Source organism: Podarcis raffonei, chromosome 4, assembly GCF_027172205.1.
Source record: "Podarcis raffonei isolate rPodRaf1 chromosome 4, rPodRaf1.pri, whole genome shotgun sequence".
Taxonomy (NCBI): domain Eukaryota; kingdom Metazoa; phylum Chordata; class Lepidosauria; order Squamata; family Lacertidae; genus Podarcis; species Podarcis raffonei.
In genome coordinates this window covers 21,541,836-21,663,731 of record NC_070605.1, presented here as the reverse complement: position 1 = coordinate 21,663,731, position 121,896 = coordinate 21,541,836, and the positions used below count along the sequence as shown (strand labels likewise).

At 43.1% G+C, this 121,896-nt stretch overlaps 5 protein-coding genes across 6 annotated transcripts in view; all 5 read left to right on the top strand.

Annotated features, from left to right (window-relative positions):
* The first annotated feature begins 204 nt into the window (after positions 1-204).
* LOC128412590 (collagenase 3-like) lies at positions 205-11,362 on the top strand. Its single transcript, XM_053385704.1, has 10 exons — positions 205-348; positions 540-781; positions 2,335-2,483; positions 2,586-2,711; positions 3,414-3,575; positions 4,028-4,145; positions 5,455-5,588; positions 5,990-6,149; positions 8,294-8,397; positions 10,749-11,362. Exons 1-10 carry the CDS (start codon positions 217-219, stop codon positions 10,847-10,849), a joined length of 1,428 nt encoding a protein of 475 aa, XP_053241679.1. The 5' UTR covers positions 205-216; the 3' UTR covers positions 10,850-11,362.
* An 8,930-nt stretch (positions 11,363-20,292) lies between these two features.
* Positions 20,293-95,146, top strand: LOC128412588 (stromelysin-1-like). Of its 2 annotated transcripts, none has more exons than XM_053385702.1 (10): positions 20,293-20,372; positions 84,745-84,989; positions 85,100-85,248; positions 86,745-86,870; positions 87,935-88,096; positions 89,016-89,175; positions 89,681-89,814; positions 90,861-91,020; positions 91,787-91,887; positions 94,152-95,146. In XM_053385702.1, the coding sequence occupies exons 2-10, from the start codon at positions 84,838-84,840 to the stop codon at positions 94,256-94,258; spliced, it is 1,251 nt and encodes a 416-aa protein (XP_053241677.1). In that variant the 5' UTR covers positions 20,293-20,372; positions 84,745-84,837; the 3' UTR covers positions 94,259-95,146. The 2 variants fall into 2 exon arrangements, with proteins under 2 accessions (XP_053241677.1, XP_053241676.1); XM_053385701.1 differs by lacking the exon at positions 20,293-20,372 and adding an exon at positions 82,899-83,574.
* On the top strand, positions 41,854-52,813 carry LOC128412589 (stromelysin-1-like). Its single transcript, XM_053385703.1, has 10 exons — positions 41,854-42,137; positions 42,558-42,802; positions 44,191-44,339; positions 44,436-44,555; positions 46,155-46,316; positions 46,879-47,035; positions 48,748-48,881; positions 49,833-49,992; positions 50,885-50,988; positions 52,617-52,813. Exons 1-10 carry the CDS (start codon positions 42,030-42,032, stop codon positions 52,718-52,720), a joined length of 1,443 nt encoding a protein of 480 aa, XP_053241678.1. The 5' UTR covers positions 41,854-42,029; the 3' UTR covers positions 52,721-52,813.
* On the top strand, positions 59,489-67,408 carry LOC128412592 (stromelysin-1-like). Its single transcript, XM_053385707.1, has 10 exons — positions 59,489-59,596; positions 60,027-60,271; positions 60,759-60,907; positions 60,998-61,117; positions 63,274-63,435; positions 64,098-64,251; positions 65,078-65,211; positions 65,898-66,057; positions 66,153-66,256; positions 66,922-67,408. The coding sequence occupies exons 1-10, from the start codon at positions 59,489-59,491 to the stop codon at positions 67,023-67,025; spliced, it is 1,440 nt and encodes a 479-aa protein (XP_053241682.1). The 3' UTR covers positions 67,026-67,408.
* A 19,311-nt stretch (positions 95,147-114,457) lies between the features above and the next one.
* LOC128412591 (interstitial collagenase-like) overlaps positions 114,458-121,896 on the top strand; it is a 12,638-nt gene continuing 5,199 nt past the window's right edge. Inside the window, exons 1-7 of the mRNA XM_053385705.1 lie at positions 114,458-114,661; positions 115,754-115,998; positions 117,232-117,380; positions 117,491-117,619; positions 119,038-119,199; positions 120,760-120,871; positions 121,412-121,542. Of these exons, the coding sequence (XP_053241680.1) occupies positions 114,542-114,661; positions 115,754-115,998; positions 117,232-117,380; positions 117,491-117,619; positions 119,038-119,199; positions 120,760-120,871; positions 121,412-121,542 (1,048 nt within the window). The 5' untranslated portion in view covers positions 114,458-114,541. The remainder of the gene's footprint in view (positions 114,662-115,753; positions 115,999-117,231; positions 117,381-117,490; positions 117,620-119,037; positions 119,200-120,759; positions 120,872-121,411; positions 121,543-121,896) is intronic.

The window sequence follows — 121,896 nt, the reverse complement described above, 5'->3', positions numbered from 1 at the left end:
ACAGATTCCTCAAACCAAGACTTCTTGGGAGGGAGGGAGGTGGTGGAGGAGGAGGAGGAGGAGAGCAGGGAAAGAGTCTTGCAAGCATGTTTATTTTACAGTCACTCGGAAGTTGTAACCTGTCCCTGAGAGATGATGAATCACCAGAGCAGCTCTATAAAAGTCAAAGCACGTTATAAGCTGAACCATCAGAGCTCCAAAACCTTGGCATTCGTCATGAAGCATCCAAGAGCTGCAGCGGCCTTCTTTCTCTTGCTGGGCATATCATGGTGTTTGGCCCTGCCGATATCCATATCAGACGAAGATGACAGCGATGAATTCACAAGGGAGAAATTCGAGTTAGCAGAGGTATGGTGTAGGACCTAGAATAGGCTCGGTTCTCTCTGCCTTCTCTCTGTTGTCTTCTCTTCTATCAAAACTGAGAATCTGAGCTCTTCAGAGCAGGGGCTTGTCCTTTTTGCTTATGTGAATCTGTAAAATTAATAAATAGCAGTGAATTAGAAGTCTAATCAATTCTCTCCCCCCCTCTTTCTTCCCAGCGCTATCTAAAGAGGCATTACAACCTCCAGTCCAACCCGGCTGGGATACAGAGGAAGGCTGGTGGTACAGTCACATCCAAACTTCGAGAAATGCAGGCGTTTTTTGGGCTGGAAGTAACAGGCAAGCTCAACGAAGAGACGTACGAACTAATGCAACAGCCACGGTGCGGGGTTCCTGATATTGGGGAATACAACTTTTTCCCTCGAAAGCTGAAGTGGTCTCATACTAATATAACATACAGGTAATGACCCTGGCTCTGGGTCCAGATCCATTTGCGCTGATGCTTGACAGTATCTTCATGTGGCACAAGTGGTTAAGAGTGGTGGACTCGTAATCTGGTGAACCGGGTTCGCTTCCCCGCTCCTCCACATGCAGCTGCTGGGTGACCTTGGGCTAGTCACACTTCTCTGAAGTCTCTCAGCCCCACTCACCTCACAGAGTGTTTGTTGTGAGGGAGGAAGGGAAAGGAGAATGTCAGCCGCTTTGAGACTCCTTCAGGTAGTGATAAAGCGGGATATCAAATCCAAACTCCAAACCTCTGCCATGGTATTTTTTAGAGACTTTGGTTTGGCGCACTCGTCACATAGTGCTCTGCAGGATCTCGGGGGGTTTGCTAATTCTGATCTGATATGTGAGACTTATAGCAGGAATGGGGAACATGTGACCTTCGAGATGCTGGTAGACTCTGGCTCCCATCAGCCCCAGCCAGCCTGGCCCATAGTCAGGGATGATGGGAATTGTAGTCCAGTGCTACCTGCAGAGCCTGGATTTTAGCCTACCATGGGGCTACAGCTAATCTCCTAAACAGGATATAAACTAATGTGGAAGTAAGGCCCATTGAAATCAGCTGAGTCAGTACATAAAGGATTTATTTTTGTAATATGTTTAATAGTATGACACTTTGCAACTTGGAATCACAGAAAGATAGAGGGTCGTCTGTTCTACCCCCTGCAGTCTGGGAATCCTGCCCACAGCCAACCCTGCATGGACTTGAACCACCAACCTTCTGGTTATAGCCAGATGCACTACATTTATTTATTTATTTATTTTACAGCAGGATTAGGCATTTAGCATGTATTTTGTGACATGAAGTCAACCCGGTGTACTGTTTTTGCAGACTAACAAGATGTGGAAGAAGGTTATGTGCAATGTTTGGAAATCTCATGCCATGTTTTACTTTCTCTAGATCATCAAAGCCTATAAGCTTTGAGTTCATTTAATTTGCCCCACACAATTTCCTTTCAATTTCCTTTTCCAAACAGCGGGTGAGGAATCAGACAAGAGAAACACAGTACAGTACCTTTTGTGAATGAGATGCTCAGATGTATCTAATAAAAGCAGGAATGGAAGTAAAGTTTTAAATATCTAGCTGAACCAGCAATATGTCTGGCTTTATTTTTATTTTTTAACACCCTACCTTCTTAACATAGAATGAAAGTTACACATTTAAATGCTTGTGTTCTAAGGCAAGTCGAAATAAACCTATTTTGAATTGGGCCCCTGTTTAAGTGGAATCAAAAGGCTTGAGACAATATCATTATGTCTCGGTCATTGTCCTTTATCAGTACTTCCAAAAAAGAAGGTGAATTTATTATAACTCAGCAATAAAAACCACACATTCTCTAACAGGAAAGGGGCATATATCTGTATGCTTGCTATATTTGCTAAATTGGCAGTGGAGAGAGATGTGTAACGTTTGAAATATTGTGACAGGGGATGTTTTGCAACATGTTTTGAGTTTGCACTGAAAACCATCTGAAGGTACTTGGATTTCTTTTGTTGCGTTCCTCCTAGGATTCTAAATTACACCCCTGATCTGAAAAAGTCTGAAGTCGACAGAGCATTCAGGAAAGCGTTCAAGGTCTGGTCTGATGTGACGCCACTCAACTTTACTAGAATTCGCAATGGTACTGCTGATATCATGATTTCTTTTGGAAGGAAAGGTAACTAGAGTGAAATTGCTGTCTTAATGGCTGTGTTACTGGTTTGCTTGATTTGCAATTAAGCATGCTGATAAAGTTCATTTCTGTTTCAAATATTTACAGAGCATGGTGATTTCTATCCCTTTGATGGACCTTCTGGGTTATTAGCTCATGCTTTCCCTCCTGGGCCAAATTTTGGAGGAGATGCTCATTTTGATGAAGACGAGCTGTGGTCAACAGATTCCAAAGGTAACATATGCTTTGAAGATAATTTTTATTACCACTGTGTGGGTTGTTGGTTCTAAATAGCATCCACTATTTATGTTTGACCAGTGAATTACTTAGCAAGCCGATTCTCCTGTCTTGTTTTGCTGCGTGATTCATAATTATTGAAATTAACAATTTCACAAATAGTAAATAATGACTGAACAGGTTGTTTTGAATATTGCTTCTTTTGCCATTCTTTACCCATATTGCCTGTGGCATACATCCTTAAGCAACACAGGCACTCTGAGGCTTCCATATTAACTTGGAAGTGTGCTTCACTGAATTCAGTGGAACTTACTCCCAAGCAAAGGTACATAGGATTGCAGCCCAAGGCTAAAGGGGGCTAAAGCAGAGCTGGGAAACATGTGACTCTCCAAATATTGCAGTCAGTTTGGCCAATGCCCAGTGATTCTGGGAGTTGTAGTCCTATAACATCTGAAGGGATGCAGATTCCACAACCCTGGACTAAACCAGGGATGTGCTACCTTGCTGTTCATTTAATTAACAGGTGACAAATACTATTTCTGTTCTCTCTGTAATGCAAAGAAAAGAGTAGTGAATGATATCAGGTGTAATATTTTAATACGTTGCAAAAGGAGGTATTAAACAAAAGAATCAGACTATAGCAGCCTAGTGATACAAGCTTTGTAGCTTTCATAACAAGATGCACATGCTGTTTTCTAGGATATAATTTGTTTCTTGTGGCTGCCCACGAGTTTGGTCATTCGCTGGGACTTGAGCATTCCAGAGACCCAGGAGCTTTGATGTTTCCAATTTACACATACACGGGAAATAAAGGCTTATTGCTTCCAGATGATGACGTACAAGGGATCCAGATTCTATATGGTATGTCTGCATTTCCCCCGTTTTCTCCTTATGTGTACATATAATAATTCTGCAATGGAAGTTATGAGTAATAAATTTCCCTGTTGCTTCTGTTCGCCAGCCTGATGCGGCGAGATCTGCCACTGTATGACTTTACATTGCACATATAAAATCACAATTTTCTTTGAGCATTCCATATATTAGATCCCATGAAACGCTGCGCACAAGTTCAGATGTTAAAATAAGGGAAGGACCATTGCTCAATGGTAGAGCTTCTGCTTTGCATACAGAAAGCCTCAGGTTCAATCCTCATTTCATGCAGGTAGAGCTGGGAGAGACTGAAATCCTGGGAAGCTGCTGCCAATCAGTGTGGAAAATGCTAAGCTATATTGAACCAATGATCAGCTCTGTGTTACTAAATACAATCAACAGGCTTATAGTTTCCTGCATAACACATGTACTTTTCTGGACAGGTGCAGGAGACCACGACCCCCATCCCGACCACCCCAAAACGCCTGAGAAATGTGATGCAAACTTGACACTAGATGCTATCACGGAGCTTCGAGGAGAAATGGTGATCTTCAAGGACAGGTGTGGCACAACCGAAATACGTGCATCCATAAACTTTTTGTCTCGTGACAGAGCAGGCCTGTGCAACACCCAGTCAGATGCACTCTGCCAGCCACACACATCCTCCAACACTGCAAAGGTTGAATAGGGCCACCTTTGTAAAAACAACAAAAACAACGCAATTCTCATCTTAAGGGTCATTTATTCATTCTATTATATCCATGACTGCAGACAGTTCTGTAGGCATTGTACAAATAAAAAGAGAATAACAGCACTGCAAGGCAACCACAGTGAGGTTAAGAGACAACATACAAGCACTATTTTATTTTATTTTTGGTTTCAATTTTGTTTTGTTTTCTCTTTTTTTGATTTCTCTTCACTTTAATCCCTACTGAAAATTTTTAATAATATATAGAGAGAGAGAGAACGAGAACATACAAAGCCACATTTGAAAACAGTATAATATGTTGCAGTGAATAGCATACGACTGAATAGCCAAGCCCCAACATAAGTTCTGGGAAAAGAGGAAAGTCTGGTGGTGTTGGTGCAAGGCTAGGGAGACCATTAATATCCAAGTACTCCTATTACCCAGTGCTGAAGCCATGATGGCTGTGCTCTACCTCCACTGCCAGAGAGTGTATGCCAGTTGCTGAGGAAAACAAGTGAGGAGAGCACTGTTGCACTTAAGTCCTGCTTGGAGGCATCTCAGAGATATCTGTGGTTGACCACTGTGAGAGCAAAATGCTGAACTAGATGGGTCATTGGCCTGTTCTAGCAGGATGAATCTGGTTCTCCTGTGGTACTGACATTTATTAGGAGGCCCTATTCCCCTCACAGAGCTACAGTTTCCAGAATGGTTTAACAATTCCTCTTCACAGGTAACAGTAGCTCCATGAGATGAGTAGGGTCTCCTAACAACCACCCTTAATAGTGCCCATGATTCTTTGGGGGTAGCCATGACTGTTTAACGTTTTATGATACTACTTTAAATGTAGTAGTCCTTATTAGTGGGAGTCCTTATTAGTGGGCTGCATTTGCCTTGGTGCCTCACAAATTACTTTGCAACAAGGAATGTTGTGAAGACTTGCTCCAAAACACTGAAGATGAGCCTGATTAGTGAATCTGTTAACACAAGCTCTTGGGAATAGCTTCCAGGCAAGAAACATGCTTTGTACCTTGAATGATTGACTTTAGAATTACTCGTGTTTGTGTTGTCTGAGAACTGGCTCCAGCAAATTAATTTCTGGAGCACTTTAAGGACTATTCAACATCTTTAACTTCAGTAAAAATGCTAGCCTACCATGTTAGAACATCCCTCTTCCTATCATAGGTTCTTCTGGCGCCTACATCCTCAGATGGTTGAGGCGGATTTGGTACAAATTAAGTCGTTTTGGCCAGAGATCCCAAGCAAAATTGATGCGGCTTATGAGCATCCTACCAACGACCATGTGCTGCTTTTCAGGGGTAGGTCTTCTGCAGAAATCTCTCTGCCTGATCCTCAAGACTTTTCTCACACCACACACCCTCCCCCCCCCCACCGGCCATGCCCCTTACTGCCCCTGCTTTGCATCCTCAGTGAGAGGGGCATGGGAGTCTGTGCAGAAACAAGTCTATTTGTTGTTCTTTCCTCCAGCCCCACCCACCTCTGGCTGGGCCCCCCAGAAGTTTTCTCAGAAAGGAATGCCACCGACAAGGCTGTATAATTGTGTGGTTGTCCCACCCATCCTAACTTCATTCCAGTGAATTAAATCCTCCTCTGTCTAATTTTTACAGAAGGGGAACTGAGGGTGAGACATCAACATGCCTAAGGCTATATGACAATCACATGGTTGAATCTTAATACATTAATTCATACTTATTCACAGGGAAGAAAGTCTGGGCTTTGAATGCCTATGACATAGTAGAGGGCTACCCTAAAAAGATTTATGAATTGGGCTTTCCAAGATCTGTGAAGGGAGTCGATGCTGCTGTCCACATCAAAGACACTGGCAAGACTCTCTTTTTCGCTGGAGAAAAATACTGGAGGTATGTTGAAAATTCTTATCTTCTCCATAGTAGTCTCGTCAGTTTCTCTCTCATTCTTTCCCACTATTCCAATGATGTAAGAACCACGTTTTGCATATAGTACCAAACAACTTTTTGTCATTGGTTTGGCTTCTCCAGATTTAGAAATATGGGGGCAGGGGTCATGGTATTAACTCAACGGCATTTTCTGCATTCTGTCACTCTTAAAGCCCACAACAATGAGTCCTTGAGATAAGCTGATGAGGCCTATTCCATAGACTTACATTTCAATGTTAGACCAGGTGCCCTCCATATGTTGCTGGACTTCAGCTCCCATGAGCCCAAGCCAGCATGGTTCATGGTAAGGGATGATGGGAGTTGAAGTCCAACAGTAATTGGAGGCACCACATTGACTAGCGCTGTGGTAGACCAATGGGTGAACAAGGGAGGACCCACACTGAGGGAACACTCAGGCAGCACTTTTTCCCACTTTCACAGCATTTCCTTACCCAATGTGGTGTAGTTGTGTAGTGGTTAAGAGTGGTAGACTCATAATCTGGGGAACCGGGTTCGCGTCTCCGCTCCTCCACATGCAGCTGCTGGGTGACCTTGGGCTAGTCACACTTCTTTGAAGTCTCTCAGCCCCACTCACCCCACAGAGTGTTTGTTGTGGGGGAGGAAGGGAAAGGAGAATGTTACTCGCTTTGAGACTCCTTCGGCTAGTGATAAAGCGGGATATCAAATCTAAACTCTTCTTCTTTTTCTTCTTCTTCTTCTTCTTCTTCTTCTTCTTCTTCTTCTTCTTCTTCTTCTTCTCCTCCTCCTCCTCCTCCTCCTCCTCCTCCTCCTCCTCCAATGTTTCCAAGTTTTATGTGATTTTTCACATTAGGTAAAAGCCACTTCTGAAAAACTAGCAGAGCCTAGTGGACATTTAGCACTCATTTCCAGGATATCTGTTTCTAGGGGAAAATCCATTTGCATCCCCATTAACCCAGAAAACCGTAGTTTTTTATTTTAATTTCACATGACAAAACTGGGGGCAGTATTCCAGCATACGGTCCTTTCTCAGCATTTAAAATTTAGCACGACGTGGAGGTATATTGATCGCAATCCATAACAGAGCAAGTAGTGCCGTGTGAAAGTAACATCAGAACCCAGAATTGAAGCCCTAGCATTATGGTCAGGAAAACTAACACAATTATCCCCACATAGGAATGCGCCATTAGTAGTTGCATCCTTGATATTGCACATACTAGCTAGCTTGAGCTCCTGGCATCCGCACTACGTAACATTTCTGAATAGGGCAGAACAATGTCCTTCAACCTTGGGTCCCCAGATGTTGTTTGACCACAACTCCTATCATCCCCAGCCAACTTAGTCACAGGTTGTGGATGGTGGGAGTTGGTCCAGCAACACCTGGGAACCCAAGGATGAAGACCCCTGGGGTCTTCTACCTGTTCTGGAGTGTGAGGTATTGTGGGGAAGAATTCTCTTGCAAAGCAGCACCTGCTTCAAGGAACTTCCCTCCATTTAATGTTCAATATTGTATAGAGATAGATGATGTGCCCTCAGCCATTTTTAGTATATGCTTCTGTTCTAGCAATAATTTATAGGTTGCTGCTAGAAATGCTGACACTTTTTGTATCCTGTCTTTTTAGTTCTATGGTATCATTTATTGGTCTAGATTTTAGACTTGTTATGTTTGTGTTTTGTCATCAGCTGCATTGAATTGGAACAGAATTGCAATGCATAATGCTATACAGTGGTACCTCGCAAGACGAATGCCTCCCAAGACGGAAAACTCGCAAGACGAAAGGGTTTTTGGTTTTTTGAGTTGCTTCGCAAGACGATTTTCCCTATGGGCTTGCTTCGCAAGACGGAAACGTCTTGCAAGTTTGTTTCCTTTTTCTTAAAACCGTTAATACAGTTGCGACTTGACTTCGAGGAGCAACTCATAGAACGCGGTGTGGTAGCCTTTTTTGAGGTTTTTGAAGACTTTGGTGATTTTTGAAGCTTTTCCAAAACTTTTCCGAAACCGTGCTTCGCAAGACGAAAAAAATCACAAGACGAAAAATCTCGCGGAACGAATTAATTTCATCTTGCGAGGCACCACTGTACATAAATAAAACACTTGCTGATTTACTTTATTTCCCCCTCAAATGAAGTTATGACGAACAGAACCAAGTTATGGAGAAAGGCTACCCTAGATATATTGAGGAGGATTTCCCCGGGATTGGTCACCGAGTGGATGCAGCTTATGAGAAGAATGGTATGCATTTTATTTGTGTTGACACCTGGCATTTTGGGGTGAAAAACCAGGGTCCCAGATTGGCCCGTTCCAGATGCCTGCTTTGGGGGACCCTTCAGGGTTTTTTCTGGCCCAGTGCTCCAAACCGTGCCAGACAGCCTTGTCTAGCCACCATTTTAATTTCTCACAATACAGTGGTACCTTGGAAGTCGAACAGAATCCATTCCAGAAGTCCATTCAACTTCCAAAACGTTCGAAAACCAAAGCATGGCTTCTTATTGGCTGCAGGAAGCTGCAGCCAATCAGAAGCCGCGGAAGCCCTGTCAGATGTTCAGCTTCCAAAAACAGTTCACAAACTAGAACAGTCAGTTCTGGGTTTGTGATGTTTGGGAGCCAAAATGTTTGAGAACTAAGCTGTTCGAAAACCAAGGCATGACTGTACTGACGTAGGGTTGCTCTGGGAGGCTGTGGAAATTAAAGTGATAGCTAGTCAAAGAAACACAGGAATCTGCCTCATGCAGAATCAGGCCATCGGTCTATCCAGCTCAGTATTGGTCAAGTTCCCACTGTATACCCAGGGTTTGATGAGGCCCTAAGCTACTGAAGGTAATGGGGCCCTTTATATGTCCAGCTGTCCTTTGTCAACAACAAATTGTCACTATTTTTTTGTGTTGAATACATGCTATATGGTAATTTATGGACCTAATAGGTATCTAAAGCCATTTGCACATAACAAAATATGTATTTTATCAAAGTAATTGTTGAGAAGTCCATGCAGAATGCAAAGTCCATGCAGAATGTAGGCACCCTATATATAGAAATGAGCAAACCAGTGATATTTTAGGCTAGCAGGAGGGGCCCATTACTTACATCATAGGAGCCTACACAACACAAAACACTGTTGCTGTATGTAGGCTTTTTTAAATTTGTTTTTTATCTTATATTTTGGAAATGTACATCCAGACTTTTTTCCCTTTAATTTTTTTGGGGGCCCCCAAGAGAGTAGGGTCCTAAGCTATAGCTTGTTTAACTTACACGTAAATCCAATATTCCATATACCTCTAAAGTACTACAATACCACTTTAAGGACAAATGCTTTCCCCAAAATTATTCCAGGAGCTGAACTTTGTTAAAGGTGCTGAGAGTTGTGAGCCGACCCCTATTTCCCCTCACAGAGCTACAGTTTTCAGAGTTCCCAGTGAAGAAAGATTTAATGCTAAACCTCTCTCAGAACTGTAATTTTGTGAGGGGAGCAGGGGTCTCCCGACAACTCTCAGCGCCCTTAACAAACTACAGCTCCCAGAATCATTTGGGCGGCGGCAGGGGAGCCATTACACTTGGCACCCGGTTTGGGGGTCTCTGAAGTTTCATCACAAAGTGTTATTGTGGACACTTAGATTGCAAAAAGGCAAGAGTGGGCATAGAGCTGAATAAAATGTACACATGTTAATGCATATGTATATATTAAAATTTAGAAATAGTTATGATGACGACATCTTGCTGTCAGCAGGTGCCTTGTGAGCCTGCTCAGTCTGCAAGCCAGGTGTGCCCAGGTCTTCCTCTCCTCACCCCCCCATTTTACTGCCTAGTGCATCTATTTGTGAGGCGTGCATTGTACTCATTGGAGTTGAGCGATTTAATCTTGGCCATAACAGTGGGTCTTCATTTGTGGCTCCTGGAGTGCAGGGGAGCATTAAATAAACTTCCTATAGATGGTTGATAAAGGGAAATCCTCCAAGCCCTTCCTTCCCAATGTGGGGAACACGCTCCTCAGGGGGACAATTTGATTTGGGGGGGGCAATTCGATAATGAGTGAATGGCCATTTAGGCTTCACTTTCTGAATCATAAGAATTATATGTCACTGTGGGTGGACATCAGGATTTTAGAGATGCTTAGGTGGGACATGGCCAAAAAAAGTGTTGATGAGCAACATCAAGGTACCTGCCGCTCTCTCTCCTAAGTGTTCCTTATCATTAAAACCAACTTGAACACAACAGCCCTTCAAACAGAGGATATCTTCAAAGAAAATATTGTCTTTCAAACAGAACTGCTCCCTGTAAAGTGGGACCTTACAGTTGTACATGCCTGCCTCACAATGCAATCCCCAATTTGTCTGCTCATAAGTAAATCATATTCGATTCAGTGGGGCTTGTTGGCATCCATCTAGAGAGACAATGGAGTTTGCCTCTCAGGGTGAATTCAATCCGAGACTCGGAGTGCAGCCTTAATCAACAAATTGCTTTGTGAGCGGGGGCGGGGAGGCGGGGAATGCTTTTTTATTTACTGTTTTTAAAAAGAAGTAACATAAACCAAAAGAAATAGCAGCAACATGAAGCAGGAATCTTATCTGAATGGTTTCCTTCTTCTGCAGGTTACATATATTTTTTCAATGGACCACTGCAGTTCGAATTCAACATCTGGAGTGAAAGAATTATGCGGGTCTTGACCACCACCTCCATTTTCTGGTGCTGATTGCTCTGGATCAGGTTCTGAACTGTGGGGAAAATGCATTCCATGAAAAATTATACTGCAGATGTTTGGTTTTATATGTGTATGTGAGAGAGAGAGTGAGTAAGGTAAGGTAAAGTAAAGGTAAAGGACCCCTGGACTGTTAAGTCCAGTCAAAGAAGACTATGGGGTGTGGCACTCATATTGCTTTTCAGGCTGAGGTGAGTGGGCTCAGCTACATTAGTCAAAAAAACAATGATTTGAATGCATTATAAACATGCAACACCAGATGGCGCCAGAGAGCAGAAATTTTTTCTGCGTGATTTTCCATAGGTTTTTTTCCCTTTCGTTATAACAATCTAATTTCTGACTTATTTATAGCAGGTTTTTTCCCCTGTGTGTGGATCCATTTGGTGAGTGTGAGAGTCTTTGAGTGTGTGTGTTTTAACCAGTCAGCTTGATTCTGTGAACAAGCTCTTTGCCATTCTTCCTTTGACTTTGTTTTGTGTATATGAGGCTGTATAGCACTACGTCCATCAGTCTGGAACTGAAATAAAAAAATGTTTTTAAACGAGAGCATTCATATCTTGTGGGACATTACAGTTCATAAAAGATGACAGAAGAAGCAGGCAACATTCCAGTTATGTGCTGATTGAAAAACTGGCCCTGTAGAATTATACTACTCGAGAGCTCAATGTAAACAAACTTTCTGTTTGTTTATTTGTGGCATTTGCATCTTGCCCTTAAATCAGACAGGCTCTCAAAGCGGCTTGCCAAAAATCAGTATTTAGATGGTCCCTGGACTCAAGCTTACGAAATATAAAAAGACACAGCACACAAGGAAAAGGGAATGGGCGGGAAGAGGGAAGAGCAAGCTCAGGTACGCATTACAGTTCTTTCAGTGCAGCTGAGGGCATCAACACTTGACTGATGCCAGTGGTGGTTCAGGGTGTCTTGCCCTTAATAAAGAGTGGATCTCCACAGAAGCACCATTTCCTCCCAGTACAGATCCTGAAGCAGGCCAGGAATTGTGGGCGGCTCCTGTCATGTTGCTATTCTCTCAGGCAGCTTGTGAAAGAGACTTGGCAGCTTTCAGGATGAAGTCCTGAAATGCTACAGACGAAGGCAGAACTTCCATCTCCAGGATGGTTTTAACCCATGGTTTTAAAGATGCTGCACACAGGGATGCTACCCTGTGGATGTGGTCCATTTTGTCAGCCTCCTGTCCATTTGGAGAGATACCTTTCAGTCATGGCTTCCAGGACAGCATACAGATACAACACTCACAATTCCCCTACAATTCTCAGAGTGGTTTAACAACCAATACCTCTTCAGAGGGAACTTTGGGAACTGTAGCTATGTGAGAAGAACAGGAGGTCTCCTAGCAACTCACAGCACCCTTAACAAACTACAATTCACAGTACTGCACATTTGTGGCAGTACATTTCTTTTTGCCTTTAACCTTGTGCTGTTCATGGTCAATTTCTCTTGCCCCATTCTCAGTTAGAATCTTAACCGCTGGTGACATTGAGAGGACAGATGTGGTTACAAAGGGATATTATTTTGCTAGGAGATTTATTCCAAGGATGTGGTGTCAGAGTTCTGATGACAACATTATTTTCTCAGAGTTTAGAGAGAGAAGGTTGTGTCATAACATTTCTCCCTCCCTCCTGCTGTCCCCATATGCTCTTGAAAGGAAGAGGAGATATGTGCTTTGCAAAGAAATTTGTTGGGGCAGACAATTTCACAATATAGCTTTTCATAAGCAAATCCCTTCCTCAGTGTCTCAGCAACTAATGATGCCCATTTCTCTGTTCCCATGCGCAGTCTTCATTTCTCCATTTTCTTTTTCTTTTTTTAAAAAAATCAATTTTTATAAATCCATAACATCACAGCATCATACAATATATAATTCTAAGAAGAACTTTAGCGTAAGCACAACAATAACTATACAGTGCACATCAATTCACAACGTTAAAAGAGAAAAGTCGCAAACACACAAAATCTATCCTGTTAGCAACAACCATAAGGGGCTGCTTATCCAGAGGTGTCTCAGTAATAAATCTAATCCAAAAGATTTCTGGAGAAGTGGAGGTTGCATTGCACCTCTCAGACTGGCCACATAATACAAAAAGGGCCCATATTTCTGCAAACTTTTCTCAGTTTTGAGCTTCTGGTTTGAAGTACACTTGCAGACATTCCATTCATGCCACCCAAAGGGCCTAGACTGTTCGAAGGAGTCATGTTTTAATTCCATTCATTCATTTCTACATTTATATCCTACACAAGCTCAAGAAGGTGTCCACAATTCTCCCCCTCCCTATTTTAGCCTACTCTATTTTAGCCTACTCTAAGACAGGCATGGCCAAACTTGGCCCTCCGGCTGTTTTGGGACTACAACTCCCATCCTCCCTAGCTAACAGGACCAGTGGTCAGGGATGATGGGAATTGTAGTCCCAAAACAGCTGGAGGGCCAAGTTTGGCCATGCCTGCTCTAAGAGGATGTGGCTGGCCCAAGGTTGCTCTGTGAGCTTTGTGCCTGAACCCTGGTCTCCCAGCTCATAGTCTGACACTTTAACCTCTATACCACACAGTTAGCACTCATGCCCTCCCCATAGCCATGATTGACCAGACCTTTTTGCTTGGGATGGGGGAGATACCAGAAAAGCAAGGGGCAAGGTTGGATCTCACCCTCACCTCCCAGCTATTAATTTTGCTATTAATTTGGGCTCCATCACACACACTCAAAATGTTTGGTTTTTCTTGTAGGCGCCCGAAAACAGGACCAAAAGCCTTTGCTTCTGGCTTGTTCTGGGCTCCACCCTCTGGTCTCCATGCTCAATAGGTTCCCAGGCTGTAGGATTTCAAGAGCTGCCTGTTCTACTCCTAACACACAAGTACAGAAAGCTCAGTTACTCCTGCTTCCTTTGCACCTGGCTAAACTACCAAAGCCACCGAGTCCGCCATTGCTCTCTGCACCTTAAGTTGTGTGTATGCTTTGGGTGGGTGGGGGAGGGAGCTTGCCAGACAATTCAGGGTGGGGTTGGCAAAAGCGTCAGAGGCTGGGTGAGGGCTCCCCATCTCTGTGTCAGGAGCATAGAAAGCTGCCTCATACTCAGTCCATCCAGGTCAGTATTACCTAACCTGCCAGGGGCTCTCCAGGGTTCAGACAGATGCCTAATCCTGCGTCGAGATTTGGGGTACTGAACCTGTGACCTTCTGCATGCAAAGCAGATGTTCTACCACTGAGCTAATGCCAGTACAGTGGTACCTTGGGTTAAGTACTTAATTCGTTCCGGAGGTCCGTTCTTAACCTGAAACTGTTCTTAACCTGAAGCACTGCTTTAGCTAATGGGGCCTCAATTTCTGTCCTCATCCTGAAGCAAATTCTTAACCTGAGATAATATTTCTGGGTTAGCGGAGTCTGTAACCTCAAGCGTCTGTAACCTGAAGCGCCTGTAACCTGAGGTACCACTGTATTCCCTCCTCTCACATTTACCAGCAATCTGAGGGCAGCACACATGCACACACACCCCACAATCCGACACCAAACATGTTTTGCAGGTATTGCAGGAGATGAGGATTTTAAAAAGCAGGGTTTTCCTGCATATTTCAGTGCCTCCTCCTTTCCTTAGGGGTCCCCTACCCCTTCCTCTCCTCACCCCCCCCCATTTTACTGCCTAGTGCATCTATTTGTGAGGCATGCCTTGTACTAATTGGGGTTGAGCGATTTAATCTTGGACATAACAGTGGGTCTTCGTTTGTGGCTCCTGAAGTGCAGGGGAGCATTAAACTTCCTATAGATGGTTGATAGTAAAGGGAAACCCTCCAAGCCAACACTAGGTGTCACTTTCCACTTCTGAGTTAACTTGCAACCAGAAGATGTGCTGTAACAACAGCCACACCATGAACAACCACAAAAAGGGCAGGCAGGCATCGTTAGATGCCTGCTAAAACCTTTCTTTATTTCAGAAGGTCTCTCCAGACATATCATTTCTCCTTTACTGCCCTCCATTGGTGCAGCACAGAATTCACTTCTCCACCTGCCAAACATGCAGGTGGATAGGATCCTTGTTAATGGCAGCCCATGAAAAGTCCCCATACCGGCCATCCCAGGACAGAGGAGGGGAATCAGCCAGCCCTAGGCAGGCACAATAATTTGCCAGCTCCTGCCTTCTGCCTCAGCCGGAATGAGTGGCAAGGCTGCGGATACAGTCATGGCTCGGTCACTTGGTTAAACTCCACCAGTCTCTGGCTGGGGACTGGATCGCAGCCTTAGTCATGCACCCTGGTTTTCAAAGCCTGCTGATTTTATCTGTATGCTATTAAAAATTACCTTGTAGTTTTATGTACAGAGTTCGATTGTCTACGGGCAGCATAATGGTTCAGGTTTGTACATTTGGAATTAAGTCGCTGCAATTGCAGCAAGGCAGACTGAGCTTAATTCATCAGCATGGTAAACATTGGTTTGCCAAGTTTTAAAATTGGTAATATCCAAAGGCAACACGATGACCAAGTGCAACAATGCGATGTCAATATAAACTCTTTATATAATCTATACATTGAACAATATGAAATATATGAAATATGCACTCTCTGCAAAACCAAATAGGTAAAGGTAAAGGGACCCCTGACCATTAGGTGCAGTCGTGACCAACTCTGGGGTTGCGGCGCTCATCTCGCTTTATTGGCCGAGGGAGCTGGTGTACACCTTCCCGCCGCAGCGGTACCTATTTATCTACTTGCACTTTGAACTGCTAGGTTGGCAGGAGCAGGGACCAAGCAACGGGAGCTCACCCCATCGCGGGGATTCGAACCGCCGATCTTCTGATCGGCAAGTCCTAGGCTCTATGGTTTAACCCACAGCACCACCCGCATCCCTCTGCAAAACCAAATAAATTCTTCTAAATCTCTGAAAGTCACAGAATATGCACTCTTGAAAACATAGAACCAAATAAACATAAATCTTATAGGTCTCTGAAAGTCTTTGTGGGCTATGCAAGTCTCTGAAAGAAGCAATGGGTCAGATTCTTACCTGGAGGAAACAAGCCAACGCTGCCGAAGTGGTCCACAAACAGACATAGTGAACAGTGATTCTGGATATACCCACTGTTTTGTGGAATTCTTCAGCACAGCAGAAGGATACAGAAATGCTTCATCTATATGGTGAATGAAATTGCATAACAACAATTGCTGTGGAGCAGTGGTCATAAAGTTACGCAGCAAGGCAAACTGAGCTTAATCCATCTGCAAGGTAAACATTGGTTTGCCAAGTTTTAAAATTGAACATAAGAAGAAACTGCTGGGTCAGGTCAGTGGCCCATCTGGTCCAGCACCCTGTTCCCACAGTGGCTGAACAGTTGCCCTATGGAAACCGGCAAGCAGGATTTGGGCACAAGAGCACTTTGCCCCTCTGTGTTTCCCAGCAACTGGTATTCAGAAGCATTGTTCCCTCCAAGAGAATAGCCATAGTGGAGAATAGCCATCAATAACTTTTTCCTCCATAAAACCTCTCCTCCATTCTTGTACCTGAGCGACTCCTGAATTTGGAGCGTAAAGGGCAATCCTATGGCAAGATCTGCTGAGATGAGTAGCTTAGGATGCAGCAGATTTCTCTCGTAGTATTATGTCTCTGTCCCTGGCTCAGCCAAAGATAAGGTAAAGATAAAGGGACCCCTGACCATTAGGTCCAGTCGTGGCCGACTCTGGGGTTGCAATGCTCATCTCGCTTTACTGGCCAAGGGAGTATGTGGCCAGCATGACTAAGCCGCTTCTGGAGAGCCAGAGCAGTGCACGGAAACGCCGTTTACCTTCCTGCCAGAGCGGTACCTATTTCTCTACTTGCACTTTGACGTGCTTTCAAACTGCTAGGTTGGCAGGAGCAGGGACTGAGCAATGGGAGCTCAACCCGTCGCAGGGATTCGAACCGCTGACCTTCCGATCGGCAAGTCCTAGGCTCTGTGGTTTAACCCACAGCGCCACCCGCATCCCTCAGCCGAAGATAACACACCATAATTTGCTAATTATGGTTCACCTGGGGCTCAGCCAAAACTGGCTGAGCCAAGGCTACCGTAAATCCCAAACCAGGGACATGGCAGTGGTGCAGTGTGGTGAAACAAGAGTAGAGGGACTTAGGCTGGAGCCTATGCCCATTCAGCTTGGCCATGTGCCCTGGCAACCCAGCACAGAACACTGTTTTAAAGGCTTGATTTCCCTCCATCAGCTCCGCTGCTGAATGGGACTTGGATCTTATGCAACTTTATCCTGTCTCAACTGACAGTGGCTTGCTTTACAACAACCTTAGAGTAGTTCTGGAGACAGAAGCAGAGTCCTATGTTGTATGCTGATGATTCAGTGGGTGGAGTCCGGCACAAAATCTGTCTGTTCACCTAAGGTGAACATTCCTTTGGAGTGGCGAGTGTCCTGGGCCCTTGCTATTCTGACAATAATCCCCAAAGCAAACAAATAGGAGCCAGGCCTGTCAGTTGGCATGATGTCTAGCTAGCTAGGTGAAGAGGGTAGTTGTCGGAATAACATAGGCTATGCTTTAAAAATAAACAAATGCATTTTATTTTATTAATAAACCAAATAAATCAAAGATAAAGAACATAAATGCATACTATTACAGCAGGTTGAAAGCAGCTTTGAACATGTTGTTCCAAAATATTACAAAAAAATGCCTATTTCCCTATAAACCTATTAGGCTGATTTATATGAATTATTTTGTAATAAATTAGCTGAATCATAATTACTATGGACCAAATTTTCTCAATCCATTCAGCTATAGCAGGAGATATGCTCACCCGCTCAACCATTTTTAGCTATTACAATCTTTGCAGCAGTTATAAGGTTAAACAAGATTGCTTGGCCATTTCCCAGAGTAACATATTTTAGACAACCAAGTAGAAATATTCTAGGTCCCATGCGTATATGACATCCTAACATATTGGAGATATTAGCCTAAACAGATTTCCAGAATATTTCTACTTGAGAACAATTCTCAAAGGTAATCTGCTTTATTTAATCCACATCTCCAGCATTTATCCAATCCTAACATATATTAAATTTGATTTATAAGTTGTTAAATTTCATTCATAAAGGCCTTTTTGTGTGACAGTACTCACTGGTATAGAGAACTACCACTTCTTCCTTTTCGGTCTCTGGGAGCCATTTTGTGCTGCCACTTTTGCCAATGTATGAGTACCAACATCTCGTGTGTGTTTTTACCTCCAAACTCACTGAACATATGGTTGTATCCAAAGCTAGCACAATGCGACTTCTATTTCCTTTTCTCCCCCTGAACCCTCACCCTCTGAAGCTGGAGGGTCACAGGAGGGGAGAGGAACTCCTATTGTGTGCATGAAAGTCCTTTGCACCAGCAAAGCTGCAGCACTGGATATGTCTCAAAACCAGTAGCCTAGGACAGGGACATCCAACTCCCAATAGACAATGATCTATCCATTGTCGCTGGATGGACCAAAGTGGTTGAGCTTTTTTTTAGGAAGCCAAAATTCTTGAACTTTTGGGGGAAAGGCAAAGTTGAGTTGTCGAGCTTTTTTAAGGAAGCCACAGTTGTTATTTTCCCCCTTTTTGGGGGGATGGGGGAGGAGATCACTAAGGGGCCAAAGATCTAACAGGATCTACCAGGAACAACCTGCAATCTACTAGGAAATCACTATCTACCTGTTGGACATGCTTGGCCTAGGGTGTATTACAAATACAGGTACTCAGCATCCTCTGAAATGTTAGCAGTGTCCTTAAAGTACCCATAGCAGGAGCTACGGGTGAGAAAAATAAACACATTGTCCTTGTCATATCAAGAGTTATGGCCATATTAAGACTGCACATGGCAACAGATTGATAATATTACGCAGCGACTTGCTCAGTTTATGAGGAAGGGATTTTGTCATGAAATCTCCTTTCATAAATCATCAAAACACACACTTAGTAAAAATTTCCTTTTTGTAACCACAGTTTCCCTCTTTCTCAGTATACAAGATAGGTTATGGGGGGAATGATACCTTGTAAGCCGTTTTTGAGCCTTTGAGGAAATCAGTTATTCTTCCTCTCATGGGCATATGAGGACAAGGCATTGTGATATGCTGCAATCTGTTCCTGAGACTTTGAGGAAAGAATGTTGTCATCGACAGCTAGTTTCCTTCTAGGGTCATTCTCACAACAAAACGAAAATTTCCTTTCTTGACCACAGTTTCGTCTTTCTCTCAAGAGCTTATGAGGATATGTATCGAGCGGTAATGACATAGGGACAAATTTACCACAAACAGGAATCATCTGAAGGCAGACAAATCTCCCATTGTGTTTCGCCATATTGAATCATGTTGTTGGCATCCATCTGTCTTGAGAGACAATGGAGTGTGCCTCCAGGGTTGAAGTCAAACCGCTGGAGAATCACAGCGCCTGCCGTGGCTGCAGAGGGTCCTTTTCCTGAAACATACATGTAGTTGCGTGTGGAGAAATTCCAGTGCGCAGCCTCCAGACCACCATCACTCAACGGAGTGCTTCCCAGGAAGTCCTGCTCCAGGGGTGGGGAACCTATTTCGGCCCAAATCACCCTGGTGGGATAGGAAACCATCTTTAATCAATATACACTGTCTTGAGAACAAAAAGCCATCAGAGGGGTTAATATATCTGGAGGGTGGGTAGCTTTCTCAAGTTGTGTGCCACGTTTTTTGTTTCCCCTTCCTTTTTTTTTTTAAAAAAATACTATTTATACTTTTCAGATAGATATATTTCACTGATTTTACAATCATTTTGACATTTTAAAACTTGACTTCCTTCCCCCTCTTTCTGCAGTTCCTTAAATTTATTTTTAAGATCTCCTGCATATCAAAATTCACTTAATTTATATAACTTCAGGTTATCACAATAATCCTGCCAGTGTTTCTATCTGTTTACAATTTATCTGCAAATATTCAATAATCCATTTCCATTCTTTTATAAAAAGTTTGTCTTATTCTTCTGGTAAGTTCCGCCATTTCTGCATATTCCATAAGTGTTTGTATCCATTCTTCCTTTGCTGGAACAACTTCTTCTTTCCATTTTGGGTGAGTAACATTCTTGCCACTGTAGTTGCATACATGAATAAGTTTCTATGTAATTTAGATAGTTCTGTCCCTATAATTCCCAAGAGAAAGGCTTCTGGGTGTGTTTTTTTACAAACTTTATTTTAAACATCTTTTTAATTTCATTGTATATCATTTCCCAGTAAGCCTTAACCTTACTACAAGACCACAACATATGAGAAAAAGAACCTTCTTTCTCTTTACGTTTCCAACACTTATTGCTTCCCCTTCCTTGCTCGCTTCTGTTTGAGACCTGTAACGGCTGCCCATCGTAAGTAAAAGAAGCTGTTAAAACCTTGTCGCTGTGTCTGTCTTTCCTAGCAATAAGACAAAAGTTCTGCTCTGCGACGTACATAATACCATAGCTGTCAAGTGTCCCTTATTTGGTGGGACAGTCCCTTATCCCAGCGCCATGTCCCACTGCTGTCCCTTATTGATGATGTCCCTTAAATAAGCTACTGAAGGTAATGGGGCCCTTTCTATGTCCAGCTGTCCTTTGTCAACAACAAATTGTTGCTTTTTTGTGTGTTGAATATATGCTATATGGTAATTTATGGACCTAATAGGTATCTAAAACCATTTGCATGCAACAAAATATGTATTTCATCAAAGTAATTGTTGATCCCTTATTTTGGCTGCTGATCCCTTATTTTCGAGGCTGCTGGTCCCTTATTTTCAAATCTGTGGCAGCTATGCATAATACCCCAGTCTATATGTACCTAAGTAATAACACACCAGGTTATTAAATAACAGGAAGCCATGCTTGCTGTTACATGCAATCTGATTAGGACAGTGTGCCAGCTGAAGTGAGCATGGCCTGGAGATAAGCAAATGATGATGAGCCTTTTTAATCTCACATTCCTAGCGTTTGGACCACACTGCATTCTGTCAATCTTCCTTTTCCCCTCTAAAGGCCTTGGGCAGTTCAAATGAAGCTCCAAAGCAAGACAGGAGCTCAAAGTGCCATACCTGGGTCTCACACACCCAGTTTTAACCCCACAACAACCCTGTGAGATGGGTTCAGCTACGAGACTGTGACTGGCCCTAACATTACCCAGTCAACTTCATGGCTAAGTGTGGCATTTAAGAAACTTGCAGGTATGTGAAGAAGCTCATTCCATCACAAACTCCTTCTTTCAGTACAATATTTCTACTTACTAGAATTCTGTCTGCAACCTCCCTAAGATGACCTGTTGAACAGGAAGATAAGAAAAATTAGGAAAAAACTTATTTTGGGTACAGTGGTACCTCACATTACAGACACTTCAGGTTACAAATGCTTCAGGTTACAGACTCCGCTAACCCAGAAATTGTACCTCTGGTTAAGAACTTTGCTTCAGGATGAGAACAGAAATCACGCAGCGGAGGCAGCGAGAGGCCCCATTAGCTAAAGTGGTGCTTCAGGTTAAGAACAGTTTCAGGTTAAAAACGGACCTCCAGAACGAATTAAGTTCTTAACCTGAGGTACCACTGTAATTTGCTTTCTAAAAATGCTAAAGTTTGCTTATTTCCTCTTTTCAAGTACATCTAGCAAAGGAATAAGTATTAAGCCGTCATTTGAAAATGGGTATCTTGGAATGTGCCATTTCATACAATACTGGTGGTTGTGAGGTTTTGTGGTTTGTTTGTTTTTAAACAACTTAATGCAGACCAGCAACAGAAGCGCTTGTCAGTTTCGGTTCTCTCACTTCCTCATGTTTCCATCTTAAAGCTGGTTCTCCACATCTCTGTAGCGATCTGAAAATTCTCTTTTTAAAAATCCTCATGGAAGCTATTCAGTGTTTTGGTGCAAATTTCTCCTCATAAACACATTTTTGTGTGCAGTTTTGACTGATGTGCACATGCTTGCAAGCAATTTATCCTAATATCATTCATTTTCACACATTGCTTTCACTACTATATTCATTTTTATGAACACCCCCCCCAATATATCCATTTTTGTAAACATTGATTTGTCAGAGAACTGCAATACAAAATTCGGATAAGTGCAAATTTAGAAGAATAGCTGTCCTCATAATGTTTCAGAAAATGCAATATTGATGGATTTGACTTTAAATCTGAATTAATCCCCAATTCCTAATACTGACCAAGGTCTTCTGAGGTTTGACATCTACTGTGATTGCAAGCGTAACTTGGATTGTGCTTCAAGGGACGCCAGGCCCACATATTGGGTAGGCCAGAGCCTGAGGGATTGACTGATATGGGAGCAGATGGCCCAACAGGTATCTGGGTTCTAAGTTGTGTAGAGCTTTAAAGGTTTCAAGTCAATTCAGAAATATAATGGGAGCAAATACTTAAGCGTAGGTGAGGTGTTAAGCAACCCACCATCATGAAACCGAACAGCCAGAAATTTCTCCACTCTTTCACCACCATGTCAGGAAAAGCTGGCAACCCAAACAACTGAATCAGTTTGGTCTGAACACCTCGCAAACGCGTCCTGATTTTGTTGTTCAGAAACCAGAGTATGAAGCATCCCCTTTGAAAGCAACAGGCAGAGCCTATAAAAAATATCTAGCTTCCTTTCAGTAAATAACCATGGGCTGCCTTCTCAGGCAGGACAAACCATTAGGAGTGCACCAAGCATTCATTTGTTTCAGTGGCGCCAGTATTGAGAAAGGGAGCATTTGGTCAAAAAGCTTTCCCATCCCACCTCACTTGCTGGGAATACAGCTTCTCTGAAGTGTCTCTTTTTTGCTCAGCGGTGCTGTTCAGACAAGACTTTAGGGCAGAATCCCAGAGCCCCACTCAGAAGAATAAGCAGGAAGCTCCCACCCCCAGGCCTGGTATAAACAGTATGATGCTTCGCTTGAACCAAAGATGCAAATATTTCCCCAGCACATGATGTTTGATACCATCAAAGTACAAATGAGTCACTTCAGCAATCTATTCCTCCAGATTTCTGCAGGGCATTGAAACCATCTGTAGGACAAGACCTGCCAGAGATAATAAAGAATTTATTTATGTATGTTACAGCAGCGGCAAGAGTCTTGATAGCACAAGGATGGAAGAATGAGGAAACCGCGACAAAAGAACAGTGGCGAGAGAAATTGATGAACTATGCAGAACTGGCGAAATTGACATACAAATTGTGAGATAAGGACAACTGTGACTTCAGAGAAGAATGGGAACTTTTTAGAAATTACTTAAAAAGACAACAAAATGAACTGGACTCCTTGGCAGGTTTTGAATAAACATACACAAATTTATCTAGGGTTAATGTAGTAGATAGATAATAAGAGGATATATACAATTTTACAGTATGCAGAGAACAACATGAGAAATCAGAGAGAGGAGCTGAGGGAAGTCTTTGGGGGGGGGACTTTAAAAAAAATTAATTTTTTAAATTTTAATTTTTTTTTTAAAAAAGAAACTGTCTGTGGATCAAAAATGTAACAAAACACGTGCCACGTAGGGCTTGTCGGTGAAGTATGCTGGAGAAGGAGGAGGAGGAGAACACAGAAGGAGAGCCTGCGGGGAACTTGAAACGACCATTTCTTGACCACTAAGGGAGGGCTGCTCTCCACTAGTGAGTTGCTGGAAGAACCTTATGTATGGTTCACCAGGGTTATAGCAGGGGGCACTGGAAACATCGTAGAACCAGAGAGTTGGAAGGGACCTCAAATATCATCAAGTCCATCCTCTGCTGATGTAGCAAACCCATGGCTGCAGCATCCCTGATAATTGGCCACCCAATGGTCATGAGCTGAGATGATTGAAGAGCTATAATGAGCTTAGGAGAGATGTGACTTCCAAGTCAGCTGGTCCCCTTAGTAAAAACACACATTTATCATTTATTTCTCTTTATAAAAATATGTATATCTCAGTTTTCTCAAAGTGCCCAGAGAATCTCCCTCTCTTTAGATCAGAACTTAAAACAGCAATGAGCTGCCATGGTGTTTGACTGGCTCTGCTGCTGCACCCGCACTGCGTCAACCTCCCTGTCCCGTCTCCATGTTCCTCTTGGTTACTGGCAGCAGCCTCTGTGTTGGGAAGCCAGGTGAGCGATGCAATTCCACCCCACTCTGCTCCACTAGCTGCTGCTGGAGAGCAGAAGACTAAATCTGTCCGCTTGCACTAGTTTTCCATTTCGAATGGTTCTCTCCCGTTGTGTTTATTTTGGAGCTCTGCATGTGTCCTGATGAATGTGTCTGGTCACGATGACTGGCGAGAAGCCGCCTGATGACTGAGTCTTCCTTTTCATCGGGTGGTGATTGGAAGGTTTAAGATTTCCATGGGTGGTGCAAAGGGACTGGTGAATCCATTTAAGAGAAAGAGGATTAGAAAAGAACACGTTCCTGAATAGCATATGCACAAACATAAAACAACACAAAGTTTTGAAGTGTACTACTTTTCCAACTGCATTTTATGAAATTTCTACGTTTTTATACAATCCAATACACAATTCCACTTTTTCCTTTATTTTGTGTTGACCCCCACCCCACCCTATTTTCCATGGAGTTGTTGTTTCTCCTCTTCTGCTGCACCCTGTAAAATACTCTTTGTTAAATCAAAACCACAGTTCTATCATCTAGTTACAGTGGTACCTCGGGTTACATACGCTTCAGGTTACATACGCTTCAGGTTACAGACTCCACTAACCCAGAAATAGTACCTCAGGTTAAGAACTTTGCTTCAGGGTGAGAACAGAAATTGAGGCCCCATTAGCTAAAGTGGTGCTTCAGGTTAAGAACAGTTTCAGGTTAAGAACGGACCTCTGGAACAAATTAAGTACTTAACCTGAGGTACCACTGGAACCTTACCACATAAGGTTCTTCCAGCAACTTCTGTTGCTCATAGTTCAAATCCTGATGGCAAATTCATCCTAACTATAGTATTTCTTTAATTAGCAGTTTTGAAGCGTACGGCTGGTTGGGCATTGATGACTATCTGACAAAAAGTCTGTCAGTTACCTACAAGGTGAAGTTTAAGGTGCTGGTATCAGCGTACAAAGCCCTAGAAAGCTTGGAACCAGGCTACCTCAAAGATCGCCTCATCCACATCATCTTCTTTTTATATGCAAATGTTTAAACTGTTTTTTAATATGTGGAAGTGTTTTATATCTCTGTTTATGTTACTTAATTCACAAACCACTTGTGGTTTGTATACACCACTTGACTGTTAAATCCTCAGAGCAGTTTCCAAAAGACAACACAGTAAAATAAGCAAAAATTCACAACCAAAATGTACATAAGTTAAAATATTAAAACAAATTAAAAGTCAACTTTCGAAGCATCTGGGGAGACTTGTCGAAGCAAGAATATATGTCAAAAATATATGTCATTATATTGTAAATCACTTCCAGGTGGCTTCATGAAATGAAATGAAATAAAATTATTGTTGTTGTGGTTAGCCAAGTGTAGGTACTTTGTAATGCATGCTTTGTATGCACAATGGGGCTGAGAATACTATGTACTCCCAACAGCAAATATTTTAGCATGGGAAATGTCCATATGAAGCCTTAGAATCACATTCAGAAATGAAAAACCTGCTTTTTCCATCTTGCTGATTCAGCTTAGGCACTTGAGTTAAGTCCTTGGTTATGCTGTGCAACTCTCCAGGAAAACAAGCAACTGATATTTAACAGAACGTAACAGAAGTTGTGGGTAGCTATAGAAAAAGTGCCCTGCAAAATAACTATAATTTGGTTTTGTTTATTTGGAACAAACTTTTGACTAAGTGCTAAAGTCCACCGTAACAACAGAGGTCATGAGGTGAAGGCCTAGCTTCTGTGAATGTTGCTTACATGAAAATGGCAGGAACAGAGAGACTGAAAACATTTCCGGTTGTCTCTCAAATACGGTACCCTTCAGTCAGCTCTTCAAAAGCCACGTGAATCCAAACGAAATCTATGTGACCGTCAGCTCATTATTACACAAATATGTGTTCTCAGTTGCCTGCATTTGCTTGGCAACATAGATTGCAGAAGTGGAAAAAGAAAAAACCAGCAACACCCCACCCCTAAACATTGGTGGAAAATGTCTCAGTGAGGGCTGCGCATGCTCACTGGACACAAAATGCCGTTTCTCTATTGGCAGGCGGACATAAATGGAGGCAACACTCCACTCTGCACCAGTGTGGATAATTCAAAGAATACAGAGCAACAACAACAATAACAATTTATTATTTATACCATGCCCATCTGGCTGGGTTTCCCCAGCCACTCTGGGCAACTCCCAACAGAATATTAAAACACGATAAAACATCAAACATTAAAAACATTAAAAACTTCCCTAAACAGGCCTGCCTTCAGATGTCTTCTAAAAGTCAGGTAGTTGCTTATTTCTTTGACATCTGATGGGAGGGCATTCCACAGGGCGGGCACGACTACCGAGAAGGCCCCCTGCCTGGTTCCCTGCAACCTCACTTCTCACACTGAGGGAACCACCAGAAGGCCCTCAGAGCTGGACCTCAGGGTCCAGGCTGAACAATGGGGGTGGAGACGCTCCTTCAGGTATACTGGGCCGAGGCCGTTTAGGGTTTTCAGGGTCAGCACCAACACTTTGAATTGTGCTCGGAAATGTACAGGGAGCCAATGTAGGTCTTTGAGGACTGGTGTTATATAGTCTTGGTGGCCACTCCCAGTCACCAGTCTAGCTGATGCATTCTTAATCAATTGTAGTTTCTGGGTCACCTTCAAAGATAGCATCACGTAGAGTGCATTGCAGTAGTCGAGGCATCCCCAACCTACGGTCCTCCAGATGTTTTGGCCTACAACTTCCATGATCCCTAGCTAACAGGACCAGTGGTCAGGGATGATGGGAACTGTAGTTCTAAACATCTGGAGGGCCAAAGGTTGGGGGTGCCTGCAGTAGTCCAAGTGGGAGATAACCAGAGCATGCATCACTCTAGTAAGACAGTCTGCAGGCAGGTAGGGTCTCAGCCTGTGCACCAAATGGAGCTGGTAGACAGCTGCCTTGGACACAGAATTATAAGGATCGAACTACAGCAGGGGCTGGCAACAGCTGCTATTGGACTCCAAGTCCCATCAGCCCCAGAGAGGATGGCCATTGGGCAGAGAGGATGGAAGTCCAACAGTGTCAGGCTAGCACCACGTTGGTTACCCCTGAACTACACATGCTTGTTTGCACATGCATATACACAAACAGTGCTTGCCAAGTAGCATGAGTGTCAGGAAGAATCGGTGGGAGGGCTGATCTGTTTTCTCCATGTCTCCCAACTGTATCCAGAGGTCTACCTAGGCACCTCTTGCATGCTTGGCAAGGAGATGTATTGGTGCCCCACCCCTTCCTTGGCAAGGAGCTGTATTGGTGCCTCCAAATCCGGAAGAGACCATGGGCCAGAAACTCAAAATAGTGCCGGCAGTAACTGTTGTAACAGCCCATGCCAGTGACCAGATTCCTTCTCCGATGAGCCTGTTTGCCTCAGCCACCCAGGGCAGCAGAGGAGCAGCCCATGGAGCACGCAGATAGGCTGCTAGACCGTCTGAGTGGAGAGGCATGACTTTTGTGCATCCCTGAGCAGGGGGCAACCTAGCTCACCTCTAGGTATGCCCCTGATTGTCTCCTGCCTATTTCCCCTTCCCTACCCGCCCTCCGGCTCAGTTATGTTTTCCTTGCATCCAATTTCAGAGTTTGCTTGCAGGGAAATGGCAGGCCTTACAGGGGGTGGTCAGCAGAGAGGGGAAGATTTAAGCACATCCCACCCAGCCAAGTAAAGGTGAGCTCCTTTACTTCAGCCTTCTGCACCCTGGTGCATTCCAAATGTTTTGGACTACAACTCCCAACAGCCCCCACCATTGTGACCAACAGCCAGGGATGGTGGGATCTACATCCCAAAACATGTGGAGGACACCAAGCTGATGAAAGGTGCCTTACAGGGGAAATACAGGATTGAGAAACTCTTGTTTGCATCATAATATACTGTATATATAGTGCCACCCTAAATTAACTGGGGGATTTCTTTTTGAGTAAATGACTGGTGATCGCCTCTGCCAAATCTAAACACAGCGACAGGGTGTTGTGCTTTTAGTGAACTTCTGACACATGAAGGAAGGCTGGAAATTCCATGACTAGATGCCAGGACTTCCACTGTCAGGATTCTACCCTTTCCTTTAAAGCCCTCTAGTGCCTGCCATCTTGTGCCTTCCAGTTCCTTGTGCTATTTCTTTCGAGGTTTGGGAAAGATACTTCATTCAGTTCATATTTAAATGTGAATCTGCTGAATCCTTAATTTCTGAAGCAATACGTGAATTGAAACAGCCACCCTTTGAAATTTGCACTTCTCCGAATATGTTGCGCTTTTCCGAGTGTGTATGTGTGTAAAAATAACATACAAAAATGCATTCTATTGGGGAAATCACTTTGCAAAAATGTGTATATTAGGAAACCCACATTAAAATGCTGACAAATTTTCACGAGACTTCAAAATAATAAATAAATCGCATACAGTGGTACCTCGGGTTAGGTACTTAATTCGTTCCGGAGGTCCGTTCTTAACCTGAAACTGTTCTTAACCTGAAGCACCACTTTAGCTAATGGGGCCTCCCGCTACTGCTGCACCGCCACTGCACGATTTCTGTTCTCATCCTGAAGCAAAGTTCTTAACCCAAGGTAATATTTCTGGGTTAGCGGAGTCTGTAACCTGAAGCGTCTGTAACCTGAAGCGTCTGTAACCTGAAGCGTATGTAACCCGAGGTACCACTGCACTAATATGGAAATGTGAAGTACTGAACTGATCCCTAATCACTTTGGGGATGAGACCAATGCTTAATTATGCTCTCTAAAACCCCAATTAAACATACGCATACGGTCAGGATGAGAAAGACAGAAAGCAGGAGGCACCATGGTAAAACATCTGCCTTTTGTCCTGGTAGTCTTGGGTTCAATCCCTGGCATCTGCAGATGGGGCTGGGAGAGACCAGATGTAAGTGGCCTAATTCAGTGTAAGAGAGCTTCCTATATTCCCAATCCCACTCAAAAACAGCCACAGCCAGGAAGCATCCTAATTCGTCAGAATTACATTTCAATTTTTCATTTAGCCAAAATCCAGGACAGCACTACATTCCATGTGGCTGTGGTAAACGCCAATGCTTTCTCGAGTTGGCCACCTCAATTCTTTATCTGTATTTAGGCACTCAGTTGAATAAAAGGGAGCTGGGATATACTGTACACCATCCTGATTTTAAAAGGTCATCCCAACTGCTGGGTGGGATCACCCAGAGTTCTGGAGTGTGTTGCCAGCGATATGCTGATGATTCACGGCTCTGCTTCTCCTCTATATCTGCAGGTGTGGCAGTGGACGTGCTAGACCAAAGTCCTGCCTCAGTCATGGGCTGGATTACAGTCATTCAATTGAAGCTTATTCTAGATAAGGCTGAGGTGCTGTTAGTGGGTGCTTCCCTTGGCTGGCTGGTGCATGGCCTGCCTTGAATGGGGTTCCTCACCCTCTGAAGGAGCAGGTGCCAGTGTAACTGGATATCCAAGCTGCTTCAGTCGCAAAGTGCCTTCCATCAGCTTCAGCTGGTGGTGCAGCTACTTCCCTGTTTGGCCAAGGATAGCCTAACTTCCATTGTCCATGCCCTGATAGGATAGATTACTGCAATGGCTTATATATGGGATTGCCTTCAAAGATAGTTCGGAAACTGCAGGTGGCGCAGAATTTGACAGTCATGCTCCTGAACAAGGCAAAACAGTCCAAGCATAGAAAACCAATTCTGGCACAACTGCGCCCAATTCAAAGTGCTGGTTTTGACTTCTTCTTCTTTAGTTCTTTTCATCAGTTTGTTTGTTTATAAATTTTATTTTCTGTTTTTTCATTTTACAATTGACATAGTCGTGACAGTTTTTGTCTTTTACAAACTAAAGAGAGAGAAAAGAAGAGAAAAAGAACCCCTCCCTTCTGTGGTTCCATGTAATATATCTTATTCCTACCGCACCTCCAAGTTTACCCTATTTATCATTTACTCTTTTAATTTTATGAAAAATTAATTCACTGCGAATGTTCGCGTCAGTCCTGCTAATGTTTTTAGTTGTGTACAACAGATTTTCAATTGTTCAATAAAGCATTTCCATTCTAAATCAAAACGTCTCTTTTCTTGATTTCTCAACCTTCTCATAAGTTTTGCCATTTCTGCATATTCCAATAGTTTCTGTTGCCAGTCTTCTTTTGTTGGGTTTGTTTCTTCTTTCCATTTCTGGGCAAACACCATTCGAGCAGCCGTGGTCACGTACGTAAATAAAACCTTTTTTTCCCTTTTGGAATCTCTGTCAAAAGAAAGCTTCTGGCTTCTTTACCAAAGTTATTTTAAACATTTTTTTCAACTCATAAACCATTTCCCAGAATGCTTTCTTCCTCTTACATAGGAAAAAATGTATCTTCTTTCTCCTTACATTTCCAACAAGTATCTGATTGCGATTTATAATTTTTTGCTAGGTTACCATCTATACATCATCTTCATATAATTTCCCTTTATTCCATAACACGCTGTAAATTTTAAGTCTACATTCCACAATCACTCCTATGCTGACATTTCTATATAGTGTCCTATATCCATTGCCCAATGTATCATTGTTGACTTTTGTTTGCCATAGCATTTTATACATTTTTGACATTACCTTCTTATTGTTGTCTAGTAGATCTCTTTCTCTCTGTGTGTTTTTGACTTATAAAGCCTCCCCCTTTTTTTCTTTTTTTTACTGGTGGCACTGGTGCTATGGAATTCACTCCCAACTGGAATATGAGATAAGCCGTCTGTACTGGCATTCTGCCAGCTTTTAAGCTTAAATACACATGTATTCCCTTAATCACTCAAGTTGAGTCTCCTGTTTTAATTGCTTTGTTGTTTTAATGGGATTGTTTTATTGCATCTTTTACTTCTAGAGCTTTATATTTTAAGATTTTAATGGGACAGTTTTATTGTGCTTTCTAATTATGGATGGTTATAATTTAATGCTTGTCTGATTGATCTTTTACACATTTAAGCACTCTCTCTCTGTGTGTGTGTGTCAGGATGCTGTCCCGGCTGGTTGCCCAGAAAAGTATAAAGACAAGAAAAAGTTTCTTACCACCCTTTTTTATCCAATAATTACAGAGAGAGGCTATAGAACCCAGCCTCTTGGACAATGGCGTTGTCCCGAGTGACTCTCCAGCCGCCTGTCTCTCCCACTTCCTCATTCGCCAATCTTAGCGTCTCTCCTATGGTTGCTGCTTTGTGCCCTCTGCCTTTGAGTTCTTTGCTCTCCTACTTTTAAGGCTTGCCAGGTTCTGGGAGATGAAGGGTCTGGAATGCTTTCTAAAGACACTATGTCAGTCAGCTGCTGTTCTAGTCCTGCCTCCTCTTCTCCAATTATTTCCCAACTTTCCCCCTCATCTGCCTCTGAGTTGTGACCTCCCTCAAACCCCTGATATAAATCTATACTGTCTTCCTCTTCCTCCTCCCTGGAAGGGTCAGGATGGGGAGGCAGTCTCCACCATTCCTTCTCTGCTGAGTCCCTGATAATATATATCATTTATTATATGGGGTTCTGGTTTGAATGGAGTGCACCTCTTAACCCAGCTTAACTAGGAATAAGCCCCACTGAATTCAACAGTAGTTCCTTCTAGGCACAGCTGGAATTTCATTGTAAATCTCCCCATCCTGCTCTAATCAACCTTCTCTTCTTTCTCTTGACTGACCTTCTTATCATCTTCACTGTGCCAATACATTTCTCGTCACTAAACCTATCATAGTTATTCAACTGTCCTGGAAAAACCAGCATATCCTGTTTTTTCTCGTGAAAGCAGTGGCCATTTTGGGTGCCTCAATCTCTCATGATTTCACACTGTGACACCCCCCTCCCCCGGAAAAAGTGATTTGTCAGGGCTGCAATCTTGCGCAACATCCCAAAATGTGCATTTTAAGGCACCGTGCCACAAAACTCCCACTTTTTGAGGGTGAGGGGAATCAGGGTGTGAAATTACATGATATTGTGGCACCCCAAATGGCTGCTGTTATCTCATGAAGAAAAAAATGGGAAAATGTTGTCCCAAAAGATGGTGTCCTGATTTTTCCCTTCGACATGTTGGAGGATATATTCTACGTTTCACACCTGCCCCAACCCCATGATTTCAATTTTGCTGCCCTTTCTCTCTGGGGCTTACTGCTTCCCAGCATCCATACCTCTCTCCTGGCACTTGCCTAAACTGGCCAATATTTCTTCAATTTAATCTAATACCTACGCAGATGTTACCTGTTGATGCATGTAAATATGATGATGATGGAGATGTTTCAAAGCTTTGGATATTTGGTTTAAATCAGCTATTGTTATCTGCTAATCCACCTTGGGCACTGTGACCAAAATTTGAGCATGAGTTGAATTGAATTAACAAATTAATGGAACCAAACAAAACACACCACGATACCTGAGGCACATGGGTATTTCCAAGCATGGAATTATTTTAATGAATGAATGTTTCCGGGCCTTTTCTGGCATTTCCCAAACCCAGCATCATAGATCAGATGTCTTCTTTGGAAAGGATTTTGGCAGAAAAGACCCTGTCTGGCAACCCTTCTGGAACTTGACATGTTACTCAGATGCTGATGACAAAGATCGGTTCTCATTAATAACGGCTCACTGGATCTCTAAAATTCTGTCGATTACTAAATTGTCTGGATTTTTTATCCTGCAGCAATCATGTCTCCTTCACCTGGGTCCTACAGAAAATATTTTCCCTTTTCTCAGCTGGTAGAGGATGAGACTTCATCTTAGGGTCGTGGGTTCAACCCCAAATTGGACGAAAAGATTCCTGCATCCATTGAAGGGAGAGTTGAACTACATGACTCTTGTGGTCTCTTCCAACTCTATGAAATAGAGTTGCCATCCAGCTCAGAGCTGGTGAAGCTGAATGCTGAAAGACCTAGGGCTGGCAAGAGAAAGTACTTTTTTGAACAGTGCATAAACAAGGGGTAGTGCTGATGGCCAACAGTTTGAAGGGCTTTAAAAGAAGATTAGAAAATTCGTGGATGTGAAAGCTATCAATAGCTACAAGCCACAATGGCCTATTCTATCTCCAGCACTAGAAGCAATACGATTCTAAATACCAGTCACTGGAAACTGCAGGAGGGGAGGCTGGTGTGGCGTTCAGATCCTGTTGCGTGTCGAGGTCCCCAAGCCACCCCAATAAAGCACAATTCACACAGAATTTTTGTTTAAGGCTTTTGGCATAATTTTGGCCACAACTTTATTAAAATACAAAAAATGTGAGTGGTTGCTTAGGCATTGGTTGTGACTATCTGACCCCACATGGGGACAGACTGACATTCTCACGCCCACGAAGTCAGAAAGGGAAAACATTTTGGGGAGAAAGATGGAGCTGGGTACCATGCCCTCACCTCTCCCCAAATGCTCCCAGGGGCTCTTGCGTGGCCCTAGCCCCTTGACAGGGGTTCGGACAAAAGCATGGTGAGCCCCTGGATTCCTTTAATGGAATACCCTCGCAGCAGCAGCATTGGAGGGGCAGGCACAGCCAATACATGCCCCTCCAACAACCAATTCATAAAGCCAATGCCTAACCGCAGCCTTACAAGTTGTGACAATTTTCTACACAGTAGGCAAAAACCAAATGGCACCAGCCAATCAGCCAAATGGACAAAATTCCTACCGGGCTCCTGCCCCAAAAGCAGACGACCCCATGAAAGGCATAGCAAGGTCAATGTGAACAACCCTAAATATAGGGAGGGTGGGCAGGTGATCCGATGCACGTAGCGAAAAGAAGAAGCTCAACGCTGCGCACAGGGAATAAAAGCCTTCTTGGCTGTCAATTGGAAAATGGCAACATCAAATTCTCCCCAACGACAAGAGGAACCCAATCGCAAAGGTGGTCAACTACTTTTTCCCGCCCAGCAGCAGTGAGGTGTCTTGTTAGACCCCACCGCAACATGTGCTCTCCATGAAGGAGAACATGCTTTGTGAGAAAGGTCCCCATTTCCCACAAACCTGGCAGGGCTGGACACCAACAGCCGTGAAAAGGGCAGAAGCATTAGAACCTAGAGTGCCACACTGGTTATCTCCTCTAGAAGTTTTGAGTGTAAAGAAAATTAATATGAGTAGTAAATGGATAACATATAGTCAACTATTACTTAAAGAAGGAGGAAAATGGAAAATGAAACCATATGAGCAGGTTAAAGATTATGTATATGATTGGTTGCATTATTTTCAAATAAATGAAATGTTTAGGAAAGACAGTAAGGAACATGGCTATGCGGATAAGGATTCTAAATTTCAGATGGAAATTATAGACAATGATGGGAAAATACTATCCAAAATGTATAAATTGTTGTTAGAATGGAATCTAAAGGATGAAGAAGTTAAGTCGGTAATGATTCACTGGGCCAGAGATGTGGGTTACAACATACAATTTGAGGACTGGGAAAAACTATGGAAGGAAGGCTTAAAATTTACTGCATGTATGACGTTAAAAGAAAATGTTATGAAAATGTTTTACAGGTGGTATATGACACCAGTAAAATTAGCAAAAATGTATAAGACATGTAATAAGTGTTGGAAGTGCAAAGATAAAGAAGGTTCTTTTTATCATATGTGGTGGGAATGTAAGAAAGTGAAAGACTTCTGGGGAAAAGTATATAATGAATTGAAAAAGATTCTAAAATACACATTTATAAAGAAACCAGAAGTCTTTCTGTTAGGGATATTAGGAAACGAGATAAAAAGAAAAGATTGTAAATTTTTTCAATAAGCAGTAACAGCAGCAAGAGTGTTACTAGCCCAGAAATGGAAGCAGCAAGAAATACCGACTGTGGAAGAATGGAGAATGAAGCTGTTGGACTACGCGGAGCTGGATAAATTGACAGAAAAGATTAGATACTTAAGAGACCAAAAGTGTTGAATCAAGCCAAAAGTCAGAGGAATTGGCCACCCTCCAGGTGCCCGGCTTGAATCCTTGTTGACCTCCCTGTCAGCGACTCCTGGCAAGATCAGGCGAGGTCTCAATTGGCGATCCTTCTCAACGTGAGAAGAACACACCACTCCTCCCCTACCATTCCCAGGGAGGGGAAAGAGACAGACAGAAATGTATTTACATGCCTTTATTTCTGTCCTTCCAGCAGTACAGAGAAACGTGACTGCTCTCTCTCATCACCAACAGCAGAGAGTGAAAACTCCTCCCATGTACTTCCAGTACAGGGTCATGTGACACTCTGAGCTAACATCCGGTGCTCAGTGCACTGAATAGACTGTCCCTTTGTTCCCACGGTACAGTCCCATAACGTCAACATCCTGTTTGGCTTTCCAGCCATCTGGAGCACTCAGCTGCATTGCTCCTTTTTCGTAATATCGAGGACTGGGGGAAATTTGTTGAATATCTGGAACATATAAGTGAAGGACAGATAACGCTAATGGGATTTAAAGAAGCACTGTGAAAGACTAAGAAATATTGTCTAAAGGGAATAGAAAGAAAGATATAAATAATGTCAATATAAAATTAAGAAATGCGTAACTTAAATTATAATTTACGGATGATTTACGGATAAGCTGGAGGAAGTCCTAAAAAGGAATATGTTATGAAATTTTGATGTGAAATTAATATGTTTTTTGTTTGTTCTTTCGTTTGATGTAAATTAATAAAAATTTATTTAAAAAAAAAAGAAAAGGGCAGAGGCACCAACTCTCTGCTGGGTAGGGCAGAGTTTAGGCTAAAAGCAAGGGCTTGGTGCCTGCTTCTTTGGAGCCCAGACCCTGAAGGAGGACAGAGTTGGTCTGAAAAAAGTGTCCCCACACAGTTAAAAGTTATAGAATTATAGAACCATATAATTGTAGAGTTGGAAGGGACCCCAAGGGTCATCCAGTCCAACCCCCTGCAATGCAGGAATCTCAGCTAAAGCATCCATGACAGATGGCCATCCAACCTCTGCTTAAAAAGCTCCAAGGAAGGAGAGCCCAGAACCTCCTGAGGGAGACCCTTCCAGTGTCGAACGGCTCTTACTGTCAGAACATTCTTCCTGATGTTTAGTTGGCATCTCCTTTCTTGTAACTTGAAGCCGTTGGTTCGAGTCCTACCCTCCAGAGTAGGAGAAAACAAGCTTGTTTTCTCTTCCACATGACAGCCCTTGAAATATTTGAAAATGGCTATCGGGGTGCCAACTTGAATAAAATATTGGCGGGGGGATGTACTAATGAATCACATGATGCAGTACATGCACACCATTTGAATGGCAATGCCCCGGCCCCCTCAATTTTTTTATTGGTGAGGCAAAGACCCCTTCACCCCTAGGAATTGGCTCCTATGATGGCTATCGTATCTCCTCTCATCCTCTTTCGCAGACTAAACAGACCCAGCTCCTTCAACTGTTCCTCAAGTCTTTAGGGGGGAGAAATAGACTTGAATTTCTTTAGTTACTTTAAGGAATTTCAGGGAGAAGCACCCATCTTCCAAGGCGCTGTTGAACGTGGTGAGATACTGTGCTTCAGTACTTATTTCCGTTGTCTTAGTAAGGTACCTCTCTCTGTACCTTTCTTTACATGACTACCGGCAGATTAAGATTGCCAGCTTCTGAAGGGGTGTGTGTGAGGAAGAGTCAAGGCTGCATTTTCCAGTCCTCCACACCTTGCAAACTGCCTCATCTGCTCCCTCGCCGACTCCCTCCTTGGCACCACAGGTGTGCCAGGAAGAGGCGTGAGGGGATTTCTGGCCCTATCCGAGCCTCCTGAGCAGTCAGAAAGGGGTTCCTCTGAGTCAGTTCCTGCATGAAGAGGCCTGTGTTTACATGCTGCCATCTGTGAAATGCTGCAGGCGGCCACAACTATGCTGACTGTAAACTGCGAGGCTCTATGTGTGTATTTGTGTGTGCCTCTTCATGAGTATGTTGTCATCTTTAGGTGATCTTTTCATTTACGAAATGGATGTGTAGAGTGTGGGCACGCACTTCTGGTGTCCTCTTGGACTGCTGCTTGAAAGGCTTGCCAATTGTACATTATTTATTGGGGGGGTAAATTACATTTGATAGGCTTCAGCTTGTACCCTTCTAGACAAAAACAAAGGGCGAGATCCAGAGCTTTGTCTCAGCTGGAACTCAGTTCTGGCACCTCTCAGGTGGGAGCCATGGCCATTATAAGAGAACAAGGGAGGTCTTCATGGTGAGTTCCGGCAACTCTGTTTCTAGAAAAATTGCACCGGCGAGGTCCAATGTCAAGCAAGTGCCTAAAGCAAGAGAGTTGGCGTTGTTGTGCAAACTACTTTCATTGTGCCAGCAGTGGCACAAGAAGAAGTAGTGGAAGAGTACAAAACAGTACAGATGTTTACACTGGTCCAAGCTGTCCAATGGATTTGGCTGTTTCGCTACACTAGGAAAAACTCCGGCAAGTATAATGGCTGTTGCATTAGTGGACTGTCCCAATTGGTTCTCCATTATTTCACAAGGTAAACGCACACAGAGAGCCACAGACACACCTCAAGGCTCAGCTCTAGAATGCAGGAAGTATTTTTCTTCTTAAGTCTTCATCTGAGCATGTGCAGAGCGCATGCCCTTCCTTATTTTCTCATCTTCATGAATTTGGCATTAAGGGGCTTCTAGCTGGATCTGAGTCCTTATACTTTTCTTTTTACCGATTCATCTTTGCTACACAATCTTTCTACAGTGATGTTTGGAAGGACATGTGTAGGGAGACTAGCTGGGAATCACAGACAGCTGCTATGCTCAGGTCCTGCTTGCCGGTTTCCCATAGGCATCTGGTTGGCGACTGTGAGAACTAGAGAGATGTTTGACCTGATTTAGTTCAGCTCTTTCTTGGGTTCTTATCTCCTAGTCGGAAGTTTCTATACTGCCTGTGTCTGGAATTAGTCAGATCCTCTCCTGACACTCTTTACAAAGTGCACCCGTGGGTGTTGCCAAAGCCTTTCAATCTTGGGGTGGGCGCATTCAGGTTACTGGATTGCTGGACATGAGGCTCTCTGTGAAAGTTCTCCAGAAACAGCCTGAGGGCAAAGTACACCATAACATATTCCACAGAATGAGTTCCTGGAAAGCAGCCAAAGTGATAAATGGGTTGGAGCAGCACTCTTATCAGGAAATATTTGTGGCTTTTTAGTTTAGAGAAAAAGTAAGTTACAGGGGACATGGTATGGGTGAATAAAATTATGCCAAAGATTAAAGTGTGTGTGTGCCAAATGGAGGACATAGATGATGCCTTCCTGGAACAGATGGCCAAGCATGCAAAAGGAAGGGAGATAGTAGTAATGGGGGACTTCAATTACCCGGATATTTGTTGGATGTCAAACTCAGCCAAGAGCATAAGGTCAAACAGATTCCTCACTGGCCTTGCAGACAACTTCATTGTCCAGAAAGTGGGAGAAGCAACAAGAGGAACAGCCATTTTAGATCTGGTCCTAACCAATGATGATGACCTGGTTAGTGGGGTAGAAGTGGAAGGATCATTAGGCGCGAGCGATCATGCTCTTCTGAAGTTTACTATACAGCGGAAAGGAGCAGCCAAGCATACTAGGACTCAATTTCTCGACTTTAAGAAAGCCGACTTCATAAAACTTAGGGAAGTGCTGGGTGAGATCCCATGGACAGTAATACTAAAAGGAAAGGGAGTTCATGATGGCTGGGAGTTTGTTAAGAGGAAGATAGTAAAAGCACAACTTCAGGCAATACCAATGAGACGGAAACATGGAAGGTGCCTAAAGAAGCCAGGGTGGCTATCTAAAGAACTTTTAACTGAGTTAAGATTAAAAAAGGATGTGTACAAAAAATGGAAAAGGGGGGAAACCACCAAAGAGGAATTCAAACAAATAGCCAGCACGTGTAGACACAAAGTCAGAAAAGCTAAAGCACAGAATGAACTCAGGCTTGCTAGAGAGGTTAAAAGCAACAAAAAAGGCTTTTATGGGTATGTTCGTAGCAAAAGGAAGAACAAAGAAACAGTGGGGTCACTCAGAGGAGAAGATGGTGAAATGCAAACAGGGGACACAGAAAGGGCTGAACTCCTCAATGCCTTCTTTGCCTCAGTCTTCTCCGATAAAGAAAACAATGCCCGACCTGAAGAATTTGGAGCAAATGATTCAGCAGAGGAAACACAGCCCAGAATAACTAAGGAGATAGTACAAGAATACTTGGCTAGTTTAGATGTATTCAAGTCTCCAGGGCCAGATGAACTGCATCCAAGAGTATTAAAAGAACTGGCAGATGTGATTTCAGAACCACTGGCAGTCATCTTTGAGAATTCCTGGAGAACAGGCGAAGTCCCGGCAGACTGGAGGAGGGCAAATGTTGTCCCTATTTTCAAAAAGGGGAAAAGAGAGGACCCAAATAATTACCGCCCAGTCAGTCTGACATCAATACCAGGGAAGATTCTGGAGCAGATCATTAAGCAAACAGTCTGTGAGCACCTAGAAAGGAATGCTGTGATCACCAATAGTCAGCATGGATTTCTGAAAAATAAGTCATGTCAGACTAACCTGATCTCGTTTTTTGACAGAATTACAAGCCTGGTAGATGAAGGGAACGCAGTGGATGTAGCCTACCTTGATTTCAGCAAGGCATTTGACAAGGTGCCCCATGATATTCTTGTAAAGAAGCAGGTAAAATGCGGTCTTGACTATGCTACCACTCAGTGGATTTGTAACTGGCTGACTGACCGAACCCAAAGGGTGCTCATCAATGGTTCCTCTTCATCCTGGAGAAGAGTGACTAGTGGGGTGCCACAGGGTTCTGTCTTGGGCCCGGTCTTATTCAACATCTTTATCAACGACTTGGATGATGGACTCAAGGGCATCCTGATCAAATTTGCAGATGACACCAAACTGGGAGGGGTGGCTAACACCCCAGAGGACAGGATCACACTTCAAAACGACCTTGACAGATTAGAGAACTGGGCCAAAACAAACAAGATGAATTTTAACAGGGAGAAATGTAAAGTATTGCACTTGGGCAAAAAAAATGAGAGGCACAAATACAAGATGGGTGACACCTGGCTTGAGAGCACTACATGTGAAAAGGATCTAGGAGTCTTGGTTGACCACAAACTTGACATGAGCCAACAGTGTGACGCGGCAGCTAAAAAAGCCAATGCAATTCTGGGCTGCATCAATAGGAGTATAGCATCTAGATCAAGGGAAGTAATAGTGCCACTGTATTCTGCTCTGGTCAGACCTCACCTGGAGTACTGTGTCCAGTTCTGGGCACCACAGTTCAAGAAGGACATTGACAAACTGGAACGTGTCCAGAGGAGGGCAACCAAAATGGTCAAAGGCCTGGAAACGATGCCTTATGAGGAACGGCTGAGGGAGCTGGGCATGTTTAGCCTGGAGAAGAGGAGGTTAAGGGGTGATATGATAGCCATGTTCAAATATATAAAAGGATGTCACATGGAGGAGGGAGAAAGGTTGTTTTCTGCTGCTCCAGAGAAGCGGACACGGAGCAATGGATCCAAACTACAAGAAAGAAGATTCCACCTAAACATTAGGAAGAACTTCCTGACAGTAAGAGCTGTTCGACAGTGGAATTTGCTGCCAAGGAGTGTGGTGGAGTCTCCTTCTTTGGAGGTCTTTAAGCAGAGGCTTGACAACCATATGTCAGGAGTGCTCTGATGGTGTTTCCTGCTTGGCAGGGGGTTGGACTCGATGGCCCTTGTGGTCTCTTCCAACTCTATGATTCTATGATTCTATGATTCTGTGTGTGTGTGTGTGTGTGTGTGTGTGTGTGTGTGTGTGTGTGTGAAGTGATAGAGTCCAAAATCAAAGAAAATATTTGCCCCAAAACTATGTCATGACTGTCTATAATACCTTTCAAGACAACGGAGTATTCTTTTCATGAATCTGTAGTGGGTTGCCTCCAGACCATGAGAGACAGTGTTGTCCCACAGTTAGGTTGTTGGACTAGTCCCTGTTAGACCAGGAGTCAAATCACCACATGAAGCTTACTTGGGACTCAGCTAGATTGGTAAAGAAAAAGTGTTTATATGTATTGTATATGCATTCTAACGCTAGTCACACTTCCTCAGTCTAACCTAGGTTGTTGTGAGGATAATATGCAGAGGGACAGAATCATGTATGCCACCTTGAGCTCTGTGGAGGAAAGCTGGGATATAATTGTAACAACATCAACAAGTCAGTTGGAATTCAGTCCCATTGAAACCCATGTGAAAAGTGAGTATGCTGAGGTCCATTAATTTCAATGGGAAACGAATATTTACAACTTTCACATAATGCAACTGATTTAGCCTGACTCTCCCCACCAACCTACTCTGTTACTTACTGGTAAAAGGGGGGAATGAAGGAGGAATTGGCTTATTTGCAAAGCACACCTAAAGTTTCTTGCCTTCTTCAGCTGAACCAGGTGTCTTATTGTGGTAAACGGCAAATGCTGCTCTGTACTAGAAAATGGTAAACAAAGCCACATCTTTGGCCTTGAGATCCATGGGTCAGTGTCAAAATTACTCTAGCCATCTCTGCTTGTTTCCTAAGAAGATTGTCTAAAATTTCCAAAACCTGCTGCAGCGGAAAGGCCTGTGTTATTTATTTCAGCATATCTTATACTTACAAATTAATGTTTTGTTCAGTTCTTCATACAATTGCTCTAATGATTTCTAATTTATATAGGTCATAAGAATTCAGTCTGTCGGTCAAATGTGAGCCTGTCAAATACTAATGGATGGGTGGTATTCAATCCTAGTTATACTCAGAGTGGATCCATTGATGGATCTATTGATCTGACTAATTCCTTAATTTCAGTGGGTCTATTCTGAGTAGGACTTAGTTGAATGCAACCGAATGTCTAGGGAGGATTGATAATACAAATAAGCATAGTATTTGAGTCGTGGAAGGACTTGTCCTTATACTTTGTTTATCTTTATAAAAAGAACTACTCGCCCTCCCTTTGGTGAAAAAGTCCCACTTGACGAATCTCAGCCACCTTCATAGTAATTGCCAAATCAGGGTTTTCACACTTGGCAGCTCCTGCTGTGTGTCACACTGCTAAAAGGAGCATTTTCTGTGTTTGGCTAGTCAACGGATGTTATAATGTTGTGAGTCATGCTTCTGTTGATTTTATAGAACAAACACGGAGTATATATAGAGGTCAATTGGGAGCACACAGGCAGATCCATTGACAGAGGGACCGAAGTGTTCTAAGGCTCCGAGGCTGGGACGCAGAAGCGAACGAGACAATGAAGTGCTTCCTACTGGCGATTGCGCTCTGTGGAGCACTTTCTTGTGCTTTGCCCTTAACCCAGGAAGCTGATCAAGTTGCAGAAGCGGACCTGAATTTTGCCAAGGTAATGGTTGATGGTAGCACAGAGGAGAAACAGAATTCTGCTGGTAGATTTACTAGCAAAAAAAAGTAGACAGTTGCTAAATGCCTTGTGGAATGTGGAATGTGATGCATATAGCCTGGGGAAATGTACCGGTAAATTCAGTCCTCTCCTCCTCAGAGCTGCTGGATGGGTTAATTCTTCATGCAGTCCTACATAAATACACCTTGGAGCAACTTACATTCAGCTGAGGAGGCATGCCTAGGATTGCATTGTTAATGTCTGTGAGCTTCAGTTCCTTCGTCAGTAACATGGGTGCAATGGTGAATGACCTTCTTCGTTGCGAACGAAGGCAGAAAGTATGAATGGCTAATTCTAAAATGCAAATGAATATATGTGAAAATAATTCTATAAGCAATCAAATATATCTTTTCTTCCAATCAGAAATACATAGAAAACTACTATCCTGATTCCGCATCAACACCTGTCATAAGAAGCAAAGGAAGTGACGATATTCCTGCTGACAAAATACGGCTGATGCAGGAACGCTTTGGGCTGAAAGTGACAGGCAGATTGGATTCAAACACTTTGGCTTTAATGAGGAAGCCCAGGTGTGGGGTTCCTGATGTAGCAGAATACAGCACCTTTCCTGGGGATCCAGCTTGGAAGAAAACAAAACTGACATATAGGTAAGGTTTCAGTACACTTAATTGATTGGAAGATGCCATTGGAAGATGCTAGAAATGTTGGCATTCCTCAATAAGAACAGTAATGGTCTTTTCTCAAAGTTGTCTAGTCCACCATGATTGATCTTCCTGCATAATGAAGAGTTGGGGCACAATTAATTACAGTGCTCCCTTGGTTCTCAAATGACTTGGAACTCAAACACCTTGGTTCTCAAATGCCGAAAACCTGGAAGTAAGTATTCCAGTTTTCGAACGTTTTTCAGAAGTAGAACATGGCTGTAGCTATTGTTTCCAGGGCACCTGCACCAATCAGAAGCTGTGCCTTGGTTTTCGGACATTTTGGAAGTCAAATGGACTTCCAGAATGGATAAAGTTTGGCGGTTTTGTTTTTGCTACTTAATTAGCTTTTTTATTTTTGAAGCTTTTTTGGTTAATTTGTTTTTGTGACTGTGTGGCTACTGATTGATTGATTGTGTGGCTGTGGAAATAGATAAAAGCCCCCCATCCAAACAATGACTATCATCAGTGTAAAAGGTAAAGGTAAAGGTACCCCTGCCCATACGGGCCAGTCTTGACAGACTCTGGGGTTGTGCGCCCATCTCACTTAAGAGGCCGGGGGCCAGCGCTGTCCGCAGACACTTCCGGGTCATGTGGCCAGCGTGACAAAGCTGCATCTGGCGAGCCAGTGCAGCACACGGAAACGCCGTTTACCTTCCCGCCAGTAAGCGGTCCCTATTTATCTACTTGCACCTGGGGGTGCTTTCGAACTGCTAGGTTGGCAGGCGCTGGGACCGAGCAATGGGAGCGCACCCCGCCGCGGGGATTCGAACCGCCGACCTTTCGATCAGCAAGCCCTAGGCGCTGAGGCTTTTACCCACAGCGCCACCCGCGTCCCATATCATCAGTGTAGGTAAGAAAAAATAATAATTTTAATTTTAATCATCTACAATACTGTCTTATTTATTTTATATTACAGTAATTTGATTATTGCTTTCATTTTATGGATCAATGGTCTCGTTAGATAGTAAAATTCATGTTAAATTGCTGTTTTAGGGGTTGCTTTTCAAAGTCTGGAGCAGATTAATCCGTTTTACATTACTTTCTATGGGGAAAGCGCACCTTGGTTTCGGAACGCTTTGGTTTAGGAACAGACTCCCGGAACGGATTAAGTTTGAGAACCAAGGCACCACTGTAGTTCATAGTTTGCAAGAAGCATAAAAGCCTGCTCGTCATTTCATCGCTTTGATGCACCTAGAAATACAAGGAGCATGGATTTTGTGTCAGATGTGCTGAGATGTAGAAAGCTGTCTCTCTTTCACCAGAGACTTCGAAAGCTGTGTGGTGCCATTTCTTTCATATATACATTTTCTTTACAACTCTGTGTTTCACAGCGTTCTGAATTACACGCCAGACATGGACCGCGCTGATGTGGATGTTGCAATCGAGAGAGCTTGGAAAGTTTGGAGTGATGTGACTCCCCTGACCTTCACCAGAGTTTATGGGAAACCTGCAGATATCGAGATCTCCTTTGCTGCTAGATGTAAGTAAACCACACACAAATAGATATAGGTAGTTTTACTCAGGTTCCCGGCCGGGCAACTTATACACATGTTCTTTGATTTATTTATTTTTAAAGCTCATGGTGACTATATCCCGTTTGATGGACCAGGTGGGCAATTGGCTCATGCATTTTCACCTGCTTATGGTGGAAATGCCCATTTCGATGAGGATGAATCCTGGGTGCGGGATTTAACAGGTAATTTGTTTACTTTTGTCTCACTATATTCAGCTGCACACTTGCTTGTAATGGCTTTCATTGTGACTCCTAGTTACATATACTGCAAAGTAGTGAGACACGGATACCATTCTAATCCTAGGGTATAAAAATGCTTACCGTATTTTTCTGTGTATAAGATGCCCCCGTGTATAAGACGACCCCTATTTTTTTAAAACCAAAATTAAGAAATTAAGTTGTTTAGTTTGGGGGGGGGAGGTCACTTCTGCCAATCGCTCACCCACCTGCCCACCACTGCCAATCACTTGCCACAGCCACTGCCGATCACACACCTCACCACAGCCGCCAATTGTCTGCCCTCTTGCCGCCACCAACAGCCCACCCACCCACTTGCCGCAGCCGCCAATCGCCTGCCCACCTTGCCACAGCCAATCACCAGCAGGCCTTGCCGCAGCCACCAATCACCCGCCCAATCGCCGCTACCAGTCTCCTGCTTGCTGCTGCCATTAATCGCACGTCCCCCCTCTGCATTCACTATCTGTGTGAATATAAGACGACACCTAATTTTTGCCTGTTTTTTTAAGCAAAAAGCATCGTCTTATACATGGAAAAATATGGTTTGTGTTTAAGGGACTTTCTGACATACAAAAGTAACCTGTCTTCAGATGGCCAAGTTATGGGAGTCACTACTACAAGATGCCGCAATGGCCCCCGTGTGGGTGGCCTTAAAAGGGATTAGACAAATTCATGGGGGATGAGCCTCGCAATGGCTTCTAGTGCATCCCAACTTCATGACTCTACTAGCAGTTGCTAAGAATTGCGAGTGGAAAAGGCACTGTTGCTCTCAGATCACATTTGAGGATTCTGGAGACTGGTCTATTAGGACAAATGGAGTGCTGCCTCCTTTGGGGCCAACTTTCCTTCCTTTTGACCTGCAACCATTCTGACGTGTGGGTCTTGGGTGCTTATCTAGCAGGACTCTTCTGGTGTTCATGGCGTTTATTCCTTCAAAAATCATGTCTGGAGCTAGGAGCTTTTTCTTCAGAAGCCTAATCTGTAAGGATGGAGAAATGTATTCTGGTCCATGTCACTTACACATTTGTTCACTCATGGGGCTGTTCCATCCAATATTTCTATTCTTCTAAAAAAAAATTAAAGCTACAAAAAAAATTCAAAATATATATACAGTTAAATGCACCTTTTTGAATGCGCCAGTAGCGGTTTAGTCCTGCTGGCCACATGACCCGGAAAACGGTCTGTGGACAAACACCGGCTCCTTCGGCCTGAAAGCGAGATGAGCGCCACAACCCCATAGTCGTCTTTGACTGGACTTAACAGTCCAGGGGTCCTTTACCTTTACCTTACCCTTAAATATATGTTGCAGAACATATTACCTCTCAATAATACACAATTTAAAATGCGGAAAGGCATCACATTAGAAACACAAAATCTGCTGGCTAGATACATTCTGCCATACATTAAGCTGGAAAAGGTTGAACTGGGTCATTCCCTAGTGGAATTTGCCAAAATTGAATCCTTAAAGTCCCCCGAGTATATATTTCACTATCTTATACCCAGGTGAGCTTCACAAGTACTCACAATCTTCCTGTTTCCTTTTAGGAGTCAACCTTTTCCTTGTTGCTGCTCATGAGTTTGGCCACTCTCTGGGTCTCAGGCATTCTGGCATTTGGGGGGCTCTGATGTTTCCAACTTATCAAGCTACAGACCCGCAAAACTTCAGGCTTCACCAAGATGACATTGAAGGCATCCAGTCCCTTTATGGTAAGTACAGACTCCCAGATGATTGTGTGGATTTACTCCATGCAACAAGAGCACTGGCCTGGACCCTTAGCCTAAGGACATTCCCAGAAGGGAAATTGCCCATCACTTTCTCCTGCCTGCTGTTCTAGCAGAAGAAACTCTGGAGAGTGGCCTTCTGAACAATATGGTATGGAGAGACTGTGGAAGACAGAGGCAGGAATCTTGACTTCCATGAAATTCCTTAAAGTAACTTAGAGTCTGAGGACAATTCCTCCTCTTCCTCCCAGCACCCCCCACATGCTCTTTCTCGTTTATTTATTTTTAGGAAGGCCCTTTAAACCTCAAGAGAGGCTTTTCAGGGGCACCGGTGGCTGGGCAAGAGAAGGGATTGGGAACTCTCTTTCTGTGAATTTCCTTAGTTTGGGATTCTAGTTCAGCTCACCACCTGATGTGAATTGGTGGAGCCAACCTGTTATTTCATCCATTATCGGGTTTGGCCATCATCCAGTGAAGCCTCTTGCTCTGAGCTGCATCTTGCAAATCTTGCTTGTTCTTCAGCTCTTCTCTTTAACCCCTTTTCAAGGACCCCCTGAAGGTGGTGAGGATGGTGATGGTGATGACACTTCGTCAGGAAACCCAGAGCCAGCAACAGAGGCACCATCCACAGACTTGTGTGACCCTCGCTTGGCTTTTGATGCTGTTTGCTCTCTCCGAGGGGAAACCATGTTCTTTAAAAACAAGTAAGTTATCTCCAAGGGATAAGTTATCTCCAAGGGACGCGGGTGGTGCTGTGGGTTAAACCACAGAGCCTAGGACTTGCCAATCAGAAGGTCGGCGGTTCGAATCCCTGCGACGGGGTCAGCTCCTGTTGCTCTGTCCCTCCTCCTGCCAACCTAGCAGTTCAAAAGCACATCAAAGTGCAAGTAGATAAATAGGTACCGATCCGGTGGGAAGGTAAACGGCATTTCTGTGCGCTGCTCTGGTTTCGCCAGAAGCAGCTTAGTCATGCTGGCCACATGACCCGGAAGCTGTACGCTGGCTCCCTCGGCCAGTAAAGCGAGATGAGCGCCACAACCCCAGAGTCAGCCACAACTGGAACTAATGGTCAGGGTTAAGTTACTGTTATGTACTGAGTTGAATAGGATCCAAACTGCAGCAGTCTGATTGGTCCTAGAACAATAGGATCCAAAAGGCAGCGGTCTGGTTGGTCCTAGAACAATAGGATTCAGAATGCAGCAGTCTGATTGGTCCTAGAACAATGCAGCAGTATGATTGGTTGGCAGGAACCACCCAATCATGCTCCAGATAGAAGTGAATCCACAACCTGATTGGCTTACAGTAGAATTCCGGAATTAGCCAATCATGTGCAGCCCATTGTGTAAATAATGTATATAAAGCAGATACTTTGAGGGGACTTTCAGTCATTCCTCCTCACCACTATGAGCTGAATAAAGAGCATGAAATCACTTTGCGACTCTGAGTATATTTCAGTTACCTACAAAGCACTGACATCTTTCATTTCTAATTCAAAGTCACGCCCAATCCCCCCAGCTGCATTTCAACCCAAAGCACTGGAAGATGATATCTGGATGTTCCCTTTCGTTTTGTTGGGCTTTACTGCTACTTCAGATGGGTTTAATTGTTGGCCTGTCATCTTGGTTTGCCATTCCTTGTCTTCTTTCAATCTCCGGGCTACTAGCATCCGGGCGGCTGTTGTTCCGTACATAAAAAGTCTATGCCGAAATGACAAAACTGACCGGAAAACTCAGAAACCAAGAGGATAAAAACTTTATGAAAGAACGGGGGGGAATTATAAGTTATCTAGGAGACCACTGTAAGCAGATGGAAACACTGGCAGGATTTTAATTTCACTTGTAGTGTAACAATTACTATGGATAATATGGATTGATATAACACTTAGAGTTTGGAAGAATATGCAGTTTTAAATGTTTAACATGGGACCCCATGGGGGAGGGGTCCCGAAATTCGGAGTAATCTCTGTTTATGGATATATATTTGGATTTCTAAAAAATATATAATTTTATATTTGTAAAATCAAATAAAAATGATTTCAAAATAACAATAAAAAATTAAAAAAAAATTGTTGACCTGTCAGTAGCCCAGTGAATTTTACATATTTGTAGAGCTTGCTACAAATATGTGTAATAAACAGAGAAAACCACCTTATACTGAGTCAGACCACTGGGTGACCTAGTTCAGTATTGTCTACACTGCTGAGTAAAAGCTTTCCTGGGTTTAAGACTGGGCAACTCTCCCAGACCTATCTGGTGATGGCAGGGATTGGATCTGGGACCTCCTGCATGCTAAGCTGGTGATCTACCATTGAGGTTCTTGGCGTTGCACGGGGTCAGACTAGATGACCCTCAGGATCCCTTCCAACGCTGCAGTTCTATGATTCTGTGTTTCTAAACATCCACATTGTCTCCCCAAGCTTTTTCTGGAGAAAGAATCCCCAGAGAAGAGATGTTGAAAAGGTTCCTATTTCTGCTTTCTGGCCAGCTTTGAGCAAGGGCATAGACGCTGCGTATGAAGTTAAGGCTGATGACACAGTGTTTCTCTTCAAAGGTAAATGTTGTGAGTATGAGGGAATGGCAAGTAAAGAAGCTAAGAAGGAGTTGAGTGGAGGGTGTCATGTTATTAAGCAGAAATAGCTGTGCAAGAGGCTACAGAATGTTACTTACCGAATCCTAAGCTACAAAGTGTGGCTGTTAGAATGCCGTATTAAGACCTTGGGAGGCTAGGGCTGAAGTCCTAACTCAGTCCTAACCTATTTTACAGGATTACTGTCAGGGTTTTAAAACTCTTTGAAGGAAAAGGTGGGATATAAGCACAATAATACTGTATAGAAATAAAATAAATTCTGGGCTGCTGTTAGTGAAACTACTTCATGTTTCTTAGGAAATCAGTCCCAGACCTCCTTAATATATTATTATTATTATTATTATTATTATTATTATTATTATTATTATTATTTGTACCACACCTATCTGGGTTGCCCCAGCCATTTATTTATTTACTAAAACCACATCAATGCTATTTTTGACATACCGATCATGAGGTTTTAAAGAAACATGACCTCAATATGACCTCAATATGTAACTTGCAAAATAAATAGATGAGCAGCCAGCATTAGGCCAAAGGAGACATATTATTATAGTCAAGTAGTATCAATATCCTGGAAAGGCCTAAGGAAATCGATAAGTTTCTACCAAGGTCCACAAATACCACCTGTATTGGTGCCTGCCTTGATTCAGGGAGAGGATGATTCCAAACAGGATCTTTCTTGTGTAAGCCAATAAAGGCTAGTAGATTATAACAAAGGGAATTATTATTATTATTATTATTATTATTATTATTATTATTATTATTATTAAAATTTGTATACTGCCCTATACCCATAGATCGCAGGGTGCTTCACAACATTCAGGAAGCCTGGGCTCTCTCATTCAGATTTGTTCTATCTTCATGCAAAGCTCTCTCAATCATTTTCCTTTCTGTCTGTCTTTTGCTTAACAGGACACAAGTATTGGGCCACCAAGGGAAATATTATACAGAGAGGCTTCCCCAAGAATATTCACAGCCTGGGCCTCCCCAAAAGTGTTAAGAGTATTGATGCAGCTGCTCATGACAGCAGCTCAAAGAAGACATATTTCTTCTCTGGAAACAGTTACTGGAGGTAAGGGGAACTTACCTAGCTCAAGTGGAGTTCATTGAGAAGCTCTTTAATTCAGAAATGAGGAACTGGTGGCCCTCAAGATGCCATTGGACTCCAAAACCCATCAGCCCCAGCAAAAGTTGCCAATGGGCAGGGATGTTGAGAGCTGTAGTCTCAGTAACATCTGGAGGACCAACCCTCCTTTAAATCCAGAGAGCCAGTGTGGTGTAGTGGTTAAGAGCGGTAGTCTCGTAATCTGGGGAACCGGGTTCGCGTCTCCGCTCCTCCACATGCAGCTGCTGGGTGACCTTGGGCCAGTCACACTTCTCTGAAGTCTCTCAGCCCCACTCACCGCACAGAGTGTTTGTTGTGGGGGAGGAAGGGAAAGGAGATGGTTAGCCACTTTGAGACTCCTTAAGGGGAGTGAAAGGCGGGATATCAAATCCAAACTCTTCTTCTTCTTCTTCTTCTTCGCAACTGAAATGCAAATAATGTACAGTGGTACATACGCTTCAGGTTACATATGCTTCAGGTTACACACTCCGCTAACCCAGAAATAGTGCTTCAGGTTAAGAACTTTGCTTCAGGATGAGAACAGAAATCGTGCTTCGGAGGCGTGGCAGCAGTAGGAGGCCCCATTAGCTAAAGTGGTGCTTCAGGTTAAGAACAATTTCAGGTTAAGAACGGACCTCCGGAACGAATTAGGTACTTAACCTGAGGTGCCACTGTATCACATGGTTCTTGCTGCTTTGCCACACATCCCAGAACCATGCAAGACACCTTTGTTTAAAAACCCCCAGTGAAGGAAAGTCCTTTCACTTTACATATGTAGGTTCACATATAAGGAGTTTTCAATGTAGCTGTTTCTGCTGGTGCAAAGAGCAATGAATTCTCAACCCATTCATTTCTTTAGATATGATGAAGCCCAGAAGTCCATGGAAAAAGGCTACCCAAGAAAGATATCAGCTGACTTCCATCAGGTTGGCTCCAAGGTGGATGCTGCTTTTCTGAACCATGGTGAGCAAATGACCATCTTCATGGTACTAGCCTATTAAACAGTATTTTCTTCCGTGTGATGGTGAGATCATAGGAGGACTTGACCACATCTGCGAATGTGGCAAGTTGCTCAATGACCTGAGCATCTCAGAACTGCTCCCTTGGCCATGGTCCATGTCAGGATCTAAAAAGCAGGTCTTAGCTCAGAGCCAGGTTGGTAGCTGAGTACCAAAGTTCCTAGCGTCAGTCCCTAGTGTCTCCCGTTCGGCCTGGGAAAACCTCCTGTCTGAGACTGTTTTCTTGCCCACAAAGATAATTTTCAAATTAACAGGAAACAAATAGAAGGGGGAAAAACGTTCTTTTTTTTTTAGAACAGTTCACAGACCCCCTGAAGCCCATCCATGGACCCCCTTGAGGTCCACAAAGCACAGGTTAAGAACCGCTGTCATAGAGGACTCTGTGAAGACTACAGTGCTTGCTTGGCATGAGTGATAGTGCAACTGAGTGTGAAATTTCCCCAGAGGCAGAAAGTTTCCCCAGAGGCAGTACGTTTCCGAGCACAATTCAAAGGGTTGGTGCTGACCTTTAAAGCCCTAAATGGCCTCGGCCCAGTATACCTGAAGTAGCGTCTCCACCCCCATCGTTCAGCCCAGACACTGAGGTCCAGTGCCGAGGGCCTTCTGGTAGTTCCCTCACTACGAGAAGCGAAGCTAAGGGGAACCAGGCAGAGGGCCTTCTTGGTAGTGGCGCCCGCCCTGTGGAACGCCCTCCCATCAGATGTCAAGGAAATAAACAACTATCTGAGTTTTAGAAGACATCTGAAGGCAACCCTGTTTAGGGAAGTTTTTAATGACTGATGTTTTAATGTATTTTTAATCTTTTGTTGGAAGCCACCCAGAGTGGCTGGGGAAACCCAGCCAGAGGGGCGGGGTATAAATAATAAATTATTATAAAATTATTATTATTATTTTGAAAAACGACTGATCAGGCACTGACTCCACTCAGTGGATCTGAATCCTCTTGGTCCTACAATTGGAAGCTACTTTGCTGTTTATGTTGGTATCCACTGACAAAGAAATAATCAATAGCAGAAAGCCACTGAGAATATTGCTGCTGGGTATGGTTCCAAAGGGAGGTATTTCCAAGCTTAGGGGAAACTCAAGGTTTGTAGAAGTACGAAGGAATTGTTGGAGAAGGATGCAGAACAGCCGAAGGCTGATGTAGGAAAGAAGGAGAAAAGGAAATTGGCAGGGGGAGGTTGGATCGGAATGGAGCATTGTGGTGGAGGGGAGCAGTTCGGAAGCAAGTCTTACTGGAAAAGTGAGTACAGTGGTACCTTGGGTTACATATGCTTCAGGTTACAGACTCCGCTAACCCAGAAATAGTACCTCGTGTTAAGAACTTTGCTTCAGGATGAGAACAGAAATCGGGCTCCGGCAGCGCGGCAGTAGTGGGAGGCCCCATTAGCTAAAGTGGTGCTTCAGGTTAAGAACAGTTTCAGGTTAAGAACGGACCTCCGGAACGAATTAAGTTCTTAACCCGCGGTACCACTGTAGGCTCATTCTACACTGAGGTGTTTTGTAGGGTTTTGAAAGTTTCCGTCATCCAATAGATCCACAGTTTTCACTCTCCCTCATTTTTCTTTTCAGGACATTTCTATTTATTCATTGGCTCAGAGCAATATGAGTTTGACAGCAGAACCAAAAGATTTATCGGCATCAAAAAGAGCAACAGCTGGTTCGGGTGCCAATGACACGGGACAAAGAGTGATACAACCCAGAAGAAGGGAATCTCCTGGGCATTGTGTTTGTTGGCCTGTCCTGTGGTTGCATGAGCCACGGAACAAGCTGCATTTTGAATAATGAGCTTCTAAAATGGAAATTCCCCACTGTTTTTAAACTTACGATTGATCTTAATTTTTTTTTTTAAAAAAAAATAATACTCCTGTTTCTATCTTTGTCTTTTATTTCAACGTTCATTTTACTTTTTGTAAACTGTTTATAGGTTTTTTTTAAATCAAGCAGTATATAACTTTTGTTACATAAATTAATAGATATTTAATATAAATTATTGCAGCAAAGAATATGTATGTTGTATGCTACTTTGTAATAAAGTGAATTTTTATTATTATTGTTGTTGTTGGTATATGATTACTATTGTTATCGTTAATCGTGGTTCATCATGAGGTCTTAGGGCAAATTACAAGTATTTAAAAATACAATTTGAAAATAAGTTAAAATGATTTTATTTGTGAGAATAGGGTGGATTCTAAAATACGTATCCCATGTGTAAAGGGTCAGGGTAAGGTGGGTCTTCAGCAAAAGATAAAAATTACATAATGAAGGTGTCAGAAAGAGTTCTGCCCCAATGACCAGCACTGGCTCTCCTCAATCTCTTCATGGGATCCAAAACTAACTCAGTTTTCTAATCTTAAATTTATTCCTCCACATTCCTCATATTAACTTGAATGTGTGACTTCTCCTTCCCTGTAGGGTCGTGGATGAGCTTTTCCTGAATCATCACTTTATCTTTTTGCCAAAAGAGGAAACTTTCTTTTCAAGAAAAAAAAAGGAAATGTCTTTAAGTTAAAGAAGTAACCCATGAGACCATACCATTTATGGGTGTATGAAATATATTACACAGAACAGCCCATAGGCTGTACCAGTTACACATATTTTTTGCATTGGAGAAAAAGGTGTTTTTCATAATAAAATTTCATTAATTTCATTTCAAGCAGATAACAACAACAACAACAACAACTTATTATTTATACACTTCCCATCTGACTGGGTTTCCCCAGCCACTCTGGGCAGCCTCCAACAGAATATTAAAATACAATAGTCTATTAAACATTAAAAGCTTCCCTAAACAGAGCTGCCTTCAGATGTCTTCTAAAAGTCTGGTAGTTGTTTTTCTCTTTGACATCTGGTGGGAGCGTATTCCACAGGGTGGGTGCCACTACTGAGAAGGCCCTCTGCCTGGTTCCCTGTAACTTGGCTTCTCGCAGCGAGGGAATTGCCAAAAGACTGGTGTTATGTGGTCTCGGTGGCCACTCCCAGTCACCAGTCTAGCTGCCGCATTCTGGATTAGTTGTAGTTTCCGGGTCACCTTCAAAGATAGCCCCACGTAGAGCGCATTGCAGTAGTCCAAGCAGGAGATAACTAGAGCATGAACCACTCTGGCGAGACAGTCCATGGACAGGTAGGGTCTCAGCCTGCATACCAGGTGGAGTTGGTAGATAGCTGCCCTGGACACAGAATTGACCTGCGCATCCATGGACAGCTGTGAGTCCAGAATGACTCCCAGGCTGTGCACCTGGTCCTTCAGGGGCACAGTTACCCCATTCAGGACCAGGGAGTCCCCCACACCCGCCCGCCCCCTGTCTCCCCAAAACAGTACTTCTGTCTTGTCAGGATTCAACCTCAATCTGTTAGCCACCATCCATCCTCCAACCGCCTCCAGGACCTTCACCGCCTTCACTGGTTCTGATTTGAAAGAGAGGTAGAGCTGGGTATCATCTGCATACTGATAGACACCCAGCCCAAACTGCCTGATGATCTCTCCCAGCAGCTGCATGTAGATGTTGAAAAGCATGGGGGAAAGGACAGAACCCTGAGGCACCCCACAAGTGAGAGCCCAGGGGTCTGAACACTCATCCCCCACCACCACTTTCTAAACACGGCCCAGGAGGAAGGAGTGGAACCACTGTATAACAGTGTCCCCAGCTCCCAGCCCCTCTAGACGCTCCAGAAGGATGTTATGGTCGATGGTGTCAAAAGCCGCTGAGAGATCCAGCAGAACTAGGAAACAGCTCTCACCTTTGTCCCTAGCCCGCCGGAGATCATTGACCAGTTGACCAAGGCAGTTTCAGTCCCATGATGAGGCCTGAATCCTGACTGGAAGGGATCCAAATGGTCCGCTTCTTCCAGGCATGCCTGGAGTTGTTCAGCAACCACTTGCTCAATCACCTTGCCCAAGAATGAAAGATTTGAGACTGGGCGATAGTTGGCCATATTGGCCACATCTAAAGATGGTTTTTTAAGAAGCGGTTTGATAAGCGCCTCTTTCAGCTGGTCTGGGAAGGCTCCCTCTCAGAGAGAAGCATTCACCACCCCGCAAAGCCCGTCACCCAGCCCTTCCCAGCTAGCTTTTATAAGCCAGGATGGGCAAGGATCAAGGAGATCCTTAGGGCAAGTTACATTTATTTTAAAAACAATTTGAAAATCAGTTAAAATTATTTCATTTGTGAGAATAGGGTGGATTCTAAAATATGTATCCCATGTGTAAAGGGTCAGGGTAAGGTGGGTCTTCAGCAAAAGACAAACTACTTAATGAAGGTGTCAGAAAGAGTTCCGCCCAAATGGCCAGCGCTGGCTCTCCTCAATCTCTTCATGGGATCCAAAACTAACTCAGATTTATAATCTTAAATTTAGTCCTCCACATTCCTCATATTAACTTGAATGTGTGACTTCTCCTGTAGGGTCGTGGATGAGCTTTTCTTGAATCATCACTTTATCTTTTTGCCAAAAGAGGAAACTTTCTTTTCAAGAAAAAAAAGGAAATGTCTTTAAGTTAAAGAAGTAACCCATGAGACCATACCATTTATGGGTGTATAAAATATATTACACAGAACAGCCCATAGGCTGTACCAACAACTACCAGTTACACATATTTTTAACATTGGGAAAAAAGGTGTTTTTCACAATAAAAATTCATTAATTTCATTTCAAGCAGATGCTCTACCACTGAGCTATAAGCAGCTAGGAAGAACAAATTAAAACTACGTCAACTTTCTAAGCAGCTGGTTAGGCTTGTTTAGAGAATAATATTTTTCTCAAGTGCTGACAAGAGGTGCCTGCTTGATCTCAATAGGCAGGGAGTTCCAAAGTCTAGGCACTGCGACACTAAGCCATCAAGCTCTTACAATGCAGAAGGGGTATTATTTGGCACCAACTCTGCCGATCGAAGTGATTAAGAGTGGCACATGTGGGGATAAGGCCTTGCTTTCCGGACCAGTGACAACACATGACTACCCCACTTACCAACCTAGCAGCCCCACAATACAGACATTCAGATGGGAGGTCGCCATAACATGAACAGCTGAGGCTAGGTATCAGCATTTGTGCATACCGTATTTTTTGCTCTGTAAGATACACCTTCCCCTCTTAAAAAGTAAGGGGAAATGTGTGTGCGTCTTATGGGGCGAATGCAGGTGGGAGGCTCTGCTCAGCGATCCCTTTAAAGAGCCGAGTGGAGCATGTGAAGGGACTGCCCTTCTCCCTCCTTGTGGAAAAGCCCCCAAGAGCCACACACACGCTCTGCACGCTCTTTAAAGGGAGTGAGGCTCTTGGGGGAGCATTAGCCGCGCACAGCCTCTCCCAGGCAGGGGATGAAGGCTCCCCTTGCCCGGGAGAGGCTGCGCGCGGCTATCCCATAAGCCGCGCGATCTGTCCCTTCCACCTCCCGCAAAAGCCAGGGATAGCCGCACTCCCTTTAAAGAGCCGCACAGAGTGTGTGTGTGGCTCTTGGGGGCTTCTCCCTCCTTGGGGAAAAGCCTGGAAGCGCCACACACACTCCACCCTGCTCGTGAAAGGGAGCACTGAGCAGAACCTGGGATGCATACAGGCTATGCTCAGCACTCCCTTTAAATAATTCCCCCCTCTTGCATTCCCCCTCTAAAAACTAGGTGCGCCCTATGGTCAGGTGCGTCTTATGGAGCGAAAAAAACGGTATATGTTTCTATTCTTTATGTTTTTGTGGTTTTTTAAATCATTATTCCAATATTTATTACATGAGCAGAAAATGTGTAAATATAATGTGGACTATTTATTACCATATAATAGTATTGACAAAATAACCAGTAAAATAGAAAATAGAAGAAAAGAAAACCAGTGCCTCTGCCTAGTCCTCTTCTACATCACTTGCTGGAGTCAATCCTTCCTCCCAAGGAGGCCCCTGCTCCTCAGAAGACCCCTGTCAATAGTGCTGTGTAGCAGCCAACAGAGTGCTCCACCTGCAACTTTGGACTTCCTGTCTGGTCCACCACCATCTTTGATTCCTGAGCCTTGGGCATCATGGGGGAGAATCAGGGATCAAAGCAAGGCTTAAGATGGGGTCACTGGAGGAGAGGCTTCTCTAAAATGAAGTTCCTCAGCCTTTGGACCAGTGTGGGTTTCTCCACGTCTTCAGTGGGAGTTGGGTGTTGTGTGAAGCCCCAAGTCTCTCTCTCTCTGAAGAGGTCTCTCCAAGGTCTGGGTCACTACAATGCATTAAATGTAAGTCTGCCTTTTCAAGACAGTTTGGAAACTTCAGTTAACACAAAATATGCCTCGAAAGTCAGAGATGATACCCATCTTCAAATATCTAAAGGGCTGTCACATGGAGGATGGAACAAGCTTGTTTTCTCCTGCTCCAGAGTGTGGGATTTGAACCAATGGATTCAAGTTGCAAGAAAGTAGATTTTTGACTAAACATCAGGAAGAACTTTCTGACAGTAAGAGCTGTTGGACAGTGGAACAGACTCCCACAAGAGGTGGTGGACTCTCCTTTCTTGGGGGTTTTAAAGCAGAGGTTGGAAGGTCACCTGTCATGTATGATTTAGTTGAGATTCCTGCATTGCAAGGGGTGGACTAGATGACTCTTAGGGTCCCTTGCAACTCTACAATTTTATATTTATTTGAAGCCCCTCTTCTCAGGGCACCCTAAGTCAGTGCCATTTTTTTCAAAGTTGGACTGTGTTGTCTGTCAGTATTGCTGAAGCAACTTCCAAGTGTATACGCCTCCCTGCAAAAAATGGGCCTGGTGTTGGCATTCAGTCTCAGTCTCATAATCTAGGGCTACGAGGTTGTTAACAAAGAACCATTATGTTTTCATTGTTCAGTCACATTCGGCTATCTTGTAGGAAGTGATTCATTAACAAATTAAAGTAAACTTCTGCATCCTTTCATTACATCATTTTCTTCTAGTTTACTATGAGTCTGAATTTGTCCTTGTTTCTGTTGAGTTTTTCTTCAATTAAAATTGCTACAGAATTTTTATTTATTTATTTTTTTGTCATCCCACCCCCAGCTTCTGTTTTTAGGAGGGATCATTCCAAATCATCCATTCTTGGCAACTGCAAAGTTTCCTGCTGGACATGGTGTTTTACCCACCGACAGACTCATTTTCTGTATTCAAATAACAGATGAATGAACTAGGAACCAAATTAGGTTGTTTCCCTGCAGTAAAGCATTTATGCTTATCTTTTTGTGTGTACAGAGGGAAAGCCATAAACTGTAAGTGTTTGAAACTTGAGAACATTGTTTACTCCTGTGCTGTTGACAAAATCCCAGAAGAGCCGCATTATAATAATAATAATAATATAATAATAATTTATTATTTATACCCCGCCCATCTGGCTGAGTTTCCCCAGCCACTCTGGGCGGCTTCCAATCAAGTGTTAAAAACAGTACAGCGTTAAATATTAAAAACTTCCCTGAACAGGGCTGCCTTCAGATGTCTTTTAAAGATAGGATAGCTGCTTATTATAGGTCTACTTCTGTGTAAATTTTGCAAAGGAAAGAACCCCAGGCAAAGGTGGACTTTGGGCTTTAAAATTTCAGCTGCACCCTGTGAGACCCCAAAATTTCTTTCCTTATACTGTAGTGGGAGAAGGCAAATACTGTTCTGTACCCAAAAATGATAAACCAGGTCACTTCTAGGAGTTAGATGTGCTGATCAATGTCAGAATTATTCTAACAATTTCTGCTGATTTCCTAGTAAAATTGTCTAGAATTTCCAGAACTTGCTGCATTGAAAAGATCTGTGTTATTTATTTCATCATATCTTATGGTTAATGTTTCATTCAGATAATGCCACAATTGCTATAATTATTTCCATTTATTTAGATAATAAGATTTCAGTCTATTAGCTGACATGTTCCCAATATAATAGGATTCCTTCAACTAAAAAGAAAAAGGTTGGTGGCTAGTCCTACACAGAGTAAACACTTTGAGGTTAAAGAATATAGCTAATTTGGGCTCATTAATTTTAGGGAGTCATTCTAATTAATTAATTACTTGGAGGCAAAACCCTGTGTGATGAACCCCACTCACCTTCTTAGTAATTGCCAAATTAGGGCTTTTGAACTTAACAGACTCTGCAGTGTGTGTCACTCTGCTAAAAAGGACACCAGGCTCCACCTCTATTTGCTCCACCTCTATTGAATAAATTGAGAATGATGCCATTCTAATTATTTAATAATTTGGAGGAAATGTCCCAGTCACTTTCTTTGTAATGGCCAAATCTGGACTTTTGAACTTAACAAACTTTGTGCGTGTCACTCTGCTAAAAGGGACATTTTCTGTGTTTGGCATGTCAATGGATGTTATAATGTTGTGAGTCATGCTTCTGTTGATTCTATAGAAAACCATGAAGTACCGGTATATATAGAGGTCCATTGGGAGCACACAGACACATCCATTGACAGAGGGGCTGAAGTGTTCTAAGGCTCCAAGGCTGGGACGCAGAAGTGAAAGAGACAATGAAGAGTTTCCTACTGACGATTGCGCTCTATGGAGCACTTTCTTGTGCTTTGCCCCTAATCCATGAAGCTGATCAAGTTGGAGAAGCGGACCTGAATTTTGCAAAGGTAATGTTCGATGGTAGCACAGAGGGGAAGCAGAATTCCACTAGCAGAAAAAGTAGTCAGTCACTAATTGCCTTGTGCAAAGTGGCAGTCAATGTAATGTTGTGCATGCTTATAGACTGGGAAAATGCAGATTCCGACCTCTGCTCCTCCATAGGTGTGCTTAATGGGTTTGGGTAAAATAGACCGCAATCCTACATGCAACCCTACATTCATACATCTTGGAGTAAGTCCCACTGAACTGAGAAGACGTGCATAGGATTCACTGTTAATGTCCGTTAGCTTCAGTTCTTATGTCTGTAAAATGGGTTCAATTAGACAAATGAGCTTCCTCACTGGGGGGGAAAGGTAGAAAGATCAAAATCCTACAACGTGAAAGATTATATGTGAAAATAATTCTGCAACACTCAAATGCATCTGTTCTTCCCATCAGGCGTACATAGAAAACTACTATCCTGATTCCACATCAACGCCAGTCGCAAGAAGCAAAAGGAGTGATGAGATTCCTGCTGACAAGTTACAACAAATGCAGAAACACTTTGGGCTGAGAGTGACGGGCAGATTGGATTCACACACTTTGGCTGCAATGAAGAATCCCAGGTGTGGGGTTCCTGATATAGCAGAATACAGCACCTTTCCTGAGTCACCAAAATGGGGACGAAAAAACCTGACATACAGGTAAAGTTTCAAAACACTTGCCTGAATCGAAGATGTAACTTGATAATGCTTATTATTGGCTCCTGGCTGAGGAAGAAAACTTCTGCCTAGGGAGTTAATGGAATGGATGAACTTAAAGAGGGTATGTCTGGCCGGCTGTCTGGAAGCCTGATCAGGAACACACCAGACTGCAGATTTTGGGTCGTACAGATCCCACTTTCAAGCTACTGTTTTCAGCTTGTATTCATAGGAATGCTGGGATTCCTTTGTCAGATCAGTAATGGTCTTTCCTAAAAGTTGGCTAGTCTACCATTATTGATTTTCCTGTGCAACACAGAGCTTAATTCTAGTCATCGTTGCATAATTTTAATGCACTTGGAAATACAAGGGGCAGGGATGTGGAGATGCTTTGAGACGTAAAATGATGTTTCCTCTTGCACACACACTTTGAAAGCTCTGTGAACATTCTTTCAAATGTGCATTTCATCTCCTTCCGTGTGTTTCACAGTGTTCTGAATTACACACCAGACATGGACCGCACTGACGTAGATGTTGCCATCAAGAGAGCTTGGAAAGTGTGGAGTGATGTGACTCCCCTCACCTTCACCAGGGTTTATGGGAAACTTGCAGATATCGAGATCTCTTTCGCTGCTAAATGTAAGTAAATCACATGCAAGGAATTATAGTAGGTTTACCCAAGTTCCTGGCTGGGTGATTTATATATATGTTCTTTGATTTTTTTAAAAGCTCATGGTGACAATATACCCTTTGATGGACCAGGTGGGCAGTTGGCTCATGCATTTTCACCTGCCTTCGGTGGAAGCGTCCATTTTGATGAGAATGAACCCTGGGCACGGGATTTAAAAGGTATTTTCATTGTTTTGTCTCAATATATTCTATTCACTTGCTTGTAATGACTGTCAAGGAAGCTTAATTACTTTTGCTGACAAACATTGAGACCCCAGCATCATTCATGTCCCAGGGGACTTACTCTGGAGTTTTAAAATAGTATTATTGTTATTAAGAATGACATGAAAAAATACAAACAACAAATAACAAGTGTTGGCCACCAGGTACAAAGCAAAGTATAGTCATGATGTGTATAAGGCAGAAAATAAAAGCAACATGTTTAGTAAAACAACCAAGTCAAAAATATGCATGAGGTACAGGGGGTCTAGGTTCCTCCCGATGACAGTTAATAAAAGAAATAAATATAAACTAATCCACATAAAATATCTTTTTAAAAAATTTCGCCATGCATCGCTCTACAGTGTTGCTAAAGTTTATCTGGCACACAAAGCAAGTCTTTCTCACACAGCTCAGCTGTAGAATTTGCTGCCGCAAGATGCCACAATGGCCATCAGTGCGGCTGGCAAATTCATGGGCTTTAGATGATTGGTGGCTACTAGTCTTCATGACTATGTTGCATCCCAACTTCATGGCTGTAATAGCAGTTGCTGGGAATCACAAGTGCCAAAGGCACTGTTGCTCTTGGGTCATTCTTGGGGCTTCTGATAGACATCTGGAGGCTGATTTATTAGGGCAAATGGAGGGCTGCCTCCTCCAGGGCCAACATGCCTTCCCTTTGACTTACAACCAGGCCAGTGGGCAGCCCTGCTTTTCAGCTTCCTGCTCCTTAATCTCAGTGCCCTTGCAGAACTCAGCAGGGAGATGGATGGGGAGAACCCTAGAGTTAGTTGGCTCTGCCTGCCATTGGCCCTAGATCCTTCTACTCTTGGCCTTTCTGCCTTCCAACCCACCACTGGGAGCATAAGATGTGGGTCTTCGGTCCTTATCCAATAGGACACTTCTTGTGTTCATGACATTCATTTATTACACTCCACTTGCATATCATATTGCTCTCTGTCACATTACTGGTCTATTTGATTGTGGTCCTTGTATTTGCATTCTTTCTATGAGCTGCTTGGAGCACTGTTTGGTGGGATACAAATCTAACAAACAAATAATCAGGACTTGCATTGAAAGCAGTCGTTGCTATAATGAAATCATTGATAATGATCATGTGTGCCAGGACCACTTATGACCAGGAGAGTGATCTTTTAGCCCCTTCTGACTGCAAAGAATAGGAATGTGGCTGATGAAATTTAATTATGAAAAGCACCATTTTTGTCAACGTTAAAAAATAATAATAACACCCCACAATGTTCATTGGTACATCCTATGGACTGTTCTGTACATCCATAAATGGTAATAGTAAACTCACTCAGGTTATTCATAAGATTAGACTACATTTCCTTGTTTCTGGCGAAAGGGGAAGTGTGCTCTTTTTTTAGAAGAAGAAGAAGAAGCGTTTGGATTTGATATCCCGCTTTATCACTACCCTAGGGCGTCTCAAAGCAGCTGACATTCTCCTTTCCCTTCCTCCCCCCACAACAAACACTCTGTGAGGTGAGTGGGGCTGAGAGACTTCAAAGAAGTGTGACTGGCCCAAGGTCACCCAGCAGCTGCATGTGGAGGAGCGGGGAAGCGAACCCAGTTCACCAGACTACGAGTCTATCACTCTTAACCACTACACCACACTGGCATGTAGTTGAAATGGTTTGACACAGAAGGTTCCATGTGGAATCCCCAGCATCTCCAGAAAGGGATTGCAAATACCCATCTGAAATCCCAAAGAGTTGCTGTCCTCCTCCTCCTCCTCCTCCTCTTCCTTCTTCTTCTTCTGCGATCACTCATAGCTGAGTAAGATTGTCTTCCATGAACATGGTTTTAACAATGAGTCCGTAAGTGACTGTGGAGGCCAATTCTGGATCCACACGTCCTTCCACAGTGAGGACATTGGTTTCTGGGTGGGAGTTGATCAGGGTGTGGATTTGCCAAACATGCCTTCCTCCTAGCACGTTTCTCCCTTGTGTCCTGAGTTTGGGTGTCTTCAAAGCCCATGACACCTTTGATAAAGGCTGTTCTCCAACTGGAGCACTCACAGGCCAGTGCTTCCCAGTTGTCAGTGTTCATACTACATTTTTTTAGATTTGCTAAACCCATTCCTGTTTCCTTTATAGGCACCAACCTTTTTCTTGTAGCTGCTCATGAGTTTGGCCATGTACTGGGCCTCAGGCATTCCAGCAATCCAGAGGCTTTGATGTTTCCAACCTACAGAAATAGAGACCTTAAACATTTTGGTCTTCACACGGATGACATTGAGGGCATCCAGCAGCTTTATGGTAAGTATAGACTCCCAGATGATTATATGGAATGAGGCCATGTAAGAGCACTGGCTCGGATCCTAAGGTCAGTTAGCTTAAGAATGTTCACAGAGAAGACTCAAATAGATTCTCTGGAGGATTTGGGTCAACCTTCAGAACAAGGTAGGATGGAGTAACAGGAAACTTTATTTCCATGAACTCCCTAAAGTAGTCTTAGATTCTGAGGGGAATGCAGAAATGCCTCCCATGCCCCATCTATTTTGGATGCCCCCTCAACCCCCCAGAGAGATTTTTCAGGGGGTACCATGGCTGTGGAATGGGTGGGTGAGAAGAACAACTGAAAAACTTTCTGTGAACTTTCTTATTTGGGGAGCAAATGATCGTCCAGACCACCTGATGTGAATTCGCAGAGCCAATCTATTATTCCATCTATTGTTGTATTTCACTGTCTTCCAATAAATTATTACTCATTTTTATTATTACTATTTATTACCTGGCCTTCACCCTAAAATCCCAGAATGGGTTTCAACAATTAATACACAACACCAATAGTAAAACACAATATTACATGATACTTTTTTAAAAAAAAGTTTAAAGCAAATTAAAATGAAGTCTCCTGCAATGCCTCTGAACTGCATATTCCAAATCCTGCTTGTTCTTCTCTTTACCTCTTTTTCAAGGACCCCCTGAAGGTGGTGATGACAATGAAGCCGGTGGTTCATCAATTAACCTCACATCCACAACAGAGGCACCATCCACAAAATGGTGTGACCCTCACCTGGCTTTTGATGCTGCTACCTCTCTCCGAGGGGAAATCCTGTTCTTTAAAGACAGGTAAATAATATCTAAACACTGAACTTTTTACGTTCTAACTCAAAGTCATGCCCCACCTCCAAGAACATTTCTACTCAAAGAGTACTCTGCAAACACAATGAATCAGCAATGACTTTTCCCTTACGATGCAAATAACCATCCATACTATGCTCAACATACTGCTCATTAAATTCATTCAACATGCCCTCCTTGGTGCGTAAGGTAAGAACAATTGCAAATAGTACTAGTCAGTATTGACTAGGCACCCTGTAGTTTTTTGTGGTGGTTCTGGAGATGGCTTTGTCTAGGGTGGCTCCCAGGTTATTGAATGCTCTCCTTTCCATGGTGCATTTGACTCCATTTTTGGCTCTCTTTCCACAGTGGGTCAAGATGCATCCTTTTTTACCCAGGTCTTTGAGGCTGGAAGATGATCTCTAGATGCTCCCTCTTCTTTTGCTGGTCTTTCTTTTTTTCTATTTAAAATAGTTTTAATGGCTGTCTTAGTCATAATAAGCATTGTATGGCTTCTTGTGGGTAACCTTCCCTGGGACTGTTAAAAATATGCATAATAAATAAATAGGCCCACAGGTAGGACTTAAACCTTATACACAAAACATTCCCAAGAAAGAATTTTGATACAGTGAAAATAAGGAAACAGAGGGAATTGTCTTATACTGATTCCAGCCATTGGTCCACATAGCTCAGTATTGTCTACATTGACCAGCAACTGCTCTCCTGGGTTTTATACTGGGGGGGTGTCTTTTCCAGCCCCACTTGCATGCAAAGCTGATGATCTACCATGGAGCCACAGCCCTTCTTCTGTAAACATTCATATTGTCTCCCCCAGTTTTTTCTGGAGAAAGAATCCCCAGAGAAGAGATGTTGAAAAGGTTCCTATTTCTGCTTTCTGGCCAGCTTTGAGCAAAGGCATAGATGCTGCGTATGAAGTTAAGGCTGATGACACAGTATTTCTCTTCAAAGGTAAATATTCCAAACATGAATAAACAGCAAGTAAAGGAGCTAAGAATGATGGGAGGAGCATCTTGCTATTAAGCAGAACAACCTGTGCAAGAGGCTGGAGTTACAGAATGTTAATGACCAAATCCTAGCTGTTCAATAAGTTACACAGTATAGCTACAAAGACTTTATTATTATTATTATTGGTGGTGGTGGTGTAAAATTGAGAAATGAAGCTACAAGGGGGGGGGTGAAACTGGACAGATTCTCTCATCTCTATCCAAGCAGATTTTTTATTTTCTTTATCTATTTTTCTTCCATCATAGAACTCAAGGTTCTTTAAATAAGGTTGTCAGGTAGTTCCCCATCAAGGCACTGACCAGTCCTCAACTAGCTTAGCAGCAGCAAAGGAATCACATCATGTGCTCTCAATGTGCAGGATATTGCTTCCAAATCCCTATTGCCCTGAACAGAAGGAATAAGATGGATTAGGAACGGCCCTGCCTAATAATAATAATAATAATAATAATAATAATAATAATTTATTATTTATACCCGCCCATCTGGCTGAGTTTCCCCAGCCACTCTCTGCAATTGTCTCTGCAGGGCCTGGGCTTTCTCATTCAGGTTTGTTCCATCTTCATGAAAGGCTCTTTCAATCTCTTTCCCCCCCCCTTTTTTTTTCATTTTTACTATCTTTTGCTTAACAGGAAGCAAGTATTGGGCCACCAAAGGAAATACAATACAGATTGGTTTCCCCAAGAAAATTCGCAGCCTGGGCCTTCCGAAAAGTGTTAAGAGCATTGACGCAGCTGCTCATGACAGCAACTCAAAGAAGACATATTTATTCTCTGGAAACCGCTACTGGAAGTAAGGGGAGCTTACCTATCTCATGTGGGACAATTCTGAACGTTCATTGAAAAGCTCTTTAAATCAATGCATTCTCAACCCATTCATTTCTCTAGATATGATGAAGCCAAGAAATCCATGGAAAAAGGCTACCCAAGAAAGATAGCAGCCGACTTCCAGAAAATTAGCTCCAAGGTGAACGCTGCGTTTCTGCATCATGGTAGGTGGATAACCATCTTCATTAAACAAACCCCCTAATCCAGTAGGACCCCCTAATCCAATAGTTGTAATGGTGAGATAGAAGGACTTGATCACAGATGTGAATGTGGCAGGTTGCTCAACCACCTGAGCATCTCAGGACTGCTACCATAGCCATGGTCCAAGGAAAATGTGAGGGAGGGTGTGCAGAACAGACCAATGAGGACTGAGCATGCTCAGTGGCTTACTTCAGCAGTTGAGGAATAGGATATCTGGTGTGGGTGGGTGTGGAATGAACCATTGTGGGGGAGCAGGGGTGCTTGACTTAATGGAATGGTGACTAAGAGCATTCCACACTGAGGTACTGTATTTTTTGCTCTATAAGACTCACTTTTTCCCTCCTAAAAAGTAAGGGGAAATGTGTGTGCATCTTATGGAGTGAATGCAGGCTGCTCAGCTATCCCAGAAGCCAGAACAGCAAGAGGGATTGCTGCTTTCACTGTGCAGCGATCCCTCTTGCTGTTCGGGCTTCTGACATTCAGAATATTTTTTTTCTTGTTTTCCTCCTCCAAAAGCTAGGTGCGTCTTGTGGTCTTATAGAGTGAAAAATATGGTATTTTGTAGGTGTTTGAGTTTCCTTCATGCATTCGATTCACAATTTTTACTCTTACTCCCTATTCTTTTTAGGACATTTCTATCTATTCAGTGGATCAAATCAATATGAGTTTGACAGCAAAACCAAAAAAATCCTTAGCATCAAGAAGAGTGACAGCTGGTTTGGGTGCCAGTGACACAAGACAAAGGAAAAAATGAGGAAGCCCAGAGGAAGGGAATCTCTCTTGGTTTGGTCTGGGCATCAGGCAACGCTCACTGGGCACCATCTTTGTTGGCATGACTTGGTCTCTCCTGTGGTTTCATGAGCCATGGAACAAGCATTTTGAATAAGGAAGTTCTAGTATATATTTGTTTTTAACCTATGGTAGATTGCAACTATTCAATGATTCTAATATTCTATTTTTATATTTTAAATTATTTTAAATATAATTTTTAACTTTGCCTTTATTTAAAGTCTTAACGTTGGCTTTACTTTTTTGTAAACTACTTGAGGATTTTATTTAAAACTGAGCAGGACACAATTTTTAAAACAAGAAATTAAATAGATATATTTAATATAAATTATTGCAGAAAACCATATATCTTTGTACAATACTGTCCAATAAAGTGATTGATTACTATTATGGTCAAAGTTGCTGTGGCTATTATTGTTGTTGCTATCATTATCCACACTTCACCATGAGGCCCCAGGACAGGTTGCAACCGTTTAAAAATACAATATTGAAATCATTTAAAACAAACGACAATCAAGGAAATAGGGTGGGTCCTGAAATATATTGTGTGTAAAATATATATCTCATGCGCAAAAGACCTGGGTAAAGTGTGCTTCGAGCATATGAGAAAACTACATAACGAAGGTGTCAGATGCACCTCCATGTGGGAACACAATCTGTGGGAGGAAACTCCACAATTTAGGGGCCACCACAGAGAATGCCCTCTCCCTGGCTGCCATCCTGTGAACTTCTGAGGGCTGTGGAACTGCCAAGAGGGCACCTGATGCTGATCTTAACACCTGAGAGGATCCAAAGGGAAGGAGGCAGTTTTTCAGATGGGGCTCCAACTCCAGGGGGCTGGTTGCTTTTTGGGGGCCCCTCCATAATATTGGGGGGAGGATTCCCCAGTGTTCCTTACCATCAGTGAGTGGAGGAGGCTGATCGTGGAGCTGCCAAGCACAAGAGAGGAGGACCCCCTACCCACAGCATTCGACTTCATCCCTGACTCCTCCCGAAATGTCATGTGACATCGCATGCTGCACACATGACATCACCCGGTCACCTCACTCTTCGGCGCAAGTTGGCGCTTTCAGATATGTGGGGCCGAAGTCATTTAGGCCTTCAGACAAGAACATGAGCACCTTGAGTCGTGCCCAGAAATGACAATCAAACACTGTAACTGTTTTAGAGCAGGTATTATATGAGTTCTAGATGGAACCCAAGGCAGCAATCTGGCCGCTGCATTTTGGGCAAGTCATCTCAAGGGTAGTCCCATCTAAAGTGTTTGTAGCAATAATCCAGTATGGAAGTTACTAGAGTACAATGGCAGCTATACAGTGATATAGTTTACAACCATAATCTGTTCCGAAGGTCCGGCTGTAAACCAAAACAGGTTGTAACCCAAGGGACACACACTTCAGGGTTTGATGTGGTTGTAATCCAAAACGGTTGCAAACCAAGGTACCACTGTAATTGGAACTAGGCACTCCAAGACACCAAGACCACCTGAGTCTGGATCCAGGAGTTTTCCCAAGCTGTGAATCTGATATTCCCAAGGGAGTGCAACTCATAATCCTCCCAGGGAAGTAGTATACCTCTACTGTACATGAGGGGGGGGGGTCGGTCCATTTAGCAAGCATGGATGGCACTGTGGGTTAAACCACAGAGCCTAGGGCTTGCTGATCAGAAGGTCAGTGGTTCGAATCCCCGCGACGGGGTGAGCTCCCTTTGCTCAGTCCCTGCTCCTGCGAACCTAGCAGTTCAAAAGCACATCAAAGTGCAAGTAGATAAATGGCAGGAAGGTAAACAGTGTTTCTGTGCGCTGCTCTGGTTTCGCCAGAAGCGGCTTAGCCATGCTGGCCACATGACCCAGAAGCTGTACGCCGGCTCCCTCAGCCAATAAAGCAAGATGAGCGCCACAACCCCAGAGTAGTCCGCGACTGGACCTAATGGTCAGGGGCCCCTTTACCTTTACACATTATCACACTGAGTAGTACTGAATTCGGCAATTGCTCATTTCATTTTCACAACCTACTATCAACATCTTCCACTGCGTCTGAAGGAACCCAACCATGGGGACATAAATGAAGAGTGTAAGCAAAAACAACTCTGGATTTTTTATTTTATTTTATTTTTTGCCAACGAGGATTCTGAGATCAAGTTCTTCCATGCCTGCTTTCTCTTATTTCATAGTTACCTTCTGGTTGCATTTCGGTCTCTGTTTACTGATCTTAGGTTAAAGTCTAACAGATCATGCTTCAATGCATAGAATAATCAGTTGGTCCTGTAAGATAGGAGTATCATCCCGCATGAATGAGTTTCACCACGGGAAAGAAAGAACTACATCTGGTTTGGTTATAAGCAAAGGGAAAGAAAAAGAGTAGTCAAGAACAACAGGTTCTGTATTTTACTTTGCATCAAACATGGGTCCTTTTGTCCGTCCACAAAAAGCTAAAACTTTCAGTGGAAAATATTCTTTTGAACTATATACCTATTGTATGGAAGTTAACAACAGGACAATGAAAATGGATTCTACACATTCTAATGGTAGACAAGAGACTGATATTGATGAATTGGAAGAATAAAGATATGATCCCCTTTAATAAATGGATTGACCATATGATAACACACACAACTTATGAATGGACAGCTTACAGATGTAGACTTTGACTGGATAAATATGACAATATTTCGAATGAGTTTATACAAAATGTAGCAGGCTATCAATATTTACAAGTGTACTAGGATAATAATATGAAATTTATATGAGAATGTATGGGTTAGGGTATTTTTCGTATTTTGTACATCGTTTCTTTCCGCACATTTTGTGCCTTTTAATTCTTCTTTTCTTTCTCTTTTTTTTTCTTTGCATGACTTCATTTCTTTAGAATTGAAACCTTTTGAATAAAATATAAATGGCAAAACAAGAACATTGGTCATTTTGTTGCCTCAAGGCATAACTGAGTTCCCTGAGTTCTCCTGAACTACAGGAGAGCTGCATTGTACATTAGAGTGCATTGACGTGCTAGCTTAATGGATAGGTTAAAAACAAGATATGTAAATATATATAATGATTTATTTATTTTTGCTGTGTTTACTGTATAAATATTTAGAAGTGCACTTAGTCCTTCACAGGACTGGAAATCTGAAGAGACATCTTTCTAAAGCTGTTTGGTGCTGGGCAGCTATGGGATTGGTTATTGGTGGAAGGGCGGGGGCTTTGTCCTTCAAATTTGGTTCCCTGGTGAGCTGTTCGACTCTGTGTAGTGCCTTCCACACTAAACATGCTTTTATTGGTCTTAGTTTCATTGGTCCTGTTCACGCATTTGGGGTACGATGATACCCACAACCTGCATTAGGGTTACGAGTTAGACCCTTTTATGTCATTCCACTACAGGATCAACACTTTTAATCAATTAATGCTCTTTTATCTTTTCAATATATAAGCAAATATGATGCAGAATTTAAAATATAAGTCACGTTGAGATATTTTTTAGTAAGTGCCAAATAAATACTACTACAGTGGTACCTCAGGTTAAGTATTTAATTCGTTCCGGAGGTCCGTTCTTAACCTGAAACTGTTCTTAACCTGAAGCACCACTTTAACTAATGGGGCCTCCTGCTGCTGCCGCGCCGCCAGAGCCCGATTTCTGTTCTTATCCTGAAGCACAGTTCTTAACCTGAAGCATTATTTCTGGGTTAGCGGAGTCTGTAACCTGAAGCGTATGTAACCCGAGGTACCACTGTACTACTACTGCTGCTACTACTACTAATAATAATAATTTTTGACATTAGCAGGGATATAAAATCACTGGAATACCCAGATGTATGAACTATGGCTCCTTTGTTATCACATTGACCTATAATTGTTATTGTGACATCACCAATTAGAGACGGCCTTGTGGATGGAAAATGCACCCCTTTGTGATTGGGCTACATGGAGCATGAGGCCTCGCACCGTTCCTTGAGGATGGCAAGTCATTTTCATAGAGGGGGTCACATGCCCCTTCTTCAGAGAGGCCACAATATCCACCCACATGACTGCCTCTGATTGGAGAAGGGACTCACAGAGCTGATCCCAGGTCAGCAGAGGAATTCTGACTCTGGCACATGGGTTCAGGGATGGACTTTCTGGTGTCACAAGGTCCATGAATAATCCTTTAAGGGTGATGTTCCAGCAGTTGGATGTAAATGATCCCATTTCTCCTATTCAGATTCTATCTCTTCTTCATGCTCTTCTGTGTATAAGCAAATATCATTTATATGCTATACGCAATCTCTTGTCTTTTCTTCCCCTCACCCTTTTTTGTTGTTGTTGGCAAAATTAAATTACAAATAAATTCCAGTGGTGCAAGTCATTAACACCTTGATGCACCACAAACCTGGATGATATTCCTGTTTTAAATGAGAAAAATGGCTGTTCCTTATCTGGAAGCATAAACCTTCCATCTTTATCCCAAGATCAGTTACTTAGTCATAGAAGATAAAGATATACAACCTAAGGGCAATTGTATTGCAAAATACAAGGAAGCAGGTATGAAGCCAATGGTCTCCAGCCCTGCAGCTTATCTTTCCGTTAATTAAATCTGAGGTCCCTGACACACTTTTTAAAAACAAACCGCTGAGCCATGTGCTAACATTTCAGTCTGTTCTGGCGATGTATTTGATGCTCAGCTCGCCATTTTGCTTTGCCAGAAATCAGCACATAGCTCCTGGTTCCTACTATGAGAAGTGAGTCTGTTGTTTTTTCCTGAACATTGACTTTCATGTGCATCCACTCAGCTGGTAAGTTGGCCTGGTCTGCTGGGTGACTGTTTTCAAGCCAGCTGTGGGATATGGGGGCCACAAGAGTCAGCCTGATGTGTAGTGTATGTGTAAATCTACCACATCCTGGATCCATGTAGCTCAGTATTGGGCTGACCCTCTACTGGTGTGGAGTCCAGGGGCACTGAGAACAGGGAAGGCGTGTCTGTGGCTCCCTCATGCAGTGCTTCTCTTTATAGCACTGAGTGGTGGTTCAAAGTCTCCCTTTGATCAGGAACACTGATTGTGCAGGAGAGCCAGTGTGGTGTAGTGGTTAAGAGCGGTAGACATAATCTGGTGAACCAGATTCTCTTCCCCGCTCCTCCACATGCAGCTGCTGGGTGACCTTGGGCTAGTCACACTTCTCTGAAGTCTCTCAGCCTCACTCATCTCACAGAGTGTTTGTTGTGAGGGAGGAAGGGAAAGGAGAATGTCAGCCGCTTTGAGACTCCTTAGGGTAGTGATAAAGCGGGATATCAAATCCAAACTCCTCCTCCTCCTCCTCCTCCTCCTCCTCCTCCTCTTCTTCTTCTTCTTCTTCTTCTTCTTGACTACGGGGAGCCCCTGCTCCTAAAAAGTTTGACCTCTCACCCTTTGAACACCTGTGCAGGGCACACTCTGGGTTTTTTAAGACCTTTCTTCTCTTACACATCAAATGAATGCTAGAGTCCTCTCCCAGCATTCACACACACTTGCACACACAAAAACCTTACATTGGCCAATGCTAGTTTTCACCAGCTATATTGTGCAAATGCTTTCTGAAGAAGCAAATATGAAGGGCAGGTGAGGGAAAAGCACAAATCTGCTTAGTCATAGCCCAATTCACAAGGAGCAGTTGGGCCTGAGGCTGACCGTCTCTTTAGGGAACAGATATTCTTTTCAATGGGGGCCGAGGCAGAGATGAAAGCGTGTTTGGTTTAGTTTGGTTTGGTTTGGTTGTTTCTTATGTCCTACCTCATCGTTTATAACCCTGGGATTTGTAACCGTACTGCAAAAAAAAAACAAAAAAAATTCCTTCCAGTAGCACCTTAAAGACCAACTAAGTTAGTTCTTGGTATGAGCTTTCGTGTGCATGCACACTTCTTCAGATACACTGAAACAGAAGTTGCCAGATCCTTCTATATAGTGAGAAGGTGGGGAGGGGTATTACTCAGAAGAGTGGTGGGAATGGGTGATTGGCAGATAGCTGTGATGAGCCTGTTCACGACTCTTAACGACTGCAATAGGTCTTACAGGAAAAAGCAAAGGGTGAGAAGGTGAAAAATGGCTTTGTCATGTATAATGAGATAAGAATCCAATGTCTTTGTTCAGACCAGGTCTCTCCATGGTTTTAAGTTTGGTAATGAGTTGCAATTCAGCAGCTTCTCTTTCCAGTCTATTTCTGAAATTCCTTTGTGTTAAAACAGCTACTTTGAGATCTTGTATAGAATGTCCTGGGAGATTGAAGTGTTCTCCTACTGGTTTCTCTGTCTTGTGATTCTTGATGTCCGATTTATGTCCGTTTATTCTTTGGCGTAAGGTTTGGCCTGTTTGTCCAATATAGAGAGCTGAAGGACACTGTTGGCATTTGATGGCATACACAATGTTAGACGATGAGCAATTAAATAGTCCCGAGATGGTATGTGTGATGTTGTTGGGGCCAGTAATGGTGTTGTCCGGGTGTATGTGGCAGCAAAGTTGGCATCTGGGTTTATTGCAGGCTCTGGTGCCAGTGTCCGTGTTACATCTGGTTGTAGTATTATTGTGGGTTAGGAGTTGTTTAAGATTGGGTGGCTGTCTGTAGGCAATGAAAGGTCTTCCTCCCAGAGCTTGAGAAAGAGAACTGTCATTGTCCAGGAGAGGTTGTAGATCTCTGATGATGCGTTGTACTGTTTTAACTTGGGAGCTGTATGTGATGACTAGAGGTGTTCTGTTATTTTCTTTTTTGGGTCTGTCTTGCAGCAAGTTCTCTCTGGGTATCAGTCTGGCTCTGTTGATCTGTTGTCTAACTTCATCTGCTGGGTATTTTAGTTCTAAAAAGGTTTGCTGTAGATCTCTTAGGTGAGAGTCTCTGTCTGTAGAATTGGAACAGATACGGCTGTAACGTAGTGCCTGGCTATATACAATGGACTGTTTGGTATGTTTGGGATGGTAGCTAGAGGCATGTAGATATGTTTGTCGGTCAGTTGGTTTACGGTATAAGGTGGTGTCTATGCGCCCATCCTGTATTTTTATAGTAGTGTCCAAAAAATGTATTTCTTGCATAGATTGATTCATAGTTAGGTTGATTGTGGGGTGAAAATCATTGAATTTCTGGTGGAAGGTGTCCAGGGTCTGTTGACCATGTGTCCAGATGATAAAAATATCGTCAATGTATCGCAGGTACAAGAGAGGTTTGAGTGGGTAGGAGTTTAGGAAACGTTGTTCTAAATCTGCCATGAAGATGTTGGCATACTGTGGGGCCATGCGGGTGCCCATTGCTGTGCCGCTGATCTGAAGGAACAGGTCATCACCGAATTTGAAGTTGTTGTGGGTAAGGACAAATTGGCAGAGTTTGGTGGCAAAGTCCGCTGTGGTTTTATCTGAAATGGTGTTCCTTATAGCTTGTAAAACATTGTTGTGTTATATCCCAGCTAATGTCATCCCACACAACGATGTTTTACAAGCTATAAGGAACACCATTTCAGATAAAACCACAGTGGACTTTGCCACCAAACTCTGCCAATTTGTCCTTACCCACAACAACTTCAAATTGGGGATATGTACCCAGATCTAAATCTGAACCTCAAATCAATACACAACAGTGCATCTGAGTTTTAAAAGAAATGCTTAACAATGCAGTATTAAAAACAAGGGGAGAAAACTGTCCAGTAGCACCCTCAAGACCAACTAAGTAGTTGGTCTCTAAGGTGCTACTGGATATATATATACCGGTATATATAGACTGCGTCAGACCAACATGGCTACCTACCTGAATCGAAAAACAAGGAGACAGCTAGTTCCAGCTACATACAAGCTATATCCTGCCTCGTGTGGATGTTGTTAAATATAAGCATCATAAAATGGGGTGCATAATACTTTCTCTACCACTCCCATCCTGCATATGATTGCAGATGTGTACTTACATAGACTGGCCTCAGGCTCTGGCAGAAACAGTACAAATTATCAGGTGATGCCAACCACTCTAAGGCAGAAATCATCCCTGGCAGTAATGTGTTCACATTCAGAAGTAACATATATATTATTCATTTTCCTCCTGAAAATTCTTCTGCATTTTACTGCAAATTTATCCTGATAAACACTTTTTTGCAGTTTCGACTGCAAAAATTTACACATTTTTGCAAGCAATTTCATCTAATAAAATGCATTCCTGTTTGTTGTTTGTTGACTAACAGCATCATTCCGTATCATTTGATAAAGGCACCCTTGTAACCTTTTAAATGAGCTCTTTCTGAGCAAGAAGCCATCTGAGCAGGATCCCATCCTACCAAAGTAACAGAAATGCCTGCTCCATCTTTCCATCCCCCAAAACCAGGAAATGTCCAGAGGAGGTAAAAGCACAGACACTCCCTGTGACCTTGCAGGGTCAGGGTTTGTGAGTGTATGGACTGTCTCTGCTCTTTGACTTTCCCATAAGAATGTAAGAATTGCCCTGCTGACTAAGCCCCAAGGCCCAAGAAAAGTGGCAGCTATGTGAATCAGAGAAATGACAGGATGCAAACAGCACTTGAGACTTCGAAGGAATAATTTTGTAATCGAAAGCTGCCTCCCGGAAAAGTCTCTTGAAAACCATGGTGAAATAGCCTTTTGTAAACCACAAATTTCCTCTTTCTCTCATGAGAAATGATGGGACATAGCAACGATGATAATACGATTCAATTTGTTTCTGACACTTGGAAGAAACTATTTTGTCACCAAGAGCAAGACACTTTCTAAATAAAATCTCCCACTTTATTTAAACAGTTAAAGGTAAAGGGACCCCGGACCATTAGGTCCAGTTGTGGCCGACTCTGGGGTTGTGGCGCTCATCTCGCTTTACTGGCCGAGGGAGCCAGCGTACAGCTTCTGGGTCATGTGGCCAGCATGACTAAGCCGCTTCTGGTGAACCAAAGCAGTGCACGGAAATGTCGTTTACCTTCCTGCTGGAGTGGTACCTATTTATCTACTTGCACTTTGACGTGCTTTCAAACTGCTAGGTTGGGAGGAGCAGGGACCGAGCAACGGGACCTCACCCCGTCGCGGGGATTCGAACCGCCAACCTTCTGATCGGCAAGTACTAGGCTCTGTGGTTTAACCCACAGCGCCACCCACGTCCCATTTAAACAGTTATATGACACCTTTTTCCAACAAGGTCAAGACGGGCCTAACAGCATACAGTGGAAATGAAACAGTAATATAAGAAATGCAACAACCCTTTTTTAAAAGTAGCCTCAGCAGTTAAAGCATATTCAAAAAGAGAGCAAGCATTTAGGGCTTGAAAGGGTTCCTAACATGGAAGGTTTTTGCCATCTTCTGGAAGGCCCTTAGAGAAATCCAGTGAATATATCCTCTTCCTAGTACTAACTAGCCATATTTCTTAAGACATTGGGACATAGAAGAGGACCTCAGTAGGACAGGTGCATTCAGGAGAAGGTGATATCCTTGTGATATCCTATTAAAATGGGCTTTGAGGGTCATTACCAGCCCCTTGAATTGAGCCTGGAAACAAAAACGAGTTTAATGATGTAGAATCATGAAGCAAGTTCTTCCTAGGTATGTTGTGTGTGTGTGTGTGTGTGTGTGTGTGTTTCTTTGCGTGTGTTGGGCAGTGCAGTCCTGTGCATGTTTACCTGCCGGATCAACCCAAAGGTCCATCTCATGTAACACTGTTTTCCACAGTGGTCAACCAGCTGCTTCCCAGCCCACATACAGGACATAAAGGAAATAGCCTTCTTCTCTTGCCATTCCATAGAAAATTGTGATGAGAAAGAAGGCCTTCTTGGTGGTGTCCCCCCAAAAAAACCTTTGGAATACTTTGGAAGCTTCTCTGGCTGTAGCAATGGGCAGATCTTGGCAATATCCATTTCTCTCTCTCATTTTCCCCGCGTCTTCAGTTCGACACAGCAAATGGTGCTTTTTAAAAAGTTTTAAGTTTGAATTTCAGTGCAATGTAAGAACATAAGAAGAGCCTGATAGCCGTGTCCTCCATGAATTTATCTAATCCCCTTCTAAAAGCCATTCATTTTATTTTTATTTTTTTAAAAAATTCAATTTATTTCTTACACACCCTTTAGCAGGAAAGGTTTTATACAAGTACAGAACAAATGAAACAGTTGCAACCATAAAACAAAAAAGTGAAAACAATTAGAAGCGGTTTGTTTATAAAAATATTTCTATACTTCTGTATTGTAGAAATGTATTCCAGTGGTTTGCAGCAACATAAAAACATAAAGTTCTATATATAAAACAGCTAAAGGCAATGTCATCCTTTAAAGACGCAACACATACACTTCTATATTTTTTTAAAAAAGAAACAGTTTAAAAATATTTCCAGTACAGGTGCAGACTGGGATAAAGATCTCCACTTAAAAGTCTTGGTGACTCCAGCGGGCGCCAGCAAGGAACAGAGATGCTACCTGTAAATATTGATCCTGCAAATATGTGGATTTATTTTTTTACTGTAGTGTTTGCAAGCTGCTTTGTAGAGGGATTTGCAATAAAATAAAATCAACAAAGGCAAAGATGAGGGGAAACAATTTACGTCAAGTTCACTGTAAATACACCAGGTATTATTAATGGTGCAAAGCAGAGTATGGAGGGGAGAAGTGGGGAGCAGAGATCAGAGAATTTCCCAAACAGATTGAAGAAAACAATTAAACAGGGTTGCCATGCCAGTAATAAAGAAACCATATAGAAACTTGGTACAGTGTTGTGTTGTGGTTACAGTGTCAGACTTGGAGCTGGAAGACCAGGGTTGAAATCCCCACACAGGCATGAAGCTCACTGGGTGAAACTGGGCCAGTCGCTGCCTCTCAGCCTAACCTACCTCACAGGGTTGTGGGGATTAAATGGGGAGGAAGAGAACCACGTAGGCCACCTTGAGTTCCTTGGAGAAAAAGATAGGATATAAATGGAATAAGTAATAAATAAACAATTACCATATTTTTCACTCTATAAGACGTACCAGACCACAAGATGTACCTAGTTTTTGGAGAAGGAAAACAAGAAAAACAATATTCTGAATCTCAGAAGCCAGAACAGCAAGAGGGATCACTGTGCAGTGAAAGCAGCAATCCTCTTGCTGTTCTGGCTTCTGGGATAGCTGCGCAGCCTGCATTTGCTCCATAAGATGCACACACATTTCCCCTTACTTTTTAGGAGGGAAAAAGTGAGTCTTATAGAGCAAAAACTACGGTAACTTGGAGGAAGAACAAACTCATGGCACATTTCGCATGGTACATTTATATCCCACTGGTCTTCCATCAAAGAACTCACAGAGTCCCAGTTGGGCTCTTATACAGGCACTGAGCAAACCCAAACCCAAACCAGCTTGGCTTGTGCAAGCATCACGAGCACTTCTGTCATGTTCCAGAGGGTTGGATTCAAGTTACCAGAAAGGAGATTCTGACTAAACATCAGGAGGTAAGAGCTGTTTGACATTGGAGGTTTTTAAGCAGAGGTGGGGTGGCCTTCTGTCATGGATGCTTTAGTTGAGATTCCTGCATTGCAAGGGGTTGGACAGAGGACCCTCAGGGTCCCTAGCTTCTGCCAACCTAGCAGTTTGAAAGCATGCCAGTGCAAGTAGATAAATAGGTACCGCTGTGGCGGGAAGGTAAACGGCGTTCCCGTGCGCTCTGGCACTCATCACGGTCTTCCTTGCGCCATTCTGACCACATGACCCGGAAAGATGTCTGTGGCAAACTCTGGCTCCCTCGGCCTGAAAAGCGAGATGAGCAATGTGTTAGAATTCCTGCTCCATGATTGCAGTCATGGGATTTTTGTCTATCACATGACGTGGTATGTTTTGACTCCACAAAGTGGGAAGTGACAGAGACAGGATGTTTGTGTTACTGTGTTCTGTGAAGTGGGACTATTGTCCTTTGTTCTTTCTCTTTGCTGTCTGATGCTAGAGAGAGAGGGAGCCATGTTGCAGTGTTCTGTGTGTGTTTATATGTAAATGAAGTAGATTAACCAAAATGCTGAGTTGCTGAGGTCTGTCACGCAAGCTGCAAAGACTCTGCGGATCCCTAAGGGTGCCGATGTCTGTTGGCATCGGTCGCTGTGATGTTCAGGCAGAAGAAAGCTTTTGAAGCTCCCAAACGATCGACCAGGAGGGAGAGAACATGCCAGTCGGGCATGTGTCTCTGCCAGGGTCCTACTTGAGTGTAGGATGAGCTCCTGACACACTGCATCCCATTGTCACCTTTGACTGGACTTAACCGTCCAGGGGTCCTTCACCTTTACCTTTTTACCAGGGTCCCTTCCAAGTCTACAGTTCTATGATTCCACGCCACTGACAAAGCATGCAGTATGCCTTTACTGTGGAGGCTGGTTCATTTGAGAGAACAGGACACAGCCACCACCAACCTCAATCTGCCCACAGTTAAGTCCCCAACTACCTGTCTTCTTACTTGCATCCAGTAAGTGGTGACTCGTCTGTCATTGGCTCTGGCTCCACCTGCTGTCCCCTTTTCTGCTTTACAGCCTAGCAGTCCCAATGGGTACCAGCCATAGCTGCATGCTAAAAATAGTAATAAACATTTAAAAAATCCAACCTGTGCCATCAAAGTGCTGAACACATAATTAATTTTTACTTCAGCAATTTGATAGATGTTGCTTGATGTTGCTCATCCAAACTCATTATCTGGAAGAACAGCTTGTGCCAGACGAATCAATCTTTAATTTATTGTTGGGTAGGTGGGTTGAATCAGAGAACATCAAAAGGTGTTACAAGAAGCTCGTGGCATGGAGCAGGTCCCTGCTTGCTAGTAATTATTAAGCATGCCCTGTTGTATAACTAAGCCACAAGTTCTTCGCTCTGTTGCAATTTTTGTAAGAAGGCATTAAAAAACTTTTTGGCACAAATGTCCCATGTGAATGAATAACAGATTTACTTGGAATGTTCACAACACTAAATGTTTGTTTTGGGGACATAGATGGGAACATCACCAAACTATGACATGCCGGTCATTTCCTGCCTCTGTCATGTAGGGGTCCACATTGCTTGGAAATTCAGGAGTGATCAAGTTGCTAATTTTCATGATTGAAAGGACAAATTCTATAATGAGTCACCCGAAGCCCCTCTTAGCTATCATTGTGCTATCAATCATGGCCATCGATGATGCTTCTCATGGATCACTGAGTCTCAGCAACAGCTTCCTACTTCTTTTAAGTGGTAAGGAGAAATTGAAAGGAGCAAGCAAACAAAACAACAAAAACTTCTGAAGATGGCAAATCCATTTATAAGGAAACATTTCCTGAAGATTCATATTCTATCACGTTCATTCTGCATCTATTCATCATATGATGATCCATGATAGGGAAGTGTCCTTTTTTTTCTGGGGGGAAGTGGGGGAGCTAACCGTGAAGTAAGTTTGTTTTTCGCAGGCCCAGTTGCAGTGCCACACACCATGGGTAGTGCCTAAATGTAATATGTGATTAATAAACTCAGGCAGACAATGATCTGGATTAGAAATGGCCACAACTTTATTGATTACAGATATAGGTGGGTTTTTGGCACAGGCATTGAGTATATATTCATTTCAGCCCGTCCGCCTGCCCCCTGGCAGACAAATAGTAATAATAATTTCATTTTTAAAAGGTTTTAAAACCCTGTAGGTTGTCAGATCAGATGTTTACCCACCTCATATTTCGCCATTCAACAGAGAATTGAAGTCTCCAAAGAAGGCCAGAGGACTTAACGTAATATAGCTATTAAGTTATATAAGCAGAGCATGGTGCAGTGTCTAGAGTGTCAGACTTAAGACCCAGAAGGCCAGGGTTCAAATCCCCACTCACATACCCTCCAACATTTCTCCCATGAAAATAGGGACGTCCCATTCTATAATGGTAATTTTACTATTTATGCCCCACACATCTTATTGGGTTACCCAGCCACCCTGGACAGCTCCCAACCTATATAAAAAACATTAAACTTTTTTTTAAAAAAAACTTCCCTATACAGGATTGCCTTCAGATAACTCCACACCCTCCAACATTTCTCCAATGAAAAGAGGGGCATCCTAAGGAAAAGCGGGACATTCTGGGATCAAATAAGAAACTGGGACGGCTTCTCTAAATCAGGGACGTCCCTGGAAAATAGGGACACTGGGGTGGGGGAGAGCGGGTCCTGCACTCATCCAGAAAACCCAGTCACTGTAATAAAAATAATAATAATACAGTGGTACCTCGGGTTAAGAACTTAATTCGTTCCGGAGGTCCGTTCTTAACCTGAGGTACCACTTTAGCTAATGGGGCCTCCTACTGCCGCCGCTACACAATTTCTGTTCTCATCCTGAAGCAAAGTTCTTAACCTGAGGTACTATTTCTGGGTTAGCAGAGTCTGTAACCTGAAGCATCTGTAATCTGAAGCGTATATAACCCGAGGTACCACTGTAATGATAATTTTTTATTTATACCTCGCCTTTCTGGGTGGGTTTCCCCGGCCACTCTGGGTGGCTCCCAACAGAATATTAAAAACACAATAAAACATCAAACATTAGAAACTTCCCTAAAAACTTCTCTCAGCCTAACCTGCCTCACCGGACAAAACGGGGGAGGGGGAGTGTGCGCTTGAGCTCCTTTGCAAAAAAAAGCAGGATATAAATGTCTGTATAAAAACATAAATAAATAAATATAAACAGACATTCCCACTGCAGTCAGAAGATTCCTCAGAGAGTAAGAAACAATATTCCTGCCTCTCAATTCATCTCTCTTCTCTCTCTCACTCTCTCTCTCTCACACACAACTTTCTCTCACATACACAAAAACCCACACACTGCCTATTCCAGCAATCTCTCAGTCTGCTCTCACTCAAGTGCTTTGCCTCTGCACCGTTGATTATTTTTAAAAAAATAAATAGCCAGTTGGAGGAGGGTAGTAAAGTTGGACTGTTGCGTGACCGAGGGAGATTTTATCCTCTTGCCCCCACTGAGGTCCATTTGGAATTAACTGTCTTTGCTCCCTAACTGTCTGCAACTTATCATGGGAGGAAAGCTCTCCCCACCTCCACATCTGACACACAAATCTGCAGAGCATTTGCCAAAATTCTACTCTGGTGGTTGAAAGGGTCATTTAGAGCATGGGTAGGCAAACTAAGGTCTGGGGGCCGGATCCGGCCTTCTAAATCCGGCCCACGGACGGCCCGGAAATCAGCGTGTTTTTACATGAGTAGAAAGGGTCCTTTTATTTAAAATGCATCTCTGGGTTATTTGTGGGGCATAGGAATTCGTTCTCCCCCCCCCTCTCAAAATATAGTCCGGCCCCCCACAAGGTCTGAGGGACAGTGGACCAGCCCCCTGCTGAAAAAGTTTGCTGACCCCTGGTTTAGAGAATGGGTAAAAAAAAACTTTTTTTTTTCATTCTGAGGGCCACCTTCCAAGGCCCTTATGGGCAGGAAGGCCAAGGGGACGGAGCAATGAATACAGATTTCCCCTTTGCACAGTGGACTAATTTCATCACACACTGACAGAACCCTCTCAATCCTCTGTCCAGGGACAAATCCTGGCCAGGCAAAACCACTCAAGGCAAAGCAAGGCCCATGAGGGGTGTGGCCTGAAGAGAGTTCCAAGGGCCATATAGCAAAGCTTGGAGGGCCACATGCAACCCCCCCCCCTGAGATTCCCCACTTCTTGTTTAGGTGAACTAAATCAGTAATCAGAGTAGTAGTCTTATTCACACTTATTTGGGAATAAATACAAACTGAACCCAGTGAGACTTGCCTCTGTGTAAACAGGTACAGGATTGGCCTGGAGAAAATCTCACCATTCTTTTTTCAAAACACTTTAAGGCAGAAGCACTATGCCCCATTCACAGGCACAGTAATCATGCAGCAAACATATAACACTATTTTCTCTCTCTCTCTCTCTCTCATTTCTGAATTAACTCGATATTTTGGTGTTATTTTGACAGTCCTTTTGAGCTGCAAATGCATTTGTTCCAGCAGTCTGGATTCATCTGATCATTTTAAAATAGCCAGTCGTTTCAAGCTAGGAATTGGTCCAAAATGAATAGAATCAAATAAATTTGTGGGCCTGTTTCTGGATTACAAACAAGAGCCACCTTGTCTGTGCCCCATGAAATAAAAGTCTCAGATAAAAAACAAAGACAGATTCGTCACCCTGAAGCATGCTGTCAGCATCCTTGCGGCTAATTGACGGACAAACGTAGGCAACCATTTCCTAAAACAAAATTATTTAAGATTGCAACATCTGCCAAGGTGAAGAGTGAAGCAACTATCTCCAGGCCAAAACATAACTCTCTCTTTTTCCATGTCCTCTCCTCCTGCTGATTGGGTAATATTCTTAACTGAGTCAGAACGCAGCTTATTTTATGAAGCCCCAAAAGTGCTATATAAGCAGGGACAGATAGTAAACAGGAGCAAAGACTGAGCTTTGGAAACGGAAACGTGCGTAAAGGAACAACTGGATTCAGAATGAAAACCATCTGCTTTATGCTGCTGTGCCTGGCCGTGGCAAATGCAGCGCCAGTCAGTTCACAAGGAAGAGAAGAAGAAAACTTGCGGGTCGTTCAGGTAATGGTGGTTACGTGAAGGGTAGAAACAGTGCTTTTTTTCCGGGGGTACGCATGCCCCTAAACATTTTGTGAATCTTTGTACTTTTGTCCATTTACTGTATTTATTTTTCCCGATCTGAACCAAAAAATGGTGGTTTTCGTAAGTCAAAATGAGAGTACCCCTAAACATTTTTTTTAGTGATCGCTGGTTCTGCAGCTCATTGGTTTGGTCTGCGTTATTTGGAGACAAGTGAGTCTCCCCAGAATCCTATGCATTGTGCGCTCTGTTGGACTTAGGGTGGTTTTTAACAAAATTTTATTCAGAGCAAACCCACTGAAATTAATGAACATGGCCCCATTAATTTTAATATGTCTACTCTAAGTAAAACTTCATTGTTTATTGTTTAGCATTATGGATTTACTTTACAATCAACAACAAACTTTATAATGGTCGCAGACCAGCATAAGATCTAGACTGCAGAATTATAAGGGTTTTTCTGCATTCTATGTGATTGAGCCGGGAAGAAAATAGCATGTAAAACCTAGCAATGGAGAAATATGTCAGTTTCAGATTTCTCTCAGTGCATTTCTTTCTTTCATTTTTTTCCAGTCTTAAATTGCCCTTCACATTTTCACAATAGATGACACTTTTTTTAAAAAATCATCAAAATTTAACATTTCAGTGTGAATTTCACATACTACGGTACAGTCAAGCCTTGGTTGTCAAATGTAATTCATTCCGAAAGACCATTCAACTTCCGAAATGTTCGATAAACGAGGATCAAAGGGTGGTTAGCAATGGAGAGAAAAAAAGAAAACTCCCCGGAAGCCGTTCAACTCCCGAAAATCATTTGAAAACCGGAGCAGTTACTTCTGGGTTTTCGGCATTTGGGAGCCGAAACGTTCCAAAAGAGAGGTGTTTGGGAGCCAAGGTTTGACTGTATACAAATCTTTGTTTTGAGCAATATGCACATCAATCAATTAGCAGCCAAAATTAGAAAGTTGCCCGGCATCATGTGTGGAACATCAATTTTATATCTGCAGAAGCTGTTTGTTCCTAGCATTTCTTGAAATGGTTTTTATTGTTTCTGTGTTTCATTCTGTGTATCTTGTACACCACACCAGTGGCTTTATGCTATGAAGCAGACTATACATTTAATAAATGTGCATGTTTCTCTTTCTTTATCAGAAGTACTTGGAAAAATATTACAACTTCACATCAGATGGACAGCCAGTTTTTAGACAGAAAGCCAACAGCCCTTTGGTTAAAAAAATCAAAGAAATGCAAAAATTCATGGGGCTCCAGGTGACGGGCAACCTGGATTCTAATACGCTGGAGGCGATTCAGAAACCCAGGTGTGGAAACCCAGATGTTGGGGATTTTGGCTTCTTTCCGGGACAACCCAAATGGGAGAAGAAAGACCTGACCTACAGGTAATCTTTCAGCATCAGGTCTTAAGGGTGAAATCCACACATTTTATAGTGATTAACCACAGCCTGATAACCCACTTCTGTTTTGATTTGTGCTGCCTTCTTTTTCGAAGGATCGTGAACCATACGCCAGATATGGACTCAAGCGATGTGTACGAAGAGATTGCGAAAGCGTTTAAAGTGTGGAGCCGGGTTACACCCTTGACATTCAAACGTGTTTCAGCCGGCGATGCAGATATTATGATCACTTTTGCTGAAAGAGGTAAAAAAAGGGGGGGACACAGGTTGAACCATTAAATATATTAAGGGCAACCTAGAAACGCTGGACACATATGACATTACTACTACTACTACTACTACTAATAATAATAATAATAATAATAATAATAATAATTTATACCCTGCCAATCTGGGTGACTCCCAACAGAATATTAAAAACACGATAAAACATCCAACATTAAAAACTTCCCTAAACAGGGCTGCCTTCAGATGTCTTCTGAAAGTCAGATAGTTGTTTATTTCCTTGACATCTGATGGGAGGGCATTCCACAGGGCGGGTGCCACTACCGAGAAGGCCCTCTGCCTGGTTCCCTGCAACCTCACTTCTCACAGTGAGGGAACTGCCAGAAGGCGCATGGCGCTAGACCTCAGTGTCCGGGTTGAACGATGGGGGTGGAGACACTCCTTCAGGTATCCTGGGATGAGGCCGTTTAGAAAGGAAGCTGCCGTATACTGAGTCTGACCATTGGTCCATCTAGCTCAGTGCTGTCTACACTAACTGGCAGCTGCTCTCCAGGGTTTCAGGAAAGAGTTTTCCCCAGCCCTATCAGGAGCTGTCACAGATCTATTCTGGGAGCTTCTGCATGCAAACCAGCTGCTCTATTGCTGAGCTACGGCCCTTCCTCCTAAACCAATTGCTAACAGTACTTCTGAACAACTTGTGATGCCCAAACTGAAGAATTTTCCAGTGTAGCTTTTCTAACAATTGGCAGGAAGGCAGGAAAAACTGGAGATGCCTGGTGCTCCATTAGTGTTATGTGATATCTGGTTTCATGGGTTACATGTTTTTTTATGTATAATTTTTATTAAATTTTCTGTTTTACAATTTAGAGTATTCATTTAAACAACCTTAAAATATCAATGACTTCCCTTCTTCTCTTTCCGTGGTTCATTTTAAATAGCATAAATCCCTGCATATTTTATATAAACTAAATCATTCAGTATTCCATTATTACATCCATCAAAACCTATTTACACTATTGAATTTACCTTAATGCTGCCACAACCCCCCCCCCATATATTCAATAAACATTTCACAATCTTCTTTAAACGTATGTTCTTCTTGTTCTCTTATTCTATAAGTTAGGTCTGCAAGCTGTGCATATTCCATCAGTTTAAGTTGCCATTCTTCTTTAGCTGGGACCTCACTCATTTTCCATTTTTGGGCTAACAAAACACGGGCCGCAGTAGTGACATACATAAATAACCCTTTCCGACATGTTTACTAGCATGCTAGAAATAATTACAGCATATTTCACACATTCTTGTTTTGTAAAAACTTGCTTCATGTTTTGTGAAGCTTCAGCAGCCTTTTATGAAGGAAGGGGAGAAAGCAGGGCTAGGTGTTATCAGTGTGTTGATGGTGTTGCAATTGGAAACTCTGGGATGAAGGCACAACTGCTGAGTAGTATCTGTAAGTGCAGCTCAGCAACTATGGCCTGCAAATGGGCAACCAACTGTTTCTTCTTGTGTACTTAGAGCATGGCGATTTCAATCCCTTTGATGGTCCTGGCGGGACTGTTGCCCACGCCTATGCTCCCAGTAGAGGTATAGGAGGAGATGCTCATTTTGACGAGGACGAAAAGTGGACCAATGGCTTGGAAGGTAATTTTAAAGAATGGAAAACAAACAAAACCACACAGATTTGCCATGTTGTATGTGATATCCCTATCTCCAGTTGGAAACACAAAAGTATGCATATACTTCTAGAGGGGGAATTACGTGGTGTCGGCTGACTCAGACATGTTCATTTGCTCCTAAGTAAGCGGGTGGTGCTGTGGGTTAAACCATAGAGCCTAGGACTTGCCGATCAGAAGGTCGGCGGTTCGAATCCCCGCAACGGGGTGAGCTCCCGTTGCTCGGTCCCTGCTCCTGCCAACCTAGCAGTTCGAAAGCATGTCAAAGTGCAAGTAGATAAATAGGTACTGCTCCGGCAGGAAGGTAAACGGTGCGCTGCTCTGGTTCTCCAGAAGTGGCTTAGTCATGCTGGCCACATGACCCAGAAGCTGTACGCCAGCTCCCTTGGCCAATAAAGCGAGATGAGCGCTGCAACCCCAGAGTCGTCCATGACTGGACCTAATGGTCAGGGGTCCCTTTACCTTTAAGTTCATAAAGGAGAGAGAGTCCGCTGTCTTATTTTCAAATCTCTGTGCACCAAACAAGGTCCAGAAGGCAGGCAACCAGTCAGCCTCTGTGCTCTATACAGTGTGCTTATAGATAACTCTGTGGTTTGCATGGGGACGGGGGATTTTTATTACATCTTACTTTTGCCATCTGCTTGCAGAAATGCAAAGTTACTATAGTGGACAATATTCAAATCTGTATTTCCCTGAGAGCTCTCAGTTGTTATAAGATAACTTCTGAGCAACACTGCGAGACAGAGTTTGCTTAGACAGATTTTAACTGTTAGAGGGTTTTGGTTTGGTTTGGTTTTTTAAAAAGCAACCGTGTTTATTATTTTAACATTTTAATCTACAAAGGAGTGTTGATTGCTGCAGTAGGTGCTGTTGCTACCAGATCCTGCTTGCATGCTTCCCATAGGAACCTGATCGGCTACTGGGCTATGATGGGCTGTGATGGGCCTTTGGCCTGATGCAGCAGGACTTTCCTTATGTTAAACCTTGGAGATGCAAATCTGTGACGTGATTCGTTTCTCTTCTGCCTTTCAGGTTCCAACCTGTTTTTTGTTGCTGCTCATGAATTTGGCCACTCGCTTGGGCTCTACCATTCGCAGGACCCCCAAGCCGTGATGTTCCCAGTGTATAGCTACCCCCAGCTCACTCAAGAAGTTCTCTCCCAGGACGATATCAAAGGCATTCAATTCCTCTATGGTAATTTATGTTCAGCTTATTAACTAATTAAGGAATATGTATTACCTTCTTCGAAAGGCCACAGGATGATTGACAACGTAATAACCTTAAAACACACACACAAACTTCAAGCGATTATTTCAGTGCAGCTAGTAAAAGCATCATCATCAAAGTATTCATAAATTACAAATCACAGTTCCCTTCACTCAGCCTGCTGGAAAAGGTGCATCTTTACCTGTTTCCTAACAGAAAACAATGATATGATTAGGTGTACCTCATTGGGGTGCAAGCATCACACACACACACACACACGGCTGTGCCCTGCTTTCTTCATGCGTGAACCCCATATATCCCTTTCCCCACCCTTTACACCTCACCAACTCCACCACCATAACCCTGTGGTTTGTATGGAAGACCCACCTGCTTGTGCCTCCATCCTCTGGTCCCCTCCTTCTCACCTTGCCTGAGCCTGCTGGTCCATCTTCTAGAACTCTCCTCCCCTTCTCTCTTTGGTTGGGCTGCCTGCCCACCCACTGGCCCAGCAGCTCAACATGCTGCCACCTGTCTGTGGCTAAGCGAACTGCAATGTGACAGCATCCTTACAATTTCATATATGAGAGAGAGAGAGAGAGAGAGAGAGAGAGAGAGAGAGAGAGAGAGAGAGAGAATCTAAAATAGTGTAATGTCTAACAACTTTTGGGAAATGAAAGTTGACTTATGTTTATGTTAGTCTTTGTAAAAGCCACTCTTTAATGATATGTTACAAAGAAATACATTCTTTTTGGTCCTGCTAGTTAAAAACTTTGTTTACACATGCTCTGTGTAAATTAATGTCAGCATATAATTAAGGAAGTGTTCTTTGTGCAAATGTTTGAGAATTCTTATATTCAGACAAAGAAGGCTGTGCTCTACTAATTTCAGACGATTCAATATCTTTAAGGATCAACAACTAACCCACCTGAGGAGGACCCAGTGGAAGATGACATACCAAGAGTACCTGCCAGGCCAACCCAACCTGCAATACCAACTGCCTGTGATCCTCATTTGACATTTGATGCTGTCAGTAACTTTCGGGGAGAAATGTTGTTTTTTAAAGACAAGTAAGACAGTAATCTTTAAGCCACCTTAACATCCAAACAAAGTAAGCTGTGCCCAAGTCCCATAGAAATGAATGGGGCTTAGGGCAGCCATAATGAACCTGGCCCATTAATTACAAATAAGATCTAAACATAGATTGTTGAGTTGGAAGAGTCATCTTGTCCAACCCCCCTGCAATGCAGGAACATTACCTAGCCATGTCTCTCAGAAGTAAGTAAGTAAGTCAATGTGGCTCACTCCCAGATTAGTGTTGTTAGGAGTGCAGCCTAACAGTACAATCATATACATGTCTACTCAGAAGTAATTTCAATGGGACTTACTCCCTGGCAACCGTGTTCTTCTATCACACACACAAACCCCTTTCCTTTTCCTTTCCTCTCTTTAAGCCCCTCTCCTCACTTACCGGAGAAAAGTTGCCACCATCATCATGCTGTCTAGATGGTACAAGTACAAAAATAGAGTGTCCCCAGGCACATTATATAAAATAAATGTATATGTTTCTTACAGGTATTTCTGGCGAAAGCACCCCCGTTATGCACAGCTTGACTTTAGTTTAATTTCCACATTCTGGCCATTTTTAACATCTGGAGTTGATGCAGTTTTTGAAAATAGTGATAAAGATGTGGCGTTTCTTTTTAAAGGTAAGGATGCAGAAAATAATGATGATGCTGTTACACTTTTACTATTTAGAGCTTTCAGCCCAGACCACTGTAAGCAGATGAAAACACTGGCAGAATTTTAATTGCACTTGTAATGTAAAAAAAACAACAATGGATAATATGGATAGATTTAAAACATAGACTGTGATATAATACACAGTTGAAAACATTGACATTAGGACCCACTGAGGGGATGGGGGGGGAGTCACGAGATTCAGAGAAATCTCTATATATGTAAATGTATTTGGTTTTGTTATAAAGCTATATTTGAAAAATCAGGGCCAGATTTAGGTTTGATGAGGCCCTAAGCTACTGAAGGCAAGGGGGCCCTTTATATGTCCAGCTGTCCTTTGTGATCATCAAATTGTCACTGTTTTTTGTGTTGAATATATGCTATATGGTAATTTATGGACCTAATAGGCACCCTATATATAGAAACGAGCAAACCAGTGATATTTTAGGGAGCAGGCGGGGTCCATTATTTACATCATAGGAGCCTACACAACACAAAACACTGTTGTTGTATGTAGGTTTTATTTTATTTGTTTTTTATCTTATATTTTGGAAATGTACATCCAGGTTTTTTCCCTTAATTTTTTTGGGGGGGCCCAAGAGAGTGGGGCCCTAAGCTATAGTTTGTTTAGTTTATACATAAATCCAGCACTGTATAGACAAAGTCTGACTCAGAATCTCCCTCTGGTCCTAATTACTTTTCTACACAACTATTAAAGGTATGGGAGCCTTGTCTCCTTTGGCATCCGACCCCCCTATTTCTTCCACATATGTAAGTGGTATGAACAATATCAGAGGGGTGCAGGGGTGGGTGCTAATGCAGTCCCCCCCAATCTGCCCACCCCATTGCTGAACCCCTGCAGTTATTGGAAGGGGAGGCACATCTCTCTCACGCACTGTCCTCCAACCTAAAAATCACTTTGCACCCCCCGTGCTGTCCTCGGCGTTGTTTTTCTTCTATTGCCGTAGCAGAGAAGCATTGGCTAAAATATGTTCCCCCACCTGCTTCATCTCAGGCAACCAATTTTGGGCCGTGAAAGGAGACTCCAGGCTTCCTGGCTACCCCAAGCGCATCCATACCTTGGGCTTCCCGAAAGACGTCAAGAAAATCGATGCAGTGTTTTACAATAGCAATGAAAGAACGACATACTATTTTTCATCTGACAGATACTGGAGGTAAGAAATCGTGTCAGATGCGATTGGTAAATACTCGTCGCTGGTTTGAAAAGAGCTCCAGAAGAACCACATAATCAAGCATGTTAATGACAGATGATAGATAGATAGATGATAGATAGATAGATTAGATAGATAGATGATAGATAGATAGATAGATGATAGATATAGATAGATAGATGATTGATAGATAGATAGATAGATAGATAGATGATAGATAGATAGATGATAGATAGATGATAGATAGATAGATAGATGATAGATAGATAGATGATAGATAGATAGATAGATGATAGATAGATAGATAGTAGATAGATAGAGATAGGTGATAGATGATAGATTCAAATATATGGCTCTGTTTTATTGTTCAAATTCCATTCGTTTTGGGAAGATTGACAGAATTGAATGTTCCCCAAGGACTGTCCCCAGGATTAAGTTCCACACATTTATTTGAGCTGTTTTACACCCTTGGCGTGCTTTCATGAGCTATGACCTGCGGAGGAAGTAGCATTGAATGAGACCCACCCACAAATACAGACTGTGGTTTATAGCACTGATTTACATGATTGTGGCAGCCAGAGATTACATGGCTTCTTCCCACATGGCTGTAGGAAGGAGCAGTTCTAAGATGGGTGTTGTTCAGGGATTCACCAATACCCCCCCCCAAAAAAAAGAATAGCAGATGATGGGCAAAAAGCATTGCTATCTCAAATAGTGCTTTGTTTGTGTACAAATGCCTTCCTTATTATTATTATTATTTTTATCTCAGATATGATGAAGCTAGCCAAACCATAGACAAGAAACCCACGAAAATAAGAGATGGCATCCCAGGTGTTAATGGGAAGGTTGATGCTGCTTTTCAGCATAATGGTAAGTAGCCTCTGACATGAGGACATATGAAGTGATTCCAGCCTGGTGTGAACCTTGTGATGTGTACATACAGGAAATTCCCATGGTCTGGGTCAAAGTACCCATATTTTATTATTCATTTTTTTAAAAGCGGGCAACCCCATCCAGGGGTGTAGGAAGCTGATTCAATGATATACCCATTGCATCTGGGCAACCCAGTCAGATGGGTGGGGTACAAATATTATAATAATAATAATAATAATAATAATAATAATAATAATAATAATAATATATTTATACCCAGCCTATCTGGCTGGGTTTCCAACAGGATATTAAAAACACAGTATAAGATCAAACATTAACAACTTCCCTAAACAGGTCTGCCTTCAGAAGTCTTCTAAAAGTCAGATAGTTATTTATTTCTTTGACATCTGGTGGGAGGGTGTTCCACAGGGTGGGCACCACTATCGAGAAGGCCCTCTGCCTGGTTCCCTGTAACCTCACTTCTCACAGTGAGGGAACCACCAGAAGGCCCTCGGTGCTGGACCTGAGTGTCTGGGCTGAACAATGGGGGTAGAGATGCTCCTTCAGGTATACTGGGCCGAGGCTGTTTAGGGCTTTAAAGGTCAGTACCAGCACTTTGAATTGTGCCGGAAAATACTGAGAACCAATGTATTGTTGTTGTTGTTGTTGTTGTTGTTGTTGTTGTTGTTGTTGTTGTTATTATTATTATTATTATTAAGCTAAAAGTTCTTCACTCTCCCTCCTCTGTCTATATCCAAATCCAGAAGTTCCAAACCACTTCTGGTTGTCTCTGTACCCCTTTATCTGATTCTGATGGGTGCCGCATATGGGATGATTTATTTGTAGCTTTACCAGCCCCCGGAGTCCACACGCTTCCGCTGCGGTGCTCTGCTCCAAAGGGCTCCTCACAGCTTCAGCAGAGTGTAAACACAGCGTAGAAACAGAAACAGTTGCCGTGTGTGCGTAATAAATCAGGCTTAACGCACGGTGTCTTCCTTATCTTACTTTATTCTCGTAGCAAAAAACAGTTCATAACTCTCCTGGTGACAGAGCACACATTCTTGCTCCTCTCTCGCAACGGAGCAACACACACACTGAGAGAGACACAGTAAAACACTCCCCTCAGTATTCTAAACCACGCCTCAGAATGTGAGACGACACTCAGAACTTCTTAACCCTGTAAGTTCTGATTCTCTCCACACCGCATTCCCAAGAGTTACTGTGACATTAAACACAATTAAAATGCTTTTTTGAAACATCCCTGACCCTGATGGCCAGTCAATCTTCCCATAACTCAAAAGTGGAGTATCTGTCTTGCATGCAAAAGATCAGCATAGGATTGGGGAAAACTCCTACTGAGCTGGATGGACCAAAGTTCTGACTCTGTATAAGGCAACTTCCTCTGTTCCCAAAAAACCATAGAATAGGCCCATAGTTGCTAATCAAGGTCTAAAGGGCACCATAATAATGAGTAACTCCCAAGGCTGGATCTTCAAAATACAGTATCTTTCGCTCTATAGGGCGCACCGGACGATAGGGCACACCTAGTTTTTTGGGGGGGAAATAAAGAAAAAAATTATTTTCCCCCCCCCAGCCCCAAAGAGCAAAGAAGCCAAGACAGCCAGCGGGATCCATCCCCGGGCTTTGGGCTGCAGGCTGCTATCCGCAAGCCTTCGGAGCCCGGCGAGAATTCCCGCCAGGCTCTGAAGGCTTGTGGATAGCTGCCTGAAGCCTGGAGAGTGAGAGGGGTTGGTGCGCACTGACCCCTCTCGCTCTCCAGGCTTCAGCGAAAGCCTGCATTCGCTCCATAGGACGCACACACATTTCCCCTTCATTTTTGGAGGGGAAATAGTGCGTCCTATAGAGCAAAAAATACGGTACATGTATTGAATTTTAATGCTTATCTAGATCATGATGTGGTTTGCTGTGCATATAAGTTGCAGCAGATCTATAAATGTTGTGCCTATAAGATAGTGCTTATCGATGACCATTATCTTCCAGGAGGCTGCTCTGAGTTGTCACCCAGTGCTATGCAGACATAGCAGTTAGTTTGACAGCAAACAGGGTCAATAGCAGGAAATTAACCCTTTTGCATTCACCATCTCGCCACCCTCTGCAGGACTATTATGCCCCATGAAGCCAATGTCCCAGCCACTGCATTTTGCACTAGCCAAAGTTTCCCAATACCTCAGCATGTTTTCCTTTTCATATTTCCTTGCTGCATGTAACTTATAGTAACTTGACTCTGTTTCATTTTATAGGATTCTTTTACCTCTTCAGCGGAACAAATCAACATGAGTTTGACCCTAATAGCAAGAGAGTTACTCGGATCACAAGGGCAAACAGCTGGTTTCCATGCAGAGGTTAAACCACTGACGATACAGAAAACAACTGTTCAGTAATAATCATATTAGCACTGGTCCACTGAAACTGGTTATATGTTTATAACGCATACAAAAGGCAGCTACTTTTTATGACTACATGTGCAGGAGATCCAAACAGATGCAACCAGAGCTGTCCTTGAAATTTCAAACTTGGAAGCTGGCATACCAATTAACGTGACCTCCGTTATCCATATTCTGGTCACTTCCAAGTGGTTTAGACTACTGTAAAGTGCTTTGTGTGGGGCTGCGTTTGAAGACTGTTTAGAAACTGCAGTTAGTACAGGACCCAGATGCCATATTACTAACTTGAGAATGTGTGTTGAGGTGATATTATACCTGTATTGGGCCAATTGCACTGGCTCCCAGACTCCCAGTGCTGAAATGTATATCAGTACTGTCTTTTCTGTATTTTTGTGATGACCAGTGTTTTTTAGCAGATAAGCTTGACTGACTGACTTTCACCAATGTTAAGTGCCACTTTTTGATGACTGCAACATAAATGTTCAGTCTGTGAACTTTGTGCCTGACACTTGCATAATATTCTCATCTTTTTTATTCCATATGTTGACCGCTGGCGTTCACATATACACATATCTAACCTTCACCACCTTGACATAAATGACAGCTGGCTGCGGCTGATGGGAGTTATGGTCCAAAAAATCTGGGTTGATGAAGGCTGATCTATACTAATAGGAATTTCAGTTCTCTACATAGCCAGAACAGTACCATCCATACAGCAGAATGGTGAGGTTTTAAACAAGTTAGAGTTAACCAACTTGGAGATCCTTGGATGGGGAGCAGTCTGTACATTAGTTGAGCTACTAAATAAAAGCAATAAACCCAAAGTTCTGCAAAAGGACAAAAAAGTTTTAGGGAGGAAAGTTGAAGGGGAGAGAAACCCCCTAAACGAAGACTGAGCAAGTTCAGTAGCCACAAAATGGGGGAAATGGAAATCTGGGTTGAGATGAAAAACAGTAGCCTGGAACCAAGAGCAATCCATACTGCAACATTTTGTTGCAGGCCCCATTTCTTTGTTTATCAGTGGACATGTGGATTTAGCCCAGCAGTTTGTATGTACTTCTTTCTCACATGATGTTTGATAATTCATGAATAAAGTATTTTTTGTTTCCACACATGCGGACTACGTTTTTGTTGCTGTTCTTCAACATGGCCATTTTTGCATATATTTTGGAGTCTATCAAAACAACTGAATATGTTACCCTAAAGAGCTGGGGCCTCACGGGATGTTTAAACTTCCATCCACTCAAAGCATTAAAAAGCATGAGTTATTTTCAGACACATAGATTATGAAAACCAGAAGGAACCACTAAGGCCATCTGGTATGATGTTCTTTTTAACATAGTCATAACATTTTGCCCACTGTTTCCTGCAGTGAATAGAGATTAGTGTTTTTCCCCCAAATTATTTCCTACCCAATAAACTTGGGCGAAAAGCTAAGACATATAATGTAGAAAGGTGTCCTAACTTCAGCTGACAATTTCAAGTGAGATAAAATGACCACTTCCGCAGTAGAAGTAATCCAGTAAATAATTCTTCTTCCTTAGTAAGCAATGTTTAATACCAACATACTGCCAGAGTCACAAAACATTATACCAATCAGAACTTTCCATTCGTCAGTTGTATTTGTATGTGCTGACAATTAAATGCATATGTTATTACTGGCTTGGTTACCTTCTTAATCTCACTTACTGGGAAAATGAATATTTAACAGTCATAAGGAATCCTGGGAACTGTAGTTTGTTAAGGGTACTGGGAATTGTAACTCTGCACAGTCAGCGCCCTTAACGGACTACAGCTCCCATGATTATTTGGGAGAATCCATGACTATGATAGCAGTCTAGTTTTAAATGTATTGTGTCAGAAACAAATTGAATCGTATTATCTTCCCCATTTCTATGTCCCATCATTTCTCATGAGAGAAAGAGGAAATTTGTGGTTTACAAAAAGGCTATTTCACTATATGTTTCGACTGTTTCTCAGAGCAGCTTTTGATGAGAAGATTATTTCCTCAAAGTCTCAGGAACAGATTGCGTTCAGTCATTTCTCTGATTCACATAGCTGCGAAGTGGGTTAAAGTATGGATAATGAGTTCATTTCTCACACTTGGGCCTTTGGTCTGATTCAGCAGGGCTGTCCTTGCATTCTTAGGGAAAGGTCAAAGTGCCTAGGCAGTGCACACTCTCGTGACCCTTGACCCTGCAGGGTCTGATCACAAGGAGTGCCTAAGTGCAATTACCATGTCTTGTGTAGGTACATTTGTGTAACGCATGGAGATCAAAGGACATACCAACAGTATCATGCGATGATGGAGGAAGAGCCACAAACATGGCCTCATTTCTAACTACATGCATGGAACCTCTCATGTGGAGAACACGTGGTAGAGACTTAGTTTGGTCCTTGAATTATTGACTCAGCCAGTTTGCCCAACTTCCGGTTCTTTAGTCCTCCATTTTTCTTTCTCCAGAGGTAGAAATGAAAGGTAACCATAGAAACAATGGAGAAATCTAGACTTTTGATTTATCTGTGATTGGGCCCCAGCATGCTTAAACAAACAAACAAACAAAGCAGACATAGTAACCACTTTTGTTTGCTAGTGACACAAGATCCATTCCCAGAAAACGAAATGGGTCTGAAAATTTCAGGTTCTCTCTGCTTCTCATTATTCCAATATTAAGTTTTGTTGTCCGTGTTTCCACATTGGTTTGCGAATTTTAAAAAAGCAAGTCCCCATAAAAATTCATTTTATGTGAATTTCTCCTAATATTCATATTTTTGCAAAGTAATTTCCCCTAATATAATGAAATTTTGGATTTCAGTCTCTCTCTTTCTCTCTTTCTCTCTTAGCAGTGTGTCTGAAGGTGACTGTGGAGGCCAATTCTGGATCCGCACATCTTTCCACATTGGGGACATAGGTTTCTGGGTGGGAGTTGATCGTGGTGAGGATTTGCCAAATGTGCCTTCCTCTTAGCTTGTTATTCCCTTTGATCTTGAATTTGTGCTACTTCAAAATCCACAATGCCTTGTAGAGGCTATTCTCATTACTATATGCATTCCTATGCACACTGTACCACAGTATATGCATTTTTAAAAAATATATATTTATTGAAATTTTCAAAAAAAAATAATAAAAAAATAAAAGAAAAACAGAAAAAAAAGAGAGAAGAAAGAAAAGGAAAAAGCAACAGTTGAAAAAGTTTACATTACTTGTTTTCCATACCCAATTTCCTTGACTTCCCCACACCTGCCCTTCTTGTATTCCAATTCCAATTTTTAGCTCAGCAAATTTTTGTCCCCACACTTTACCTTGTTTCCTCTGATTCATTTTACTTAACCAATTTTAACTTATAAACCTCAATCTTTATATTTCAAAACTTATTCTTAAAATACTTTTCCTAAATTCACCCCATCAATTTAATTAACCCATTTTAACTTAAAAACCTCAATCTTTATACATCAACACTTATTCTTAACAATTTTTTTTCTAAGGTCGGCCCCAAATCCCTTCCCCAAAATCCCCATTTTTATGTTAGTGGCAAAACCAACTTAATTAAAACAAAATATATTTGTACACCCTTTGGATTCCCGAAGCCCTACCACCCCCTTTCCCAGTTTCGAACCCCAACCAAAGTCCATCAGTCCATCTGCAATCAGCCTGGCGACCTCACATCCGAGGCACTTAACTCTCTCTCAATTTCTCTCTGCCGGTTTTTTTGATAGTCCTTTATTTTAAATTCCAGATCTCGAAGAAGCTCTGTTCCAATAAGGTCCATATTTCTTCCAGCCAGACCTCCATATTTAACAATGGAGCCATGATCTTGTTTCTTACTTCTCATAAGTCCAAATGTCCCAAAGGCTCCAAATTCCACATTAGCCAAATTTGTATTCCATATGTCTTCAGATCCCCATATGAGGAGATCTCTCCAATTTCCATTCTTCACTTCCAACCAAATTTTCATCATCCTGTTCTTATTTTCCTTTGTGTCCAACTTAACAGGCCTCTGGCTCTCCTTAATCGTCTGCAGCATCACAGCACCTCCTTCTTTTTCCTTCAGATCCTCATGTTCCTCTTTAAACACCTCCTCAAATGACTCAAATTCCTTCTCTTGTTTGGCTGTAAGGATTTTTGGATCAACAACAACACTTCCCTGTTCATCTGCAGGAACTTGAATCGTATCCCTTCCAGGCTCAGCAACTTTATTTACTGTTCCCTTCATTATTGTGACATTCACAGTCAAAACATTTGTCTGCTCCTGCAGTTTTCCCAGGAGAGAGAAGGTCTTTTCCAGTTCAGCCAGTATTTTTCCACTTACAGCCATTTTTGTAATGTCCTGAACCCCCTCTAGAGGGATTCTAGTTACTTAATGTCTTCCAATTCCCACCCAAAAGCCAAGTTAACCTTTTCTTCTTTATTTTAACAATTTGTTGCCAAATTGTAGCAAATATAACCAGCAAAGTCAGCAAAAACAGAATTTCCCTTTTCTTCAACTTTGACAGCTAATTTGACAGCTGTCAAAATCTTTATACCTCTTCCGCAGGCTCTCTCACCGATCGCTCCCGGGTCTTGGGGGAGGGGTAAATTCCGTTCTCAATGTTAGCTCTTATCCTCCAGCACAGTCACTTAAATTGCCCCAACGTAAAGTTAATTGCTTTTCTCCACAAAAAAGAAAGGTATTCTCACAACCTTAGTAATAAAATCCTTGCTTTATGATGTTTACAAGGCGGGCAGGCAGACTTCCTTTTGACACCTTGCCCGATCGTGCCGAATTCCCAAAGATAAAATTTCCCTTTTAAGTCCAATTACCGTGTTACTCACGGGTCGTTACTTTTGATCCAAATGTTCAAAGGAAGAAGTTAGTGCTCTCCGTCCATGGCATGTGGCTTCACTCAGCAGGAGAAGCAGTCGAACTCTCAGCACCACGCCGCTCTCCGTCCCCCGTTCCAGAGCCTTTAAAAAGGCTCCTTTACGGGTCGGGGGGGCGCAAATGGTGCCCGCCGAGTCACCAGGTCCACAGGCTTCAGCGCCTGTGGTTTCTAAGGGTCCCCGCGTCGCCGCCGCGGCAGAACCCAACCCCTGTTGAGCCGATTCCCTCCGGAGCTCGGAGGGAATCCGCCATTAGACGATGGCGCCAACCCGGAAGTCTCCCGCATTTTTGTACTCTAAACAATCCAGTTTCTTTCAGTTAATGATGCCATGTCTGGATGCAAGTGACGGTGTGTGACATGTCAGAAGATGGTCGGGTGTTTTGTTTTTCTCTGACTACAGCAGATTAATTATGTTGATAACAGTTTGTATAATAACTCAGTGGTGTATTCTTTGCCCACGGGCAATACTGTCTCAGTGTAAAGGTGTGACTACTCTTAAGATGAACATCAAAAACAATAGTGCCTTGTTTTAAAAAAGAAAGTACCCAATTAATCATTTTCCTAAAAATAGAATCATTGGTGTGATTCGTTTGGAAACATAATGAATCATTTCTTTGCACAAAGGTACCCAAGGTTTACTACAACAAATTAAATTAAATAACCCTTTTCTATTGAGGAAAAAAAAAGAGCAAAGGAAAAACCCTCCCGGATCATGCCCATCTAGACCATCATCCTGCTCTCATGGTGGCCAATCAGATGCTTGTGGGAAACCTGCAAGCAGGACTTGAACACAAGAGCCATCTCCCCTCCTGCACTTTCCAGAAACTGGCATCAGAAGCCAGAGATGCCAACATCACTGCCTCCAACTGTGAAGGCAGAGCATAGCCATCATGGCTAGTGGCCTTTGATAGCCTGGTCTGCATGGTTAACCAAACAGTTAAACCCCTGTGTTGCAAACAATTATCAGTAATATCCAAGGCAACACGATGACCAAGTACAACAATGTGATGTCAATATAAACTCTTTATATAATCTATACAAAACACTGAATAGTATGAAATATATGAAATGCACTCTCTGCAAAACCAAATAAACAGAAATCTTATAAATCTCTGAAGTCACAAAATATGCACTCTTGAAAACATAGAACCAAATGAAAGTCTTATAAGTCTCTGAAAGTCTTTGTAGACTATGCAAGTCTCTGAAAGAAGCAATGGGTCAGATTCTTATCTGGTGAAAACAAGCCATAAAGCTTTGTTTTATGATGTCCAACGCTGCCGAAGTGGTCCGCAAACAGACGTAGTGGACAGTGATTCCGGGTATACCCACTGTTTTGTGGAATTCTTCTTCAGCACAGCAGAAGGATACAGAAATGCTTCATAAACTGCAAATGAATTATTGATACAATGACCTGCATATGCATGGTAACTTACAATAACTCAGATTATTATAAAACTGTACACATGAATCCATCAAGAGTGCATATTTTGTGACTTTCAGAGATTTATAAGATTTCTGTTTATTTGGTTTCGCAGAGAGTGCATTTCATATATTTCATACTGTTCAATGTTCTGTATAGCTTATATAAAGAGTTTATAGTGACATCACATTGTTGTACTTGGTCATCGTGTTGCCTTTGGATATTACTGGTCTGCATGGTTGACATCCGTCTGTCTCAGGAGACAATGGAGGAGTGCAGCTTTGGGGCTGAATTCAAACTGTGGGAAGGTTGCAGCACCTGCTGTGGCCGGAGAGACCAATGTGGGAAGGACATGTTTTGTTGCAGCTGGGGCAGATGAAGGCATTCAGTTGTGCTGCTGCAGATTCACCATGGTGTTTCTTCTCACTGCGCTCCTCTCTCAGTGGTCATTCCTTCTCTGGTCACTGCTGTGGGCACACAACCTCACTGTCTTTCGCCAGGCACTGTGGTCATCTTGCTTGGTTGGTGTTGTCAGGCTTCATGCCACATTTGCAGACATCTTTGTAATGCAGAGTTGGTCCGGCAATAGGCCTAGCGTCTGATTTGTCATTCAAGTTGGTTGGCATCATTGCCCCCGATGGAAGTGAGTTCCGTAGTTTAACTATGGTCTGACGCTCACACATTATTATTACATTTCTGTGCTAGCTTTCTTCCAAGGAGCTGGATCAGGCCAAAGATATTCCAATGTAAACCTCCAGCTTTGCTTGTGATGGTGCATTGTGAAGCACATTTAGCTGTGTGGCAGGATTAGCACTGGGATGTAGAAATGATGCTCATCTTAGCAAGGGAAGACTGCTTGTCTCTGCTCTTCTTGCGCCCATGAGAACATAAGGTTTGCTCTTGCCTGAATCAGACCAAGGGTCTACCTAGTCCAGCCTTTTGTTTTGAACCATAGTCAGCCAAATGTGTCTCTAGAAATCTCTGGAAATGGAAAAGCAACTCCTATTGTCTGCTCCCAGCAGCAGCTGCTTTTGAGAAAAGCTCATCATCCTATAATGCCTTATCCAATAATGAATGCTTCAGTTTCTCCCAGTTTACTATCTTTTAAAATCCAGCCTCAGCCTGAACTGATCTTTCCAATGGACGCTAGCACTGGACTTTCCCACAAGTCTGGGATATGTCACAATGATGTGTTAATGCCTCCTAGGATAAATAGCACATATTTCAGTTCATCCGTCCCGTGCCGTCTGTTCATGCTTTACAAAAGCACAAAGGGCTTATATATTGCCCTGTTGCGGATGGTGGTTCAAGACATCATAAGCCATGATTTATGAAGCCTTAAACATTAGGGCAGAGTTGCTCCCCTTCCCCCTCCTTCCTCAGGATTTCCCTCCCACCATGTGCTGGATTCCATGCCAAGAACCTGGCATGGGGAACTGCGGTTAACAAACTAGGAAAATAAGTCAAGACGTGACCCTGGCTTACTTTCTTAGCCAATATTAAGGCAGAGTTCTACAGATCAGACATAACTGGGAACTTTGGCTTAAGTCAATCCAGAACATCACACATAGGAAAGGTGCGACACTGGAAGAAGGTAGTGTACTGGAAGAAGCAAAGATCACCAGTGTCGAAGCGATGATTCTTCAACATCAACTTCGTTAGACTGGTCATGTGGTTCAGATGCCTGATTATCGTCTCCCAAAGCAATGACTCTGTTCCAAATTTAAAAATGGAAAGCGTAATGCTGGTGGTCAACAAATGAGGTTTAAAGGCTCTCTCAAGGTCTTTAAATGTAGTATAAACACTGACAACTGGGAAACACTGGCCTGTGAGTGCTCCAATTAGACAGCAGCCTCTACAAAAGGTGTCATGGACTTTGAAGACGCTCAAACTCAGGACGAAATGGAGAAATGTACTAAGAGGAAGGCATGCTTGGCAAACCCTCACAGTGATCAACTCCTGCCCAGAAACCTATGTCCCCACTGTGGAAGGATGTGTGGATCTAGAATTGGCCTCCACAGTCATTTACGGAGTAACTGTTAAAATCGTGTTTATGGAAGACAATCTTACTCGGCTACGAGTGATCACTAAAGAAGAAGATAGGAACACATGTAGGAGCTGGCACACGTGCCCATGGGAAACCTGCAAGCTGGACCTAAGCACAACAGGACTCTCCCAGCCTGCCATTCCCAGCATCTGGAATGAAGAATCATGGCAAAGCTTTTGCAAAACAGGAATACAGTGTAGGGTTAAAGAAGAATATAGCACACTGCGGAAGCAAGGGTTAGGAGAGGAGTGCTTACCCTGTTGCCTGTTGGGAAAGCCATTTCCGACCTAGGGAGGAGGTGGTGTTGCGGGCTTCACGCACACACCACGCGCGCAGGGGCTGGCTCTCAGCCTCTGCGCGATTAGGGGAATCCTCAGCCACGTCATCCCCTGGCCAGCCAATCAGCTGGCTCAGGGGGTGTGGCCTGCACTATTTAATGCAGGAGTGGCCGGTGATCTCCCTCTTTGCCGCTCAGCTGCTCCTTCAAGGTTTTCCTTCTGACCTTGTTATGGATCTCAGTTGGTCACCATTGAGGGGCCTGGTAGGAATTTTTTCCACTTGGCAAATTGGCACCAGCCACTTGGTTTTCAGCTACCTTGTAGCAAATCGTCACAACTTCCTCTGCATTGGCGGTTAGGCACTGGTATGGGTATTGTTATGTAGATGGAAGAGGGGAGGAAGCGCCATCACCTGCCCCGCATATTGAAGGGTAGTCCGATAAAGGAATCCGGGGGGCGTGGCCCTGTCCAAAGCCTATGGAGTTGAGGGCCTAAGGCACGCCCCCGAGTGGTGACCCCAGGGTAATTCCTAGTTGATGTGCATCAGCAGGACTCCCCCTGCTGGTGTTAACCCTTCCCAGTCTTCATGCAAACAGACTGAAGCAGGATAGTCGGTTAGGACCAATGCCTAAGCCAATACCACTCATCACCTGTAACCAATAAAGTTGTGGCCAATTTTAGCCCATTAACCGAATATAACAGTCTTATGTGTCTTTATTCCTACTGGGGGGAGGTGGGAACTCACCACGCAAAATGATTTTTCCAAACTGTGATGTTCTGTTGTGGGTGCAGATGTGCACTCCGAGATTGTTGGCTAGAAAAGAACACATGGCTTTGGAACATCTTATGTAGTTCTAATAACACCAGTGACGTTTAGTGTAACTGCACTTACTTTACAACTTCCAGATCTCTAGGGAGAAAGAGGCCTGCTTAGGGGCATGTGGGGCAAAAATGTTTTCTGGAAAACGAAAAACACTTCCTTGTGTGATTAACAGATTGTAGATCAAGGTGGGGAAACTGAGACCTGGGGCCAAATACGTCCTTCCAGACCTCTCTATCATTCCCCCCCCCCCAACATGCGGCAGAAGAAATCAGAATGTGCTTCTTTGGGGACAGCACTCCTGCTGGAGTTAAGAAACTTGTGAGAGATTGCGCCCCCCCCCCCAAAAAACAGGTATCTTTGTGATTTGTAGCATTAATTAAGTGTTTTAAATTTGTTGTTAGTCACCCTGAGCCCAGTTTTCTGAACCGGGAAGGGCGGGGTATAAATAAAAAATTATTATCATTTATTATTATTATCATTATCATCATATATTTATATGGCACCCATCTGACTGGGTTGCCCCAGCCACTCTTGGCTTAAAGTGGAACAGTTGAGGGGTATGTACTATCTGTCTCTTGGAGCTCAACTGAAGCCACACACACTCCCCAGGCCACACCCCTCACTTGGCACCTTCCATGAGCATTTCTCCCTGGCTGGTATTTGCTAATGAGCTCTGCTCAAGTCTCTCGCTTGCATGGATGGAGGATCGAAAGGGCTATGTGAATTTACAATCTTTGCTCTGCTCACTTTTGTCTCTACTGCAGGCTTTCCCAAACTTGGGTCTCCAGATGTTGTTGGACTACAACTCCCATCATCCCTAGCTAGTAGGGTCAGGGGTCAGGGGTTATGGGAATTGTAGTCCAAAACCCACTGGAGAACCACGTTTGGCAGGTGGCCCCAAGAAGGTTGCACAGAAGGAAAATTGGCCCCTGGGTTTTACAAAGTTCTCTCCCCGCCCCTTGCATATAGTTGGGGGGGGGGTTGCTGAGTCAGAGAGCAACAGCGGGATGTGTTCCAGTGCACGTAGACCTATTTTTATTGATTCATAAAGTGTCACTGAATGAAGAGGGGATTTAAAGAGCTTTTTGGGGAAATGGAGGGTATTCAAGGCCATGATGTGAACATACATAATCATCTACTTCTGCTTGGTCCCGGAAATTTAAACACAAGGTTGTCATGGCTGTTCCCAGGCATCCTTTCCTCTCATTATTGCTCAGAGGAAAAGTGATGAAATAAATCAGGATGCTAGCAGAAATCTGTCACCCTCATTTATGGTTTTAATGACTGATGATGAAGTCTGGAGGAAGCTGAGTTTGTATAGTCCTTGTGTGGTCCAGTAATGGGGATGCTGTACCCAGGGTGACCCGGGTTCAAATCTCCCTTCAGCCACAAAGGGCTCCTGCAGATAACCAATCAATTGAACATTCACCTTGATTTGCTTACAGAAAACTTATGCAGAGGTAAGATTATATCCAGACTTCATTGAGCATTTGCTCTGATTACTTTTGCAGGGACATTATGTGGCAATGAACATGCATCCTGAATTACTTGAGGGTGTTGGTACATTTCCTGTTAATCACTGCTTCTTCCCACACTTTTCAATGCATTGCCCCATCTCTTGCCTAACCACAAAATGTCTGTTGCTTTTTTAAAAAGTGGATTTGTGAAGGCACAGAATGTCTTGATACAAACCAAAATTTCCTAGTACTGTATGTGCCTGAATCCCACAAAACACCAACAGTTTAGATGTACAGTGGTACTTCAGGTTAAGAACTTACCGTATTTTCCGCTCCATAAGACGCACTTTTTCCCCTCTTAAAATCTAAGGGGAAATGTCTGTGCGTCTTATGGAGTGAATGTGTGGTCCCTGGGGCTGGGGGGGGGGAACCCGGGCTTCCCCCACCGCCAGCCCCACAAGCTCTGGGAGCAGCGGGAAGGTTGCACACAGTCTTTCCGCTGCTCCCCGACCTGCTTTTTGGGGCTGGGGGTGGGGAAAACCCAGGCTTCCCCTGCCAGCCCCACAAGCCCTGGGGAGGCTTTGCGCGGCTATCCCTGGCTTTTGTGGGAGGTGGGGGAAGGGACAGAGCGGCCGCCCTTCTCCCTCCTCAGGGAAAAGCCTGCAAGCGCCGCACACGCTCCACACTCCACGCGGCTCATGAAAGGGAGCGCTGAGCAGAGCCTGGGATGCATACAGGCTCTGCTCAGCGGTCCCTTTAAATAATTTTTTTTCTTGAATATCCCCCCCCCCAAAAAAAAGTAGGTGCGCCTTATGGTCAGGTGCGCCTTATGGAGCGAAAAATACAGTAATTCATTCCGTTCTTAACCTGAAACTGTTCTTAATCTGAGGTACCACTTTAGCTAATGGGGCCTCCTGCTGCACCACACGATTTCTGTTCTCATCCTGAAGCAAAGTTCTTAACCTGAGGTACTATTTCTGGGTTAGCAGAGTCTGTAACCTGAAGTGTCTGTAACCCGTGGTACCACTGTATGCAAAGTTTACTGCTGATTTGGGACCTGTCACTATCTTTCAGCCTGACCTACTCCACAGGGTGTTTTTGAGGATAAATAGGGCATATCCTGAACTCGCTAGCAAAAAGGCAGAGTTAAAATATGAATATTTATTTATACAAAATTTATACAATGCTTGATTGGTTTGTTTTTAAAAAAAAAAAAACCCAACAACTTCTAAGCAGTATTCCAAAATGTATAGATACATTATTTGCCATAGATCAGATCTGGAAAAACATCTGGAGGAAATCGTCATGAGAGAGAGATTGCTGGTGGCTTGACTTATCTTTAGCTGTGATTTCTGCATTAGACTAGAAGATAATTAATTATTATTTATTCAATTTATTTATCACCCTTCACCTGAGGATCACAGTTTACAATATGAAAACACAAAACAGTTTACAATATAAAAACACAAAAATACATAAGACCAAAACAATATCCCCCTGCAACTTTAAAAAGCCATAAATTGCTTAATCAGCAAAAAAAAGGCCTGGGAGAAGAGGAATGTTTTTGCCTAGTGCCTAAAAATATGTAATGAAGGTGCCAGGCGAGCCTCCCTGGGGAAGGCATTCCACAAACAGGGAGCCACTGCAGAAAAGGCCCATTCCCACGTTGCCACCTCCAGAGCTATTTTGGAGGAGGCAGGCAAAAAAGGGCCTCAAATGATGATTGCAGGGTCCAGGTCAGTTCCTAAGTCAAGGATGTTAAGTGTTATAGCTCCCATCATTTAGAGGGCACTAAGTACTCAAGAGCATGTTGTTGTTGTTTAGTCATTCAGATGTGTCCGACTCTTTGTGACCCCATGGACCAGAGCACGCCAGGCACTCCTGTCTTCCACTGCCTCCTGCAGTTTGGTCGGACTCATGTTTGTAGCTTCGAGAACACTGTCCAACCATCTTGTCCTCTGTCGTCCCCTTCTCCTTGTGCCCTCCATCTTTCCCAACATCAGGATCTTTTCCAGAGAGTCTTCTCTTCTCATGAGGTGGCCAAAGTACTGGAGCCTCAGCGTCACGATCTGTCCTTCCAGTGTATTCTCACAGTTTTCTGAGATCATTTCCCCCAATTGCTTGTTAGGTAAAATGCATTTTTCCACACTATAATTTCAGCAGAAGACCAATGAAGATCCCCACACCAGCATATGTTGAATGGTCTTCATGACATAGGAAAGCAATTAAATTTACATACTTATTTCTACAAACTATCTTTATGGGTGACAAGCTTTTCCAAGTCAGATAGCAGAAATCAAAGCTTTTTAAAGAAAGCCATGCTAGCCTAGGAAAAAGACGGAAATAATATATTGGATGGTGTGATCAATTATATTTTAGCTGCTCACAAAGAAATGTCTTATCCTTGAGTTACTGCAGAGGAATGGGTTTGGAGCCTAACTTTTCATTCTCTAACTTGGAGGAAAGTTGGGCTCTTGGAACGGAGCAAAATGTTGTCTGGAAAAACAGCCACGCAAACAGTTTTCTAAATAAAGGAGACATCAATCTGTGTGGATATAATTTCTGGGTGTGATTTTTTTCTTTTCTTCAAAAAGATGGTGCTATTTTGTAAAAGGCAAATGTTGCTTGAATGCTCCCCAAATCCTGAAAGCTGTCTTTGCCAAAGTATCTGTCCTTCATTAGTTTTCCAACTGTCTAATTTCCTGCATCAAGCAACATTTCAACTGTCTCATTATACTCTAACAACCATGCCTCTTGATTTCATGATCAGCAATTGTTGCTTCCATAGAGGGGCTTTTTAAATGGAGGGAATAACAGTATTACAATAATCTCCATAGTTTTAACTGGTAAAAGAAGAATAATTGGTGATAGGAATGGAAGGATCTGTCAATTCCAGTTCTCTCAGTTTTCTTCTCATTTTTTCCAATCTTAAATTCAGTTATCCACATTCCAGCAGCAATCTGATTTTTTTAAAAAAATCCTTGTAAAAATTAATCAGCATCTTAGTACGAATTTTACCTAATAAACACATATTTATACACAGTTTTGGGGAAAAATATATACAGAGTTTCACAAGCAATTTCACCTAGTACAGTGCATTTTAGATGTTATTTCCACTAATACCTTCATTTTTATGCACCCTAGCACAGTTGTACATGTTATTTGGCTGGAGAACTACATTGCAAAATTCAGATAAGCGCAAATTTCAAAGGATGGCCATGTTTCAGTTTGTGTGTTGTTTTGGAAAGGGCAAATTTGATAGCTTTGCCTTTAAATGCACCCACCCCTTCCTAGAAGGCTGGTGTACTGTCCTTCATTAAGGGTTTTCAAGGAGAAACTGCACTAGAAGATGCTCTAGATCTGGATTTCCTTCATCATTCAGGGTGCTGGAGTAGATGGCTATGCAAGGCCTCCTGTAACTCTTCATATATTTTTGCCAACTCTAGTTAAAAGGTCCACTTCACAGGTCACTGGATGAGTGCTCTTTTAAATGAGAACTGAATTGAAATTCCCTCCCACCTTCGCTTGTGGACACATGCCTGCATTGTAGCTGCTGCTCTTCAGGGCAGACACAGTAGAAGAGTCCTTGAAATAAAACAGGGGGAAGTCAACATGCTGCCCTACAGATGCTGTGGTCTCCCACCAACTCTAGCCACCACTGGCAATGCTAGAGGGGGCTGACAGCTGATGGCAATGTCTGATGGACCACAGATTCCCCATCTCTGGCATACAGGATGTCAACCAAGAACAAAAGTTACCTATCAAGATTTGCATAAAAAAATAATAATAATGCACAATTATACCCGAGATCAAAGGCAAGGAGATGTCAGGCCTATAAATGCCACAAAAACTAGTTGGCCAATTGTGTGTGTGTGTGTGTGTGTGTGTGTGTGTGTGTGTGTGTGTATCAAAGGACATTTGTTGAAAAATTGGCTTACAATGCATTTTTTCCCTTTTTGGAAACTAGCTTGCTCTTCAGCTGATATTCAGCCAATCTAACTACAGAAACCAACTGGATAAAGTTTAGTTGCTATTTCTAAGAAAACTTACTGATCTTTTTTAAACGCACACACATACACACAAACTTTTTTTTTTGCTCTTTTTATATATTGGAATTATTATGCTTTGTTCCCATTCTCTTAAATCAGGCTGTTATTCAGGATTATTACCCCAGTTTACCTGGGGGCAAGGCAGAGGGATAGCAAGTTTCGGGTTCTCTGGACAATCTGGAGCCAACCAGGGAAGCTGCAGTGATTATGCTTTTGGATGAGTGGCTCCATGGCTTTTCCCGGCAACACCAGCCACTATGGCATTTAAAAACAGTGAGGCCTGCAGCTTACTGTTGCATGGACTGTAGGTGGCTTCTAAAGACTTCTTTCCCACATGCTCTCAATCCGTGTTTCCTCCTCGATACCAAATGAGGCTATGCAGAATGAGCTCATATCTGCCATGCAATCTGATTGCCTAAGAGATGACATCACTGCTGTGTTTTAGGAAACATAGCTAATTTGGGGGTGGGAAACAGTGCTGAAACATTAACTTTTTAGGGTTTCAAGAAGGCCAATCTGGTCAACCTCACTAACCCCCTACCCCCCCCAATATAGGCCAGCCTGGTCACTGAGGTCATTTGATGAGGACCTCTGAACGGTATTTCTTTATAGATCCTTTCATATTTATATACCGTTTTAATTCTATTAATGTTTAATTGTCTTTTTAATTATTGTTCTTAGCTGTTCCTTTTTTATCGGTATGCCACCTTGAGTCCCTGTCAGGGAAAAAGTGGGGTATAAATAAATATATAACAATAATAATGGAACTTTCCGTTGCTGATGTTCACCTGGCAGTGGCATGGCCCTTAGTGCTGCAGAACTCCCCATGTAGAATGCTTTTCCTGCCAACAACGGATATATGCCATAAACTTGTTGCATGCTAAAGATTAGGACTGTGCAACTGCTCTTTTCCCCCAATTTTTTTTATTAATTTTCCAAAATTTTAAACTAACAAACAAACATACATCATAACTGTGCTTAATCCAATCTTAATAACATTGTTACGATACTTCCTCAAATTCCCTTGACTGAATTTCAATATATATCATTGTAATGGTTTTCCAAAACAAAATCTCATAAAATTTACTTAATCCTCTAAACATCTTTGTTTCTTTTCATCTTTGCTTTAAATCTAATATTCTATAACTTCACATATTTAAATCCTTAGCCTATCTAATTTTTTTGCAAGTATTTCTAATTAATTTATCTTAGCATATTTCAGTAAATAATCTTTGAAGTTCTTCCATTCCTCCTGGTGCTCCTCCTCCTTCTGGTCACGGACTCTTCCGGTCAGGTCGGCTAGCTCCAAAAAGTCCATCATCTTCATCTGCCATTCCTCCACGGTTGGTACTTCTTGTGTTAGGACTGTGCAACTGCTCTGGCTGAATCTTGAAAAGAATTGGGTCAAGTCAGGTCAACTCAAGATTCACCCAGAATAGGTTGCAGCAGGTCAGATCAGGTCCACCTGGAGAGTTGGCAAGGGCAGGGAGAGAAGGAAACCCTGATTAAACTTGAATTCAGAGAAAGAGACATTTAAAATCTTAATTAGACAATGTGGAAGGTCCCTGGTTCAGTTTGGGGCCCAGATCCAGGTTGTGTCACTCCTGGGCAATGCTATTTTTCTAGAAGAAGAAAAAAGCTGCCCAAGCTCACCATAAACAACTCCCTCATTCTCTTAGAATGACAATGGCGTCCACCCGAGTGGTGACAGAACTGGGCTCTGGCAAGTTCCAGTTGAAAAAAGGCCCTGCTCCTAGGTCAGGGCAGCTCCGAAACACCCAAAACAAATCTGGGAACTCTCCCTGCCATCTTGCACTGAAATGAATGGGGTGGAATAACAAATATATATCCTAAGAACAAACCAGTTTAAAACCAAACATGTTTCTGCAGCTTCACCGTTAATTGTTAAATGTACTGGTGAGGTAACTTTTCATCATCATAATCTTCCTAGCAGCTACATCTGCACAGCTTGGCTTGGCTGTCCAAATACGATTTGTTGGAAGAAAACTCTCCCCACTTCCTTTCATTTAAGTCTCTTTCTATTACAAGGTTACATCTCATTTCCTCCACTGAGTAAGGCTGATCCACTGTGACTCTTGTAATGAAATAATTGTTTGGGATGGTGCAACTGTCTGGACGGATAAAACTTCCAATTAATAGTTTTCTTGGGTGTTCAAAGATGACGCATGGCATTGTTTGCTCATCCATGTTTTCAGGCATTTCGGCGGAATAGCACCCAAGTGCTAAAACAAGCATTTGTAATTTTCTGTGTTGAAACTAGTTCAGATCTGCCTGTTTAAGAAAGTACTTTTTAAAATTACTGGTGACAGGACAGTGTCTGCTTCTTTTATTATTACTTTTGCACCAGGCTCCATTGCCCAGGCAGGTGAAATCTGTGGCCCTGGATTGGCTAAGACTCAGGCCAAATCTTTATTGTCTTCATTAGAAAGCAGGGCTGGCATGGCAACGGGGCAAGGATCCTGTTTCACAATCCACCCACCCTTGCTGATGGAATGGCCCTCCGCCAGGGTTCAGAAGTGCCCAAAACCCCTTTCATGGAAATCAGCCAGTGCTGAGTATTGGCATGGTGCATGTCAGGTGTCCAGGGTCTCATTGGGTGATCAGGGTGAGAGATTCAAGGTTAGGGCATGCTATGGTCAATCCTTCCGTCAGGTCCCTTTACAAACCCGCCGAAAGGAATTTCCTGGACATAGCCGGCAGTCTGAAGGCAGTGTCGAAAGCAGTTTTGCCAAAAAAAAAAAAAAGCTCAAGAATTTTGCCAAAAAAAGCTCAACCAATTGGGACTAAGGGACCAGTTAAGGTTGGGAGAGAAAAATATTTTCCAGCTCTGACTACCAATAGCCCAGTGAGGCTCTAATACTGAGGGGGGGTGGTTGGGATGCCACATGGATGAGGCATTTTAGAGGCCTCACGCCTCCCTCCTCTCACAAGATCTTGCAGAAAATGCCACCCCGCAAGAGAAGATGCAACTGCACCTCCTCACAACTCTCTGGGCCCCACTCCGCCAGACCAAGTCACCCCACGCCTAAGTAGCACCTAGAGCAAGGCTAATCACAGTCACCTTGGAAGTGTTGAAAGAATGAAAAACATCCATCTTTTGCCACTCGTTTTGCCAGTACATTTATTCCTTTGTTTGTAGAGTTCTTTCCGTTTCTATGTACTCCAAGTAGGATTAGCACTGGATACAGCCCAATAATTTAAAGGGGGTGATGTTCTTATCTTCTCTCATACGTACATTTTTATACTAAAATGAAGAACAGAACAGTAATAAGTCATGTCCTTAAGTGCCTCTTAGAATATCTCCCTACAGCCACATTCCACTGCTTGTCCCTATCTAGTTATACATACTCTTTACTTCTACACTTCAGGCATGGGTGGCATTGCTTACGTAGGCAAAATTGCACAACCCCACACAAAGGAGGCATCTGAAGACTTAGGAGAATGCCAAGCATCTTGTATATATTTACAATGTTTTTTTAAGGAAAAGAAAACTAATGGGGAAAACTTCAAAATAGCCCACTGTGGACTGAGCATGCTTACTGAATACAGTAGTACCTCGGGTTACATACGCTTCAGGTTACAGACTCCGCTAACCCAGAAATATTACCTCGGGTTAAGAACTTTGCTTCAGGATGAGAACAGAAATCGTGCTCCGGTGGCACAGCAGCAACAGGAGGCCCCATTAGCTAAAGTGGTGCTTCAGGTTAAGAACAGTTTCAGGTTAAGAACGAACCTCCGGAACGAATTAAGTACTTAACCCGAGGTACCACTGTATAACAGTCATAAGGAATAAGGGAATATCATGAAGGACGCTTCAGCACAGCAGCGTTTTGTTGCAGGCCGCAGTTGCAGCCAGATCATATGCATTAATGCTTCTTGCTTCCTCTGCACATAGAAAGCTAGCATGTTAAAGCAGGGCTGGCCCAGGACATTTTGGCACCTGAGGCTACCCACAAAATGGTGTGGGGTCCCCAGGGAAGCAGGGATGAGTGAAGATCCACATCAGGAACAAGGGGTGGAATCAAATCAACTTTACCAGATTCAGTGGCGGAGCGTCTCCAGGGGGTGGAGAGCAGGAGGGGGTGGGGCTGGTGCACATCCCGGGGGTGGGGGGCGCCGCCTACAGGGGCGTGTCATGCATCCTGGGGGCGTGTCGTGCTGTGATGGCACCCCACCGGGATTGCGGTGCCGGGGGTGGTGTGCTCCCCCCGCAGTCCTCTTCCTCTGCCAGTGACCATATGGTTGCAGTGGGAATCAAAGGCTGCTGTGGAGGGGAAAGGGCCCCACTCTGGATCATAATGTGTGGATACAGACCCCATGAGACTCCAGAGGTCAGTCCCCCCCCCCCACTTCCTCCCTAGGGATGTGATTAGACCAGCAGCATCTCCCATTCACCAAGAGGCCTCTGTAGACATGGCATTGGTGGGACTGCTGAGCAGGCAGCATATCCAACCTCCAAGGAGTGCACCAAAGCCATTGCTGCTACCACGGCGGCAGCAGGAGCACCAGGCAAAGCATTCCTTGGAGGCTGGATTGGCTGCCGCTGTGGAGCCTGCTGCCTGAGGCAGCTGCTTCACCTTGCCTCACGGGTGTGCCGGCCCTATGTCAAAGATGAGAGATGAGGCATGCCAATTCCTGTCATTAAACTTTCCTATGGGGGATGGGGAATTCAATGCGGATTTATCTAATTCATGCCTCCTGAAACTGAAATGCAACTGGGTTTTTAAAAATCTGTACCCATCCGAATTCTTCAATGCAGTTTCTCCAACAATGAAAACATACACAAAAATGCATTGTCAAGGAGGAAGTTCAATATGCACCTGCAATGAACATAATGTGCAAACATGCATTATAGTAGGAACCATATTAGGGAAAATGTTGTTTAAAATGCAGTCAAATACCAGTCAAATTAAAAAGGTGACCTTTTTAATTTTTTTAATGCAAACTGATGCAGAAAGAGCCGAAATGATCTTGGCCAGAAAAATGAGGAGTAAAATGAAACAGAAATATCTGATCATCCCAGCATGTTCTGACACTGAGCAAAACATCTTCCCTTTTCTTTTCTTTTTTTAAAAAATTACCCAGTCTAAGGCATTGTGAAAACAGCCATGATGGTACCATTGCTCAATGATGAGCCCTTCTCCAGTTGCTAATCAGAGGATGTTGTAGCAGACGATGAGTCAGAGCAGAGGGAAGTTGTGAACTGCTATATAAATCGGGGAGATCCCGCTAATAATACAAACAAACAAAGGGAAACAATTTTCTCTACAGGCAAGGAAGACACCACCATGGCTGTAAGGATGAAGAATCTACTTCTTCTTCCATTCCTGCTGCTCATCATTACATCTTCCACTTTTCCTGCTTTACTGGGTCAAGGCAACGAGGATGAGAACACCAGGCTTGTTAAGGTAAATATTCGCTTCGAAAGTTTCATTGAGCAAAAACACACTTTTCTGTGCTATTGCTTCTTGTTGTCGTGCCAGGACTAATTAAAAAAGGAGGGCTCTTTGGCGCTCCTATTTTATTGAGGGCCAGTGTGGTGTAGTGGTTAAGAGCGGTGGACTCGTAATCTGGTGAACCGGGTTCGCTTCTCCGCTCCTCCACAAGCAGCTGCTGGGTGACCTTGGGCCAGTCACACTTCTCTGAAGTCTCTCAGCCCCACTCACCTCACAGAGTGTTTGTTGTGGGGGAGGAAGGGAAAGGAGAATGTCAGCCACTTTGAGACTCCTTTGGGTAGTGATAAAGTGGGATATCAAATCCAAACTCTTCTTATGTTCGAATCTAGCCCTTCTTCTAAGGCTTTCAGGACAATATGCACACGGTTTCCTCTCTGTGCATGGAATCACAGAGCTGGAAGGGGGTCTTGACAGTCATCTAGACCACCTGCTGCTCAATCTGGAGTGCCAAATGCAACAACAGCATCCCTGACAGATTGCCACCTTACATTCCTCCAGTGCTGGGGGCATTTTACCCTTACATCCAACCCTCCCCTAATGCTTATGATAGACATCAGGGATTTGGGGGGCTTGTCATTGGTTGTCACCAGCAGAAGGACCACTGGCAGTGATTCGTCACCTACTTGGGTGGGTCTGCAGCACCCACAATAGTAGAGTGCGCACACACACACACACACACACACACACTACACAGCATCTGACACTCCCATCATCGACATACTACTTGGAAAAGTCAGATATTGGTTGATTCTAAGAGTCATACCTATTTAGCTGGCTTGGATTTTCACTGTGCATTTAAAAAAATAAATCTCTGGGCTTAAAAGGTAGGACAATGTGCCAGTGATATCAGGAAATATTCTGTTGACTGCATAAAAGGCCAAGATTGGGCACCACTCCCATTCCACATCTAGAACCTGACTGAATTGGCTGCTGAATATTACTTCCACTCTGTTTATCTCACATTGGAAACACAAAGGGTCTAAAAGCATCTCTCTCCATCCCTCCCTCCTTCCCTCCCTCCTTTTCTCTGTTTCCCCCTGGCAGTCCTATTTAAGTAAATTCTACAGCCCTGAAGGTGAGGCTGTGGCCACAATCAATATGGATGACGATGTCGCTGTAACAGAAAAGCTCAAGAAAATGCAGAAATTTCACGGGCTACGAGTGACCGGGAAGATTGATGCCGAAACAATAGCAATGATGAAAAGGGACAGGTGTGGCGTCCCTGATGTGGAGCAATTCACCCTCAACCCAGGGGAGCCCAAATGGGACAGGAAGAACATCACATACAGGTAAAGGTTTGTGAGTTTCCCTTAGGAGTGGGCGGCTTCAATAAGGAAATGCTCCAGTCCTCAATGTACTTGCTCAGGAGTAAACTTAGGACTTTCTGCCTACTGTTCTATCCAGAGTTCAGCGTGCTAAGGTTATAGATTTCACTGGGCTCAGCAAGACCTGATTTTCATAGAACCATTGCAGCACATGTATTAGGATGATAGCCTATGGCCATGGTTGTGAGAGCTATGCAACGAGGCTTACACACACACACACACACACACCCGCAAAAACAGCATGAATGCATGAAAGTATACACTCACTCACACTACCACTGCAATTGAGAGCGGGGTGTGTGTGTTAGGGATGTGCATGTACCCTCCCTCACACAGCAAATCAGGGAGATTTGGGCTCTGCTGCCTGCAAATTTCATCCACTTGTTTAAAAGTGGGGGAAGGTTACAGCCATTCTTAGATGCATCATTGCAGTCAGTGGGGACAAAACTCCTTCAGATTAACAGATCGAGTTGGGTTCCAAATAATGAGTCAAATCTAAATGACACAGAGTGGATTTGAAAAAAGATTGGGATGCTTCCAAAGGCTACAGGTATAGATACAAGGTGGCTCTTGTGTTCACTGCATGTCCCTAGTATATGCAATTAGCAGACTCAGGTGATAAATCTTTTCTTTTTTCTTTAAAGTGCGCACATTAGGTGCAAAGACACGCCTGTCTTAGGGCCAAAGTAGACAGGCATGTCTTTGCACTTAGTGTGTGTGTGTGTGTGTGTGTGTGTGTGTGTGTGTGTAACCAGACTCCACTCGCTTGACTCATCCACTGGGCTGCTATTTGTATTTGCTTTGCTTTCTTTTGATGTACAAGTCAAATGGAAAGACATATTCAAATGTGTCTCTACACCAGCCTTCCCCAATCTGATGCCCTCCAGATGTGGCTGGACTCCAATTCCCATCAGTACCAGACAGCATGATCAGGGGTGATGGGAGTTGTAATCCGAAACCACTGGATGGCACCTGGTTGGGGAAAGCCTCCACCGCTGGGGATTGTGGTCTGTCTGTCCCACATACCGTTTCATTCTATGTTCTGGTTGCCTAAGCAGTGCTTCCCAAACTTGGGTCTCCAGCTGTTTTTGGACTACAACTCCCATCATCCCTAGCTAGCAGCTGGAGACCCACATTTGGGAAACACTGGCCTAAAGGAATGACCTTGCGCCTTTTTTTGTTTGTTTGTTTTGAAAGGATTGTAAGCTATACTCCAGATATGCACGAATTCTATGTGGAGAAGGCAATCGAGGCAGCATTTAAAGTTTGGAGCAAGGCAGCACCCTTGGAATTCAAAAGAGTCACGGATAAAGTGGCAGATATAGAGCTCTCTTTTCAACGTGGAGGTAACCCTACAGTGCAAGAACAAAGTCACCATATGTCCAATTTTAATAATGATGATGATGATGATGATGATGATGATGATGATGATGATGATGTATTGTTTTATATTCAGACCATTATGATAATTCTCCTTTCGATGGGCCTGGTGGGACACTGGCACATGCCTTTCAGCCAGGAAGCAACATTGGAGGAGATGTCCATTTTGATGAGGATGAAACCTGGACCGCAGGGGGCCCACAAGGTACCATTTTACAGCACTTCCTTTCTCAGCACTGAACTGTATAAAAAGACAACGCAGCGCATAGGTGACGCAAGGATATAAGCAGCTGGTTTCTGCTAGGTCCCCGAAGGCAGGCAAAGGTGATTGGCGGAACAGATTATATCCTTCCAGAGCACAGTGTGTCCTCATTCTGAACTCTTCACTACATAAAGCATTTCTATGAATGAGAGTGTGACCATTGAGGAGATTCGGGGAGGCTCTAGACCAGCCCTTTCCCTCCTATGCAGCTTACCTCTCCACAGCAGTGAGAGCCCCATTGAAAGCAATGCAAAAGGGACTTAGCCACACTAATTCACATCCCAATAGGATTTAAGGCTAAATTACACACAATGTTAAATGCATTCGTGAATGTAACGTGTGCAGGACTTGGCTTTCTCTTCTGCCTAAAAACAACCCCCCAGGAGGATATCAGGATTAGCGCTAGGACATGCTGGAAATTAAAGTTTCCCACTTGCCCCATCCCACCCCCGGCATTCTGATGAATATTTCCTCCCTGTTAACTGCCCTACAATCGAATTTTCCTTTGGACCAAACACAATATTTTTGATTTGATTTATTAAATGCATCTACCGCCCTTCCTCCGAAGATCATAGGGCAGTTCGCAGCAGGAGATTCCCTCTTCTGCCAAATAGCAGGGGGGTGGGGGTGATTTTCATCAGGACTGTGGAGCAGGGAAAGGGTCAAAAAGCATCTCTATGCATCATGGTCCCAATCCTGAGCAGTGCCCCCCTCACTGGGGAAGCCAGACATGTTAAATGTAGCTTGGCCTTCCTTCCTTCCTTCCTTCCTTCCTTCCTTCCTTCCTTCCTTCCTTCCTTCCTTCCTTTCTTTCTTTCTTTCTTTCTTCCTTCCTTTCTTTCTTTCCTTCCTTCCTTCCTTCCTTTATTTTTCTCCAAGGAGCTCAAGGTGCTTTACGTGAATCTCCCCCTCCTCATTTACCGGTAATGCCCAAAGTGACCCTGGGTTGGGGTGAGAGGCAGTGACTGGCCCAAGGACTCCAACTCCCATCAGCCTATCAGTGAGCTTCCTGGCCAAGCGGGCATTTGAACCCTGGTCTCCCAGGTCCTGGTCCGACACCAGCCCAGAAGTTTCCCAACCTTGGGTCTCCAGCTGTTTTGGACTACAACTCCCATCATCCCTAGCTAGCAGGACCAGTGGTCAGAGATGATGGGAATTGTAGTCTGGAAAAAGCTGGAGACCCCAGGGTTGGGAAACACCGCTCTAGCCACTAGACCACAGTGGCTGGGTCACATTCTGCAACCCTGATATGCAGAGCCTGTGCTCATCCTCTGAGCAGCAGTGAAAGCATGCCTGGAGTCTATAATCTGACCATTTTTCTACTAGTTTCCCCCCTAATGGAACTATGACCTCCTTTTCAGGGCACAACTTGTTCATTGTCGCCGCCCATGAGATCGGACATGCTCTGGGTCTGTCTCACTCCACTGACCAGGGGGCACTGATGTACCCCTCCTACACATACTCAGACCCCCGCACATTTCAGCTCAACCAGGACGATATTGATGGCATCCAAACCCTCTATGGTAAGGCTAAGAGAAATCACCGTAAAGTTGAAACGCTTGTGTTCTTAAATGAAGGAATTGGTTTTGCCTGCCCGTACCTTAAGGTGGGAGTGGGGAACATTTGCCACTCCAAGAACGACATTTACTTCTTGGCAACCTTTTTTTGGGGGGGCAGCATGGCACTGGTGGCCAGAGGTGAAAGAATGTAAATTTTCACTTGGTGAAGTAGAATTGGTCCTCTCTATCTTCTCATATTGGCAAGCATGAGTCCCTGTTGCTCAAGGAGGATGTGACGCAATCTCAGAGGAGGTTCTGGTCTAGGGAGAGAGGAGGTGGCTTGGAAGGGGTGTAGCTTGTGGGGGGGGGAGTCCCAAGAGTGGGCTGGAAGGCTGTGTTTGGCCTTCAGGACTGAGGTTCCCCATCCCTGTCTTCTGGTCTTCTGGAGAGGCACTGCTGCTCTCCTTTGTGAAAGTGTGACATAATTCTCTCTGCAAAAGAGGGAAGAATAATCGAATCATAAAATTGTAGAGTCAGAAGAAGAAGAAGAAGAGTTTGGATTTGATATCCCGCTTTATCACTACCCTAAGGAGTCTCAAAGCGGCTGACATTCTCCTTTCCCTTCCTCCCCCACAACAAACACTCTGTGAGGTGAGTGGGGCTGAGAAACTTCAGAGAAGTGTGACTAGCCCAAGGTCACCCAGCAGCTGCATGTGGAGGAGCGGGGAAGCAAACCCGGTTCACCAGATTATGAGTCTTCTGCTCTTAACCACTACACCACACTGGAAGGGATCCAAGGGCCATCTAGTCCAACACTTCGCAATGCAGGAATCTCAGGGAAAGCATCCATGACAGGTGGCCATCCATCTGTCTTGATGTTGTGCTTCTACAAAGGAGAAGGCCTTTCCCACTCTTGTTTTGGAATGACTTCTGGCATGGGGGCACATTTGCTGCCAGCACCTCAAGTTTCTCGGTGCTGCATGAAGATTTTTGTAGGCACATAGGCTTTTGAGTTTTGGAATTGTGCTCTGTTTTTTTAAATAGTTTTTTTGTGAGGGGTTAAAAAAAAACCTTGAATTTTGCCATTTTGGGGATCAGTGATAGTTTAAAATTGGATCTATATGTTGCACGAGTTAATTTCATTCACCCTTCCGTAGATCGCCCCTGGGATGTTTTGATGAAGGGTGCTGGTGAACCTATTTTAAATAAATAAATAAAGCTGATGGGTGGACCACAACCTACTGGAATGTGGATGCACCTTTCAAGGGAAATGGAATGCAATTCAGAGGTGTTTTGCCATAGGTCCTCTTCATTTCAATAGGGTTTGCATAGATTGGGCCCACATCTGAATTATGCCTTGTTGCATCAAAATGAGACTTGCTTTGCCAAAAAAAAATTACTTACATTGTAGCAAAAGGCTTTTTTTTTAAGTTTAACCTTCACTGAATGCTGCTGCTCTGAACATCACCTTGCTTGCTTGTTTGCTTAATAACTTAACTACTTACTTACTGTATTTCCATATGTTTAAGATTGCTTAAATTATCCACTTGACATGAGGCTTCCTTTATTTTTCTTTCCATTTAGGAAAACCTGATATCCCAGTAAAAGGACCCAAAACACCAGAAGCTTGTGCCCCCAGCACCACTTTTGATGCTGTCACCACCTTACGTGGAGAAATGTTGTTCTTTAAGGGCAGGTAAGTTGCTTTCTTAAAAACACCAATTTGAACAAAATTTCCATCTCCAAACAGGACTTGCATCTCTAATGACTTGCTCCAGCACCCCACCTGTACCAAAGCATGCGCTCAGACTCTCGGCCCTGCATTTTGAGGCGAGGTAACAACAAAATGAGCCATAAGAAGCCATAAACAAATGACAATAAAAACAGCAACACCACATACCTATCGGTTCAATTGTATGTGTCATGATGGATCAATTCAGTGTTATGTGACTCTCTCTTACACAGACAGACAGACAACAGATCACTCTATGGTGGCTTCACCCCACAACTCACAAAATCTGGCTAATAGTCTGGATTTATTCTGCCATTTTGTCACAAAAACAGAATCATAGAATTATGCAATCATAAAATGCAGAGAAAAGCATCAGACCAAAGTCAGAGCTCTGGACCATGTAGTTCAGTATTGTCCACATTAACTAGCTCTCTGGGGTTTGAGACTGGAGTCTTTCTCTCTGGAGATGCCACTTACATGTTTCCATCGACGTTTTCAAATTAGGTATTTCTGGCGCAAACACTTCCAGTCAGGTGTTCAGCTCGAATTCATCGGTACCTTCTGGCCGGATCTGCCATCTGGAATACAAGCCGCCTATGAAAATTATGAAACTGATAACTTCATTGTTTTTAAAGGTGAGTGGCGAACTTCGATTCCCTTGCAAAATTGCTGGGACTAGTTTATGCTGCAGAATAAGTACAGTGGTACCTCGGGCTACATACGCTTCAGGTTACATACGCTTCAGGTTACAGACTCCGCTAACCCAGAAATAGTACCTCAGGTTAAGAACTTTGCTTCAGGATGAGAACAGAAATCGGGCTCCAGCGGCGCGGCAGCAGCAGGAGGCCCCATTAGCTAAAGTGGTGCTTCAGGTTAAGAACAGTTTCAGGTTAAGTACGGACTTCCAGAACGAATTAAGTACTTAACCTGAGGTACCACTGTACTGAAATGCATTTGGTCAGTGTTCCTCAGCCAGCATGGCCTCTTCA

What these genes read in the sequence shown, in the direction of transcription:
- LOC128412590 (XM_053385704.1), top strand. Translation starts at nt 217, where the DNA reads ATGAAGCATCCAAGAGCTGCAGCGGCCTTCTTTCTCTTGCTGGGCATA. An exon ending in CATACTAATATAACATACAG is followed by an intron (nt 782 to 2,334) that starts GTAATGACCCTG and finishes CGTTCCTCCTAG; the next exon opens with GATTCTAAATTACACCCCTG. An exon ending in TGCAGCTTATGAGAAGAATG is followed by an intron (nt 8,398 to 10,748) that starts GTATGCATTTTA and finishes CTTCTTCTGCAG; the next exon opens with GTTACATATATTTTTTCAAT.
- LOC128412592 (XM_053385707.1), top strand. Translation starts at nt 59,489, where the DNA reads ATGAAGAGTTTCCTACTGACGATTGCGCTCTATGGAGCACTTTCTTGT. An exon ending in CTGGGCACGGGATTTAAAAG is followed by an intron (nt 61,118 to 63,273) that starts GTATTTTCATTG and finishes TTTCCTTTATAG; the next exon opens with GCACCAACCTTTTTCTTGTA. An exon ending in GGGCATCCAGCAGCTTTATG is followed by an intron (nt 63,436 to 64,097) that starts GTAAGTATAGAC and finishes CTCTTTTTCAAG; the next exon opens with GACCCCCTGAAGGTGGTGAT.
- LOC128412588 (XM_053385701.1), top strand. Translation starts at nt 83,476, where the DNA reads ATGAAAACCATCTGCTTTATGCTGCTGTGCCTGGCCGTGGCAAATGCA. An exon ending in GATCACTTTTGCTGAAAGAG is followed by an intron (nt 85,249 to 86,744) that starts GTAAAAAAAGGG and finishes TTGTGTACTTAG; the next exon opens with AGCATGGCGATTTCAATCCC. An exon ending in TGTGGCGTTTCTTTTTAAAG is followed by an intron (nt 89,815 to 90,860) that starts GTAAGGATGCAG and finishes GCTTCATCTCAG; the next exon opens with GCAACCAATTTTGGGCCGTG.
- LOC128412589 (XM_053385703.1), top strand. Translation starts at nt 42,030, where the DNA reads ATGAAGTGCTTCCTACTGGCGATTGCGCTCTGTGGAGCACTTTCTTGT. An exon ending in CGGACCTGAATTTTGCCAAG is followed by an intron (nt 42,138 to 42,557) that starts GTAATGGTTGAT and finishes TCTTCCAATCAG; the next exon opens with AAATACATAGAAAACTACTA. An exon ending in ACCATGTTCTTTAAAAACAA is followed by an intron (nt 47,036 to 48,747) that starts GTAAGTTATCTC and finishes TGTCTCCCCAAG; the next exon opens with CTTTTTCTGGAGAAAGAATC.